The sequence below is a fragment of the Elgaria multicarinata genome, chromosome 3 (genome assembly GCF_023053635.1).
Source record: "Elgaria multicarinata webbii isolate HBS135686 ecotype San Diego chromosome 3, rElgMul1.1.pri, whole genome shotgun sequence".
Taxonomy (NCBI): Eukaryota; Metazoa; Chordata; class Lepidosauria; order Squamata; family Anguidae; genus Elgaria; species Elgaria multicarinata.
Genome location: NC_086173.1, coordinates 115,832,130 through 115,976,308, shown reverse-complemented (window position 1 = coordinate 115,976,308; position 144,179 = coordinate 115,832,130). Strand labels below are relative to the sequence as shown.

At 46.0% G+C, this 144,179-nt stretch overlaps 2 protein-coding genes across 3 annotated transcripts; one reads left to right on the top strand and one right to left on the bottom strand.

Moving 5' to 3' along the window:
- Nucleotides 1-56,076: 56,076 nt before the first annotated feature.
- On the bottom strand, nt 56,077-107,347 carry ABHD6 (abhydrolase domain containing 6, acylglycerol lipase). 2 transcript variants are annotated; one of them, XM_063121338.1, is made up of 9 exons: nt 107,324-107,347; nt 93,658-93,803; nt 82,995-83,151; nt 81,548-81,661; nt 78,910-79,042; nt 74,098-74,255; nt 71,761-71,815; nt 69,825-69,925; nt 56,077-58,336 (listed from the first exon to the last, which is right to left on the bottom strand). In XM_063121338.1, exons 2-9 carry the CDS (start codon nt 93,774-93,776, stop codon nt 58,160-58,162), a joined length of 1,014 nt encoding a protein of 337 aa, XP_062977408.1. In that variant the 5' UTR covers nt 93,777-93,803; nt 107,324-107,347; the 3' UTR covers nt 56,077-58,159. The 2 variants fall into 2 exon arrangements, with proteins under 2 accessions (XP_062977408.1, XP_062977407.1); XM_063121337.1 differs by lacking the exon at nt 107,324-107,347 and adding an exon at nt 107,174-107,286.
- An 18,210-nt stretch (nt 107,348-125,557) lies between these two features.
- DNASE1L3 (deoxyribonuclease 1 like 3) lies at nt 125,558-142,205 on the top strand. Its single transcript, XM_063123395.1, has 8 exons — nt 125,558-125,734; nt 131,707-131,795; nt 132,581-132,664; nt 133,312-133,424; nt 135,334-135,446; nt 136,173-136,330; nt 139,961-140,057; nt 141,961-142,205. Exons 1-8 carry the CDS (start codon nt 125,603-125,605, stop codon nt 142,030-142,032), a joined length of 858 nt encoding a protein of 285 aa, XP_062979465.1. The 5' UTR covers nt 125,558-125,602; the 3' UTR covers nt 142,033-142,205.
- Nucleotides 142,206-144,179: the final 1,974 nt, after the last annotated feature.

The window sequence follows — 144,179 nt, the reverse complement described above, 5'->3', positions numbered from 1 at the left end:
CTTTTTTTCTACAATCATGAGGGCTTTCACCTTACCTTTGAAAATGAAACCTGGGATATAAAAATGACAGCAGTCCTTTGAAAGTTGCATAAACAAGCCTTCTAGAACAAGCGTCTTGAACTTCTTTCAGCTTGCAGGCCAAACGCAATTTCGGAGATGTTCACAGGGCCACATTGCAACGGTGGGTGGGAATGAAGGCAAAAAGGGGAAGGGCCATAGGCAAAAGGGGGCAGGGCCCAAATTACCAGCATACTGTAGTTTAAAGATCTTACTGCCAGTCACAAAGGGCATCAGACGAGCGTTTTATGGCATGCTCATGACTGGCCACTCACGGATCTTCATGGGACATTTTTGACGATGCTGCAATCCTCCCATGCATCTCCCACTCTGTCTGTCATTTTCCCGCCTCAAAATACCACCTGGAAAATCCGTTTCTTCTGGCTGTTACACTCATTGGCGCTATTTCCTGCTGTGTGCAAGACAGGTTGTGCCATAAAAAAGCCCACTGAATGGGCCACGTGGTTGTTGTTTGGTTCCTCTTTCTTCCCCGTGTGAAGAAAGAGGAAGCTGCTCATCCCTATTGTGGGACAGAAGCAGGAGGCAAAGCAACAGCAGGGAAACGCAATTCCCCCCTCCGCCCGTCTGATGATCCTTAGGAGAGGCATTCCAACCTTTTAGAATGGGCGGGGGGGGGGAACGGCACAAAAGACAGGAAACCACCCAATGATTAGTGTTTGGGGGGAAGGGGTGTGGCCATCAAGGGAGAGCCAGATTGGGACCCTAAGAGGGCCAGATTTGCTCCCTGAGCTCCTGAACACCTGACCTGCACGCCTTTCGTCCCTATACCTAGCTCTCCCATGCTGTATTGAAACATTGTCCATCAAAAGAAAAAAAAAGGCAAAGAAAAAGCAAACTGGTAATGCTGTTGGTAAGTCACATTTCCCAGTCATATAAACAAAACAAACAAACAAACACCCCTCAGCCGAAAGCTGCAGCCTTTCACGTTTCCTGTTTCAGTGAACCATATGGGAAAGTGTGTGCCTGTGGGGGAAGGGCCTGCCGTAATTCATTGAGTCATCCCCACATTGTTGCTTCTGCAGTTTTGCCACACCGTTGACCCCACAGTAGCCAAATTAACTGGGAAACACACATCAACATTCACCAATGTGGTTCCCAGTGGAGCATCAGATAAATGACATGCATGTTCTGCAGTGCAGATCTTCCATCACCTGCTGTGTGGGAAGGTGGGAGCGTGTGGGGTTGGACTTGATGGCCTTATAGACCCCTCCCAACTCTACTATTCTATGGTTCTTCTTCGTGGTCTCTATGCATCACACATATGGGCTTTGCGCCTGCGCAGAGACCAGACCGGAACCTACTATAGCTGAGTGGAACGTTTTTGGCGGGAACCCCTCCCCCACGCTACCGCGCATGTCCATGGGGTTCCCGCCCTTACCTCAGTTCTTCGTCGTCCGCCATCGTGCATAGACCAGCTTAACCGAACCTCTAGCGTTTTCTAGTTAACTTACTCATTTCTTTCTTCAATCTCTTCATTCTTCATTCTCTTCCTAATTTTTCTTTCTTTTCTATATAAAAAAAAAAAAAAAAAAATTTAATTGTAGATAGTTTTCTCTCAGCGACTTCGGTCGCCTGAGGCCCGTATGGCAACGAAAGCCCCGTTTAGGAAGTGTGTACGGTGTGGAGCGAAACTTCCTCCAACGGACGGGCACTCCCTTTGTCTCGTTTGTTTGGGAGAAGGACACGTGGTGGAAGCCTGCCACCACTGTATGTCGTTCACAAAACAAACTAGGAAGCATAGAGCCGACAGACTTCGCTCTATATTGTGGGAGAAAGCTCTCAAGGCTACTGAGGCTCCCAGTATGGAAAAAACGGCAGTTGGTAAGTCCGTTACTGAAAAAAACGGCAATCCGTAAGTCCGTTACCGACAAACCAGCAGACCGCAGCACTGAGGTGCAAGCCAGAGTTCATAGGGCACAGATACCCCTCACACCTGGCCGGTCTTTGACGAGTTCTATGGCAAAGAAGATTTCAAAGAAAGCCAGAACTCCTCAGCCTTCTTCTGAGCTGGAGAAGAAGAAGAAGAAGAAGAAAAAGAGGGACGCTGAGAGATCCACCCTAGCGTCTCCTCGAGCGCCTGAGGCGGTTAGGAGTCATTCTACTCCTCCCATTGCTCCGATCGCTTCGATGTCGAGGCCTCCCTCGGCATCGAGATCTCAGTCGGTGCCGATGGCCACGGTACCGACACGCTCGCTCAGTCTTTCGGAGGGCGAAATAAGAGATTCTGCGTCAGCGGCTTCTTTTCAACAGCCTACAAGGCCTCAGACTTTGCAGGGATTGATCCCAATTCAACCGTCGCCAAGACTTACACCTCGCCGTGAATGGGATGCAGCTTCCAGATACTCCGATCCTCACGTGGGATACGAAGACTATGAATGGGAGCGATACCGTCCACAGCACTACCTTCCGGATCGAGAGAGTCCCCGGGAAGGTTACTACGCGCAACCGCCACCTATGACAAGGATGTGCCGATTGCCATTACCTGCATCGCCTGACCATCAGGCATCGAGGGTGTCTACTCCTCGACACCGTATGCAACCTTCGGCATCGACCGAGGCAGTTCCCACGGTACCAACAGACCAACTTCAGTTACAAGTGGTTACTATGTCTTCTCCTGAGCAAGACTACCCGTCAGACTCGGAATCGAGGGTGTCTGCAACTCCAACGATGCCCTCGCCGGAGGATGAGGTTCACGAGAACGACCCTTCCTCTCCGTCGGACGATATGGTCAGGTTCTCTGACCATATGCTTAGGATGTCACAGGCGTTAGGACTAGATATCCGTCAAACGGATGAATCGGTTGTGGACCCCATTTATGATGTGTTCCAAGCTACTACCAATCAAAGACTGGCTATCCCCATTCCACATGCATTAAAGCAAACTGCCCAAGAGTCTTGGAAGACACCTGCTGTGACTCAGGCTACATCTAAAAGATTAGAGACTCTTTATCGAGTCCAGGAGGAAGGCGCAAAATTTTTGGTTCAACATCCAAAGCCTAACTCCATAGTGGTTGAGTCAGCCCAAGGACAATCTCAAAAGGCTCATTCGGCACCGGTGGATAGGGAAGGGAGGAAATTAGACCAGACTGGCAGAAGGATTTATTCCTCTTCTTCCCTAGGCATTAGAGCGTCATCATACGAAGCGACGATGGCGAGGTACCAGCTTTTCTTATAGGAAAAGATGGGTTCATTATGCGAACACCTCCCGGAGGACAAGAAGGAACTGGCGAGGGTATTTCAAAATGAGGCTTCAGCCATCGCCAGGCAACAGTTATCCACGGCTCGACACCAAGTGGACTGCCATTCGAAGTCCATGATGGGCGCAATATCTCTAAGGAGACACGCGTGGCTCAGATCGGCTAATCTGAGCCATGAGACCAAGTGGAGGATAGAAAGTATGCCATTCGATGGCGAGGGACTTTTTCATTCTAACACCGATGAAACACTGGATTCCATCTACAAAGCCAGAACAACGGCTAAAAAGATGGGATTCACTGCTCCTCCACCTCAGTACAAGCCAAAGAGATGGATGAGACCGTCAATGCAACAGCACCAGCAATACCGGCCTCAGTACCAACCTCAACCTCGGCAGCAACAACAACAGTTGCAGAGGAAGAGGCCATACCAGGGTCGATATCAACAAGATAAGAGGCAACCTGACTTCTCTAAGAAGCAGCGTGTTTGACTCTTCGGCCCCAGATCCACCCCCTTTTGCGGACCGCCTAGCACCCCATTACCATCTATGGGAGTCAATTACAACAGACTCCTGGGTGCTCACTATCATCAACTCGGGCTATGCCATCGAGCTCGATGCCCTTCCTCCTTTTTCCGGCGTGAAAGTAACGACTCCATCCTCTCCTCTGCTGCTCGAGGTACAGACCTTGCTATCGAAAGGAGCCATCTCTCCTGTACCAGCAAAGGAACTCAATCAAGGATTTTTCTCTCGTTACTTCACGGTCCCGAAAAAAGATGGAGGTCTTCGACCGATCATGGACTTAAGACAACTGAACAAGTTCATCACCCCGAGGAAGTTCCGTATGACAACGGTTACTTCAATTCTGCAGCTTCTACAGAAAGGAGTTTGGTTTGCAGTGGTGGATCTGAAGGATGCGTACTTCCACATTTCCATCAGGAAGTCGCATCAAGCTTACCTTCGGTTTTCGATCGGAGCGTCCCAGTACCAGTTCACCGTTCTTCCGTTCGGATTGGCCACGGCGCCGAGGGTCTTCACGAAGGTTATGGCGGTGGTATGCGCCCACCTAAGGCAGAAAGGCATTTACGTGTATCCGTACCTGGACGATTGGCTTCTCGTAGCGGACAGCAGCGAGGCGCTCCAGTCGGATATACTAACCACCCTCAACCTGTTGGACTCGTTGGGGCTGTGGGTCAACCACGAAAAGTCCATTTTGACCCCACAGCAGAGGTTGGACTTCATAGGAGTAACCCTATCCTCTCGAGACGGAAGAGCATACTTACCTTCAACCAGGGCGAACACTTTGCAGCAGTTAGCCATCGACATCGAGAGCCGGCGGAAAGTATCGGCTTGGACAGTCCAGAGACTATTAGGCCTGATGGCAGCCACTACGGCAGTCATCAGGTTTGCAAGACTCAGAATGAGGGTATTGCAGGCCTGGTTTTTAAGAACTTTCGATCTCAGGCTCAATGCTCGACGAACTTACCTTTCGTTACCGAAGCAAGTCAGGGCATCTCTGAAATGGTGGTTCTCGATGTCGACTCTTCTCGAGGGCGTTCCGTTCCAACAAGACGCGCCTTCGGTAACGATCACGACGGATGCATCCTTGGAAGGATGGGGAGCCCATTGCAGCTCCCTCACCTCTCAGGGTCGTTGGCCTCGATCACAGAGAGAACAGCACATCAATCACCTCGAACTCATGGCTGTAGAAAATGCAATAAGAGCATTTGCACAGTTGATCGAGGGCAAGAATGTCTTGATCGCGACGGACAATACTACCGTGGTGGCATACATCAACAGGCAGGGTGGAACAAGATCACACCCTCTGAACCAGTCTGCACTCAGGATATGGAACTGGTGCATAAAGAGAAGGACTTACCTGACGGCGATCCATGTAGCCGGCAAGGACAACGTTATTGCGGACTCCCTCAGCAGGTCCTTCCCTGTCGACCACGAGTGGGAACTCGACGCCGAGGTGCGGGAAAGCCTTTTTCTATACTGGGGCCACCCTTCTGTCGATGTCTTCGCTACCGAAGACAACGCAATTTGCGCCAAGTATTGCAGCAGGGCAGGAAGAGGAAAACACTCTCTAGGAGACGCCTTCACAAGGACTTGGAGAAGAAATCTCCTGTACATGTTTCCTCCCTTCCCACTATTGACAAGGGTGCTAGCCAAGATCCAGAGGGACAACTCCAACTGCATCCTGATCACGCCGTGGTGGCCTCGACAGACGTGGTTCTCTCACGCTCTTCGGTTATCGAAGGGGAATTACATCAGGCTCCCGTCGACACCGAAGCTCCTGTCTCGACACCAGGGCAAGGTTCGACACGCAGATCTGTCGACCCTCAAGTTGACTGCATGGAGGATAGCAACCACTTCTCTTCTGGGATCAGAGTTTTGACTGTGGACCACATTATATTAGCAGCACTAAAGCCTTCCACAAGAAAGGCTTATGCGGCAAAGTGGCAAAGATTTCAGAACTTTGCTTCAAAAGATGGTCAAATACCAGAATCTTGCCATTTGTCTTTCATCCTCAATTATTTATTGACACTCTTCCAGCAAGGACTTAAGCTCGCATCCATCAGGGTTCACCTTGCTGCGATTACATCTTTTCACCGGGGTATAGATGGTTTTACACCTTTTACCCATCCAACAACCAAGAAATTTTTGAAAGGTCTGAAGAACACGATACCGACTGTGAAGAGTATCGTGCCGCCATGGAGCCTGTCAGTTGTGCTGCAAGCTCTGACACGCAAACCCTTCGAGCCTATGGTGTCGACAGACCTTAGGCTACTTACTTTAAAGACTGTCTTTCTAGTAGCCATTACATCGGCAAGACGGGCAAGTGAGCTCAAAGCTCTTAGGATAGATGTCCCGTACACTATCTTTCATAAGGATAAGGTTGTGCTACGCACAGACCCAGCCTTCCTGCCTAAGGTAGTGTCTACTTTTCATCTGTCCCAGCATATTACTTTGCCTGCTTTCTTCCCTAATCCAACTACACCTCTTGAGTCTTCCTTGCACACTCTCGATGTAAGAAGAGCTCTTGCTTTTTACAAAGACAGAACAGAGACTTTAAGGAAAACAAAGCAATTGTTTATTTGTTATGGTGAGCCTTCTAAGGGACTCCCTGTCTCTTGCCAGCGGTTGTCACGCTGGATAGTGGAGACAATAGAATTGGCCTACTCTATTTCTAAATTAGAGTTAGTGAAACCTGTGACGGCTCATTCCACCAGAGCTGTTTCAACATCGGTGGCCTTCACCAGAGGTGTTCCCTTGGCAGACGTCTGTAGAGCCGCAACGTGGTCCACTCCATCCACGTTTGTCAAGCACTACAGTTTGGACACCCGTGCGAGGCAGGACTGCTCATTTGGGAGGACAGTGCTTTCAGAGATCTTCAGATGATGCACCAACCCACCTCCAAAGGTATGTCAGCTTGCTACTCGCCCATATGTGTGATGCATAGAGACCACGAAGAAGAAATGCAGGTTGCTTACCTGTAACTGTAGTTCTTCGAGTGGTCATCTATGCATTCACACAACCCACCCACCATCCCCACTTGGTGGTGTGAGACTTAAAAATAACACTGTTATATTATGGAATGTACTTTATTTTATTACACTCATGTTTATGGGGGCACGATGTCGGACTCCTGTAAACTGAGGTAAGGGCGGGAACCCCATGGACATGCGCGGTAGCGTGGGGGAGGGGTTCCCGCCAAAAACGTTCCACTCAGCTATAGTAGGTTCTTCTTCGTGGTCTCTATGCATCACACATATGGGCTTTGCGCCTGCGCAGAGACCAGACCGGAACCTTCTCTAGCTGAGTGGAACGTTTTTGGCGGGAACCCCTCCCCCACGCTACTGCGCATGTCCATGGGGTTCCCGCCCTTCCCTCAGTTCTTCGTCGTCCGCCATCGTGCCTAGACCAAAAGACTGAACCTCTAGCGTTTCTCTGCTTAAATCTGTTTAAAAATATTTTCTACTTACCTTTTTCTTCAGCTTTCTTCAGCTTTCTTCTTTTTCGCCCTTTTTCTCTTTTCATCTATAAAAAAAAAAAAAAAAAAAAAAATTATTATTATATTCTTGTAGATAGTTTATTTTAGCGACTACGGTCGCGACTGCCGCATGGCAGTAAAGGCCCCGTTCCGCAAGTGTGTCAAGTGCGGAGCCAAACTACCTCCTACGGACGGACACTCCCTCTGTGTCCTTTGTTTGGGCGAAGGCCATATTGTACAGGCGTGCCACCATTGCATGTCCTTTACGAAGCAGACCAGAAAGAACAGGGCAGACCGCCTTCGCTCAATACTTTGGGAGAAAGCCCTCAAAGCTACAGAAGCTCCAATGGATAAAACGGCAACTGATAAGTCCGTTTCTGACCGAAGCACAGGGACGAATGTGCAAGCCAGAGCAATTGATAGGGCACAGATACCCCTGACGCCTGGCCGGTCTTTGGCAAGTTCTGCAGCCAAAAAGATTGCTAAAAAGGCCAGAACGCCAAAATCTTCCTCCGAAATGGAGAAGAAAAAGAAAAAGAAGAAGAAATCTGCGGAGAAAACCTCTCATGGCTCTCCCAGACTATCTGAGCCCCCTCGAGGGCAAACAACTCCTCCTACCGCTGTTACGGTATCGAGGCATGTCTCGACCCCGAGACCTCAGTCGATACCGAGGAAGACGGTACCGACACACCCTCCTAGTCTATCAGAGGGTGAGTTACGAGACTCCGCATCAGCAGCTTCGGCTCGGGAGCCTACAAGACCTCAAACATCCCAGAATGTAATCCCTCTGCAGGTGTCGCCTAGACGAACACCGAGGCGTGATTGGGACAGAGTCTCCCGATATTCTGAGCCCCAAGACAGGCAGAGTTTCTATGATTGGGATCGATACCGTACCCAAAGATACTATGATACAGATCAAGCCTATCATTATCCGCAGGAGGAATGTTTCCCTCAACCTCCTCCTACCACTAGGGTCTGCCAATTACCGCTACGGCCTCCATCAGCATATCAATCTCCATCTCGACGTCGAAGCCACCCTTCGACACCAGCTGCTGCAGCTGCCACGGTACCGACGGAGCGGGATCCTATGCAACTGGTTACCGTATCATCCCCAGAGGGTGACTACCCATCTGATTCGGACTCAATACACACTGTAGCAGCATCGGTACCGTCACCTAATGATGACGTACATGGAGAGGACCCCTCATCACCTTCGGATGATATGGTGAGGTTTTCGGACCATATGTTAAGGATGGCCCGTGCACTCGGCTTAGACCTGGAACAAGCGGTCGAACCGGAGGTCGATCCCATCTACGATGTCTTTCAAACAAAGACTAGTCTGTCAATTGCGATCCCTTTTCTGCCGGCACTCAAACAGACAGCACAACTCGCATGGGAGACACCATCGGTAACACAACCAGCTTCAAAGAGATTAGAATCTCTTTATAGGATTCAAGAACGGGATGCTGGATTTTTAATTAAGCACCCAAAACCGAATTCCATTGTGGTTGAATCAGCCCAGGGTCATTCTCAAAGAGCTCATGCTGCTCCCGTTGACAAGGAGGGTAGGAAGTTGGATTTGGCAGGCAGAAAGATCTACGCGGCATCCTCCCTCGGTATCAAAGCTTCAACGTACGAAGCAACAATGGCACGGTACCAGCTCTTCCTCTGGGAGAAAGTGGGGTCACTATGTGACTACCTCCCAGAGGATAAAAGAGACTTAGCGAGGGTCTTCCAAACGGAGGCTTCGGCGATTGCGAGGCAACAATTGTCAACTGCGAGGCATCAAGTCGATTGCCACTCAAAGAATATGATGGGGGCCATTTCTTTGAGGAGGCATGCCTGGCTACGATCAGCCAACCTCCCTACCGAGACAAAAGCCAGAATCGAAAGCATGCCCTTCGATGGCGAAGGGTTGTTTAATTCAAAAACTGACGAGACCTTAGATTCCATCTATAAGGCTCGTACGACTGCTAAAAAGATGGGTTTTTCTGCCCCTCCTGTACAATACAAACCTAGAAGATGGACAAGGCCTCCCCCACAACAACAATACCAGCAGCGGCCTCAATACCAGCAACCAAGGCAGCAGCAGCAACAACTTCAAAGGAAACGGCCTTATCAGAGTCGTTTCCAGCAGGAAAAACGTCAGCCCGACTTCTCTAAAAAGCAGCGGGTTTGACTCTTCGGCCCCAGATCCACTCCCTTTTGCGAACCGCCTAGCACCCCATTACCATCAATGGGAGTCAATAACATCAGACTCCTGGGTGCTCACTATCATCAACTCGGGCTATGCCATCGAGCTCGATGCCCTTCCTCCTTTTTCCGGCGTGAAAGTAACGACTCCATCCCCTCCTCTGCTACTCGAGGTACAGACCTTGCTATCGAAAGGAGCCATCTCTCCCGTACCTACAGAGGAAATCAACCAAGGTTTTTTCTCCCGTTACTTCACGGTCCCGAAGAAAGATGGAGGTCTTCGACCGATCATGGACTTAAGACAACTGAACGAGTTCATCACCCCGAAGAAGTTCCGTATGACAACGGTTACTTCAATTTTGCAGCTTCTACAAAAAGGAGTTTGGTTCGCAGTGGTGGATCTGAAGGATGCGTACTTCCATATCTCCATCAGGAAGTCGCATCAAGCTTACCTGCGGTTTTCGATCGGTGCATCCCAGTACCAGTTCACCGTTCTTCCGTTCGGGTTGGCCACGGCACCGAGAGTCTTCACGAAGGTCATGGCGGTGGTATGCGCCCACCTAAGGCAGAAAGGCATTTATGTTTATCCGTACCTGGACGATTGGCTTCTCGTAGCGGACAGCAGCGAGGCGCTCCAGTCGGATATACTAACCACCCTCAACCTGTTGGACTCGTTGGGGCTGTGGGTCAACCACGAAAAGTCCATTTTGACTCCGCAGCAGAGATTGGACTTCATAGGGGTAACCCTATCCTCTCGAGACGGGAGAGCATACTTACCTTCAACCAGGGCAAACACCTTGCAGCAGTTAGCCATCGACATCGAAAGTCGTCGGAAAGTATCGGCTTGGACAGTCCAGAGACTATTAGGCCTGATGGCAGCCACTACGGCAGTCATCAGGTTTGCAAGACTCAGAATGAGGGTATTGCAGGCCTGGTTTTTAAGGACTTTCGATCTCAGGCTCAATGCCCGACGAACTTACCTTTCGTTACCGAAGCAAGTCAGGGCATCGCTGAAATGGTGGTTCTCGATGTCGACTCTTCTCGAAGGCGTTCCATTCCAACAACAGGCGCCTTCGGTAACGATCACGACGGATGCATCCTTAGAAGGATGGGGAGCTCATTGCGACTCCCTTACTGCTCAAGGTCGTTGGCCTCGATCACAGAGAGAACAGCACATCAATCACCTCGAACTCATGGCTGTAGAAAATGCAATAAGAGCATTTGCACAGTTGATCGAGGGCAAGAATGTCTTGATCGCGACGGACAATACTACCGTGGTGGCATACATCAACAGGCAGGGTGGAACAAGATCGCACCCTCTGAACCGTTCTGCACTCAGGATATGGAACTGGTGCATAAAGAGAAGGACTTACCTGACTGCGATCCATGTAGCCGGCAAGGAAAACGTCATTGCGGACTCTCTCAGCAGATCCTTCCATGTCGACCACGAGTGGGAGCTCGACGTCGAAGTGCGGGAAAGCCTTTTTCGGTACTGGGGCCGCCCTGCTGTCGATGTCTTCGCTACCGAGAACAACGCGGTCTGCGCCAAGTTTTGCAGCAGGGCAGGAAAAGGAAAGCGCTCTCTAGGAGACGCTTTCACCAGGACTTGGAGAGGAAATCTCCTGTACATGTTTCCTCCCTTTCCACTTTTGACAAGAGTGATAGCCAAGATCCAGATGGACAACTCCGATTGCATCCTGATCACGCCGTGGTGGCCTCGACAGACGTGGTTCTCCCACGCTCTTCGGTTATCGAGAGGGGATTACATCAGGCTTCCGTCGATACCGAAGCTCCTGTCTCGACACCAGGGCAAGGTTCGACACGCAGATTTGTCGACCCTCAAGTTGACTGCATGGAGGATAGCAGCCACTCCTCCTCTGGGATCAGAGTTTTGACTGTGGACCACATTATATTAGCAGCACTAAAGCCTTCCACAAGAAAGGCTTATGCGGCAAAGTGGCAAAGATTTCAGAACTTTGCTTCAAAAGATGGTCAAATACCAGAATCTTGCCATTTGTCTTTCATCCTCAATTATTTATTGACACTCTTCCAGCAAGGACTTAAGCTCGCATCCATCAGGGTTCACCTTGCTGCGATTACATCTTTTCACCAAGGTATAGATGGGTTTACACCTTTTACCCATCCAACAACCAAGAAATTTCTGAAAGGTCTGAAGAACACGATACCGACTGTGAAGAGTATCGTGCCGCCATGGAGCCTGTCAGTTGTGCTGCAAGCACTGACACGCAAGCCCTTCGAGCCCATGGCTTCGACAGACCTTAGGCTACTTACTTTAAAGACTGTCTTTCTAGTAGCCATTACATCGGCAAGACGAGCAAGTGAGCTTAGAGCTCTTAGGATAGATGTCCCATACACTATCTTTCATAAGGATAAGGTTGTGCTACGCACAGATCCAGCCTTCCTACCTAAGGTAGTGTCAACTTTTCATCTGTCCCAGCACATTACTTTGCCTGCTTTCTTTCCTAATCCATCTACACCTCTTGAGTCTTCCTTGCATACTCTCGATGTAAGAAGGGCTCTTGCTTTTTACAAGGACAGAACGGACAATTTTAGGAAGACAAAACAGTTGTTTATTTGTTATGGGGAGCCTTCTAAGGGACTCCCTGTCTCCTGCCAACGACTGTCACGTTGGATAGTGGAGGCAATTGAATTGGCCTACTCTATTTCTAAAATGGAGTTAGTGAAACCTGTGACAGCTCATTCCACCAGAGCTGTTTCAACTTCGGTGGCCTTCACCAGAGGTGTTCCACTGACTGAAGTCTGTAGAGCTGCAACGTGGTCCACTCCATCCACGTTTGTCAAGCACTACAGTTTGGACACTCGTGCGAGGCAGGACTGCTCGTTTGGGAGGACAGTGCTCTCCGAGATCTTCAGATGATGCACCAACCCACCTCCAAAGGTATGTCAGCTTGCTACTCGCCCATATGTGTGATGCATAGAGACCACGAAGAAGAAATGCAGGTTGCTTACCTGTAACTGTAGTTCTTCGAGTGGTCATCTATGCATTCACACAACCCACCCACCATCCCCACTTGGTGGTGTGAGACTTACAAATGACACAGTTATGTGTGGAATGTACTTTATTAAAATTACACTCAGGTTTATGGGGGCACAATGTCGGACTCCTGTAAACTGAGGGAAGGGCGGGAACCCCATGGACATGCGCAGTAGCGTGGGGGAGGGGTTCCCGCCAAAAACGTTCCACTCAGCTAGAGAAGGTTCCGGTCTGGTCTCTGCGCAGGCGCAAAGCCCATATGTGTGAATGCATAGATGACCACTCGAAGAACTACAGTTACAGGTAAGCAACCTGCATTTCCGGTCTGGTCTCTGCGCAGGCGCAAAGCCCATATGTGTGAATGCATAGATGACCACTCGAAGAACTACAGTTACAGGTAAGCAACCTGCATTTCTGTGATTCTATGTCCTGTGGAGGGCAGGACCTAATTAAACAGCCCTGTGTTGACAAAGCCACTGGATCCTTTAGGTTCTGAATAAAGGTGTTATTGTCCAGCAAGGTTAGGGTGACCATATGAAAAGGAGGACAGGGCTCCTGCATCTTTAACAGTTGTATAGCAAAAGGAATTTCAGCAGGTGTCATTTGTATGCATGCAGCACCTGGGGAAATCGCCTCTTCATCACAACAGTGAAAGCTGCCCTCTTTAGCTAGATTGACCAGATACAAAAGAAGGCAGGGCTCCTGCAGCTTTAACTGTTGTGATGAAGAGGGAATTTCACCAGGTGCTGCATGCATACAAATGACACCTGCTGAAATTCCTTTTGCTATACAACTGTTAAAGATGCAGGAGCCCTGTCCTCTTTTTCATATGGTCACCCTACTCAACATGGTGTGGCAAGTCCAATAGTGAGAAACCTATAGTTCAGGTTAGAGCATATTGCAGAAATACATTTTTCCTTCATTTGACAGGTGCACCAGAAATGTTTCCTGAAGCATGAATCCTCATTTAGAGAGAGAGCTCCTCCAGCACCACAGCGCCCCCTAATGCCATACTGCAGCACTGAGAATCTCATCAGGGAGAAAAATATTGAATAATAATACCCATGTGCTCTCCGCAGCAACATGCATCCTCTCTCCTATTTCCTGCAGATCTTCTCCCCCTTTACTTCTATCCATGCCGTCCTATTATTTTATGAACAGCATGAGCTGATGCGGAGTTAGAAGGGAAAGACAATAAGGTTGTTTTATTGCTAGGCTTCACCTTCAGCTGCACAAAAGAAGACTAGCATGAGATGCATTGAAGATGCCGACGCGCACGGCTTGCTTCCAGTCTAAATTGTTCACCAACATGAGCTGATGTGACTGTGCCACATAATGGCCCAGGCTGAAGGCGGGACAAGCCCAGCTTGCAAGCCATTAAACAAAAACATTTCCTGTTGTCTAAAGAGGTTGGTGGACGTTGCCATTCAATCTTCCCCCTTTTACCAATAAGGAGACTGAGGCAAACGCCAAAGCCGAGAGGGTGTCACAGCTGATGAGTCAGCAGCGTGAGTCAGCAGGTTTTGCTTTCCATCTACCCCTCTGATCAGAAACAGGCCTTTGTTTGTTTTTTAATACTGTAGCTCCATCAGTATTAAAAGGCCACGGTAGCTGCTAAGTTGTTACAGGTTAACAAGTGCAAGCATAATGAATGAAGTGCGCCCTATCATACTGACTGACTGCCTTCATCATTAGGTTTGCCAAACAGCCGGCATTTTATCAGTTTGCTTCCTAAAATTACGTTCTCGTTCTCTCTCTCTGGCCTTAGCTAGACGGGGTGAAATCCCGGGGCGATCCCCAGGATCGTCCCTGTGCGTCCACATGACGCACAGGGGATCTCAGGATCAGGGAGGGATGATTCCTCCCTTTCCCCAGGATCTTGCCCTCACCTTTGAGCCCGGTTTTTCCGCAGTGTCAGGATGATCCCGAGACCGCGCAACATGTGGGTGGACATCACAGGTTGTCCCAGTTCCTCGCGGTTCTCTGTGCCCATTGGGGGGTGAAGTGCGGGGAGGGGAAATTAAATTTTAATTTCAAAAAACCTACCTTTCTGCACACGGGTTTTTGTGTGCTCTTCCTCTTTCAGATTTTTTTTTTAAATGGCGGCTGCAACATCCTCTCACTCCGAAGTTGTTGAGCGCCACGTGTAAACAGAGGACGAGATCTCACGAAAAAAATATCGCAAGATCTTCATCCCTCCATTCCGCTAGACCGCTAGGTCTAGCTGAGGCCTCTCTCTCTGATATTTGTATTTCCTGCTTCTCTGCTACTTATCCAATAGATCAGATTCTGTCAAATAAGTAGCCATGGAGAAATCCACCAAACTCCAGGTTCTACCAAACTCTGGATTTATTTAGTTTGACTTGTGCAGACGATCTGCACGCTAGTGCTATATTGCTCAGAATTATGCCTTTCCAGCTTTTCTGCGGGCGCCCAGAAAAGCTGGGTGTGAGGCTGACCAGGAGTCCATTGACTCCCCCATTCCCTCCCACCTGTTCATGCCCCCGTTCTCTCCCAGCCACTCCCCCCCCTGCTCACCTGCCCACCAACCCGGGGGACTTCCCTGAGGCCTGCGTGTGCGCCAGCAAGCCACCCAGTCTCCTCTCTGGGCTCCCCTAGAAAGGGAGAGGCAGGATGCAGGAAGATGGGGGACCACAGAGAAACATGAGAAAGTAGATGGGGAGAAAGAGAGAGAGAAAGCAGTGAAACAGACATGTATAGTAAAAATAAAAAACAAAAAAATTGATAAATACGTTTCTTGTTGCAGATAGATTGGGGAAAAGGTGGATCACAGGTCCAACAGAGTTAAACACTACTACACTAGGCTATTTTCTTCCTACAGTTGTTCTGGGTTTTCACTCATGAATGGCTGTGACAGCGAGTGTAAAAGTAATGGGATGTGCCATTTGTGCCTCACAGTCCTGAGGCAAACATATGGCTCCAGATTCCTGGCATTCCTCAATTCCATTTTGTCTCCAGCCAGACTGAGGCTTGTGTGAATATTGCCTTTGTTGCTATCTGAGAACACAAGGCCGATCTATTGCCATCTGAGTATCCTTGAATAACCTGTTGACTCTGCATTGTCTTCATTTTCAGTACATTTTTAAAACTGCCTTACCCTGTTATATTTTTAGATATCAGTATATAGCACAACATGCTCTAAATGTTTTCATTACTACTACTACTACGGGCTGCTCAGGAACCAAGGGCACAATGCAGCCAAAGTACAACAGATATACAACAACGACCAGGGCTGCATTTGCTCATCTGACTGGAGAACCAGTGTGGTGTCGGGTCAGAGCGTTCGACTGGGACTCAGGAGATGTGGGGTTATAGACCCCACCCGGCCATGATGCTCACTGGGTGTCTTTGGATCTATTATTGATTCTTAGCCTACAACGACCCCACAGGGTTGTTGTGAGGATTAAATGGAAAGGAGAAGGCTCATCTACCCCATCTTGGGCTCCTTGGAAGAAAAAGAGGGATTTAAATGTAGCAAATAAATAAATGAAACTAGCATCCCAGTCAGCTATATAACGGAGAAGCAGAAAAGAGAATGAATCTAATACTCACCTATACCCCTTCGTTTGATTCTTCTACACATGCACACATTGCCCAGTTACTAGATCAGGCTGTCAGATTGCTACCACAGTTCCTGTTTGCATGCATGAATTCCCATCAAATATTTTTAGTAATAATAGTCATCACATTATTTTAATTCTGCCCTTCAATCATATTCCCTGAGTGGTTTACAAACAGAATAAAACAAGCCTCTGATTGGATATAGCCTCTAACTGGATTGGGTTTGAAGCAAAAAATCGCTTTTGTCTAGTTGATTCTAATGGGAGGAAGTGAAAGATGTGCTGATATATAAACAGAGATTTGCGTTTTTGTTTTGCTTTTTAAAGGACAAAGGAAGTACCTTTCAGAAATACTCTACGTGCAGCTGCAATCTGCAGAAAGAAGCCTGTCAACAATTCTGCGGTCTTCTCCTGCTCGTTACACAGAAATGTGGAAACAGATCTTCTGTGATAGACCCAAATGAGCCAGGGGGGTGTTCTGCATGTCGTTTTACGAAATGACGTCACAGCTCCTTTGAGTCAGCTATAGATTCAGAGGAATGCAAAACCACTTCCCCTTGGCTCTAAGGCTCAAAAGGGATGTGACACAGGATAGGATAGTCGGTAGGCAGGAAAGTGAATCTCTCAGAGGAGAGATCAGGAGAGAGATTTGGCTGAGAAATCACAGCCAGGAAAGCGTTCCACTTCTCTTGGTGGCTATTTGTTTACCATGGGGCGGGGTGGTGAAGGTATCCCTGTTGCGCCCAGAACCCTAAAGTGCTTTTCCTGTTCTGGAGACATGACGAATTTTCCCATTGGCTTGTGAATGAGGAAATATGCTACAAAGGATAGACAAATGGGGAAAAGGAAGGGAGGCTGCTCATGTGAGGAAAACATTTGGTGCAGTGTAGCTGGCAAGTGGGTGTGCTAGGATCATGACAAACAACACACACACACACACACACACACACACACACACACACACACAAAATCAAAGGGTAAAGACAGAGGCCTGGGGACACCGCTGGAGCATAACGCAGCCACGGAGATCCCCCAGGCTGGGTTAACAATAGTGGCAGATATTAAAAGGTCGGGGGGGGGGGGGAAGGGAGGGAATGGGAGAAATGAGCTATCCCAGATTTTATTTTAAATACAGTCAAAGGAAGTGAAAATAAGCAAAGAGCTGAGGCCAGCTGGACATCAGGAAAAACTTCCTGACTGTTAGAGCGGTATGACAATGGAACCAATTACCTAGGGAGGTCGTGGGCTCTCCCACACTAGAGGCATTCAAGAGGCAGCTGGACAGCCATCAGTCAGGTATGCTTTGAGGTGGATTCCTGCACTGAGCAGGGGGTTGGACTCGATGGCCTTGTAGGCCCGTTCCAACTCTACTATTATATGATTCTATGATTCTAAGTATGGCAATCTAGGTATGTTGGAAGGAACCATATTAGGGGGCAGTAAGGACAAGACTGTTTCCCCCTCACACATATCATCCTGCTTTGTTTTGTTTTAATGCTCACCTATTAAAAATGGAGCCTGTGCTACATAATCCTTTTAGATATGCAGTTAGATAGCACTTTTGTTTCAATTATTATTATTATTATTTATTTATATAGCACCATCAATGTACATGGTGCTGTACAGAGTAAAACAGTAAATAGCAAGACCCTGCCGCATAGGTTTACATTCTAATAAAATCATAATAAAACAATAAGGAGGGGAAGAGAATGCAAACAGGCACAGGGTAGGGTAAACAGGCACTGGGTAGGGTAAAACTAACAGTATAAAGTCAGAACAATTGCTTGGATGTGTGGCCTCTTCATTTTTTGTTGCATGTAACCCAAGGGTGGGCAACATTTTTAGGAACTGGGTACATCTGGAAATTTGAGAAAGCATCCTGGGCACCACCACAAAATGGCTGCCATGTGAGGCATGGCAAAAGACAGGAAACCAGGACAAAAGACTGAGTAAAAGGCAGAGCTGAGGGCTGAGCCCCAACATGCTAAATAGCTCCTTGGAACCCACAGTTTTCAGCAAAAAGCAAAGCCTATTTCACAGCAATCACAGCTGCTGGTAAGAAAATGCATTAATTTTATTTTTTTTAAGCAGGAGGAGTTTAGTGAGCATTGATGACCACAGATGCCAAGTTGCCTACCCTGACATAACGCCACCAATCGGCTCCTCCACCATTGCATGTTCCAAAGTGTCTTTCCTCTTTTCTGGTGCTGAAACTGTAGTCAGTCCCTGCATTTCAAAGTAAAGAGAGCCGGAAATGGTAAGAGGTCTGTTCACCTCATCGTTGCCTGGAGTCAACGAATGTAATTTTGTCAATTTCTCATTTTACACTTAAAATGCAGCGTACCCACAGTCTGGCTCCAATACTGGTACTGCTTTGTCTCAGGTGGAGAGTGGGGAGAGTTACGTTGAAAAGGATTTTCTCCCTTCACCCATCCATAGAGTCAGAGCATCATCAGACAAGTGTTCATAGCACACTCGTTACTGGCCACTTATGGATGTTCTTGGGTCCTTTTGATGACGACGTCTGCCTCCCACGCATCTCCCGCTGCTTCTGCTGTATTTTCCACAACAAAATAAAACCCAGAAAATCTGGTTTATTTTTTTATTGAAGCAAAACTTGCCACCATTTCCTACTGTGTGCAGTAAAAGCAATTTGATAAAAGCAGCTGCTGAATGGGCCCCATGGTCGTTGCTGCTGCTTCTTTCTTCCCCGTGTGAAGAGAGAGGAAGTTGCTCGTCCCTATTGTGGGACAGAAAAGCAACGGTAGGGAAATGCGATTTCCCCCCATCAGATGACGCTCTCAGTTTCAAGTCAATGAAAAGGTGAAATTGACAGATACTGTCCCTTGTCACCTTATTCCCACCCCCCACCCTCCATGGAGAGGCAAGGAAGGAGCAGGCAGGCAAAATTGTCCCAGCAGCAGCAGTAGCTGCTGGAAAGAACTCTGGTTAAGGGGTACTTATTTTCCTCAGCCTGGCACAGTAGAAGCTGCTGTGGCACTAGTGGGCACTCAAATGGATAAGGAGCCTACATATTGTCAGTTGAATCCGGAATCTGTCTTCTGAGGAAGGAAGGGACCTTCTGCAAGAGGAGGGCTCTGCTCAAGGCAGGTCCCTCTGTCCAATTTTTTGGGGATCCCCCTCCTGCACACATCTCAGCTCACTCCATTCAGGAGGGTCTCCTGACTCTTGCTGTAGCATTTTCAGGGCGCTGGAGGGGCTACTGTGGGAAGGCGAGGGCAATGGAGTCCATTTCTGCCTGCACAGTTGATCCAGCATAAATCTGGATCCATCCCTGTGTCAGTAGCATTGAAACAGGATAATGCAGCCTTACCCAACCTCCTGGTGCCCTCCAGATCTTTTGGACTTTAACTCCCATCAGCCCCATCCAGCATAGCCAATGGTCAGGAATGCTGGGAGTTGTAGTCCAAAACATCTTGAGGCCAAAGCTAGGCTAGTGCTTGAATAGCCAACAGTTGTTGTCATCTGGAAACACCCTGAACATGAGAAATATAGCCAACCCCCCAAACACAGTCAGCACAACTGTGCAGCTGGCTGAACAAATGGCCAGGCCAGTCTCTTGGCTTACTTAGAATATGCCACCTCAAAGCAAGCTGGGACATCTCAGCTTAGCTTATGGCAGAGAATTGTTTTATGTTGTTTCGGTTAGCACTTCTAGCCAATAAGGGAACCGCTCTCGGGGGGCGGGAGGCAGATGGGACCATCTGATCCACTGCGCTGCTAAACTCTAGCAGCAGTTTCCTGTCCCTCTTTTGGTACAAAGAAGAAAAAGGAACCCAGACACAGACCCATTCTAAATGACCCTAGGATGGAATATTGTTTTCCTTCTCAAACCCTGGCACGCTCCAGATATGCTGGACTAAAACTCCCATTATCCTTGGCCAGCACAGCCATTAGCCCTGAAGGGGATGGTAGGAATTGCAGTGCAATACATCTGGAGGCCACGTGGATGGGAAATCCCAGTCTGGAGACAGTGACATACAGTCCATAGAACCACCCCCTGTTCTCCTAGGCCTCACCACTTTCTTAAGATAAACAAAGGTGTGACCATCCTACCAACCCAGCATTGCAAATTATGTACCCAGGAAGTGCTCAGAGGCTCCTCCTGACTCACTGTTACAGTCATCCAGTTTTATACAAAAACACACCTATAACTCTTGTGCACACCCACGCAGGTGCCTCGCTTGCTCACACAGCCAGGCATTTGATTGCTTCTCTACTAAATTGAAATGAGTGGGGAAAGATAATTTTAGCTAACAGGTATTTGATTTTTATCAAGACATTGTCTAAAAATATCGGAGCTTACTAAATGTTGAAACATAACATCTGCAGCCAAAATTCACAGCTTGGAATATTCCATAGTTCTCTGAGTTTTATACGGATCACAGTGCCTTGAAAGTGGCCGATATCACAGGCCTCCAGGGGGGAATCCGCATGTCGTACCGAGATCGCTTCTAAGCAACCCCAGTGCGGCGTGAAAGCGATCGTGTAACTTGCCTTTGGAAGAGCTGACGAAGAGACGTCTTTGCCGCCGCCGCCGCTGCCGCCACCACCCACAGACCTCCTTGCCGACCGTCGAGGAGAGCTTGGCTGAAGAAGGCGGGGTTGAGAGCGGAAGAAGCTCTCCACCCCGCCTTCTTCCCCTGAGCTCTCCGTCCCAGCCGGCGAGGAGGTCTGTGGGTGGCAGCGGCGGCAAAGACGTCTCTTCGTCGGCTCTTCCAAAGGTAAGTTACACGATCGCTTTCACGCCGCACTGGGGTCGCTTAGAAGCGATCTCGGTACGACGTGCGGATTCCCCCCTGTTTATGGTAAAATCACATGGGCAGGGCCATCTTGTAAATTGTGTACCTTCCATACACAGAATCGGATGTTATTCCTTCTGTATGTTAGTCAATGCCATTCATTCCTGTGCATGTCTGAATGCCTTGTCTCAATGGTCTGGGGTGGAAATGAATGTGATGTGTATTGATCTGAAATCTGCATATAATCTTGACATGGGATCTAATTATGCACTGCATAACAGCTACTTATAAATCTACCCGTAATGATGGTCCTAAAAAACACCAGGTACTGCCTTATCCAAAATTTTGACAAAGCTAGAAATCTAGCTCAAAATTAGGGTGACCATATGGAAAGGAGGGCAGGGCTCCTGTATCTTTAACAGTTGTATAGAAAAGAGAATTTCAGCAGGTGTCATTTGTATGCATGCAGCACCTGGTTAAATTCCCTCTTCATCACAACAGTAAAAGCTGCAGGAGCCCTGCCCTCTTTTGTATCTGGTCATGCTAGGTAGGGCTCCTGTAGCTTTAACTGTTGTGATGAAGAGGGAATTTCACCAGGTGCTTCATGCATACAAATGACACCTGCTGAAATTCCCTTTGCTATACAACGGTTAAAGATACAGGAGCCCTGTCTTCTTTTCCATATGGTCACCCTACTCAACATGGCATGGCAAGTCCAATAGTGCAAAACCTATAGTTCAGGTTAGAGCATATTGCATGGCCTCTCTGATATTTCTAATCTTTATTTCAGAGGAGTTAGGGAGGTCAGTGTCTTCGGGTGCTTCCAGAAGAGGCTTTTATGATGCAATCAACCTGCCTCATTCACGGAGGGTCCGGACATCATCATCCACTCATAACTGTCCTGTGTTTTCCCAAAGCTTCTTCCTTCTTTTTCCTTACCTCAGGAAATCCTTTGGGTGTGGGGTTGCCTTTTAATTAAGGCCAGGCTCTGGAACAGCCTGCTGAGAGAGGCTAGGTTGCCCCCTCTCTGGTGTCCTTGAGCCAGAAGGCAAAAATGCTTTTATTCAGGCAGGCCTTGGGCATATAAACTGGTCTGTTGTCAAAGGACTGTTTTTAATTGGTTGGCACTGCTTATTTCTGTTGTTGTGTTTTTAATTTATTTTTCTTAGGCTATTTTAATTAAGATTTTGTTTTTTGGCCCCCAGGGCAGCTGCTATATGATGAGCCACATCCTCCCTGCAAGTCCATTTGGTGGTGGTGGCCCCCGCCCTGCAGTTTCTCAAAGTCCCAAATGTGCCCATGGGTCCAAAAAGGGGTAAGGTGGAGCAGGGGAGGGAGGAAGGCAGCAAGCGGAAGGAAGGAAGGAAATTTGCCAGTCAGCATGAGGCTTCCCTCTGCAGTGGGTAATGGTGCACCCTAGGCTAAGTCTTAGTGGCTTCTATGACCAACCACGTAGCCCAAGGGTGGGCAGAAGGTGGATCTCCAAATCGGGTTCTACTTCCTGCCCACCCCTGAAATACCCAATGCTCAGCTCGGGTTCACATACAGCAATGGATGCACGCCTCTTCTACATCCCTATCCAGTAAAGGCCATGTTGCCTGCAAGTGTGAGACTCAGAATGTCTCCTCCTTCTGGCAGCCTTAAATAGACACAGGCATGACTCTGTTTGGTGCAATGTTATAGGCTCAAGTCCAGTCCGATGACACGTGCCTGGAGGCATAGCAAGACCTTCTGCCCTTTCCCCTCTCCCTTCGGGTCCTGCTGGCATGGAAGGAATCGTTCTTGCAGGCTGTTCTCACAGATGAAGGCCTTGCAAGCTGCAGAGCCAAAATAAAACCTCTGATTCACCCAATCAGTCACGTTTTGCACACTGGGACAAAAACTTCCAAATCAAGTCTTGTCCAGAACAAGGCCGTGCTGTCCTGTTACTCAAAGCTTTGCCATGGCATGATCCTTAGCAAAGAATGCTAATTAATGGGCAATCAAGAGGGCAGATTGCCTCAGCCATTTTGGATGGACTGCCCTCACACACACCTGTGAACTCTGGGAGGAGGCTGTGAAGCAGGTTTGTCAGATCCGGATAGTCACCTGGCAATGGGACAAAGGCAGAGGAAGAAAAGCAGTCTAAAGCAGAGGTGGGCAGAAAGGGACTTCAACTCCCAGCATTTCTGACCGTTGGCCATGTTGGCAGGGACTTCTGACAGTTGAAGTCCAAAACAACTGGAGATCTCTGTATCTGCCGACCGCTGGTCTAAATCAGCCTTCCCCACGCTGGCACCCTCCAGATGTGTTGGACTACAACGCCCATCATCCCCAGTCAGTATGGTGGGAGTTGTGATCCAACCCATCTGAGGGGCACCAGGTTGGGGAGAACTATAGTAAACCTGTTTGAACCTGTTTGAAGGAAGCCAGAGAGATGCTGCTTTTGGATGTTGTTGTTGTTATTGTTTCACGTTGGGTTGATGTTGCAGTGAATCTGGCACTGTCTGCTGTGCGCTCCCTTCCATCCCTACCCCCACCTCCACCCCTTAACACCAGCTCAGTTATACATCTCTAAATAGACAGACCATTGCAAAGCACCGATTGTCTCCAGCACTCCTTTCTCCAGATATAGAGCTCCATTACACCAGTGTTTTATCGCACCGTTGTCCTGCCTTGTTTACTGTTTTGCCCCACAACCCTCACACGATGCCATCCCCATTATGCAGTCACCTCACCTCTTCCCCTCCATTTTCTGTGTTTTTCTAGGGTGGGGAAAGTGCAGCATTTTTTCTCCATGCAGGATAGAACCGCCCTTCCATCCCTGTGTATTGCTGTCCTCACGCTATGTCGCAGAACCTCCTTTCTTGGGGGCGCCTGTGTTGAAGGGTGGTCTTGCTGACGAAAGGGGAGGGCGTGCTGAGTTGCTTGAATGACCAGGCTTGTGCTAAGTCGCTCAGACGTACCATATTTATCCTGGCCCTCCTCTGTGTGACAACCTTTCAAGTATCTGAAGAGTGCTATCATGCCTCCCCTCAATCTTCTCTTCTCCGAGCTAAACATGCCCAGTTCTTTCAGTCTCTCTTCATAGGGCTTTGTTTCCAGACCCCTGATCATCCTGGTTGCCCTCCTCTGGACACGCTCCAGACTCGATGGCCTTGTAGGCCCCTTCCAACTCTGCTATTCTATGATTCTATGATTCTATATTTCTTCGATTCTAAGACGCCATTGATTGTAAGACGCACACTAATTTCAGTACCACCAACAGAAAAAAAGCTTTGATTCTAAGAAATAATAAACGCACCCGCAATTCTAAGACACACCCCATTTTTAGAGATGTTTATATAGGGGGAAAGTGCATCTTAGAATCAAAGAAATACGGTACTTGCGCTGTTCCAACCCCACTTCCATTGCTTTCTCATTGCTATTTCTCCCCCTCAAAAGGCAAAAATGGCTCCTAATCAATCAAACGTTAAATTGTTAAAACAGTAGACAACAAGCCAGAGTTGGGGGGGGGCGCCCACATCCATCACAATGTCCACCCACCACAAGAACCACTGACCTGGGGGGAGAGGCGCCCACGTCCATCACAATGTCCATCCACCACAAGAACCAATGACCTGGGGGGGGGAGGCGCCCACGTCCATCACAATGTCCTCCACCACAAGAACCACTGACCTGGGGGGAGAGGCGCCCACGTCCATCACAATGTCCATCCACCACAAGAACCAATGACCTGGGGGGGGGAGGCGCCCACGTCCATCACAATGTCCTCCACCACAAGAACCAATGAACTGGAGGGTGAAGGAAAAGGCGTGAGGTGGGGTGAGCACAATGGCAATACCAGGAAGCGCGAGCCAGCGCAGGTGAAAAAGTAAACAAGGTGTAAACATGCAAGCATGCACGCACGTGAACATTGTGAAGGAGAGCAAATAGATTGCGCTGGGTAGAGGACAAAATGGGTGAAGGAGTTGGGAGAAGGTAGTTTTAGCATTGTATTTTTATGCCTGAAGTTTTAAATCACAGAGAGCCTCAGCCAGACCACCTGGAGGGGGGAGGAAGGCAGATAGTGAGGCCTTGGCGCCAGGAAGTAACTCCTTATCTACACCAAGGTCATAAACCATCTCAGCAGCCGAGGGAGGTGGGAAGCCGAGGTGCCAGGCCGACGCCAAGGAAGGAGCGAAAGATGAAACAAGAAAAAGAGCATATAGCCAGGATCCTGCCCCAAGCCTCTGGTCTTGTCTTTTGCCAAAGGATGTGCAGAGAGCCGTGGTGGGGGCGACGGCCGGGGCCTACTTAGGAGTAAGTAGTCATAGTTAGGATTTTCTTCTTTTACCAGTTTACTGGGTTTTAATGTTATGCGTGCAGTTAGTTTGTTTTTAGTTGTTCTTCCCATGTACACCCTACCCTTAGTCTTAATAAAGTCTTCTACCTCACTTTTGTGAGTTGTTTATGTCTTGTTCCTGGGGGTCTGTGCTAAATCCACTGGTCCCAGGTTACTGAGGTGCTTGTTCTACCTTTACAAACGGGACCGGCGCTTGACGAGCTAATGAAACGGAGGTGGAAATTGCGGATGCATACCAGGGGGGAAAAGTAGGTGTGACGGAGCCCCCAAACTGTCCTTGTAAAGCTGCCTCAGAACTTTCCACTGCTGCCTGAAGTGGGGAGTGCAAAAGGGTATTTTAAAACCCTGCAAGCTTTTTATCTACTTGAGGTAGCGGAGATTGTACGATGTCAAAATGGAAGAATAATAAGAAAGGCAGAGACGTGGGAAGTACATTTTGCTTAGGGTTATATTAACATTATGAGGGTCACATAGTGAACAGCAAGGCAGTTCAGATAAGCAATTTCAGATAACAGGGGTCTTATTGTACTACCATGAGAGCATCATGTTCTGGGAAAGGCTGTGGAGGCCAGTGGATTGGACAGAATAGTCAGGCACATCCAGACCGCATTAAATTAGATCTAGTCCTCCCTGCATTGTTTTAGATCCAGTCCTCCCTGCAATTGTGACCATTTGGTTCAAACATCTGACAGGTGCTAGTGTAGGCTGAGCAGATCATATCCTTAGCTTCCCGAAGTACAGTATATTAGCAGGGATAGAAAGATGGTACAAAACTACATTATTATGGGTTCTGCTTCCCCCACCCACCCAAAGAAGCAAAGCACTGCTTTACCACATAGAAAAAAACCTGGGGGCCCAAGGACCCTGTAGAGTTCATTGGGTTTCACTTCCTGTCAGCCCCAGCTAACCTGGCCAATGGCAAACAATGATCTGAGTAGTCGTTTCTCAACATATGAAAGGCCACAGATTCCCCAGCCCTGATATAAAGGGTCTCTGACACTCTCTGGTAGTCTGATTCAAACCAGAATGCACCCACAGGTGCAGATTTTGCAAAGAACACAACGTCTGGTTCAAAGAAAAACTAATGTCTCTGCAAACATGTGCTAATGAACTCCTGGAAACTGGAGCCATTTTGTGTGCCAAAACGTCTCACAAAAGAAAAAGAAAAGAAAAGATGCTAGAATATAAGGAATGTGTGACGAAGGATCAAATCTATGAAGCAAGCCTCTTCCTGAAAAAAGAAAAAGAAGATGCTGTGCCTAGCAAGAAAGCAAGAAGAACATTAGAAAACAAGAAGTCAATTTTGTGTGAGTTGCTATTAATTTATAGCGCCATCAGCATGGATGGCGCTTTACCACCTTTTTGGAGCTTGGGCACATTCAGGAATTTGAGACATTGCTGTGGGCACCACCACAAATGCCTAATTAGTGGATCACCGCTTGGGTATCTACCTGTCACATCTGCAAAACAAAACAAAATGTTTCATGTCTGTTGGACATGGCAACATCTCTTTAACAAGGGGTTGCTGGTGATGTAATACAGATAATGTTTCTATTAAATACGTGTTTTGGCAGTGTCCAGTAGATGTTTCTTTGAGGGAGGAGATTATTACACAGATAAATTTCACACTGGAACAGTCTTCAGTATTCACTGATGTACACGCTCTTTTAAATTGTTTACCTGTTCCTGGAAATTAACAAATGGCCAGCATAAATGGATTCTCTACACCCTTTTGACAGCTAAAAGACTAATTTTACAACACTGGAAGGATAAACACTCACATCCTATAATGTAATAGACTGAGGAACTTACAATGCTTTCAATATTTGAATGGATGGAATATAGATGCCACCTTCAAATGGATTCTTATCTGGATATTTCATCCACTTTTGTTGAAGCCTATGTATAATTGCTAGAACGCTGTATGCATTTCATACAAATCCATGGAAGTATATATTTTTAAAAATTATTATCATTATTTCAAAAAATTGAGTGCATGTGGACGTGATGACCCCTTTTTAGGCGCCATTGGAGTCACCCGCAGGCCAGGGCTGGTGCCAGACTATTTTGCACCCTAGGCAGGCACGCCGTTCTGAAGCTGCTGCCCCGCCGCCCCCAACCCCAGCATCCTGGGTTTGAAGCCAGGGGCGGGCGCTGGCTTCAAAGCCAGGATGCTGGGTTGGGGGGCAGGGCGGAGGCTTTGAAGTGGCGTGGCCGGTAGTGGCTTCTGGGCACGCCGTTCTGAAGCTGCTGCCCCACCCACCAACCACAGCAACCTGGCTTTGAAGCCAGAAGTGGCTTCCGGCTGGGCGCTGACTTCAAAGTCAGGACGCTGGGGTTGGGGGGCGGCTGGGGGGGCAGAGGCTTTGGAACAGTGCGCCCAGAAGCCGCTCTAGGAGAGAAGCTTCCGGGTGTGCCGTTCGGCGCCCTCCTTTGCTTGGCGCTCTAGGCCACCGCCTGAGCTGCCTCTATGGCAGTGCCGGCCTTGCCGCAGGCACCACATTAAAGCTGCAGGAGTCCTGCCCTCTTGACCAGATACAAAAGAGGGCAGATACAGGAGCCCTGTCCTCCTTTTCATAAGGTCATCCTATCTGACAACCCTTCAAATAAGGACCTGTCCTCTGCAAAGTAGGACACTCTCTGTCTCTTTTGTACACACTACCTGATGTTTACCCTTCAAGGTACAGACGGCTTCATCTGGGAACAATGCCCACCCTTCAGCAACCCCCAACTGCTAGAGTTCAAACATAGAAGGGAGAAGAGAAACCAGCACCACCTCAGCAGTGCCCTTATGCCCTGGCCTTTGGGGTTTGACAGAAAACCAGTGCCTTGGAGCTGAACCCACAAGCAAGCAAACAAGCAGATGGAATGGAGCGCACAAGGTCAGACCCGTCCTGTCACATCATGTCCGTGTGCCAAGTGCAATGCAAACATTACTAGAAGTCTCTGTCCCTTCCTTGAAGAGCTTACAGCCAGCAAAGCAAAAAAAGCAGAAGAAAAGAATACGGAAAACAAATAACATCACGATACTCTCAGCTGTTCTAACAATGCAAAACCACAGAGAGGTTCTCCAGGATGATAAACCGCCCATTGTTGCTCTTACAATGGTCTGCAGAGAACGGGACACAGTAAAGAATCTGTGAGTGCCCACTACACTGATCTGCATCAATCATTCACCAAGGCCTTTTCCTCTCTAGACACGGGAGGAATAAGGATGCAGTCGAAAGCGCGCACTTACTAGAGAGGAAGTGGCACTGAACGCCAGTGAGATTTTCTTCTCCTGAGCAGACCTGCCCACATGTGAGCTACACGACGTCTCTTAGGCTGCAGTGGAGTCAGCGGGACGGGTGTCCTTCCAAGGAAACATGCCTAGGAGTGCACAGGACGTCAGGTATAAAGGCAAAGTTAGGAGAGACTGAATACACGTTATCAGACCGCTTATATGGACCACTGCAAGAAAAGTACTGTAGGACATCTGGCCAGCTGTCTCCACACCACTTTCTGCTAACCACTTTCTCCACACAGTGCATGATCCTATAAACCTCAGGCGTATTCTCCCTTACTTGCTTACTAAAAAGTCCCAGATTTGGGACTTTCCCCACAGGGAAGGTCCTCCACCCAGCCCAATCCTTTTGGTTGCACTTTTCTTCACCTTTTGCAACTCTACAAGACCATTTTTGAGATGTGGTGATCAGAACTGTATACAAGAGGAGCCGGTAGAAGCTGGTGGCTCGGATGTCAGTGGGGGCAGTGAATCTGTTTCGGGTATGTGTCGCAACCAGTCAGACGGGTTCTGATTGAAAGTCAGAGCAGATTCACTGCCTGACAGACATAGGAGTCACCAGCCTCCACTGGCAGGAGGGCAGATGTTGGGCTTGTGGGATCTACTTTTTGCTTTACTCTGCCAACTTATGAAGGGTGTGAACTTCTGGGTATGGGATCTAGCCGACTCAACTTTTTGGCAAATACAAGTCATGTTAATTTTCAGTGTCCTTCAAACTGCCTTGTTCAACATTCACTCCGGTTCTACCCACCTCTGTGTCCAGGTAGCTCAGGGTTAACAACAGCCACTGTAACACACAATCCGCCGAAGTTCAACCATTAATATTTTTTTTAATATATTTTTTTCTAAACTTTCAAACAATACAAACAATACAGTATAAAACACTATCCCATAATACACAATAATACATACTAAACAATTTAATAAACATATATTTTAACTTAATTCCATTTAATATAATCATTGATTAACATTAACATATTTCCCCCAACCCCGGGATCTTATCCTAATTTCCAAAATCTCATTACTTCCTCTGGAGGTGTTTTCCCTCTCCCCTTTAATAATTCAAAATCAAAAAACTGTTTCCATATTTCTTCAAAATCATTCATTTTTATCATTCCTCTTCTGACTCTCATGTTACATGTTAATTTATCGTTAATAGCAATATCCCATATTTCTTTGTACCAGTCTTCTATATGATAAAGCCCTTGAGAAGTTCAACCATTAATGAAGCTGACAGAGCAAAGTGGACATCCTCTACAAGGTGCAGAAGGCCAGCCACTCTGATCTCTGCTACATATAGAGTGGGGTTAGGGAGGAGAACAAAAGATAGACATGAACAAATCCCAATCGAAGACAGAGATGAACGAAAAGAACCAATGCCACCTCCAGATAACAACGAAGAGACCCTCAATGGGTGTTTCTTGCTCAGTGAGTCTACCTGCTTAGCAACATGGTCACCTGCTGTTGCTGCTTGTCTTCCCTAACATTGCTACCACCTCCTTGTTTGCCAAGCAGAGAGTCAATGAGCGTGCAGGCAGTGGGGTCTATGGCTTCTCCTTCCCACCATCACCACCATTGTCTGGGCCAGAGCAAGTGGTGGGCGAACAACCAGGCTGCAATCTTGAAAACGAGCAGCAGGTCAGGGGGCTCTTAACAGTGGGCCCTCTGCTGAACTGTGGGTAGGAATATACGAATTTTGTGAAATCCATTCTATCTGTGTTTTGCAGACTCTCAGGCACCTTTCATTCCGTGGTCTGCTCATTGACAGAATCTGATACCACACAATGTGAACCGCCCAGAGAGCTTCAGCTATTGGGTGGTATAAAAATGTAATAAAATAAATAAATAAATAAATAAAATATTTTTTATGAGAATTTCATAGAATCATAGAATAGTAGAGTTGGAACGGGCCTATAAGGCCATCGAGTCCAACCCCCTGCTCAATGCAGGAATCCACCCTAAAGCATCCCTGACAGATGGTTGTCCAGCTGCCTCTTGAATGCCTCTAGTGTGGGAGAGCCCACAACCTCCCTAGGTAGCTGATTCCATTGTCGCACTGCTCTAACAGTCAGGAAGTCTTTCCTGATGTCCAGCCGGAATCTGGCTTCCTGTAACTTGGGCCTATTATTCCATGTCCTGCACTCAGGGATGATCGAGAAGAGATCCTGGCCCTCCTCGGTGTGACAACCTTTCAAGTATTTGAAGAGTGCTATCATGTCTCCCCTCAGTCTTCTCTTCTCCAGGCTAAATATGACCAGTTCTTTCAGTCTCTCTTCATAGGGCTTTGTTTCCAGACCCCTGATCATCCTGGTTGCCCTCCTCTGAACCCCCTCCAGCTTGTCTGCATCCTTCTTGAATTGTGGGGCCCAGAACTGGACGCAATACTCTAGATGAGGCCTAACCTGTGCCAAATAGAAGGGAACCAGTACCTCGCGCAATTTGGAAGCTATACTTCTATTAATGCATCCCAAAATAGCATTTGCTCGTTTTTGCAGTCACATCACACTGTTGTCTCATATACAGCTTGTGATCTACAACAATTCCAAGATCCATCTTGCTTGTAGTATTGCTGAGCCAAGTATTCCCCATCTTGTAACTGTGCATTTCATTCTACTTGCATGAATGTGCATTAGCAAGTGCACTTAATGCAAATACAAATTTGCACAAATCCCCCCCCAAGAGTTTTTTAAAAATAAAAAAAGGGTGCAAGTCCACAGAAACCAGACAATTTTGACCAAGCCAGAATTTGCAGGCTGGGTTCATAGAAATCAGATCTCATTTGATTCCACTGCACATTTCTATGACATTTCTAGCCATCAGCCCTTGGCAGGTGTCCAGTCATGCCAAACCTTGAAAGTGGCCTTGATGCCAACATCTGTAACAGAGGATATTTAACAAAATGGGTACACCAGAGAGTTAATCATCCCTGGTTTGTTGAAATCCATGGTCTTAGACTCAATTCTGTGTTGGATTATTGCTAAGGTTATTTTAATACTGGCTAATAATGATTAATAACGCAACTTTCCCAAAGCATTCAAGTCTAGGCTAGCTCAGGAGACGTCCAGATACATAAGCTATGGTGGGAGGGGAGAAACACTTCCTCTGAAGTACATCATTTCTTCAGTCAGAGATATTTTGTGCCCATAAAAAAAAAAAAAGATCTATCCATAGAGCAATTCTCCAGGAATCAGCATCTCCAGTTCTTCCCACCAGCTGTTTCTCACAGTTTTTACATTGTTCTCTTAACCCCGGAGACATCTTAATGGAAGCGATTCTGGTGAATAATGTGCAATTAGCATGATAAATAGATTCAAATCACATCTACTTGCGGCGGGCCTTGGTGATGCCATAACCTCAGTCCATTACAGCTTGCTTCATAAATATGTTCCAAGCAGATACAAAAAATATTGGTTTCTTTGGGTCAAACTACAGGTTGTGCTAAGAGTGCATTTAGAAAAGTGTGTGTTGTGTTGAACATTTGCTTCTTTGAGAGAAAGAAGCCACATGAAGCCTTGATCTGGATTCATAATGCCCCAGAAGTATGAAACTTGAGCAGAAGGGTAGCAGAGACCTAGTAGTGCGTGGGACAGCCAGGGTGGGTGAGTCTTTTAGGGCTGACCCGGTCCTTCATGCCTTAAAGCAGCTTTTCCCAAACTGGTGTTGTCCAAACAAACTGGACTGCAACTCCCATCATTTCTAACCAGTCTGGCCAATGGGAGTTGCAGTCCAATACACGTGGAGGGCACTAAGTTGGGGAAGGCAGCCCTAAAATATATCATTGGTCCATAAAAAATGGGGGGGGGATGTCTCCACATTCTGGAAACAGTTCATCATGCTTATGGCCCATATCCCAACACTCCATGGTATCTGGAGATAAATTCCAGGCGAGACCAGATTTGTAGCAAACACTAATCTGGTAACTCTGTACAGTAGCTGCCAGTGTGGGCTCCAGGTTTTTTTTAGGATCCTTGAGCAACACCCCCTCAATGGCCCTCTCCTTCAATGAGTCTGCCTTCTCACCACCATTTTCACCAGCTGCTAAAGTGTCCAGGAAGGAAGGGGCATTTTCTGCTCCTCCATCTCACCAACACCATGGTCTGGGACAGAGCAAGAGGTAGGTGAAGAAGCAGGTTGTAATGGTGAAGAGGGGGAGCAAGTCCAGGAGGCTCTTGTCAGTGGGCCCCTTTTGGGTTGTGGGCCCTTCGCAGGTGCCCCACCATACCTACCCTTGATGCTGGCCCTGGTACCTGGACTGTAGAGGTGGCCTGATGGAGTATCCACCCTTCATCGCTGCTACTAAGCCAGAAAGGACACAGACAATCTCCTTTCTCCAAACCGTATTTTGTGGCTGAACCATTACCGCAAGAGTAAAGATTTCCACTGTGGAGCAAGTTGCCTGGTGGGAAGCAGAAGCTCCTGTAGCTTGCTCATTCCGAAGACAGAGCGCAAACAACGAGGTCACCTGAGATCAGCACACAAGCCCTGGGAGTGCAAGACCTTTGGACTGCACCATGTCAGATCCCGGGTAGAGGGCAGCTGAGGACTTTGGTTCATCTAGAGATGACAGGAGGAGGAGGAGGAGAAGAACAACAACAACACAGACGTACGACTTTCAGAAATAGAACAAACAGTTGTGGAATGTTTAAAGTCCAATTCACCGTACCTGAACAGATTGCTGAACCAGCTGTGGACTGAAGGACAGCAGTGGAATTTCTGCCTTATAATCCACACTTCTGCTGCCAGGTCTACCCCAACCCGCTTTTGCCTGGAACAGCTTCAAAAAGGGGATGCTTTTATTTCATACACAAGGGCCTAGTTTTAAGCATAATTCTATGCTGTGTTTGAGCATTATGCGCATGAGCCTTGAGCTTGTACTCCCCCTCCCCTCTCCTCCGGTGTAGCCACAAGAAGGAGTTCAGAAGATTTCACTTCTAGCAACTTATCAGTATGTCCAAGAGCAGGACGGAGTAAACTATGGTGAGTCTTAGGTAATGAAACAAGCCAACTTCAAACCTTGGTTAATGATGAGCCTTGAGCTTGTACTCAAGGCTTTTTGCCTTAGTCACCATGGCTAAAGCTGTGGTTTAAGATGTCTTCTGAACAGGGCCACCATTATTTTGTTTTCCTAAACCAGGGATGGGGAATCCCTGACCTGTGGGCCAAATGTGGCCCGCAGAGCTTCCCCAGCAAGGCTATGACTGCCCTTCTCAAGCCCAGCCCAGCCGCTTCCTTTACATCCTGTGTGACCCTTCTCCAAATCGCAACCACTGCCAGCCCTCATGCAACAATTACCCTTTTTAAAATCTGCGACAAATTGATCTTGTCACCTGAATACCACTGTTGTGTGACCAGAAGAAAAATGGCCCAGAAAACACAATGCTGCTGAGGTCAGCCTGAAGAAAACTGTGCCCTTTCCCCAGATAAATTACATGGAAGTTCGTCCCATTGATTTCAAGGACCTTTACTTCCATTCAAGGAAAGTATGCATAGGACGACTGTCTTTAAGGGTCTGTTTTCACAACCAATAAGATTGCTGCTGCTTGTGCTGAATGTGAGTGTGATCAAACCATGCCACAAGCAGAGATACTAGGAACGGCCATCGTTTGCAAACCCAGCCCTTTTTGGGTCCGACAGATTCCCACTGCCTGCCCGGCTAGGCTTGCGTTTGTGCACCGAGCCACAGTTTTCCCAAAAAAATCCAGGCACTTTTTTTTTTGGTTCTTTCCTTGGCACACACAACTTTGGTGGTGGTGGGGGTCGTAAATGGAACATTGTGCAAATTACAGCTGGAATTTGCACAAATTATGCAAATTGGAGCCGCAATTTGTTCAACTTTCTATGTATGGAAAAAAGTGGGGTGGGGTGGGGAATCCACGGGCTAGTCTGACTTGATGCAGATTGTGTTGGGCCATCTCACAAGGGAAGCAAAGTCTGGGGGTCGAGCTGATGGATACTCAGCAAGGTCCACTGCCTGGACAGATTCCTCTGACAGCCTTAAGAGTCATTGACAAGGCTGGTGGCACATATACACACCCTTGCAAATGGCCAGCATTGACCCAATTCAGAGCCACTGTGGGTTGGGTTCTGATTGTATCTTGCAATTATTTCAGTTCCACCCAACAACTATGTCTACCCTGGATATGCAAAGTAGCACAACGCAACGTATTGTTTTTTTAAAGCCCTGTGTTAGCAGAACCCTTGGGAGGAAAGATTTGATTTACTGCATTTAGTTGGAGATCCATCGACAAATATGACCTGGACAGTTTAAGGATAAACAAAATAAAACATGTATTATTATTATTATTATTATTATTATTATTATTATTATTATTAACCTAATTAATGACACAAAGAATAAAAATGCAGCAGGACAGGGGGGGAAACCTTACTAACAAAGATAGCATAAAACAATTAGCAGCTTGGATTAAAATCCATAGTAAAACAGCCAGAGCCCAAGGGGTGTTTAAAACAGGGGTGCAGAACCTCTTCCCGACCATTGCAGAGAAGTTCTCAGGGGCTGCATTCCAGTGGTGGGTGGGGCCAAACAGCCAAGGCCATAATACCAAACATATCAACAGGTTTTACCTTCCTGCCGGTAACTAAGACTTAGGAGACGCATGCGGATCTTTTAGACTGGAGTCGGGGGAGGTGCACAAAAGCTGATAAGCCACTAAAAAAACCAGTGGTCGGGGGACATGGGGTGGGACGAGGGAAAGGGCTTCCCCAAAGAGCCATATTTGGCCCTCAGGCCTGAGGTTATACACCCTGGGTTTATGTGAATAAAAAGTCTTCATCTAGCTCTGAATGTAAAGAAGGTGCCAGCCAAAACTCTTTAGGGAGGCTACTCAAGAGGAAGGGTGCTACCACTGAAAAGGCCCTCCCCTTAGAAGCCACAGGGGTGGGAAATGTGCGATGGACTGCTCCAGACATTGTTGGACTGCATCTCCGATCAGCCCTAGCCTGCTTAGCCAGTGACGAGGGGTGATGGGACCTGCAGTGCAACAACATCTAGAGGCCCACATATTCCCCATCCTTCACCTACCGTAATGATTTCAGTCAAGGTCTATTAGCATTTGAGCTCATTTCAATTCCCGCACTCTTATATACATCTGCACTTCAATGCCAGATTGAAAAATCTTCTGTTCTTACTTTACCATATCTTTGCCATACGATAAAAGAGACACCATTTTCAAGCATAAACAGGACAGGGGACTCCTGAATGGCCAACGCTCTGCTCACTGCCGTATGTAACCCGTCTGGCATAACGCGTGTGCCATTTGCCAATGTAACCTGTGAAGCACCCCAGAGTTTTCCATCTCATTGCTCATTCAGCAAAAAAGTCTCTTTCGTGCAGCTCATCTTTCACACCTTGATTTTTATCGTACCCACACCCTCTTCCTTGATACTTTATCCCAATGATGCTTACCAGGCTGGTAAATAATTAGCTGGTTTTGCACCATCCAGGAGCAAACGAGCAGATAGATCTTGCGGCATGTGCCTTTTAAGGGAAGCTAGATTGGTAGGAGATATCCCATGCCTTCCCTCCCCCAGCCCTCTAAATCCCAACCTGCCTGGGAAAACGACGGTGCGAGTTCTGCTTGGCATGTTCTCCTAATCCCCAGGTCAGAGAGCAGAAGTACCTCAAAGGAGAACCTGCCCCCAGATGGTTTACTTTTCACTCCATAGCAACGGGCTACTGGGCTCATTTGTCTAGCAATCTTCCTAGATGCCGTGCTTTTAAGGCAACCTTCGCCAGGCTGGCAGCTTCCAGATGCATTGTACTCCTCCCATCATCACCATGCTGACTGAGGATAGTGGGAGTTGTAGTCCAACACATCTGGAGGTCACCTGCTTAGGGAATGAAAACGCTGGGAAAAGATTCCTTCACAAACACTCACTTCCAGGTGATGTTACCCCTCCTGTGTTTCAGATCACATGGGACTATGCCTCAGAAGCACTTGTATTAGTGGCCAACAAACTGGTTCTTTATGCTGAGTGGCTGTGACAATATATACTGTATATATCTGCCAGTTGCAGGCCTTTGAATCTTCCTATCAATGTCTTCTGTCAAAATCCACATACACACACAATATAGCATCCTTGGTCAAATGATACGTCCTGGTCACCAGTGGTCATCGACAAAATTACAGCCTGCTTGGCTAGCCGAAGCATCTCCGTCTCCTATAGATAATCATCACTGTAGTCATTTCAGAGCACTGATGGGATTACATATGGCAGACACTAAGGTTACTTTCCATTACGGTTGATCATGTGCTCTGGAGCTCTCTGCCCAATGTTATTGTTCTTTCCTTTTAATACACAAGCTAAACTATAGAGAATCTATGTAAGAAGAACCCTGATGCTGGATCAGACCAAAGCCCAGTCCACCTAGGGCATCTCAAAATGAGCTATTTATAACACGCTCATGACTGGCCCCTCACAGAAGTTTGCGGGTCATTTTGAGGACACCGTGAACCTCCTCGACATCCCCTGCTCCTTCCCCCAGTTATTCCATTTTAAAAAGAAAAACTTGGATATCCTGATTCTTCTGAAATAGCTCAGGATTTCCTACCATGTGCAGCTGTGGTTGTGCTACAAAACATTCACTAGAGGGTGCTGTCCCTTTCAGTACTATGAGAGGAAGTTTTCTATATACCAGGAGGGGAAGTTTTCAATTACAGACCATGTGGTTGCCCCTCTCTTCCCAGGTAATTCAGCTCAGTACAGTTATGGAAGAGAAGCAGGAAGTGCCAGTAAGCAAACGCGATTTCCCTTTAATCTAAAGAAGCCCCTAGTCCATAGAATAGATAGCCACGTGTCTTTATTTTCAGAGAACAGCCCTCTCTTTGAAGGCATCTTCTGCTTGAAGGGCTGTGTGGTTACATTTGGTTTAAAGATAACGACCTGGAATAAGGGAGAGCCGAGGGGCCTTGAAGTTGCCCACCAGTGCTCAGCACCTGACAGGCTGAGCAGGCACACAGCTCACCTGGTCGCAGTCTTCCCTACTATGGTGAGATGCACAATATTTCTGTTTCGATCCCAGTCATTATTTCTAAATTTGCACACACACAAGTTAGCCCATGCAAATTTGATGCAAATCTGGGCCCTCTTTTGTCCTCTGTTTGTTGTTTGTTATTGGTGGCCTTTTTTATGTTGCATTTCCTATTTTGCAGCAATGTGTAAATGGCTGACCATGCACCTTTGCAATCCCATAAGCAAAATAGCAGCATTTTGCAGGGTAGAGGACAGCAAGTACCTTATCTCAATAGCTTTCCCACCTCCCTCCCCAAGTGCTTCTCCCCTCCTCCTGTTCTCTCTCTCTCTCTGGGCTCCTCTAAACAAGCAATTTATTTCACGCACATGATTGTCCATTCACTGACGTTTTCGGGCCTATTTCATGATGTCATCAACAACCAGGACATCTCCCACTGAATCCTCTGAAAATCCTGGGACAAAAAGAACTACTTTTAAAGTGGTAATAGCTGTCACCCCTCTCCTCCCATGTAATTCATCCCATAACAGCCATGCCAAAGAGCCAGGAAGCACAAAGGCCTCAGGTAAACAACATGATTCCCCTTAATGTAGAGATGCTCTCTCTCTCTCTCTCTCTCTTGCTCTCTGCCTTGCCCAATGAACTGGAGAGCAAAATCACACAGTGCATAGTTAAACTATGGAATTTTCTACCATAGATGTAGTGATGGCCACTAATTTGGATGGTTTTAAATTCTTGGAGGAGAAGGCTATCAGTGGTTCTATCCTGATGGTTCTATGCTGCCTCCAGTATCAGAGGCAGTAAGTTATGTATATCACTTGCTGGGGAACATGGGTAGGAGGGTGCTGTTGCACCTGTGTCCTGCTTGTGGGTTCCTGTTCAACAGTTGGTTGGCCACGGTGTGAACAGAATCCTGAACTGGATGGATCCTTGATCTGATCCAGCTGCTTCACCCACCCCACTACCTCTTTTGAAAAATATCAAGTTTGGATTATCTTTCCTTGCCTTCTCAATTATCCACCTTTTCTTTTCTTTTTTTTCTTCAAAAATGAGTAGCTGACAATCTGATGATATACATGTCTACTCAGACATAAACCTAAGTAGAGCCAGTGTGGTGTAATGGTTAGGATGTTAGACTGGGACTCCATAGCTCTGGGTTCTAGTTCCCACTCAGCCATGAAGCTCAGAGGGTGACTTTGGGCCAGTCACTGGCTCTCAGATGAACCTACCTCTCAGGGTTGTTCTGAGGATAAAATGGAAAGGAGGAGGCCCATGTAAGCCACCTTGGATTCCTTGCCAGGGGAGAAAAAGGCAGGGTGTAACTGTAATAAGATTAATAAATAAAAAGTCACATTGACTTCAACAAGGGCTTTAGTACGGACCTTTGCTGGTGTTTAGATGTAAACAAAGCCACAACCCTGAGGCAGCAGGGCTCATTTTGCCACCACCCCTCCCACCTCTAAAGGTAATGCAAGCCGTACGAAGCAACTAATTCACATTACAAAGTGACACAACCCTGTACACACGACCTTTCACACTCCTCCTACTTCTCCCAAAATTACAACGCTATGCACTGGTGTATGGCACCTGATCGCCTTAAAAATCACAACAGATACTGTGCTGTAGTCATGAACATGTCCCCACTGAGCAGCAATTGCCTTTGGGCAAAATGGCAGCACAGGTGGCTCACAGAGAAAAGGGACTCCAGTGTAGATGCTCCCCTAGTTCCTGTTTGCATTCGCATTTCTACTCTAAAATGGCTGCTGCCCCCTCTTTCCCCTGCACAACAGGGTACAACTCATAGATTGCTGGTCACATTCTCAACAGCTGACAGGACATTGCAAAGGATTCTATGTAACCTACGGTGCAGCTCCTAGGGGCAGCTAATTGTTTTAAACTAGCCCTAATCTGATAACGGTGCACCAATTTCTGAAGACAGGAAGACCTGATGTCCTAAGAAAAATCAGAACAGCTGAAAATGGGGGGGGGGGGGACAACAGTACGATGATCCCTTTTAAGGAACATCTCTCAATACCGCAGCTGTCTTGCAACAGAGTCAAGAAATACATTCATGAGCCCAAAGCATTGTAACGTTTTCAGTCTGAAACTCATTACCTGGAAATAGATTCCACTCATTTCAGTGAAAATGTACTTCTGCAAAGATGTGCCTAGGATTGCAGCCTAAAAGCATTTTACAGCCAGAGTGTCTCATTGCTTATAAAATGCACTTTTTCCTTATCAGTCTCCAGAGACAGACCGATCTGCAACGAAAGTGTTTATTCAGGAAATGTGCTGTACAGCAAGAACATTTTACCTAATTCAACTGTTATAGGAAACGGAGATCACACAATGAACTGCAATGCATATTCTTTTTTTAAATATGGCTGAATTCCAGACAGGAATACGCCAGGCTGACAGCCAAACTAGATGTGATGACACGTTTGTTGTTCACATGTCAGCCCTATTCATGTATAAAGTGGGGGGTACAGCAGGTCTAATTTAGGGGCACATAGGAAACAGAAGCTAAACTTTCTGTCCTTCTATGCTGTACCTCCCTGTCACACACAATAAGGGTATAAAGAAAGCTGGGGTTTGTGCATGAAAGAAGAAGATGAGCTAGAAAGAATGGCCCCATTCAGATAACACACTAAGGGCCTTGCTAGACATACCTTTAAATCCGTGTGGAGGGGCCAGCCCATGCTAGAAGTAGCGCGGGCTGTCGCTCCTGTCTACACGTAACACGCGATGGGGTAAAGGAAAGCCCTGTCACGTCTGCCATTTTTTTTCAATTTAAAGGGGCCATGTGCGCAGGAGCGCACCAACGATAACAGTAGGCCTTTTTTTTTTTAAAAAAAAAAGGAGAGGTTCCCCATTCCCCCCTGCCCCCCCACATACCCCGCCCACCATGTCCGATGCCCCCCATCATCCCTGGGCCGCGATTCCTCCCCGATGTCCCCTGGGCCACGATTCCCCCCCCCAATCTCCCCTGGCTTCCATTTCCCGCCTCCCCATCTCCCCATGGCCTCCGTTTCTCACCCCCATGTCCTGTAGGCTACACCATGTCCCCACCATAGCCCTGATGGCCGCAGCGCCTGTCCGCCACTTTTCCACACTACTCGGGAGTAAATGTGGTAGCTGGGAAAAGCAGTGAACCTGGCTACACAGCTGTGGTCTCGGGCTCTGCCCGAGACCACAGGAAAAAACCGGGCCAGAAGCGGTGCGAGTTACCCCGGGCCCAGGGAGGGTTCACCCCTGCCTGAGCCCGGGATACCCTGTGCGTCATCTGGATGCACAGGAGTGAGCCTGGGGCTCGCACCAGGCTAAAGCCTCATCTAGCAAGGCCCTAAGCCACAGTGGTTAAGCATTTTGAGCTAAACATTATGGCTTAGCGTGATGTGTGAACCATGACTGAGCATGTTGTGTGAAGCATTCCTAACCATGGTGGCTAAATAACTATAGTTTAAGCACACTCACTAATCATTTGCTGCAAAAGGGTTAGCGGCCTAACCATGGTTTGGTGTGTTGTCTGAAAAGGCCCGCTACGAACCCTTGCCATTCTTGCTACCCATTGTTTGGGGCTGGATATGCTACTGCCCAATCACAGCTACACTAGAGTTCTGGATTTCCCAACCGTTTTCTCTGGGCAGTAATCATTATTCCATGAGGGTAGATTAAAACCAAAGGCGGGGGGGGGTTCAAAATGAACCTGGGAATCCCTTCTACTGATAAGTCTTCACTCTATAGTTACCTCTATGGCCAAACCTTGATCATAGCTGTGACTTCACTCATTAGCTAAACATAGTGGAAGGTGGTAGCAGGCTTATTTCTCACAAAATGATTGGGCAAAAAAATTGATAATTTCTCACAATGTGCCTGAACATTTTGCCTTGTATCTTGGGTTCTACAAGGAACAGAGACTTGTTTTTTTCTTATTTAAAAGCTGGGAATTTGGGCTAGGTAGTGAGGCCCCTGAGATATTGGATTTTGTGGTTAATCCAACTGTGGTCCTTGTGGTGGTCCATTGCCCAGGCAACTATTTTTCCCCAGCCTGCCTCCAGGGCCAGCCCTACCATGAGGCTGAATGAGGTGGTTACCTCAGGCAGAAGGTGTTGGGTGTCATGAAAGGGCAGCAAATGATTCATTATTTAATTTATTATTGTATTTTTACTGCCAGGGATATGGAGAAGTGCTTGTGGGATTTTCTACCTCAGGTGCTAAAATAACTTGGCTGGCTCTGGATAATATGCACTTTGACTTGGGTGTCATTTGCTGCTACACCTCAGGCAGCAATATGTCATGGGACAACCCTGCCTTTCTTCCTCCGATACCAGTTGGGCTCAGGGAAACATCCTCATGGCAACAGACCACAGGGAAATATCCTTCAAAATTATCCATTAATTTCATATCCCACCTCTACTTTATTCATAAATAGGGCACAAACATGAACAACCCAAGATGGCTGCTGCCATCACATCTACATTTGGTTCCTAAATTCCTGTCATCCATTCTCAGACATATTCAGAAGATTTGTCCAATATTTTTCATGCAATTTCCAAGAACCAAGCACAGTCTGATAGAGCTGGCTTGAAGCAAACTGCATCCTGTCAGGACAAGTGAAGTTGCCTAGTAATAGTGGGAAACCATGCATGACAACCTGTGTGAGGAAAGCACAATATTCTGTGGGGATTTGTATTCATTATCCTGGTCTCACAAAGCCCCTGAAATCTCAAGGTCGTGCTGGAAGGCTAAGTTTTTGCTGTGTCTGAGCAGATGACAGGCGAGGTGGTGGTGGTGGTGGTGGGCGTCACAGCATGGAATGCTCCTTCATACAAATATATCTCCATGCACACAGAAAACTAGATGTTGGAAAGAAGAATAACATCTTCTTTCTAGAATGTCAGTGTGGAAAGCCTAGGCCTGTTACTACTCAAGTGAAGATGGCCATCAAAGCCAGCAAACTAGATGAAGAAGATCGGAGAAGCAATTCCATCAAGCACTTCTTCACCAGTTGGGTTTCGTATGCTGAATTCCAAAGAGGAAATAAGGATGTTGTAATGGAAAGAAATGACCAACAAAAACAATGAGGGGTGTCAAGCAAATTAATACCTTTCACCTCTGAGGAACTTGTATTAGGTCACAGCCACAGTGGGTTTGGTGGACTCAGTTTACTCTGTCTTCCAGTTAGTTGTTTCCTCAAACAACTCAAACACCCTTCAGAGAGTGACCATTTGAGATAAGGAACCCCCAGTCTAGGATCATGAAGTGTCAGCGCGAAGAAAACCAAATTTCTACATATCCTCATTTCAACTTTTATATAACCATAGAGACTTGTGAATATGGCCTAGTGAAAAAATGTAAACAAAGTTGCTGCCAAAAACAAAAGTTGAATGCTAGTAGAGAGAGGAGATGGGACAGAGAGAGGCGGGAGAAGGGGAGAGTTTGAGATCACAGGAGGCCAAGGCTAGAACAGGGAGTGCTAAGCGGCAGTGTGGAGGACAAATGCAGAAGCTGGAAGCGGAAGGTCCTGAGATGTTGTGGTACATTTTGAAGTGGAGGTGCCCATTATGACAGTTCTCATAGCCACACCTGCAAGGAGAGTCCAAAAATGCAGGCAACTGTGTTATTCCTTAAGAGAGAGAGAGAGAGAGAGAGAGAGAGAGAGAGAGAGAGAGAGAGGGAAGGGGGTGCATGTGTCAGGACTACATAGCATAATGCCTAACTTATTAGGATGAGCTGACAGTCATAAAATAGTGAGTCGGCAAAGGACAGCTGTAGTGGTTAGCATGTTGGATTTTGGCTGGAAAGACCGGAGATTGCATGAGAAAGGGAAAGAGAGGGGCACCAGAACTCCCCAAACAAAGTAAGAACACCTGCTCAAGGTTTTCCCAGAGCTTCTTTTCCCAGCACCAGGGAGAAACAGTTTATCTCAAAGTCAACAAAGCAGTTCTAGAGGTCTTCACCTCCACCAGGAGGAGGTCTTTTGTAAAGTGAATGGGTCTTAATAATCCACACTCATCCACTGAGGCCATTGCTAGATGAGGGTTTAGCCCGGTGCGAGGCCCAGGCTCCCTGCTGTGTGTGCAGATGATGCACAGGGGATCCCGGGGTCAGGCTGGGCTAAACCCTTCCTTAACCCGGGATAACCGGATCCACATCTAGCTAGGGGCAACGGCCCACGCTAGCTGTAGAGCGGCCTCGCCCCTACTCCCCACCGGATTATCAGGTAGATCTAGCAAGGCCCCCAGTGCAGGTTAGTGTGTTGTGTGAACAGCCCCTAGAGAGTGGCACCTGGTGAGGACATCAGGGCAGCAGAAGCAAACTCCATTTTATCCCTGTATTCATGATGATGCCATGATTTAAGTGAGTTTTAAAATGGGAAACTGCAGAGTATTTCTTTTTCTTTCCTTTTAATCATGGATGGCAAACTGTCTTTGCTTGGTTACTGCTCTAATGTATCAGGAATGTAGAAATAGTTGTAAAGCAGGGAGAAGAGAATTAATATTTTAGAGACCAAATAGCAGCTTCTGAAATCACAAATAGCAAACAGTTTCAATTTCCCTACATTAGTACATTTATTGGGTATCATTCCATTTGCATACATGTACACAGCATACCAGCCTTCAAGATGTGTTGCACTAAATCTCCCATCACCCCAGGAATGATGGGACTTGTGGTGTCACACATCTGGAGGACGCCAGGCTGGAGAAGGCTGCATTACACCTTCTCCTTTTCCATCAAGTCTGAAATCTTCACTGGTTCTCACTGTCTGCATGTGTACGTGCTGGATGAAAACCCCAGGGAGAGATTCATCCCACCCCCACCCCCAAACTTGGCTACAGAATTTTGTTTATTGTATTGGGTAATACGTTGGCAAGGGAGGGACTGCTACATAAATTCTCAAGAGATACTCTGCAGCTCTTTCAGCATGGGAAGGAGGGAGGTTCTGCTCAGGATAATGGACATGTTTTAACAAGGATCAACACCTTCTACTTAGGGCCAAAACACCCATGATGCAGACGATCTAGGATTGTAACTCTGGGGATTTTACTCTGTTACTTGGAAGTAAGCAAAGCACCCCAGACCTAGCCAGTACTGTCTATATCAGCCTTCCCAGACTAGGTCTTGTCTATATGGCCTATATACCCTGTCATAGCTGTGCAGTTGCACCCCATTGTTTAAACGACACAGCCGCCAAGTTGCAGCCATAGTGGGGTTTTCCCCACAAAACTATGCTTCGTCACAGTGTCATCACATTGTTTCTTGGGGGAGGGGGATCTACACAGCGTACTGAAGGCGCACGCAAGCGCCTTCAGAGCGACCCAAAAGCGTGTGTGTAGATCCTGCCCTCAAAGAGGCGGAGGAAGAGGTGGAGGAAGAGGCGGAGGAGGAGGCATCCTTGCCGCCGCCGCCGCCCACCTCCCCGCCGGCCTCCTGATCAGCCCGGAGGACGTGCTGGGGCTGGGGCTGGGCAGGGAAGGAGGAGCCTGGTCCGTGGCGGGAGGGGGTCTCGCCCCCCACCCCCGTGGCTGGGACGAGGCCGGCGGGGAGGTGGGTGGCGGCGGCGGCAAGGACGCGGCCGGATTCCCCAGCCGCCGCCTCCTCCTGCGCCTCTTCCAGGAGGATCTACACACGCGCTTTCCGGTCGCCCTGAAGCCGCTTGCGTGCGCCTTCAGTACGCTGTCTAGATCCCCTCCAGGTTTGCCAGTGGTGGCTTCAGTTTGGGTTAATACAGTGGGCGTAGCTCTGGGTGGATCCCAGTGCAGGGTAAGCCCAGGAACACAGGGCAGCGGGTGGGCTTGACAAGCTGAATGGCTGCCATGGCGATGTTAACGGAAAGAAAGGGCAGGTCCTATTAAATGAAGGCCTTGTCCCATTAAATGAACTGTAGCAATGCAGCTCTCAAAGCTGTGCAGCGTCGCAAGAAAGTTTTTCATGGTTTTCTGGCCCCTCAATCTGCTCCCCATTCCCGCCGTCCGACAACAGCGCTGCAGTTTTTCCTGGCAAGATAGCTTGTGCTACGTCTTGCCACGTAGGTCTGCTGATTCCACCACACAACAATGATGCTACGGGGCCTTGAGGGAATTAGCGAGCAAAGCAGTGTTGTATAGACACCCCCCTGGTGCCCTCCAAATGTTTTGGACTACAATTCCCAGCATTCCTGACCATTGTCCATGCTGGCTGGAGCTGATGGGAGTTGAAGTCCTCTGGAACAGGTTTTATGTGGGTGCTGCGGGTGGGGGGATAGGTTAGGGAAGTCCCATTCCACAAGCAGAAGCCTTCCACTAGCAGAATGATTGTTCTGGATGCAACCCGTAGAAAGCACCAGGTTGGGGAAGCCTTGTAGACCGGCAGCCCCTCTGCAGACAGAGTTTCCTAATCTTATTTGGACATGCCAGGGATTGATCCTGGGACCTTGCACATGCAAAGCATGTCCTCTGCTACTGAGTGATGGTCCTTCCACAGGGACTGCACAGAAATACCTTTCCAGTAGGAAGTTTGTAATGATCAAACAGCCCTTATTCAAGGTACATCACTCATCTTTCTAAAGTGCAGAATGACCTGCAGATGGCAAACATCTGCATTCTACCTTGGTTCAAGGGAACAGAGTATTTTGACACTCAAACTGACCTTCACCCAGCTGGATAGACTCTATACTTACGCAACTTGTACTTATGCATCATTATTATGAAACCTGAGCATTCAGGCATTATCAGAGAGGGATAGAGAGAGATGAAACCTTAAAGTGTTAACTACCTCTCTTACAACTTGAAAACGTTTTTGGGTCTTTCCTTTACAAATGGATCTGTGGGCAAACACATCTTGTCTGAAATTTGGTAGGGCCAACTGATAAAAGGACTTTTGACTTTACTTATCTCAGATGTCAGCATTGTTCTAATCTAGCTGCTATTATTTTCTTCTACCTGATCTTTTTTCCAGTCTCTTAATTTCTTTCCATAGATCAGGGACAAAAGGGGGGGGGAACCTGAGTGAAAAAATTAAAATAAGGCTCCACAGTGGAGTTACCCAAGACCTTGAAGGACTTGATCTGGACACCTAAATTCTTAGGGGGTCTTTTTGTAGGTTAATGATTTAGCCCTGTTCAGAGCTGACTTGCCATTACATTTCCCAGTCTAGACATTTTATGGAATAAGAGGATTTAACCTTGACAACTATCAGCTCCAAAGGGCCTAAAAAGACCAACTAGTACCCAGCCAAGCATACATAGCACTCTCTGTTAGAACGTAAGCCTATGTGGCAGGGTGTTGCTGTTTTATTCTTTTATTATGTACAGCACCATGTACATTGATGGTGCTATATAAATAAATAATTATTATTATCTCATCATTCTGGGTATTCTGTTAATCTAGATTGCACTGAGTAATACAACTTTCAGAGGACAGTGCTAAAGATGGTGATCATCACAACCACTCATGTCTCCTCTGAGAAAAAGAGTGACAAAACAACAGCTCAGTGGGTAGAATCTAACTAAAGTCCTACTTAAAGTAGACCCATTGAAATAAATAGGACTTAAGTTAGTCATGACTAACTTCGGTCTCATTCATTTTAATGGGTCTTCTCTACATAAGACTTTAGTTTACCCAATGATGCCAGACAAAGTCTTTCTGCTGCCATTTGAAACCCATGCCCTCTTTCACTTTGCTGGCCATTTGGTGTATTAGAACAGTGAATCTCCATTAGGGTGACCATACGAAAAGGAGGACAGGGCTCCTGTACCTTTAACAGTTGTATAGAAAAGGGAATTTCAGCAGGTGTTATTTATATGCATGAAGCACCTGGTGAAATTCCCTCTTCATCACAACAGTAAAAGCTGCAGGAGCCCTGCCCTCTTTTGTATCTGGTCATGCTAGGTAGGGCTCCTGTAGCTTTAACTGTTGTGATGAAGAGGGAATTTCACCAGGTGCTGCATGCATGCAAATGACACCTGCTAAAATTCCCTTTTCTATACAACTGTTAAAGGTACAGGAGCCCTGTCCTCCTTTTCGTATGGTCACCGTATCTTAGGCCTATGCAGGGGTTCAACCTGTTTACATGAAAACAAAAAGTGGGATGGGGATGCACAAGCAAGCGCTGTCCCACTCCCACAACATCTCCATCCCCACATGCTTGGTCTCTGACTTCCTCATATTGAGAAGGAAGGTGTGAAGGGGGGGTTCCACTCACGTGTTCATGAGCAGAAGCCTCTGCACGATCGGAAACCCTGCTTTATCAGGGTTCCTGATCATCACCTAGAGTAGAAGCCCCTCCTCCTTCAGATCACCGTGCTCAACATGGGGAGGTCAAGAACTAAGGGACAATGTCCCCTCCCCGCCTTTAGCCTTCACATCAGCAGGCATGATATCTGCATAGGAATCCCGTTTTAAGGTGCAATCCTATGCATGTTTAGATAGAAAAAAAAGTCCTACAACTGCCAGCATGCCCAGCTAGTTGTCTTCCAATGCCCATGCTGGCTGGGGATGATGGGAGTTGTGGTTCAACCCATCTGGAAGCATCACTTTTGGGGATCTCTGCAGTAGTGATGGATCAGAATTGTATTAATACTGAACTTTCGAAAACATTCAAAGAACAAAATTAACAAGAGCAGCTGGAGCAGGGGGGATGGGACGGGCAGGGGATAACGACTTGGCCTACAATCTCCATATGAAAACAGACTTACCCTGGCCATCAGGGGCGTGTCTACACACTGTATGTACTTTGTTGTGACTGCGAAGTGGTGCACTTTGGTTTACATTACGCAACCGTCAATTGGCACCCACATCGTGGTTTCCATCGTGAAACTGCGCGTTTTCAAGTCTTGTTCTACCACATATTTTTACTTTGCTCTGCTGCTGCCACAGTTGTTTGTGCATTTGTCAGTGGTGGCTTGGCTGCAGCTTAGGGTGCCTCACCTGAACACACCTCTGCACATGTGTGAAGCATCGTGAGACTGCATGGTAGGAAGTGGGGCCCAGATGAGTGTTTATACATGGTCACCATAGCAACAATACAGTACAAAACAAGGTCCTACAATTGTACGCAGGTGCACAGATAGAAGCTTTCAATGCTACAAAGTTGTGCAAAGTTTTCAAAAACAATGTTTAAAAATTACTTAGACCATTCCACCATTACTCAATCTTTGCTGCGCATGACCACCTTGTGACAATGGTGCTGTGAATTTTCCGGGCAGGAGAGTCCACGTTCAATCCTGCCATGTATCACTGTCGCTGCCGCTTTGCAGCTGAAATGCTGCAGGTTTTGGCTGGAGGTCAGCAGCAAAAGCAGCACCGCGTAGATCCCCCCAGGTTTGGGTGTATTACGCGCTTGCTTCTTTTCTTGTTTTCTCCTGAAGTAAAAGAGTTGAATGAAGCAGAGGTAAGGAAAATATATAATTTAGCTTTGCGCTGAAACGTGGCCACCAGAAGCCAATCCTTGGGCTTTGGGTGCCACTATCAACATTCTCATGTTTGGTTTTCCCTTAAAAAGGATTGTACAACTTCATTCAAAGCCAGCAAACAGTTCACTTGCTCTACACATGTTTTGTTGGGGGTCTTGTAATTGGGTCAGTCATTCAAGAGTTGGAAGTCGGGGCCCAGGATTTAAAGCTCAATGAATAGGCACTGTAGAAGGAAGGAAAAACAAATATCTTGGCTGAAGTGGAGGTGAAGAAGAAAGAAAGACTAGCACCCTTACTAAACAGAACAAGCCTTTAAAAGGAAGGCAACACTGCCACCTGCTGCCACCATTTTGAACTTGCACCATCATTTCCCACATGCAAAATCTTCTCCTACATGTGTCAGCAATAACATTCCCCTAAATGTACCAGAGCTTTTAAGTGACAACGAATCCCTTTACTATCTCAACCTTGAAGAAGGGGGGGGGGGGAAAGGGCTTGTTTATCCTTGTTACATCTCTCTCACCTGAGTTACTCCAGTAAAAAGATACCCTCTTGACTAGGCTCTGGGCCTCTATGCTTTCTTTGCTTCTTCCCAGGTGAATGCCCTTTCTCCCTGAGAAATGATGATACCAGCAGTGCTTCCTATGGGTTCTCTAAACGAATGAGTTATAGCACGCTCGTAATTGGCCACTCATGGAAATTTGGAGGTTCATTACATGACGCTGTCAACAGCCAGGATGTCTCCTGCGGTTCCCCCTGTAATCCCATTTTTTAAAAAAACACAGAAGTAATGCAGTATCTAATTTATTGCAGGATTTATTCCACCAATAGATGGTGCTGTTTTATTTAAAAGCATAGCTTTCCCTTTTCAATTTAAAATCACATGGTCGCTGTTGGTCACTGGATGCAGGAGGTTCTGTTCCTCCGTTTTGTCTGTAATGATAAAAATGGGGTGGGGGCTGTTTGGCATCCTACCTGGGTCTTCTCAGTGCTGAGGGGAGAGCAGACCCCATTGGGGCATGGACACCTGACTAAATTCCACGCCTGGAACCATGGCAAGCAAAGATGAAAGATTACACTCAAATATACCACCAACAGCAGGGGTCAATCTGTTTTTTAATTAGGGGGGCAGAGAACCCACACCCACACACCAAGCCCTCCACAGCCAGATGATATCAGTGGGCAGTGGTACGTTCACTGGCATTGCCCAGTCCCTGGCCAAAGCATCAGCTCAGGTTCCACCAGCACAAGCTTTGGTCAGGGACCCCACTTCACTGTATGAGGGCTTTCCCCATCTCACACAGTGACCTTGCCCTGACTGCGGTGCCAGCTGGAGGAGCCCACCTTAGCTGAGGTGGTTTTCAGTGAATGCTGGTGGCTCTGATGTCTGTGGAGTGGTGAATTATCTCCAGGCTTTAGTCAGAACCTTAAAGGAGCTATCCAAGATGCAAAACATGGAGGGGATTTGTTTGCTGCTTCACTGACATTGGAGCCACCAGCCACCATGGCCACCTTTGCCCGCCCTGTGGCTTCCCTCATTGGGCAGGATGTGTGGAGGGTGAAGCACTTAGCATCTTACTCACCCTCTGAACTGGGAAGGGGAGGGGCTCACTCAGGGCAATCCTGCTGTTATCTCTAACACAAACTTAACATACTTCAGCACATCTTGGTTAGGCCTCATCTTCAGTATTGCATCCAGTTCTGGGCACCACACTTCAAGAAGGATGCAGACAAGCTGGAGGGGGTTCAGAGGAGGGCAATGATCACAGGTCTGGAAACTGGAAGTGATATTCTGCTAATGGCATCTTCATAAAAATAAGGTTTTGTGTATTGCTTGATCTTTAAACACAAACATACCCATACCTCTGCCTCAATTGCCTCCTTCACCTTTAGGATTCATCTTTAAGCCCCCAGTCTTATTTACTGCCCTTCATGGCCTCTAGGTGGTGCTACCTCCCTTGAAAAACCCGTAAGACTAATATTATTTTTGTGATGTGTATTTAGCAATGTACAATATGCATATCCTTCATTGCTGAGGAAGTAATTTCTCAGCTGCAATTTGGACTCATGTTGGGTCTCTCCACAGGAAACCAATGCCTCTCATTTATCCAGGAGCAAGGGCTGCCAGGTTGAAAATACTTATGATAGCTAGCACGGACCTCCAGGGGTGCCAGGTGTCTCATTTTCTAGACTATCAATGCTCCATTGAACATGGCGGCTGTTCTTTATTACAAAACACAACAGCTGGCAGTACTACAAAAAAAGAGATGTCACAGTTCAATCGGGCTTTTAAAGAAGACACTTATTACTACCAATGTTTGTGTAGCATTCAGAATGGCATCTCTCATTCTTCTCAGTTTTCTCTCTCAGTGGATTCCTCAGGGGAAGATTAAAAAAACAAGAAATGGGTCTAGGGATTCTGCCACAAAGAAGCACAATCAACTGAGCACTCTGTGATTTAATAGTTTCTGACAATCACAATGGGATGCTGTTAAGACACTTACATGGACTTTTCCCACCCCCATGTGGTGATATTAAGCTCGTTGCCTATTCAGTTCCCATTAACAGCCCCAAGAACTATGGATTTCTTCGCTCTCTCCCCAGTTCTGCTCACAAACACCATGGAAACAGGGGGAGTGCATGAAGAGAAGATTGAGGGGAGACATGATAGCACTCTTCAAATACTTGAAAGGTTGTCACACAGAGGAGGGCCAGGATCTCTTCTCGATCCTCCCAGAGTGCAGAACACGGAATAACGGGCTCAAGTTAAAGGAAGCCAGATTCTGGCTGGACATCAGGAAAAACTTCCTGTTAGAGCAGTATGACAATGGAACCAGTTACCTTGGGAGATTGTGGGCTCTCCCACACTGGAGGCATTCCTGGACAGCCATCTGTCAGGTATGCTTTAGGGTGGAATCCTGCATTGAGCAGGGGGTTGGACTCAATGGCCTTATAGGCCCCTTCCAACTCTACTATTCTATGGTTCTATGATTCTATGACTCTACATCCATGTGCACCTTCTGTGTCTCAAGGCAGCCTGTGGTAACTTCTCCTCATGTCTCACAAGAATTAAATTTGGCCACGTTCAAAAGTATTAAATCAGCCACAGAAAACAATGGATGCAAACAATAACCCTTTACAACAAGGGAAGAGCTTGAACACCACTTCGGACCATCCCAGGTAAAAGCTGAATGGACATTTTCCTTTCCTTCAGAATCTACCACAGCAGTGACATTTTCAAATTGAACTTCCAGAGGGGGAAGCCGTGCTCTTCGTTGTTTCCAAATTGAAATGTGCCACCTCCATGAAATGAACAGTACTGCTGAAATCTATCTCAGCATTTTAGACACCAGACCACAGTTCCTTTTTGCAACACAGTTAAGATTGCATTGTAATATCACATCTCTCTCTCTCTCCGCACACACACACCGACACACACACACCCCACACACACTATACCAGGTGGGCAACAAAAGATCCCTGGGCAAGTGCGGCTCTCTCAGCCTCCCAGTGTGGTCCCCACACCCCAAAATTCACTACCCCCAAATCTAAAATGTGTTTTTGGGAGAGACCAAACAAAATGGCATCCAGAGCTACTACAGGAAGCCCAAAGGGTCAAAAATTGTTGAAAACAAGGTAATTTTGACCTTTTAGGCATTCCTGGTGCCTGCACCATCCACATTTTCAGTGACTGCACATAAGAGAAATGGACAACTCAGGTTCTGCCGTAGAGGATAGAAAGGATGGATTTCTCATAAAGCCAAAGCTAGGAGGAGGCAGTTCCTCATGGGCCCCAACACAAATCTTGTTTTCAAAACAGGCCACTGGTGCAGAAGGGTTCCTGCTCCTCCACGGACTGAAATATTTCAAAGATCTTAGGAAGAGATCTGGAAAAGTCTGCAATGGGGCTTTCAAGATGTTCCCACAGTGGAAAACAGGAGAATGCAAATCACAATCAAACGAGACGCAAGTTAAGCCGGCAGTATTAAGGCTAAGCCTGGGAATAGCAAGGAAGGTGAAACGGATATCATCAAGGTGATGTCATACTTAACAAAATTGTATGAGGCAGGTCCTTAAGGGCTACATCCTCCAGCCTGTAAAATTAATCCCCCTTCACTGTTGCTAGTGAACGGCTAGCTTCTCATTAAGCACCTAACAGAGCATATATGAATAACAATTGTTTAGGATTAAATCTATTGTAATTGCTTTAATTATAAAAGACCAAGCAAGAAGCCAATAAGAAGAGTCACAACTAGACAGAATTTCTCTCCTGCTAAATTTATCTTACTATCCCCCAAGAGACATTGCTAAATATAGTACCAGTTTAAAACCATGGCGGGATGGTTGGGGGGAAGCATCTTTTTATGGCCTAGATCTTGATAAAAAGGAGACACCCATCTTTCAAGCAAGATTTGAAGCGAGTTCTACATTTAGATCTGAAAATCGAGAAGCAAATGATCATATTTTATCACAATACTGGACAATACTATTTTATAAGAAAGCGTGTCGGATGAAGTATGGTATGCTTTACCCTTGATCCTGAAGAGTATTACTGAAAGTGTTTTCTTCTCCCCAGCCCACCCTGCAATGTTTTGTCTTGCTTGCATATATACTGTTCAGCCTCATTTCTCTGAATGGCCTAGTAGAGAAAATTTAAAATGTTGTGATCATCAACTAGGCTGAAACAGGAGGGGTATTTCCTTAGGGCCAGCATCTGGGGTTGGTATCATTATAGAATCATAGAATAGTAGAGTTGGAAGTGGCCTATAGGACCATTGATTTCAACCCCCTGCTCAATGCAGAAATCCACCTTAAAGCATCCCTGACAGATGGCTGTCCAGCTGCATCTTGAATGCCTCTAATGTGGAAGAGCCAATGACCTCCCTAGGTGATTGGTTCCATTGTCATACTGCTCTAACAGTCAGGAAGTTTTCCTGATGTCCAGCCAGAATCTGGCTTCCTGTAACTTGGGCCCATTATTCCGTGTCCTGCACTCTGGGATGATCAAGCAGAGATCCTGACCCTCCTCTGTGTGATAATCTTTCAAGTACTTGAAGAGTGCTATCACGAGAGTCAGTGTGGTATAGTGGCTAAAGTGTTGGACTGGGAGTTGGGAGATCTGGGTTCTAGTCCCCACTCAGCCATGGAAACCCACTGGGTGACTTTGGGCCAGTCACAGACTCTCAGCCCAACCTACCTCACAGGGCTGTTGTTGTGAGGATAAAATGGAGAGGAGGAGGACTATGTACACCACCTTGGGTTCCTTGGAGGGAAAAAGGTGGGATATAAATGCAATAATAAATAAAATGAAATAAATAAACTGTCTCCACTCAGTCTTCTCTCCTCAAGGCTAAACATGTCCAGGGGACCTGCTGAGGCTCACCCTCCTTCAGGAGTCCCACTGCCAATCCCTGGAAACTCCTGGCCCTGCTGCAACCTCCTTGCTACTGCTACTGGGGCAAGATCTAGACTACTGCCTATAACGGTTTATAATGGTTTTGACAACTGTTCAGGCCCAGGACACATTACATATACTGTTTTCAAACTGTTTTTAAAGTGTTGTATCCTGCTTGGTTTAGATCTGGCCTGGCCTCTCTGAGCAAGCACGCAGGCAGAAGGAACAATAATTTCCCTGTGCCTTGTTTCCCCTCTCTCTGCCCAATGGAAGAGGCAAGCAAACAGGCAATGGCAACAGCATCAAGGCGATGCTGTTAACTCTTGGTGGAGGTGAGAGCAACATGCCCAAGGGCCCCCACAAAATCTGGGATTGTATTCATTAGGCTACATTGCCGTGAGATTAGACAGTGAGACCTGTAAGAAAATGTTACAGCATGGAGTGTTCCCTGCTCAGGATTCCAGCTACTCCATTCCATTCCCCCTCTTCTCCCCAACCAGTTTTCTATTCTCTCCCACCCCCAACCAAAGCCCCAGTCCATCAGCATTCTGTGATCACTGAGCACACTCAGTTCTCATTAGGTCAATTTGGGGATTTGGCCAACATAAATATCAGCACCCACTGCCTGAACTTCAGAAACAGAGGGAATAAGGAGGAGAGCAACCATATTCACAAAAACTTACATATTTTATTTCAATTACATTTAATCAACTCCTTCTGCATACAACACATTGACTTCTGAAAACCATACCAAAAGGGGTGGGTGGGTAAAAATGCCTTAACTCCTTGTTCTCCTCTGCTGGTTTTGTATGCATTAAGATGGTAAGTCTCTTTGTTTTCCGCCAGCTGTATTAGAAATATTGTTCAAGCAATTATGAGATGAAACACTGATCAAGCAATTATGAGATTTTCCTAAACTTTTCATAGGAAAGATGGAAAGTTTCCTTTCCCCAGCTGAGCAAAGGACAGGCCCACATTGGCTCTAAAACACTAGGATGCAATATATATATTTGAAAATGTGCTGCAAAATAGTTCTATGGCAATCATAAATGCAAACTTAAAATACATGGAATTCTTACAGATGAGAAAAAATCAAAACTTGATATCCAAAATACTGTGGTTCTCCATCTAAACAGAAAGAACACCAGTGAGCAAAGTATGCATTGAGTGCCCACTTACGTTGGAATTGATTCATTGACTGGTTGTTGCTACTCTGAATGGGCTACAGCTGGGGTCTCCAAAATGGTGCCAACGGACACAAACATGCCGGCTGACACCTCTCTTCAGATCTACCAGGCTCCCTGTTCTGATTTTTATTTTATTTCTTAATATTTCTTAAAATTATTTTTCCATTGGGATTGGCATGCTGCAAAGTGAAGTTCTGCCCTCCCGAGCCATCTTTATCTGGGTTCAAAACAGTATGTTTGAGTTTTGGAGCTCAAACCCCACCTCTGCTTTGTATTTGGGCAAGTTACTTTTATAGCTCCATCAGACAAGCATTTTATTGCACGCTCATTACTGGGCATCACAGATTTTGGGGGGTCCCTCTCATGACAGCGACTCTCTCCTGCACGCCTCCCGCCCCTTCTAGCCTTCTTTGTGCCACAAACACCCCAGTAAGTCTGACTTATTTTTAAAGACGGAAGTTGCCGCTATTTCCTGCTGTGTGCAGGAGAAGCAGCAGGATCAAAACGGCCCCCTGAATGGGCCACATGCAGGTTGCTGACGTCCTCTTCAAAAGAGGAAGAAATGAGGGACAATCATACGGGCAGAAAAGTGATGGTAAGTAAATGTGGTTTTCTCCCATTTCATGTCGCTCTTAGTCTCACCAGCATGCTTTCTGGGAAATTAGTGTTTTGTGACCATCCATGCTCACCCTGGCAGCCATTTTATGAATGGGCAACTGCCCCATGGCAGACATTTTGTAAGAGTGTTCATAAGAAGCCTTCAAAGTTCCAAATGTGCCCATTCACCCAAAAAGGCTGGGGACCTCAGGGCTATAGCCTAAATACCCATACCACTGTAAATGATTACCAAACTTAGCAACATTATTTGCCAAGTGTTTCTTGCCATGGGGGATTTTCAGGGATTTTTCTCCATGTATTTTTTAAAAAAGTAGTGGTGAGTCAGTTAACAAGGTGAAACAAGCCTGCTTTCTTAATTTGATAAAGAAATGTCACTCAGCTAAAGAGTCGCAACTGGAAAGAAGTAAAAATATCCAGAAACAGAAAGACTATTGTATTTGCTATGCAATGTACCAATAAACTTGAAAATTCTGTTGGAGATTATACCGCATCTGATAAATGATTTACTTTGTAAGAGTTTGGTAAGCAAACAAGCCTTTTAAGTACCCTAATTATATTTTATTGTTACACATTTCATCCCTTGTACATCCCCCACCCCGCCCCCAAAACATTTCCATTCACAGAATTCACAGAATTCATTAAGAAACTCAACTATTTACATCAAAATACTCAGCAGGACACGTAATTAAGAGCTGAGAAAACAGCTCATTCCAACTCTAACCTGAATTTGATCACTTGTGCATCTATCTACATACAGTATTATTGCTTGGATCAGGTCCCATCTAGATGGAAAAAATGGCTCCAGAAATGGCTTCAAAATGGCTCCACTTGGTTTATTAACTGTACAGAAATAGCACTTTTCACAGAGAATTTGCTAACCGCTTAAATCAGGAGTAGTCCCACTGATTTCAGTGGAACCAAACCTGTATATATGCGCGCGCATGTGTGTGCAGTATTTAGTAAGTGAATTGCCCCTTAAACTTGAACACCTAAACCAATTACTCCAAAACTGTTTGAATACCACAATTGATCACAGAACACATCATGATTAAAGTCAGGCCAGGTGATACCAATATTTCAGCATCGCTGACTATTAAGGCAGTACATACATAACAGAGCTGTGGAGGAATACAAAAACTCATCCATAATCAGCGTAAACACGCAGAGTTGCACAGTCTATGAAACTTCCAAATCGTTAAAAATTGATGTGTTGCTTTCCTTCTCTGCTGAAATCATAAATTAATGAGCTACATAAACAGCAATTTAGCAGACATCTGGATCGTCAGAATCTTTTGTAACTATTGCTCGACATGCAAAGCCGTATATACCAAGAGGTGGAAACGTACCATAGCTCTCAGTCTATGACGTTTTGCTCCATACCATACTTCCTATATATTTTAAACAAATGTCATTGACATCTACATTCCAATTAGCCGGATATTATGCTAGATCACATAACATAGCTGCATAAACCTAGGAGTGGCCAGTACATTCCATGATACAGAATTTTCTGATTTCAGGTCATATTCTAGTTTATATATTATATAAATAATTATATTACATGTATGCTATAGGTAAAGCCCAATGGATAGGTAGGGTGCATATTTTCCAGATAGTTCAAGAGATTTGCAAGATCTGTCCCTCTTTGGACTTTTTTCCTCATGATCTAGATTTAAAATCTAATGAAACATTGCCAAAGACAGACTAGGAAATGGGCGCATTGACTAGATATGGCAGGCCTGCCACCTTCTTCCTACTTTATCTCGCTAACATGCACATTTTCCAGCCAAAGTTGGAAAAGCAATTAAAGCATTATCCAAAACAAATTGATCGTACCTGAAGGTTAAGTTAGTGGAGTCACAGATCTACCTGATGGGTCTTTTGCTCCTCCCAAAGTATCTGGATAATGCAAACTTTATTGGACTTTATCAACAACACACATATCTGTAGATTGCTCAGGATCCCATGAGCCAACGCACTGACAGACCTACATGTTAAATATTTCAATTATTCTGGTTTCATCAGGGATTTTGGCACAGTCACCAAGTTCTGTCTAAGAAGATCCCTGAGAATTGATTAAATTAGTAGTATTTCATCACAGCTGAAACATCTAGCTTAAGGGGTCAACTTGGTGGTGGTGGACGTTCAAGCCAGCTTCTTATTGTTCTCCACATTCTGCACTGCAGCTAAAAACTCAAGAAGGAGCTTTGCTGTTTTTCTGGGCCGTTCCACGACCACAGTGTGTCCACAGTTTTCCAGAATGTGTACTTGGCAGTCAGGAATCGATTTTGCTAAAACATCTGCTCCCGAAACATCCAGAACCTAGATGAGAGGAAAAGGGGTCAAACGCAAGAAAGGGAAGGATGCCACCCACGTGGCAGGCTCTGCATCATCACAGAACTGGGAAAAATGCCGAGGGCCATCTTAGGGCAACCTTTTGCAGCGGCCCAGCTCCTGAAATCAGTGGCTTCTTCCAGGACATTCTTAAGCATTCAACAAGGCTGGAATTAGAATACAACTGCAATACGGCCAGGAGTGCCTATTCTCAGCTTCGGCTGATATGCCAGCTGCACCCCTTCTAGAGTCGGAAGACCTAAAGATGGTAGTGCACGGAGTGCTAACTTCGAGGCTCGACTTCTGCAATGCGCTCTACATAGGGCTACCTTTGTGCCTAGTCCAGAAACTTCAACTAGTTCAAAATATGGCAGCCAGGCTGGTCATCGGTACACCTAGGGGTGTCCACATTACACCAGTTTTAAAATCTCTTCACTAGCTGCCAATTAGTTTCTGGCCGAAGTATATAGTGTTGGTTATCACCTTTAAAGCCCTACATGGTTTGGGTCCAAGTTACCTGCTGGATCGCCTTCTGCCATACAATCTGCCCCACACACTCATGTCCTCTGGGAAGAATCTACTTTAGTCAATCAAAGTTAGGCTGACAGGTATTACCCAGAGGACCTTCTCTTCTGCTGCTCCCAGACTGTGGAATGGCCCGCCGGAGGAGACTCGTCAACTTAATAGTCTATTAGCATTCAAGAAAGCTATAAAGACTGATCTCTTCCGGCAGGCCTATCCAGTGGAATTTTAAGATGTTTTAGAATGTTTTTAGGATGTTTTTAACAATGTATATTATATTTTAATTCAGTTTTATGCATTTTATATTTACTGTTGTTCCCTGCCTCAATCAGAATGGAGAGGTGGGTAAGAATTATTATTATTATTATTATTATTATTATTATTATTATTATTATTATTATTATTATTATCTTTGCAGATGCATATTTTATTTTATTAATTGTAGTTTGTTATTTATAAAATACATTGTCCCCAATGGGACTTTTCCTCCCGATGCAAATAATCACTGGGGGTTGCAGGGGGAGGGGAAGGGAGTGGGGAGACACCCAAGACTGCTGTGAGGGTCAAACCGTCAAAGTTTGCCTCCTACCTGTACCTGGGTCCTAATCAGGGGGCCATTCCTGAGGGTTTCTCTCAAAAGCACTCAATCACAATCACACTAATTGTGTGAATGGTGATGTGGCTATTTTGGCCCATAAATAAACATAAGCCGAGCTACACTGGAAAATAAATCACACGAATAAGAAGGGAGAACTAAAGACAATGAGGATGTTAAATAAATAAATTAATTAATATTCTGATAGACAGAGTGTTAAACAAGAATCTAATAAAGAACCAAAATATTGAATTGCTTTTTCCTCCAATGTACTTTAACTCACATTTATATATTCCTGCTCATCTGCAGGGCAGCCTTCGCCAACCTGCGCTTGACTTCAATTCCCAGCATCCCTCAACCAGCATGGTGGATGCTGGGAATTGTAGTTCAACAGATCTGGGCTGTACCAGGTCGGGGAAGGCTGCTCCAGGGTGCTGCAGTACTAAAAGTCATCCTGCCATAGGAAACTCACACAGATCCAACATTTACACACATAGAGGCCTCACCACCACTGCCACCAATCCCCCAATTCCCCACCAGAGCCCTTCTTGCTTTCACACCAATACACTTTACACACTTCATACCTAAGGCCTTTACATTTGGCAGTCATTTGAGTGCTTATTTCATCCTTTGCCTGGGGTGTACACTGGTTTATTCCTACTCCAGCATTGCTGCAGTTCCAGAGCAACCATGGAAATTTGAGGTGGGGGAGTGGAGAAAGATCAACCATGCATTGGGAATAAGGGTAAGGAAACCGGGCTTTAGAAAAGGGGCTAGGACTAGTCCCATTCATCCAGTTCAGCGTCTGTTAGCTTTTATCCAGCTCTGCCCCCGTTAGCTTTTTTCCTGCTCCCTCAGAAATAATCAATTCCTCCCACTCATCGCTAATTTCTTCACATGCCCCTTCTCCCCTTCCTGCAGTCACGTTTTTTCAGCATTTCTCTTAACCCTGGCAGGAAGTCTTAGAACAGCGTCTCGCTCCTTAGAGTTGTCATGGAAACGCCTCTCTCACCAACTACAGAGCTGGTGCAAATGGCTCCTTCTCCTAAAAGGCAAACAGAATTCCGAGTGAATTGGGATTCACCCCAATCCTGTCTTCCTTCGGCCTCTTGTGTGACACGCCTTCACCCTAATCCTACAATTATTGTACAGGTGCGGGAGCTCTTATGGACACATGGAGCCCTCGTCATTTCAATGAAGTCAGAAGACTTCACCAGTTTTAAAATCTTTACAGTGGTTCCCAATTTGTTTCTGGGCAAAATATAAAGTGCTGGTCTAGGTCCTACGTGGTCTATGTCCAATGTACCTCAGGGGGTGCCTCCTCCCTATGTTCCAATCCTCCACATAAGGTCCTCCGAGGGTCATCTGCTGCAACTGCCTAATGAGATATTTGCAGTCACACGCCAGAGGACCTTTTCCTTTGCTGCCCCTCAGCTGTGGAATGACCTACCGGTGGAAATGCGCCTTGTCCGGGAAAGCCGCCAAATGGCTTGACAAAGAAAGATAAGACCAGCCGGTAGCTAGGTAACGAAGGTGTTTATTTACAGAAGCTAAACAGTGCAGGGAAAGGAGGGGAAAACGGGGGTTTGACAGCAAAAGTCAAGCAACAGGAACAGTTCAAGGGGCAGGCTTGTAGAGTAGTCAATGTCCAGTCCAAAGTCAAGGGAGCGTGGCAAAGAGGAGATTCGATAATGCAGTCCAAGTTCAAACACAGCCAACAGTCAGCGACAAACCAGTAACACAGTCCAGAGTCAGGGGCAACAACAGGCAAGACGTAGTCACAAACCGGTCCAAGGTCGAAGCAGGAATCCAGAGTAGGCAGACGTGGTCACGGGGTCCGGGAATCAAGACAGGAATCAGAATCCAGGCATTCAGGAACAAGGCACGAGGTCACAAGATCCAAGAGCAAAGGCTTCCGCCAGAATGCTCAGATAATCTCTGACAACTTTGCAGGGCTCCCAGCTGCGCTTTTATCCTTAGTCAGAGTGCTGAGTCATGGCCTCTCAGCTGATCCCTAATTGCCCGGTGTTTCTGGTGGAGGCGGCGAGACCGGCGTCTGGTTGCCTTCTCCGCCCGCAACTGGCTGAAACCAGGCTTCTCCGCCTCCTCCTCAGACCTCTGCGGCTCCTCCGTAGTCTTTGCTGGCATCAGGCCCTCAGAGCTAGCAGAGGTCCCAACTGGCCTTGACTCTTCTCCCTGAGGCTCTGCCACAGTCTCTGCCAGTCCAGCCTCCTCACTACCTGAGCTGGACTTCTCGGTACTAGGTCCAGCCTCTGCCACCTCCTCCTCATCTCCTGACTCCATCTCTATGCAGGGCATGACACTACTCCACCCTCCATTATCCCCTTCCCCCGAACCCCGAGGGCCCGGCTTCCTGGGATAACGGCGGTGGAAGTCATGAACCAAGATTGGTGCGTGGACATCCGAGGCTGGTTCCCATGATCGCTCCTCAGGGCCATAGCCCACCCAGTCAATCAGATACTGGAGTCGACCATGGTGCCTCCGAGAGTCCAACACCTGTGCCACCTCAAATTCCTCCTCCCCATCCACGAGTACTGGAGCAGGAGGAGGCCCTGCCCCCGAATCCGGCCACACCCCAGTCGCCGGGACTAGCAATGAGTGGTGGAAGACTGGGTGTATGCGTAACGTCCGAGGAAGCTGTAGCCGGAACGCCACTGGATTTACCTCTGCAGTTATCAGGTACGGCCCCATGAACCGAGCATCCAGCTTCCTGCACGGCCGTCGAAGAGGCAGATTTCGGGTCGACAGCCAGACTCGGTCCCCGACCTTTAAGGGAGGTCCTTCCTGCCGCTTCCGATCTGCCCCGGCCTTGTATGCTTCCTTGGCTACCTCCAACTGTTCTAGAAGCAATGACCGAGCTGCCTGCAATTCCCGCAACCACTGGTCTGCTGCAGGGACCGCCGAGGAGGGAACGACTGCTGGAAACCATCGAGGATGAAACCCCCCTGTTGAGAAAAAAGGGGTCTGCTGGGTGGAGGCATGGACCGAGTTGTTGTATGCAAACTCCGCCAAGGGGAGCAACTCCGCCCAGTCATCCTGCTGATAGTTTGTATAACAGCGTAGGTACTGTTCCAGCGTGCCGTTAGTTCGCTCCGTCTGACCATCCGTCTGGGGATGGTATGCTGACGACATGTGGGCCTTGATGTCTAACAGCTGGAGGAGACTCTTCCAGAACCTAGCCGTAAACTGCACTCCACGGTCTGAGACTATTCCCTCTGGGAGGCCATGGTACCTGAACACCTGATTTACAAAGAGCCTCGCCGTTTCTTTTGCCGTGGGCATCCCTACGCAAGGTACAAAATGGGCCATCTTCGAAAATAAATCTACTACCACGAAGATGGTGGTATGGCCTGCAGACAGAGGAAGGTCCGTTATAAAATCCATTGAAATCACCCGCCAGGGACATGAAGGAGTCGCCAAGGGGTGCAGTAGCCCCGCCGGCCGCCCCCGCAAATCCTTTGCTCGGTGGCAGACTGGGAAGCTTTGCACATAGCGGGCAACATCCGCTCGGACCCGAGGCCACCAAAATTCCCGAGTCAGGAGGTGCAGCGTTTTGCACAGTCCAAAGTGCCCGGCAGGCTTTGAATCGTGACACAGACAGAGCACAGTGTCCCGACACGGCCCTCCCGGTACATAGAAACGGCCCCGATGATACAGAAGGCCGTCCCGCATGGAAAACGGAGTGGGGGGATCGTCCCTGGCATGTGCTGCCACCAAAGAGTCCTGACCCTGTAGGTCCCGAATCTGGTCGATCAACGTGGAAGCTACTGGTGTAGCCGCAAAATGCTCCGGACGCAGAATTGTTGACCGCTTCTCCTCCCCCAGCTCTGTTGCATATTCGGGCTTCCTGGATAACGCGTCCGCCTGTCGGTTCTAGGAACGTGGGATGTACTTGAGTTTAAAATTGAACCGGACGAAGAACAGGGACCATCACTTCTGGCACTGCGTCAGTTTTCGCGCCGTCTGTAAGTACTCCAGATTACGATGGTCTGTTCTTACCTCCACCAGGTGCGCCGCTCCCTCCAGCAAGTGCCGCCACGCCTCAAAAGCTGCCTTAATGGCCAGCAGCTCCTTCTCCCAGATGGTGTAATTTCGTTCTGGGGGCGTGAGCTGTCTGGAGTAGAAGGCACAAGGCAACAACCGAGAGGCCTCCTTGTTTGGCTGCAGCAGCACCGCTCCGATAGCGACATCCGAGGCGTCCGTCTCGACCACGAAAGGGGTCCGAGGGTTGGGATGCTGCAAAATCGGGGAAGAGGTAAACCTAGTTTTTAGCCTCTCAAAGGCCTGCTGGGTACTCGTAATCCACTGGAACGGGGCTTTTCCACGGAGCAACTGTGTGATAAGCTCAGCGAGGGTTGCAAAATCGGGGATGAACCTCCGATAAAAATTTGCGAACCCCAAGAATCGCTGAACCTCCTTCCTGTTCCTAGGAGGCTCCCAGGACAACACCGCCTCCACCTTTGATTGGTCCATCTCCACCCCCTTGGCTGAGATCCGGTACCCCAAAAATTCCACCTCCGTCAGATCGAACTCGCATTTTTCCAATTTGGCATAGAGGCGGTGCTCTTGGAGTCTGCGAAGCACCGCCCGCACATGGACGTCGTGGATGGTCTGGTTCGGGGAATAGATCAGAAAATCGTCCAAGTACACAATCACGAACCGATCCAAGTAATCCCGGAACACATCGTTCACGAAGTGCTGAAATACCCCGGGAGCATTGCAGAGGCCGAAGGGCATGACCGTGTACTCATACTGGCCATATCGGGTCATAAAGGCAGTCTTCCATTCATCCCCGGGTCGAATACGCACCAAGTTGTAGGCTCCTCTTAGATCCAATTTTGTAAAAACGCAGGCATGACGAAGGCGTTCCAACAGCTCTGGGATCAGGGGTAGCGAGTATCGGTTGCGGATGGTAATTCTGTTCAAGGCTCTGTAATCATTACAGAGGCGGAGTTCGCTCGTGTTTTTCTTCTTCACGAAGAGGACCGGAGCCCCTGCAGGCGACGTGGATGGCCTGATGAATCCCTTCCTCAGGTTGGACTCCAAAAAGTCCCATAGGGCGGCCAGTTCCGGTTCAGACAAGGAATACAGGCGCCCCACCGGTACAGGGGCCCCTGGAACCAAGTCTATGGCACAGTCATATGCCCGGTATGGAGGCAGTCGCTCAGCCTCCTTTTTATCGAAGACTCCTGCAAACTCCTGATATTTTGCGGGTAGACTGCCAGAAGGTTCCCTGGGAGTTGTTTCCAGGACTGCAGGGATCCGTTCGGGCCAACAGTGCTCCTGGCAGTAGGGCGACGCAAACAGCACCTCCCGCCGAGTCCACGATATACAGGGATCATGCTGGGTCAGCCAGGGCATTCCAAGAACCAATGGGAAGTGCGGAACAGCAGCCACAAAAAACTGGACCCGTTCCACATGGCCCTGGATTTCCATAGTCAGCACCTCCATTTGTTGGGTCACGGGGCCTGACTTCAGAAGCCTTCCATCAATGGTCTCCACCGGCCGGGGTTCTTCCAGTCGCTGCAGCGGAACCTGATGCTGGATGGCAAATCCCAGGTCCATAAAGCTATTGGATGCCCCAGAGTCTATCATGGCGCCCACTGACATCACCTGGCCCTCCTGCCCCCTAAGGGTGGCTGTGACCAAGAGCGGATCCCTTCGGGGTTCTGAATGGGGTGGGGTAGCGGCTGACACCGGTTCTCCCAGGCTTCCAACCCCAACTAAGCCTGGGAGGGTCCGTTTCCCGACAAGGGGGCCCCTCGCTGCTTGAGGGGACACACACGGGCAAAATGGCCCCCCTGCCCACAATAGAGGCAAAGCCCAGCTCCTTTTCCGCTGCTGAAAGGTGTGGACGGGCTCCTCCCAGCTGCATCGGCTCCTCTGGTGGGCTAGGCACAGGAATCCTGGTTGGAGTGGCAGGCATCTCTGGAGAAGCTGCAGGACCCCGCAAAGCCCACCCATCAGACCTGGGCGTGGTCTGTACTCGGGCTAGCCTGCGGGCGGTCAGCCTGCCATCAATCCTGGCAGCTTGTTCCATAAGCAGAGCGAGGGACTCAGGTGGAGCAGCTTGGGCCAGTTCATCCAGAATGTCATCTGAGAGCCCATACCGGTACTGGGCTTGGAGGGCGCTATCATTCCAGGTCAAGTCCTGGGCGATGAGGCGGAACTCAGTGGTGTACTCCCTCACTGAGCCCTTCCCCTGGTGCAGTTGATGGATGCGCCTCTCCGCTGTCTCCATCCTGACTGGATCTCCCCAGGTTGCCAGCATTTCCTTTAAAAAATTGTCCAGCTGGTTCAGGAGAGGGCTGCTCTGAAGCAAATATGGGGTGGCCCATCGCTGTGCTGGTCCAGACAGGAGGCTGATGAGGAAAGCCACCTTGTGGGTGTCCATGGGGAAATCCTCTGGCCGGATTCGAAAATGCAGCTGGCATTGTGCCACAAAGCCTTCCAGCTGCTGCGGATTGCCAGAGAATTTCTCAGGCAGAGCAGCCAAACACTTACTCCTTCGAGGGGGGGGGGCGGGGGTTGAGCAGCTTGCGATTGTAACACAGCCACGGCCGTTTGCAATTGAGCCACCAGCGTCTCCAGCTGCTGATTCCTCTGCACTAACTCTTCCATTGCTTTTTCTTTTCTTTGTCAGCCAGGTCAGAGATTATTCTGTCCGGGAAAGCCGCCAAATGGCTTGACAAAGAAAGATAAGACCAGCCGGTAGCTAGGTAACGAAGGTGTTTATTTACAGAAGCTAAACAGTGCAGGGAAAGGAGGGGAAAACGGGGGTTTGACAGCAAAAGTCAAGGAACAGGAACAGTTCAAGGGGCAGGCTTGTAGCGTAGTCAATGTCCAGTCCAAAGTCAAGGGAGCGTGGCAAAGAGGAGATTCGATAATGCAGTCCAAGTTCAAACACAGCCAACAGTCAGCGACAAACCAGTAACACAGTCCAGAGTCAGGGGCAACAACAGGCAAGACGTAGTCACAAACCGGTCCAAGGTCGAAGCAGGAATCCAGAGTAGGCAGACGTGGTCACGGGGTCCGGGAATCAAGACAGGAATCAGAATCCAGGCGTTCAGGAACAAGGCACGAGGTCACAAGATCCAAGAGCAAAGGCTTCCGCCAGAATGCTCAGATAATCTCTGACAACTTTGCAGGGCTCCCAGCTGCGCTTTTATCCTTAGTCAGAGTGCTGAGTCATGGCCTCTCAGCTGATCCCTAATTGCCTGGTGTTTCTGGCGGAGGCGGCGAGACCGGCGTCTGGTTGCCTTCTCCGCCCGCAACTGGCTGAAACCAGACTTCTCCGCCTCCTCCTCAGACCTCTGCGGCTCCTCGGTAGTCTTTGCTGGCATCAGGCCCTCAGAGCTAGCAGAGGTCCCAGCTGGCCTTGACTCTTCTCCCTGAGGCTCTGCCACAGTCTCTGCCAGTCCAGCCTCCTCACTACCTGAGCTGGGCTTCTCGGTACTAGGTCCAGCCTCTGCCACCTCCTCCTCATCTCCTGACTCCATCTCTATGCAGGGCATGACACGCCTGTTGACTTCTTTTAATGTCTTTAAGCAGGTATTAAAGGCTCTTATTCCAGCAGGCCTTCCCATTTAGGACTTTACTGTTGATTGTTATAGGTTGTTTTATGCCGTATTGTTTTATTGATCGTTTTATCCTGTTTAAATTGTTTTTAACATTTTGCACATAGGGGGATATATTATTATTATTGTTGTTGTTGTTGTTGTTGTTATTATTATTATTATTATTTATACATAGGAATAGTGCACACAGATCTCCATCAAAATGAATGGGGCAGCCTGTGAAAACCTGACTCTCTGAGAGATTGGCATGTGCTTCAGAGCCTACCTGGGGCTCTGAAGCAGGTTGGTTCTCTTCGCCAATATTCTTTCCATGATCTCTGATGCCATTTAACTCTTGCAAAAGGCTGGGATCTTTAGTTCTCCTTGGTTACACAGCAGGCAAATCAGTAGCACCTACTGGATAGGTCATGAACTATCAGGAATTCTGAACTTGCAACTGGTGAAGCAGAGTCTGGTCTACAAAGCCCTATCCCAGAATATGTCTGCTGATCTTCCAGTTGCCATGGGGCTCTTTGTTGCTCTCCCTGTTCGTTAATTTATTATTTATTTATTTATTTATTTATTTTATTACATTTATATACCGCCCCCCAGCCGAAGCTCTCTGGGCGGTTTACAACAATTAAAAATAGTAGACATTAAAAGTATACAATTTTTTTAAAAAAAACATAAAAACAGTATAAAAACAACCACAGGATCCATTTAAAAACAACAATTCTTGGGTCCATTAAAACAAACTTAACGTTATTAAATGCTGCTTAAAATGCCCGGGAGAAGAGAAAGGTCTTGACCTGGTGCCGAAAAGATAACAACGTTGGCGCCAGGCGAGCCTCATCGGGGAGATCATTCCACAGTCGGGGGGCCACCACTGAGAAGGCCCTCTCCCTTGTTGCCATCCTCCGAGCTTCCCTCGGAGTAGGCACTCGGAGGAGGACCTTAGACGTTGAGCGCAGTGTACGGGTAGGTTCATGTCGGGAGAGGCGTTCCATCAGGTATTGTGGTCCCAAGCCGTGTAGGGCTTTATAGGTTAAGACCAGCACCTTGAATTGGGCTCGGAAACATATAGGCAGCCAATGCAAGCGGGCCAGAATCGGTGTTATATGCTCAAACCTCCCTGTTCCAGCTATCAATCTGGCTGCCGCATTTTGCACAAGCTGCAGTTTCCGGACCGTCTTCAAAGGCTGCCCCATGTAGAGGGCGTTGCAGTAATCTAATTTGGAAGCTACCAAAGTATGGACAACTGAAGCTAGGTTATCCCTGTCCAGATAGGGGCGTAGCTGGGCCACCAACCGGAGTTGGTAGAAGGCACTCCGTGCCACCGAGGCCACCTGAGCCTCAAGGGACAAAGATGGTTCTAGGAGAACCCCCAAGCTACGAACCTGCTCCTTCAGGGGGAGTGCAACCCCATCCAGAACCGGTTGAACACCCCCCATCTGATCAGAGGAACCACCCACCAGCAGCATCTCAGTCTTGTCTGGATTGAGCTTCAGTTTATTAGTCCTCATCCAGTCCATTGTCGCAGCCAAGCACCGGTTCAGCACATCCACAGCCACACCTGATGAAGTTGAAAAGGAGCAGTAGAGCTGCGTGTCGTCAGCGTACTGATGACAGCGCACTCCAAAACTCCGGATGACCGCACCCAACGGTTTCATGTACATGTTAAACAGCATGGGGGACAAGACCGACCCCTGTGGAACCCCATACCGAAGAGTCCACGGAGCCGAGCAATGTCCCCCAAGCACCACCTTCTGGAGCCGTCCTGCTAAGTAGGAGCGGAACCACTGCAATGCAGTGCCCCCCACTCCCAGCTCAGCCAGACGTTCCAGAAGGATACCATGGTCGATGGTATCGAAAGCCGCTGAGAGATCAAGGAGAATCAACAGAGTCACACTCCCCCTGTCTTTCTCCCGACATAGGTCATCATACAGGGCGACCAAGGCTGTTTCCGTGCCAAAACCAGGCCTGAAACCCGACTGAAATGGATCCAGATAATCAGTCTCATCCAAAAGTGTCTGGAGCTGTCCCGCCACCACCCGCTCAAGGACCTTGCCCAGGAATGGAACATTTGCTACCGGCCTGTAATTACTAAGATTTTCCGGGTCCAAGGAAGTTTTCTTCAGGAGTGGTCTCACTACTGCCTCTTTCAGACGGTCTGGGACCACTCCCTCTCGTAGAGAGGCATTAATCACCTCCTTGGCCCAGCCGGCTGTTCCATCCCTACTAGCTTTTATTAGCCAAGAGGGGCAAGGATCCAGAGCAGAGGTGGTTGCGCAGACCTGTCCAAGCACCGTGTCAACATCCTCGAGCTGTACCAACTGAAACTCATCCAAGATTACAGGACAAGACTGTACTCTGGACACCTCACTAGATTCACCTGCTATAACACTGGAGTCTAAGTCCTGGCGGATTCAAAAGATTTTATTCTGGAAGTGCCTGGCAAATTCATTACAGCGGGCCTCAGATGATTCTACCATGTCCTTGGGGCCAGCATGTAATAGCCCCCGGACAACTCTAAAAAGCTCCGCTGGGCGGCAAATTGAAGATTTAATAGTGGCAGCAAAGTATTGTTGTTGTTTTTGCGGCCCTCAGGGCCCCTGAATATGCCTTACTATAGGCACTTACCAATATCTGATTGCATCCGCTAGAAGTTCATCTCCACCTGCCTTCTCCTATTTTGTTTCATCACTTTGGTTAATCCTTTGTACTTACTTATTACTCATTTACATTAATTGCCAGGGTGTGGAAGCAAATTGACTTGATGTACCTGATCTTGTTTTCCCCAGATGATCTGCGTTGTGGCTTTGATCTTGCTCATGCTTTCATAAAGGGAGTTTCTTGACTTTTCATCTACAATCTCTAAAAATACTTTCCAAGAAAGAAAAAGAAGAAAGGGGGGGGGAGAATCAGTTTACCACATGTTGGACATGGGGCTGTAATTACTGTGGGCAGAGTTTTTTAATCCTTTGTCAATGAAACGGCAAAGAAGGAAAAGGTTTTCCATAAGGCGAATAGTAAAACGAATGCTTGCACAGCTATCGGAAGGTGCGCAAAAGAGTGTATCTATTTGTTTGCGAAATTTGTTTGCTGCTTTCCACCAACTGGTGCTCAAGAGTTCTTCTCCTTTCAAGGACAGACCTAGACAAGATCCTAGGTATGTGGCTAGCACCAAGTTCAGCATGGTCGTGTTGGGTTCTTCCCAAGCCACCCCGCTCCTGGAGTGCATGTTCCAGGAGTGTCGATACTCTTTCAGACTGAGGGCCGAATTCCATTCCTGCAGCTGCATTCCAGTGGTGGGCGGGGCCAAAGGGGTGGGCCCAAAAAAATTAAAATACCATTATATTGTAGCCTGAAGTTCTTCCTGACAGTAACTAAGGCCTAATCTACACCACGCAGGATATAACACTATGAAAGTGGTACATGGTATGTGTCAATGGGCCCCAACCGTTGTCAGTGCACTTCAATACTGCTATAAAGCAGTACTGTGGCTCCTGCCTCTTATATGCCGCTTTCATAGGGGAATATCCTACTTGATGTAGATTAGGGCTAAGCCTTAGAACAGACATTTCAACCTTTTAAAATAGGGGGGAAAGTTACACAAAAGGCCAAAACCCACCAAATGATCAGTGGTTGGGTGGAAGGAGCATGGCCAGGGGATGGGGTGTGGCCATCTGGAGAACCCTGCAGGACTGGGACCCCACATGGGTGAGATTGAGCAATGGGCCTGAGGTTCAATACCCTTGGTTTAGGCAGACATGCGTGCACCGGGGCATCATAATATCATGCATATTTCCCTACCGATGGAGCACACAACATGGTACATCTGAATAAATATTAACTGGAATGAGAAAGTTGGGAACAAGCCAGCTCAGCAATGGCTCTTCAATTCTGAGATCTACATGCCTTCAGCTGCACCTTGCACTGCCAAATCATAACTATTAGACACAATAGTCAAATGGATTATATTACGATTATATTAGATGCAGACAAAAGATCCACAGCACACGGCTATCACATTCATTCCCAACTTGTGAGTTTCCCAGAAGCACATGGCTGTTCCCTGTGGAAAACAGAATGCTAAACTAGATGGACCTTTGATCTTGCATTATGCAGCTGAGTCCTGATTTTGTTCTTGCAGTGGCAAACACAAAATTTTGAACCTGCCATGTTGCTTCAGAACTGGGCATTCATTCAAAGCTGGTGTCATGCTAGCCTTAGAGCCAAACTATCCCAAGGGAAAGGAGGGTTCTACATCCGATACACTCCGGGCTTCAGAGAATGAATGTGCTAAGACTAGGGATGTACGGATTTTGTTCAGTCCATTCCATCTGCATTTTGCAGACGGTCAGGCATTTTCCATTTCGTCTTCCGCTCATTGCTGAGTCGGATTTTTTTTAGGGATGTACAGGAATCTCATTCCACTTGCGCACTAATGCACATTAAGACAACTACACATTAAAACAAATGCAAATCCCTGCAAAAGGTTAAAAAATGTTCTGCAAGTCCACAGAATCCGTACGACTCAGAAAAAGCTGGTCCGCTACAGAATCCGCAGGTCGGATTCATAAAAATCCAAACCCATTTGAACCCATTGTGGATATCTCCAACATCCCTAGCTGAGACACGCACATCCCTCCACACGTTAGAGCCATCTGGAAGTGCCCTCCATCAGGGCCCAGGAGGAAATGATGCAACACACTTACATTTTCGGTAAAAGTCATTGTGTGGGAGGCGAACATCAACGAGGCCCTGCAAGATCTGCAAATACATAATGGTGCATTAGAAGAACAGAATCATAGAATCACAGAATAGTAGAGTTGGAAGGGGCCTATAAGGCCATTGAGTCCAACCCCCTCGCCCCCCGCTCAATGCAGGAATCCACCCTAAAGGCACACCAGATTCATTTGCTGGCACTCTTATTTACGGGGGAGACCACCAGGAGCAGCCTCAGTCTGGATGCACACAGCATCTGGCAATCAGACCCTCACATACTTGAGTGTTCAGCTTGTGCCTTATGCGGTGCAATTAAGGGGGACGTCTATTTAAAGAGACATTGCAGCAAGAGCTTGCGGCAAGGCACTGTGTGAAAGAAGTCCCTTTTGTGTTGCTACAAGAATAAGAGCCACCACAGAATTTATTTCAACAAAGGAGCGACATATTCCTGTCGGGTAAAAAAGGAAATGTCTTTCATATAGGAAAATTGGAATCCTCTTGTCAGAAAGGTTCCTGGGGGGAGGGGGAGGGGAATGTGGGCGGGGGGGTGGCGTAAAAGTCCTAACCTCCAGTAATTCTTTAAAAAAAATCATCCTGGACACTTAATTTAAGATTTGGCTTTCCCTGCATCAACCCACACAGATCCTTCACAACAGAGAATATGCTCTCGTTACATTTAGTTCTCACTTTTGCCTCTTGCATACAAACCCAACAAGATGTCCAAATACCCACAGGACAGAAAGTGTGTGTGTGTGTGTGTGTGTGTGTGGTGGGAAGGAATTAAAGCTAAAGAGAGGGAAAGTAATATGACCCTTTTGGAGAATGTTAAAAGGTCTCACAATTCGGTCTCACAATTAGGTGTGATCAGCAGTCAAGCAGGTCCTAGGTTTAATCCTTGGCTGGGAAAACTCCCTGTGTGAAACTACTGAGAGCCACTCTTGTATCCAACTCAGTGCCCAGGGACACAATGTGTCCATGGACTCTCTTGGCACCCATTAGGCTCCCTGCCCCCCTGATTTTTATTTTATTTCTTAAGATTTCATCATCATCATCATCATCATCATCATCATGGATGCTGACATGCTGCAAAGTGTTGCCCTCCAGGAGAGTGGTTCTGTGTTTTCGAGCTCTGCCCAACTCTGACTTGTTCTTAGGTTTTTGAGCAAGTTGCTTTCCTTTTAGTCCTCACCAATTTGTCTGCTTAGAAATGAGACCAACCATGCCCACCCTTTGATGAATGGGCAAGCACACACACAAACACACACCATGATGGCAGCCATTTTATGAGCATGCTCATGACCCACGCAACATTCCAAATGGACCCAACAACCCAAAACAAGTTGCTGTAGACAATGCTGAGCTACACTGACCAATGGTCCAGCACAGTATAAGGCAGCTTCCTATGTTCCCAAGTGTTATGGGCCATCCTGGCTGATTTCTGTAAACAGCTCAAATTGCGAAAGTGAGGAAAGGACAACATTCTTTCTAGACACTTTGGTGGAGTTTGGGGTAGAATTCATTGTTTAAAAAACTCACTAGACCTCATGGGTTTCGAGATAAGGCACCATGTCTAGGGTGACCATATGAAAAGGAAGACAGGGCTCCTGTATCTTTAATAGTTGTATAGAAAAGGGAATTTCAGCAGGTGCCATTTGTATGCATGCAGCACCTGGTGAAACCCCCTCTTCATCACAACAGTGAAAGCTGCATGAGCCCTGCCCTCTTCTGTATCTGATCAAGAGGGCAGGGCTCCTGCAGCTTTAACTGTTGTGATGAAGAGGGAATTTCACCAGATGCTGCATGCATATAAATGGCACCTGCTGAAATTCCCTTTTCAATAAAACTATTAAAGATACAGAAGCCCTGTCTTCCTTTCCACATGGTCACTCTAATCATGTCTGAAAGGCACAGAAATGAGAACAGAAGGCCTACAAATGTATGATATTTCAAAGTCTTACAGTTTGTACACTTGACAGGTGACTGAGGAGCCATTTCATATTATTTTAGTGGGGTTAGAAAGATGGGCAATATGAAAATTCTCTGTATATCTTTGAAATGTTCTGGGGAGAAAACAGGGGCTTCCAATAGTATGGGGAATCATGCGGACCATGTCTAGCGAATAGAGAGAAGCTTCTGCATTAACAGGATAGTTATCACAGGATTAGTGTACGCCAGCCAGTTACAGGCCAATATTTGCCACATACAAAACATTGCAGTGTGTTAATCTAATGTTTACTAAAATAGCATCCAGCGATCAGAAACCACATCTGGCAGGGGGTTACACAAGATTCTGAATTAAAGACATCCCTACTATTCACACTTCTTACCTGCTGGGGCACTTTGAAGCGAACGTAAGAACAGAGCTTCATCATGTCTGCCATTTCCTCAGGGGTGGATGGAATTAAAGGAATCCTGTCCATGCTCTCGGACTCCTTCAGTCCCCGCAGTTGCTTAATAAATTTGCTTTCTTGTGCATTTGGCAGCCCTGCAGTGAAAGGAGAAGAACCTCCTACTTACTAAGGTTCAAAAAGGCTACCATGGTATTCCTCCAACATTTCAGCCACAGGAAACATATGCATTGTTTCTTAAAACACAGGTAGGGAAAAATTAATGTCACGTCCTGACTCTGGAGTCTCCAAGATGGTGCCCACAGGTACCAATGTGTCCACAGATACTTTTCTTAGCACCCACCAAGCTTCCTGCCTCTCCCGATTTTTATTTTGTTTCTTACGGTTTTTGATTTTTTTTAATTACATTCAAAACATTTAACTGGGAAACTGGCATGCTGCAAAGCGAAGAGATGCCTCCCAGCGCCATCTTTATTGGGGTTTAAAAGGTCAGTTTTATCTTTTGAAACCCAGACCCCACCATCACCTTGAACTTAGGTTCTTGAGCAAGTTACTTTTCTTTTAGTTTCACCACTTTAGCTTCTAGGAAATTAGTGTTTTCTGATTGCCCATGACCCCCCCATGGCAGCCATTTTATGAATGGGCAAGCCCCCCTCCACAGCAGCCATTTTGTGAGAGCACCCAAGGCACCCTCTCAAGATTCCAAATGTGCCCAGTGACCCAAAAAGGTTGGGGACCTCTGAGTTCTAACTCAATTGTATCTTCAAGTACGCATCTGATACTTGAGCTATATAGGATGGAACTATAAATTGAATTAAATGCACAGCTGTCACAGAAAACAGCAATTATGGATTTAGTCTCCTTTGCTGCAATATCTAGGATGACTCATCTGTGTCCTGATGCCATAGTGTTATCCGTTTCTCACTCATCACTGGCTGCCATCAGAAAGGGGGTAACTAAAGGCACAAGTCTTTGACACCAGGATATAGCCAAGTTGCTCTAAACTTTCCCCAACCTGGTGCACTCCAAATGATTTGGACTACAACTCCCACAATTCCTGACTGTTGGTCATGCTCTCTGGGGCTGATGGGAGTTAAAGTCCAAAACATGTGGAGTGCACCAGGATGGGGGTGGCTGTTCTAGACATTACTGCAAGAGGGTGGGGGAATTACAAGCATAGTTGTTTTTAATAGCAGCCACACATTTAATATAATGTGTAGTTCCTTCCTTAATTACTTAGGTGCTTATTGAGCAACATTGAGCAATGTTGCCATTGAGCAACATTGATTAACAGGGATTGGTCTGTTTGAATTGCAGCTTCTGCTCCTCCCCTCCTTTTCAGGATTCTCCTTTTCAGGTACTTAGCCTCCAGTCTGCTGGAGAGCACAAGGGCTCTCGGCCTGTGGCTCTCTGCCGTGGGCGCGAAGCCGGTCAAGCGGAACTTCTACTCTGGAGGAAAACCCCAGCCACGGTCCGGTCGCTGCCACTTTCTGATTCAGGATACGATCTTCTCATTGTCTCCTCTCAATTCTTTTCTCCTCATATCTGTTCCTTATGGCTCGTTCCAATCTCGTCTCTCCTAACTTAGTTCCTATCCGGTGTCTCCCCTCTTCTCAGCTGCCTTTTTCGTGTTCCTTATGGAACTGTTGCTCTCTTGCTTCTAAGGCCCCTGTCATCCAGGACTTGTTTATCTCTAGGTCTCTCCACCTCCTTGCTTTTACTGAGACCTGGCTTCCTGCCCATGATACTGCCATCTCTGCTGCCCTCTCTCTTGGAGGACTCTCTTTCTCTTTCTCTCACACTAGTCACCCAGAGGGTCGGGGTGGTGGTGTGGGTCTTTTATTATCTAGTTTGTGCCAGTTCCAGCCTCTTTCCATTCCATCTTCACATTGCTTCTCCTCCTTTGAGGTACATGTGGTGAGGGTCTTCGCTCCATTGCGACTGCGGATTGCAGTTCTGTACTGCCCCCCAGGCTCGTCCTCAAAATTTATCTCTGATTTTGATTCATGGCTGTCCTTTTTCCTCTCCGATAACTGTCCTACTCTTATTTTGGGTGATTTCAATATTCATGTGGGTGACCCTCAAGATGCTGCAGCTCTACGATTTTGCTCATTATCTTCCTCTTATGATCTTAAGCTTTGGTCTGATGCACCCACACATTCCCTTGGACACTATCTGGATCTTGTTCTCACTCGGAATTGCTCTGTGTTGGACTTTTCTACTGCTCACTTTCCGTTGTCAGATCATCACCTAGTTTCTTTCAATATTACTCATAATCCTCCTCCTTCACGTCCCGCTTCTCGCTCTTGTCGCAACTTGCAATCTATCAATTATGAGGCTTTTTCCCAGTCTCTAGCCTCCTCCCTTCCTTCTGTCTTTTCGGCTGTCTCCTTGGACTCAGCTGTCTCCTCCTTTAATTCCTCCTTATCTTCAACTCTTGATAACCTTGCTCCATCTACAACTCGGATAGTTCGCCCTTCTCAACCCCAACCGTGGCTCACCTCTTTCCTCCGCTACCTTCGCTCTTGTTCCCGGACAGCTGAACGCCTTTGGCGTAAGACCAGGGACAGGGCGGACTTTGTCCATTACAAATTTGTACTCTCCTCTTTCTCGTCTGCCATTTCATTGGCCAAACAGCAGTACTACTCAACGCTGATCCAGTCAAATGCTAGGCATCCTCAGTGGCTCTTTGCGTCCTTCAATTCTCTTCTGAAGCCTAATCCGCCATCTCTCCCTGCCTCTCTGTCTGCTAATAACTTTGCCTCTTTTTTCAATGCTAAAATCCAAACTATCCGCTCTGATCTGGCCAGCTCTGCTCCTCTTCCAGTTCCTGTTCCTCATCTGTCAGTTCCTCCTGCAAATTTCTCTGCATTTCCTTCGGTCTCAGCGGATGAACTGTCTACAATACTGCACTCTTCGAAGCCTTCCACTTGTTCTCGTGATCCGATTCCTTCTCGTGTCTTTATTAATCTTATTCCTGCTATCCTCCCTTCCTTGCTTCATATTATTAATCTTTCTGTGTCCTCTGGTTCATTTCCTTCTGCTTTTAAACATGCTACAGTCTCTCCCATTCTCAAGAAACCTACTCTTGATAGGCTATCTCTGTCTAACTACCGACCTGTCTCTTTGTTGCCGTTTGTTTCAAAGATCCTGGAGCGGGCAGTCTACTCTCGCTGTCTTGACTTTCTTTCTAGTAACTCTGCTTTGGATCCACTTCAATCTGGATTCCATCCTCTGCATTCCACCGAAACAGCCCTTACTAAGATCACCAATGATCTCCTAACTGCCAAGTCTAAAGGCCATTATTCCGTTCTTATTCTCCTTGATCTAACTGCAGCCTTTGACACGGTTGATCATGATCTTCTCTTAGATTCCCTTCATGACCTTGGATTTTGTGGCTCTGTCTATAACTGGTTTGCCTCCTATCTAGCGGGTCGCTCTTTCAGCGTGTTGGCTAATGGCAGCTCGTCTTCCTCCTTTCCCCTTTCAGTAGGGGTTCCGCAAGGCTCGGTGCTTGGCCCGTTGTTGTTTTCCTTATACATGTTGCCCTTGGGCAAGCTTATTCAATCTCATGGCCTCCAATATCATCTGTACGCCGATGATACACAACTATATCTGTCATCTCCGGAACTTTCTCCTGATGTTCACGATCGTATCTCGGCATGTCTTTCAAATATCTCAGCTTGGCTGCTTCATCGTCGTTTGAAACTCAATATGGCAAAGACTGAATTGCTCGTTTTTCCTCCTAAACCTTCTCCTCATCTCTCATTCTCTCTTACTGTCAATGATGTTACGCTTACTCCAGTCAAGGAAGCTCGTAGCCTTGGCTTTATATTTCACTCCTCGCTCTCCTTTATTCCTCATATTGAGGCAGTAGCTAAATCTTGTCGATTTTTCCTGTATAATATTGCCAGGATTCGATCATTTTTGTCTGTCTCTTCCGCCAAGACGCTTGTTCATGCACTGGTTATTTCACGGTTGGACTACTGCAACCTTCTTCTCTCTGGCCTTCCTTCTTCTCACATCAGTCCGTTGGTTTCTGTTCACCACTCTGCCGCAAAGATCATCTTCTTGGCTCGCCGCTCCGACCATGTTACTCCGCTTCTGAAATCTCTTCATTGGCTTCCAATTCACTTCAGAATCCAATATAAACTTCTCCTGTTAACCTTCAAAGCTTTTCACGGTCTAGCTCCTTCCTATCTCTCCTCTCTCATCTCACACTATTGCCCCGCTCGTGCTCTTCGCTCCTCTGATGCCATGTTTCTCGCCTGCCCAAGGGCCTCTACTTCCCTTGCTCGGCTCCATCCATTTTCTTCTGCTGCCCCTTACACCTGGAACGCTCTTCCAGAACACTTGAGAACTACAAGTTCAATCGCAGCTTTTAAAGCTCAACTAAAAACTTTTCTTTTTCCTAAAGCTTTTAAAACTTGATGTTGTGCAGACTTTATACTGTTAGTTTTACCCTACCCTGTGCCTGCTCACCCTACCCTGTGCCTGTTTGCATTCTCTTCCCCTCCTTATTGTTTTACTATGATTTTATTAGATTGTAAGCCTATGCGGCAGTCTTGCTATTTACTGTTTTACTCTGTACAGCACCATGTACATTGATAAATAAATAATAATAATAATAATAATAATAATAATATTGAACCAAGAGCAAAGGGGGATTCCAACAACTCAAGGTCCCAGTTGTTTGAACTCTGCTTCCCCCCAGTGTCTATTATGCAAACCCTGGGCATCCATCCCCCCCCCCAATTCCTCAGAAGTCAAGAGTTCATTTGTGTTGCTCACCTGCAGGACAGACAAGACTTAAGCTGCAGATCTCCGCTGGGTATTCAGCAGCGTAAACACCAGCAACATTCCCACCCATCGAGGTTCCGACTAGATGAAAGGGTTTTCTGTTCAGATTGATACATTCAACAAACTGAAAGATCAAATGGGCAACAGAACATTAGCACACTACAGGGCAGCCATTTCACAGAGAGCTGGGAGAGATCAGAGGTGTTCATTTCAAAAGGAACAGCAAAGCAAACTATCTTGTGAGATTCCATTGCACAATGCCAGAACAAAGCTGTCTCTGTCTGATTGCATCAACTTGCTTCCATTTCTAAAGGACAAATTTGTACACAGCCTTCCAGCTTATCAAGTCACTGCCCTGCCCTCCATTGGGGCAGGGCAAAATCCCCAGGGACATAAAAAAATGTAATTCTGTTTCTGCGGAGGAGACTACCGGACTCTAAACAGTCCACTGACAGCACTAGAATTATTTCATAAAAATACAAATGGCTTCGGGATCAATAAAAACCACTGCTCCTATCCTGAGCAGTTCACAATCTAGAATACTATTGTGGGAGAGAGCATGGTCTTGCCACAATTATTCACTTATGTAACTCTTCTGGGTGCTGAGCCCTTCTCTTCCATATTCACAACTGCCCTGACACTGAGCTAAATGTAGTGGTAACAGGCCTTTGGTAGCAGCACAAGGGAGACTTTGTCTGCAGGGATACTGCTCAGTTCACTTAAAAGTAGGAAAATGAGCACGTCTCATAAACAGACCCCCCAAAATATAAAACAAAATAACCATCTTGTCAGAGGAAAAGGTTGTGAGCTAAGGATTTGGAGACAGTGCTCTGGGATGCTGCGTCTGAACTGTGGTTTTATACATTTCATATACTTAAGTTTATGGAAGCAGCATTCTGACAAATGAGTCACTCATCAGGCACTGAGCCACTGACAGAAAGGAAGGAGACATTTTTACAAGGTAAGAAAAGCTTCTTCAATGACATTCTTGTAACTCCAGCCCATTGGGAAAGGTACTTATTAGCCACGTTCGGAGATCTGATTACTATGGAATATAGAGGAACCCATTGGCATCAAAGTGAGTCCTGAGCCGCCGGCCAGTCCACCTGCTGCAACTTCTCATGCTCATTGGTGAAGTCGGATCTTCAGAGGGCAGGATTTGAAGAATTACGGAAATTAAGGATTTGAGGGTCAGAGTGCTGACCAGAAAACCTTTGAGATGGTGATGTGAATAGCTGGTGAATGCAGGAAGTATGGAAAACTTTCAGGTAGCTCGATCCAGTGACTGACGTTGTTGAGATGGTGGGTGTCCCAATCACTCAAGGGAGGGCAATGGGGTTCCCAGTGCTCACTCGGGTAATATTCTCAATCCCGATTATGTCTGGAGTCCACTGAGATTGGAGATTGGTCTCTACGCCACTCTCGAGTCTCATGGCCAGATAGAGGCGGTGGTTCACGTTGGGAAGGAGAAGGGTCCTGAATCTCTCCCTCTGACACTGAGGTTGAAGGTACAGGACCTGGTCTCGATACCAACAGATTATCGTGAGCCATCAGTACCAAGACGGAAAGTTGCAGAATAGGCACCCCCAACACAAACCCCCAACATGGCGGTATCTGTAAAGGAACAGTCGGTTCCAACGTCTGAGATTTTGAAGATTTATCTTTCTTCTTCCTCTTGTGTTCGACAATGGCCAACTTGGCAGTATGAACCTTTTTTAAAAGTTTTTCACAGTAGTCAAAGTCAGCGATCATCCAGGAAATGGTGAATCAGAGGGGCCTGCAGTTGTGGTCGACATTCCTCAGTTCTGAGAGGAAATTGTGACCTTCTTTGTGGCCGTGGTTTTTGAATGATCTGCAGCCTCCAAGGCCCTTTGCCAAAGCAGAGCGCAAAAGCGATCTGTTCTATGGCATTTTGTTTGGTAAACTTTGAGCAAAAATGGCAGGTCTCTACAACATGTGTTTCACCCAAACACAGTAGGCATAAAGAGTGCCCATCCAACGGAGGAAGCTGACTGCCGCATTCCAGGTGCTTTCGAAAGGGGGCCATTATGGCCATACGGTCCAACGCGGCCAAAAAAGTGACAAAAAAATTAAAAATTTAAAAAATATTTTTATAAGAAAACTAGTAACTATAGAAGAATAAGAATAAATGGAAATAACTCTCTCAGCACTTTGCTTTCCTAAAAAAATGCAGAAGTTCCCCAAAAGACGCCCGTCTAGAAAGTTGGTTGAAAGAGAACGGAGGAGAAGGGCAGGAACCCACGGACATGCCCAGTAGATGGTGGGGGAGGGGTTCCCACCGAAAACATTTTCCTTGGCTATGGAAGTTTCCGAATGAACTCCACGCAGACGCAGAGCCCATATGTGTGATGCACAGAGACCACGATGAAGACTTTCAGGTAGCACCACCTCCGTTCCAATGCTGGCATATAACTTTGGGGGGTTGCTGTAACCCGTCCTCTTTTTTTTGATACAATATAACCTCATCTTGAAAAATAAAAATGAAATTCCTCCTCACCAAAAGTCAAGTCATTTCAGAACAATAAGCTCAAAACTGGCTCCTGCACTCAAGGATGTGGGACCGAGAGAAGGCTGCAACAGTGTTGAGGGCCATGTCTGGAGTCTTTACCTGGTGTATCCTTTTCACTTGCCCATAGATGGAGAAGTCATCCAGGGATGACCGTGTAGTGCCCTCATGACCCGGCATGTCAACACAAATCAAGTGCAGGTTCTTCGGAAGGAACTGCAGAGAACAAACACTAAGTTTTAGGGAGCTGGAGGAGATGTTTTACTAAAGCAAATAATCAAAAGCAAGATCTAAACAAGTTTCCAGCCACTGCCATTCTTCTAAGCACAGAGTTGCCATAGCTCAGTGGTAGAGGCCCTGAGAAGGTCTCCGGTTTAATCCCTGGCATCTCCAGGCAGGGCTAGGAAAGAATCCTGCCTGAAAACTTAGAGTTGCTGTCGCTCAGTTTCAATAATATTGGGCTAGATGGACCAATGGTCTGATTCAGTCTAATCAGCTTCCTGGGTTCTTTTCTATGCAATGGGAAGGGTTGAATGGTATTAATACTGACAAACTATTACATAAAAACAGAACCCTATGGGATTCTGGGATACAAGTGGGATGCAGAATCCTCATTCCATTAGTGGAAGCATACTGCTTGCGGAATGAGACTCCCACATCCTCTCCTCCCCGCTGCAGCCCCTCTGTGCATCCTCCAAGTCCCCTCTGAAGGGCTCTCTCCAGGGAGGACTTGGAGGACGCGCAAGGGGAGGAGAGAATGACGAAGTCCCATTCCGCAAGTGATATCCCCCTACTGGAGGAACAAGGATGCTGGATCTAGGCCATATAAAATACTTATTACAAGAGAAAAAACGCCTGCACCATCACCTTGAAGTGCTTTATGAGAGTCCAAGCATCCTCAGCATAAGTTATTTTTAAAGACACACGAGATACACGTAAGCAAGACTGCATAGTCTCTTTTTCCCAGTCACATCATCATAACCCATTTCCAAAGTTAGCAAACAGCAGTCCCATCAAACCCAGAAATAAAGAGTCTCCAGAATAAAGACAGACTCCCTGGCACATGCAGTGATAGGCCAAGTATTCCACAGAGCTAACAGGGACAAGCACAGGATGTTCAGTTCGTACATCTGGCTTCCTACCGTCAGCCTGTGGATGATCAGGAAATGGTACCTACCTTCCCCCTTATGTCCAACTGGGCACTATCCCAACCAGAAGAATAATCTGGATTTAACCTCAAGGCTGATTCATACATTACTTTTGTAATACAGATGACAACACAAACCCTATTGCCCTAAGGCTATTTTCAGTGCTGCCTAATAATATATGGATTTTTATATAGCAGATAGGCACTTCTCACGCCGACATCAGGAGCCCCATGGGCTATGCAGTACACACATCCAGGGGCAGTGTCAGTTCACCACAGAAACGTGGTCTGGGATAGCTAATCCACTGTTAAGGCCACATGTGAACCAGCCTTCAGCAACACCTTGGCATAAGAGCAACAGCGTTCTCTCACTGTTTTACTGCCAGAGAAACAGAAGCGTACCTTGACTACAGAGAGCCACATATCTTTGTGGGCAGAGAATCCATGCAGCATGAGCACAGAGACTCTGTGGCCGGGTCTCCCTCGGTAGGAATAGCAAAACTGGTAGCCGTCGTAGTTCACATATCTAACTTGCATGCCCAGCGCTCGACGCCAATACCTGGCAATAGCAAGAACATGACAGACCAGAAAAGGACACAGTGCAGCGATTACAGTGCAAGAGTCAAAACATTTGTATCCTGGCCTTGCTTTGCTGAATTCAAAACATACTCCTCCTCTTTTCCACTTACGCCCCATCTTACTCCTCCCCTTTTCCACTTCTGTCCCAACTTATCAGACACTGTCCCTGTCCCACCCATAGTAGAGCAACACACTTATAACATAGGGGCATGAGGAATCTTAGTGTACGAGTACTGGTGGCTGTTACCATCCTGGTTCTGGGACCTTTTGAAATAGGCCTGCTGCTTATCTTGAAATCAAAAGAAGGATTAAAATGAAGGGACACTGTTCATTGATCAACTCAGTATAGTAACCTTAACACTGGGAATTGCGCACAAATATTGTTTTTTCTAGATACACTACGGATAGAATATATAGAATATACTGCATTTTCTGGCGTATAAGACTACTTTTTAACCCAGGAAAATCTTCTCAAAAGTTGGGGGTCGTCTTATACACCCAGTATAAGATGACTTTTTAACCCAGGAAAACCTTCTCAAAAGTTGGGGGTCGTCTTATACGCACAGTCGTCTTATACGCCGGAAATACGGTATATTAAATTAATATTGCGATCCAAGGAAGCTTAATGGCAAGAGTCTCAGTATAGGCAAAAGGAAGGACACAGTACATACTTATAGAATTCTGTGCCACAAGGTGTGGTGATGACCAAAGGTTGCTCTAGATGATTGGGTGTTTCTCCTCACATAGACCTGGTTCACACATAATGATAATCTAAAGTAGGGTTCAGTTTGGGTTGACATTGAATTGTGATTTGTCCTTGAATCATGGGGTTGTCATTATTTATTTATTTATAAGGATTTTTATGCCGCCATTCAGCCAAATAAGGCTCTCACGGCGGCTTACAAAAGTATTTCTTGACAGTCCCTGCCCACAGGCTTACAATCTAAAAGACATGACACAAAAGGAAAGGGGATTGGGAGGGAGGAGGAGGGGGGGGGGAAAGGAAAGCAAATTCAGGCATTACAATCTTAGTTGGAAAGTTCAGCAGTTACAGGTGACAGCAGGAGGGAGGGTGCTCTCAGCTGGAGCTGGACCCAGGCACGGTGGAGAGGTGCCTGCCTGCTGCTTCCTCCCTCACTGGTGGCCTCTGCAGAGACAGTTGGTAGCAGGAGGGAGGGGGCTCTCAGCTGGAGCTGGACCCAGGCACGGTGGAGAGGTGCCTGGCTGCTGCTTCCTCCCTCACTGGTGGCCTCTGCAGAGACAGTTGGTAGCAGGAGGGAGGGGGCTCGCAGCTGGAGCTGGACACAGGCACCATGGAGAGGTGCCTGGCTGCTGCTTCCTCCCTCACTGGTGGCCTCTCCAGAGACAGTAGGTGGCAGGAGGGAGGGGGCTCTCAGCTGGAGCTGGACCCAGGCACGGTGGAGAGGTGCCTGGCTGCTGCTTCCTCCCTCACTGGTGGCCTCTCCAGAGACAGTAGGTGGCAGGAGGGAGGGGGCTCTCAGCTGGAGCTGGACCCAGGCACGGTGGAGAGGTGCCTGGCTGCTGCTTCCTCCCTCACTGGTGGCCTCTCCAGAGACAGTTGGTAGCAGGAGGGAGGGGGCTCTCAGCTGGAGCTGGACCCAGGCACGGTGGAGAGGTGCCTGGCTGCTGCTTCCTCCCTCACTGGTGGCCTCTGCAGAGACAGTTGGTAGCAGGAGGGAGGGGGCTCGTAGCTGGAGTGAGAACTATGTGAGAACCCTGTGCACTATGGTTTATCTATGGGTTGTTAATCATGAACAACCCAGGAAAAGATCCCATGTTTGTTGTTGGATTGTGAATTCTGGTTTGTTCGTGGTTTACAACCCATAGATAAATCATAGTGCAGGGTTTGCACATAACGACAACCCACGATTTAATAATAATTCACAATTCAACAACAACCCGAACTCAACCAATTATCTACCTATACTTTCAGTTGTCATTATGTGTGAACCAGGTCTATGTCAGGAGCTGCTGGGACTCAAACTGGTGGTATTTGCAATTGTGTGATGCTGCCCCATGAGGTGAGCTACCGAACTGCAGATTGCTGCATCCTTGGCTGACTCCATTCACCCATGCTGGTCATTGGAAGAAATATAAAAGAGCCTTCCCGAGCAACACGATCTTCCTAAATCCTTTGATTGTTCTCCAGTCCTGACTTTTGACTCACTCTTTGGTCCTGGCTTGTCCTTTCATCCCAACTTGCTCTTCAGTTGTGACTCCTGGCTTCATCCCTTGACTCTGATCCCCTGGCATAACTCTCCTTCCTGGCTTATCTCAGACTACTACCTATGACTCAGCCCTGACATTTTGTCTTGAACCAATATAGCTTTCTTTAACATCTTTTGTAAATTTTCTGTAGAGTTCAATAAAATATTTTGGGGGACACCTAATAACCAAGTAAGATTAGAATGTGAAATATATTGTAATAATTATCTATATACATAAATTAATTTATCTCAATATGGTTTGATTTGGCTCCAACATCGGATAATTGACCTTTAGATTGTTCCGGTATTTCAACAGTACAATCTACTGATATTTTAATGTATCCGTTTAAAAATACATTTTAAAGGGTGCACAGGCACTGATGTAAGGCTTGTTACTCTTTCTCTATGCAGCTAAAAGTGAGTTCAAGGTCTGCCTCCCATTTTTCATACCATTAATACATTGACAACATGTTAACATGCAGAGAGGGGTTAGTCTTAAAATAAAAATCATACCACTTCTTAGATGTAAAGTGTTACAAAACCCTTATGCCAGTCATCTTCACAGGATGAAGATGAATCACTACTCCAATTTTCAAAATGGGAAATAATATTGGAACTTGCAACACAAAGCTATTCAGAAAAAAAGGGGGGACTCACACACATCAGAAGAAATTTGAACTCATTTATTCCAAACCCTCAAGCACTATCCAGCAGAACATATTGCTTTAGGTGCATCTAATGGAGCTACCATTGAACCATGGTCAAAAGGATGCAAAGCACTACTCTTATGCATGTAAACCCAATCCCTTTTTTCCTCTATCCTCTACACATCCAGTTTTGAGGAATCTGGAACAGCTGTACAGCAGATCTGGAAAGGTGTTCCCCGTATCTTGATAGAGATGCTCCATATTGACATTGTCATCACAGCATACCCAAAGGAATTAGCACTACAAAGAACAAATTAATTTATCCAATTCACTGAAGTGATCCCTCATGTAGCATCAACCTGAGCTGCTGATGCCCCCAGTAATAAACAGGAGTGTGAAGTTAATTTCAGATACAATGAATGTCTCACTTGTTCTTTATTCCAGTGATTTTAACATTAAGATGTTACGTACAACAGGTTTGTCTTAATTGTGTGCTGTAAAATCAGACATTATTATTATTATTATTATTATTTATTTATTTATTTATATAGCACCATCAATGTACATGGTGCTGTACAGAGTAAAACAGTAAAGAGCAAGACCCTGCCGCATAGGCTTACATTCTAATAAAATCATAATAAAACAATAAGGAGGGGAAGAGAATGCAAACAGGCACAGGGTAGGGTAAACAGGCACTGGGTAGGGTAAAACTAACAGTATAAAGTCAGAACAAAATCAAGTTTTAAAAGCTTTAGGAAAAAGAAAAGTTTTTAGCTGAGCTTTAAAAGCTGCGGTTGAACTTGTAGTTCTCAAATGTTCTGGAAGAGCGTTCCAGGCATAAGGGGCAGCAGAAGAAAATGGACGAAGCCGAGCAAGGGAAGTAGAGACCCTTGGGCAGGCGAGAAACATGGCATCAGAGGAGCGAAGAGCACGAGCGGGGCAATAGTGTGAGATGAGAGAGGAGAGACAGGAAGGAGCTAGACAGTGAAAAGCTTTGTAGGTCAACAGGAGAAGTTTATATTGGATTCTGAAGTGAATTGGAAGCCAATGAAGAGATTTCAGAAGTGGAGTTACATGGTCAGAGCGGCGAGCCAAGAAGATGATCTTAGCAGCAGAATGGTGAACAGAAACCAACGGACTGATGTGAGAAGAAGGAAGGCCAGTGAGAAGAAGGTTGCAGTAGTCCAACCGAGAAATAACCAATGCATGAACAAGAGTCTTGGCAGAAGAGACAGACAAAAATGATCGAATCCTGGCAATATTATACAGGAAAAAGCGACAGGATTTAGCTACTGCCTCAATATGAGGAATAAAGGAGAGCGAGGAATCAAATATAAAGCCAAGACTACGAGCTTCCTTGACTGGAGTAAGTGTAACATCATTGACAGTAAGAGAGAATGAGAGATGAGGAGAAGGTTTAGGAGGAAAAACAAGCAATTCAGTCTTTGCCATATTAAGTTTCAAACGACGATGAAGCAACCAAGCTGAGATATCTGAAAGACATGCCGAGATACGATCGTGAACATCAGGAGAAAGATGTGACCAAGGCTCAGGTGGACATGACTGTGGCGTTACACCCCACAAGTCAGTTCCCTAATATATGTCTGGAATTGGTAAGTCTGTGGTGCTTAGAATGTTGACCTGAGTGGGTGGAGTTAGAATGTCTTAGGAAAAGGGAGGAGTGATTGTTGGATCCTGGAATGGATCCTGGTTATGTTTCCAGGGATTTACTAATTGCTGAGGAGCTGGAGGAATCAGAAGACTCAGCAGAAAACTTAAAGGTCAACGTTGCACCTGGACATTGATGTCAGGATTGAATAATTGGTGACTTGATTGTTTCAATTAAGGGATTGCAAGCAGTTGCATCACTGTACAGTTAGCCTATAAAAAGGATTGTATTCCCATGTACATGTAACTCACTCACTCCATCTATGTATCAGAGCTGTATTGACTGACCGTATGTAAGTATTTGTATTTGTGATTGCCATAACTAAATTATATTTTTATATGCCAGTAAAGGTTTGTTTAAACCTACTGAAAGTCTCAGTCTTAATCTGTGTCTGTGCTGACTTTGCTGGAAACCGCTGCAAAACTCTGTTATAAGGTTATTGGCCAGAAGCCCAGTCTGGCAATAACTAAAATAAGGTTGTAAATATTAGACCATCATATCCCAACAGTGATATATAAGGGAATGACTGAGAGGACTGAGAGAAACTTTTAGGTACTTTTTGAGTCTAGCCTTGAGTGCTTTAGCTCTCTCTGTGTGTAGAGTACTATTGTTCTGGAGAGTTTGAGGATCAGTGTATAGAGGGGTGTCTTTTGAATGTTGTGTGCACATAGTCAGTTGAGGTATATTAAACAATACTAATAAAGAAAGCTCAAGAGTGATAATTGTCTATTATCTTTGAAAAATCATGGAAGACGGGAGAGGTGCCGGACGACTGGAGGAGGGCTAACGTTGTCCCTATCTTCAAAAAGGGCAAAAAGGACCAGTCAGTCTGACATCCATCTCTGGGAAAATTCTGGAGCAGATTATAAAGAAGTCAATCCATAAACACCTTGAAATCAATGCAGTGATTACTAGAAGCCAACATGGATTTGTCAGGAACAAATCCTGTCAGACTAATTTGATCTCATTTTTTGATAGGATAACCTCCCTTGTGGACTGTGGGAATGCTGTGGATGTCATATATCTTGACTTCAGCAAAGCTTTTGACAAAGTACCACATGACATTCTGATTAACAAACTAGCTAAAAGTGGGCTAGATGGAACAACTATTAGGTGGATTCACAGTTGGCTACAGAATTGGACTCAAAGAGTACTTATCAATGGAACCTTCTCAAACTGGGGAGAGGCAACGAGTGGGGTGCCGCAGGGCTCAGTCCTGGGCCCAGTGCTCTTCAACATTTTTATTAATGATTTGGACGAGAAAGTGCAGGGAACGCTGATCAAATTTGCAGATGACACAAAATTGGGTGGGATAGCTAATACCCTGGAAGACAGAAACAAACTTCAAAGTGATCTTGATAGGCTGGAGTGCTGGGCTGAAAACAACAGAATGAAATTTAATAGGGATAAATGCAAAGTTCTACATTTAGGGAATAGTAACCAAATGCACAGTTACAAGATGGGGGACACTTGGCTCAGCAATACTACAAACGAGAAGGATCTTGGAATTGTTGTAGATTGCAAGCTGAATATGGGCCAACAGTGCGATATGGCTGCAAGAAAGGCAAATGCTATTTTGGGCTGCATTAATAGAAGTATAGCTTCCAAATCACGTGAGGTACTGGTTCCTCTCTATTCGGCCCTGGTTAGGCCTCATCTAGAGTATTGTGTCCAGTTCTGGGCTCCACAATTCAAGAAGGATGCAGACAAGCTGGAGCGTGTTCAGAAGAGGGTAACCAGGATGATCAGGCGTCTAGAAACAAAGCCCTATGAAGAGAGACTGAAAGAACTGGGCATGTTTAGCCTGGAGAAGAGAAGATTGAGGGGAGACATGATAACACTCTTCAAATACTTAAAAGGTTGTCACACAGAGGAGGGCCAGGATCTCTTCTCGATCCTCCCAGAGTGCAGGACACGGAATAATGGGCTCAAGTTAAAGGAAGCCAGATTCCGGCTGGACATCAGGAAAAACTTCCTGACTGTTAGAGCAGTGCGACGGTGGAATCAGTTACCTAGGGAGGTTGTGGGCTCTCCCACACTGGAGGCATTCAAGAGGCAGCTGGACAAGCATCTGTCAGGGATGGTTTAGGGTGGATTCCTGCATTGAGCAGGGGGTTGGACTAGATGGCCTTGTAGGCCCTTTCCAACTCTGCTATTCTATGATTCTATGATTGTGTGAGAGAAAGGAAAGCGTGTATGTGACGAGAGAAAGGATTGGATGAGAGGTTTTAAAACAGTTTTGAAAAGTTTTATTTTGAAACAAAGTTTGTGAACCTTAAAATAATTTTTTTTCAGTTTGTTTTAACTACCACAAAAATCCCACGTGTTTCTTTGGCATTTATCATCTGCAGTTATATACATTTAATACCCACTCTAACATAAAATCACCATCAGCACATTTAATTCACAGCGCTTTGATTTATTACTGAAATCCTTCCTATTTAACCCCTTTCTCCACATAGTTTGGAGAAAGGCGGTGTTTGTCCCTCGCCTCAGGCTCCTCAAGTGGTGGGGTTTAACTTGAGCAGGGAATGTCCGCAGCCAGGCCTGTTGTTCAGAGCCTGTGTCGTGGCATATTTTGATTTTAACATTAAGATGTTACATACAACAGGCTTGTCTTAATTGTGTGCTGTAAAATCAGACATGTGACCAAGACTATGCTCAGGTGGACATGACCCCCTGGGGTCTGGACATATGGTCACCCTACCCATACGTAGAATGATTTGTAATATACACATCACTGCTGTAATCTTTCCTGCTAGCTTGAAGGGCAAGCAGAGGCCTCTAGTCTTTGATATTTTAAAAGGAAAGTTCTAAGCATGTTGTGAGAACAAACAGAGAGGAAGGCCTCAGCACTTCACTGCCCTATTTCCACAAAGTATGATGGACGATGAAGCACCAACTTGGATCTCTTTGCTAAACATGGCAAGGGGAAATTAATAACATGTCACAGGGGAAATCAATAACATGTCCTATTGATGGCAGAGCAGGAGCGAGAGTTGGAAGGTGGACAGCAAGGATAATAAAGGGAAGGTAGGATTGGAGGTATCCCTTTGGAACCCTCCAGATAACTTCTTTCTGGGGAGTATTCATGAGAGCCAGGCAGCAGATGAATGGACAGAGCTTGTGAGGGTGACCCACTGATGGGGGCAACCAGGATGCTGACCCGCCGATTGCTTCTCACTTCCATTCTCCATCTCCCCCAATCCCCCCAGCGTCCATAGATGTCCTTCACTTGAAGGGCTCTCCAGTCCACATCCAGGTTAAAGATAAAGAACCATAAGCAGCCAGAAGAACAGGAGACTTAAAGTCACAGATCAAAACCTGCATCTGGGCAAGTCCTCTGGTCAGTCTGGTCACCATTCAGGTGAGATGTACTGTATTTTATTAAAATTACAGTCATGATTTCTAAATTTGCTTCTGTACGTCTCAATTAGCATACGCTTTATGCAAATCTGTGTCCTGTCCACTTTTTTCCTCTTCTTTGGTGATGTGTAACGGGCTGCCCTAGAGGTGGCCAGTTCCTGACTATCACCTATAACCCCGCGATACACCTGCGTCATACATTTGTATCCATCCCCCTCCATGCCTACCCACATGGAGTGCTGGTGGGACAACAACGTTTACCGCTTCTGTTAACCCAGAGAGGCTCAATCAGAAAGACCTAGGGAGCTTTCTTGTGTGATTACAAAGAGGAGACGTTGCTGTTGTGTGAAATAAAAGCATTTACATTGAAGCCTCAGAGAGATGTAGCTATGTCACAAAATTCATGGGCACTGCTTACAAAGAGTTGATAATTCGGAGCGGCTTGGCCACTCTGACAGCAGGTGGACAGAGCTGCTGGAGGCCTTAATATGGTAGCATATGTTTCTCACCTGCCCAAGGGTCTCTACTTCCCTTGCTCAGCTTCGTCCATTCTCTTCTGCTGCCCCTTACGCCTGGAATGCTCTCCCAGAACATTTGAGATCTACAACTTCAATCACAGCTTTTAAAGCTTAGCTAAAAACTTTTCTTTTTCCTAAAGCTTTTAAAACTTGATGTTGCTCAGACTTTAGACTGTTAGTTATACTGTTATACTGTTAGTTTTACCCTACCCTGCGCCTGTTTACCCTACCCAGTGCCTGTTTCCATTCTCTTCCCCTCCTTATTGCTTTACTATGATTTTATTAGAATGTAAGCCTATGCGGCAGGGCCTTGCTATTTACTGTTTTACTCTGTACAGCACCATGTGCATTGATGGTGCTATATAAATAAATAAATAAATAAATAAATAAATAAATAAATAATAATAATAGCAGCAACACAAAAGGAACTCAGCCCCATTGATGCTTCTTTCGGTAAGACCCCCTTCATGAGAGGCTCACTGTGCAATTCTACAAGGTTCTCTCAACTCGATGCAAGAGGGATGGCCAGAAAACTGCACAGAGAATGTCCTCCTCCTCATCAATACGATTATTCAGTGCTGGAGAACGTGAGATCCCAGCTCTGTGCCTTCCAGCAAAACTGCTTTTCTCTGGCTGAGCAGAATCATGCCTTCATCCTTCTCTTGCACCATTGCCTCCCTTTCTGGTTCTTCTTCCCTGCACCAATCTTTTCTGCAGTTCTTCTCTTGCTAAATCTATTCCAATCCCACTGTAACAATTACTCCTGCTTAGACATTTAAAATAGCTTTTCTGACTGCCTATCCGGCAAGCAATTTGTCCCCACTCAGAAACGAGCCAATGGCATCTGTATTCATGGGGAGCTAATCTCTCTAGTCAGACAAAGTAACCAAGGTAATATAGTACTGCCTAGCAACCAGCAACAAAGACATGCATTGGTAATAAGATAATGCAGAATTCTTTCAGCAGGATTTATATTAATGGAACACTAACACTAATCACCATTTTATGGGATAGATGCATAGATGCGTTGAAGGTTTCCTTTTATTCTAGTCTTGTTACTCACCATATGTTATATACTATATAAAATGTAATTTTTGAATATAATATATAACTTAATAGCTGTGCCTTCTGTAGGCATACTAGGGAAGTGTAGGCATAGAAGGAACAGGGAACAGGTGATGGGAAAGAGCTCTACTTGACATCTTGCAGTTCTGCTGCCCATCAGAGTAAACAACATTGGGCTAGATGAACCAATTGTCTGACTTGGCGTAAGCCATCTTGCTATGATAAGGCGGCATGCACAGATGAAGCTCTCAGAAGAAGGGGGTTGGGAGACTGAGAGAATTATCTGCGGATACGGCTGATCATGTTATATCAGGGGTGGGCAGCTTGTGGCTCTCCAGGTGTTTTGGCCTACAACTCCCATCAACCCTAACTATTAGCTATGCTAGCTAGGCCTGATGGGAGTTGTGGCCCTCTAGATGTTTTGGTCTACAATTTTCCCATCCCTGCATTACATTGTAGGTATGGGCGGGAGCACAAGAGTATTCATGCTTCTCCACCATGTCTAGAGAGGAGACACATTAGATGAAAATGCAAACCGTATGTCAAAAAGAACACTATCGGCACAGTCCAGTGATAGGGAAAGTTCCTGCATCCTTTTGACTAGCCCCTGAAAACAGTCCCAGTTTAGTAGTCCTGCTGTGTTGGTCCCTGGTCAACGCTGGTTGGCCACTGTGTGAGCAGAGTTCTGGACTAGATGGATCCTCGGTCTGACCCAGCAGGGCTGTTCTTATGTCAGAATGGGATCCAAGGAACCCTGCGCTCCCAAATGGCTGTGTGTGCACACCAGCTTGTGCCTCTTCCTACTGTGAGTTAATCTTGCTACACTGGACCTAGGCTTTCAGGGAGTTGTGATATGGAGGAGGTAGCTCCAGAACAAGACAAGAGTCCCCTCTGAAATTAATACAACTGCTGATCTTCCACTCTAATTAAGGCAAGGGCAGCATAAATTGGAATTGTCATTCTTGTATCTCACATAATGAATAAAGTACTTACCAGTAGTATATTCTGATCAGTGCTGAAGGCCACAGGAGGAAAGATGCTACAAATGCCAGAATGGGAATGGCCAGTGTGCCCCCCGCAATCACAAACATGTTTAGCACATCAAGGTCCATCTTGCGGGCTTCACTGCTTTGTCTCACCTGCATGAATAACACACACGCTAAATATAAGTTTGGTTGATTGATTATTGATAACATTTCTATAGTGCCCAATAGGCAAAGCTCTCTGGGTGGTTCACAAAAATTAAATCCACAAAACACGACATGATGAAATATATTTAATGGTTTTTATAAGAGGGGTGGGTGGGGGAAACGAAGTAAAAGCCAGAATAAAAGCCAGCAGCAGCGTAAAGATCTAAAGACACGATAGCACATTTAAGCAACAAAACTGAAGAACTAAAAAGCCTTTTACCTGGTGCCCAAGAGACCACAATGCAGGCGCTAGTCAAGCCTCTCTGGGAAGCATTAGAATAATGAACAATTATTAGACCCATTGTTATGGTGAGAAGTAGAACCTGTAGGACAGGACTAAAATGAAAGTGCCATACAGCCAGGAGGTGTGGTTTGCAATTCTCTCCTCTAGGGAAGAGAAACCTTTGCAGAATTAGCCCCCGCAAGAGCAGCTCTGTGTCCCACAACTACAGATCAAGTCACTGAATCCAAGCCAGCTCAACCTGTGACTTGCTAAACTGAGGGCTCCATCACACCTACTTTTTTCCCCCGGGTTGTGTCCGCGATTTCCCTCTCCGTTTCCTGAGCGAGTCAAGTGCAGGGCACTTGCACATCTGTGCGATGTTGCGCTATTTCAGCTCATGTATCTTTTCACCTGTATCGCTACTATGCCAGCGAAATCTCCCGCCCCCTATGATCTCCTTCCCCCTGCAGTAAATTTTTTAAATTTTAAAAAATATTTTTTATTTCTGCGCAAATACCATAGTACAGCAGCCCGAAACTGTGCAATTACAGTAAAACAACACACTATGCTTTCCCCTAAGATCATTAAACAATATAAGTAAAGGTTAGAGAAGTTTGTGGTCAATGTTGGCATGGCAAGGGGAAGCTGACATTGTTCTGGTCAGGAAACCTAGACATGCCTATTCAGGAGTAAGAACCACAGAGTTGAATGGGACCACGTCCCCGGGCGGCAGCAGCCTCACTCGCCTTCTCCACGTTCGAGCACCCTCTCTCCCTCCCCCTTCACAGTTGAGCAGTTGAGAGGAGAACCATCCCACCCTCCTCTTTTGTCAGTAAGATTGCACTTTGACACACATGCCCCAAACAAAAAATGGGATGGTCTGATATAGTGCAAGGACAGCAATACATGGGAGGGAGGAGCAGCTTTATTGCACACGGAGGGAGGGGAAATACCAGACTTTCCCCACTCCAAAATAAGGGTTACGGTTAGAAGAAGAGGTGAGATGAGATGAGCACAGGACAGGGATGACGTCATGTGAGTATCACGCTGCAAAAACACCTACCAAGCATGGCAAGAGCGCAATAAATTGCTGGTGTGCTGGAGCTCTGAATGCTTGACAACCCGTTTTGCAGTTCACAACGTTGTACCAAACCAATGTTAGTGCCGCGTCATTGGCACTTGCTAGCCAAAGGAAAAAAGTGATTTGCCACTGAATCTTAGTAGTGTGGGGGCAAATCACTGCTTTTTCCCTTTGCCTAGCAAGTGCGAATGATGTTGTGCTTGCATCAGCTCATGCTAGTGCAACGTCATTAGCACTAGCGTTGTGACAGTGATAGATACTGCCCAGACAAGTTTTGTAAGCTCTACACACCCAGTGAGCTACCTGTAAATTCATGGATCAAACCTCGTGCAGGCTTGACATCAGTCAGTCCTTCCCACCACACTCTAGGAACCAGGGCATGTGGTGAGTAACAGTATCCCGTGGATGTTGGAGGTAGTGCTCCAGGTTAACTATCAAGGACACTCCCTAGACCACCCACCACAGTCCCATTTGATACCTAGGACCCATCCATTCATTCCTTTTGAACAGAAGAAGAGATCCGTTGAAGCAGACCAAAGGCTTATCTAGTCCAATGTTTTGTTCACATAGTGGCCAACAGTGGTGAAGCCCACAAGCAGGCCATGAGTGTTCTTAATCACTGTCAGCTAGGATTAACACATTTCCCCCCTCTAACAGGGGCTTTTTGGCTTTAAAAGATGCATCACAAATAGTCATATAGCTGTTAAAATACACAAAGCAACTCCAAATCTGGCATCAATAGTAGTGAGGCTAAAGAACAAAACAAAACAGAAACCTTTTTGGTCCCTGGTCAATCAATCAATTTATTGATCCAGTCAACAGACTTCAAAAGTCAATATCATGATATATTAGAATTGGAAGAGACTGCACTGAAAGCAACATAATAAAAGGTATATTTACAACGGCCAGCCCAAAATTTAATTCCATTCTTAACAGTATCTCTTGCTTATGCCTGTTCAATTACTAACCAAAGAACGTAAATTACGTCCCTGAACCTACATTCATCTTTTATATATGTAAAGTGAATATTCTCATTCACAATATTAGATTCTCTCAAATATTTGAAGAATGGAGTCATAGCATTGGTTAGCATAAATATAAGTGGGGTTGATATACCACTCAATAGTATTAAGCAGAACTGATCAAGGAAAAACAGGACAGGACATGTCAGTGTTTGGAAATCTTCTTCAAAAGATTTCACCTTAGATGTATCACAGTGTCTTATTCTGCAACAAAATTCCCTCTAGACTTTGGTTGAGGTTACTGGGACAGTTTTTATATACTCAAAAGTACAGAAGACACTTGGAAAGCAACAAACGTGACCCTGATCACAGACCAACAGTTAACCACATCAGCTTGCCATGCTAACAGAACCGAATTTTATATATCAGATAAGTAACAGATAGGTCACATCTAAGGGAGTGCATACTACTGTACATACAATCTTACGAGTTTGGCCATTTTATGGTCACTGTGAATGGCCATTTGGCAGGCTGTGGACTTGAACAAAAGATTGTTAATCTTTCTGGCTAGGAATCCAGTCTTTGGAAGGTGACACTCTCCAGCCATATGAAGCAGTAGAGAAACAGATTGAAAACAGATTCCAGCTTGAAAGGAAGATTTGAGCACAGGAACTGGCTGAAGGTGAGAACCTGGAGTCATCCCATGAAGCTGATTAGTGGGATATTCAGGTCAGATAAAAGGAAGTACCTTCTTCACACAGCACATAGTTAAACTCCAGAATTCACTACAAGAGATGGCGATGGCCACCAATTTGGATGGCCTTAAAAGGAGGGTTGGATAAATTCCTGGAGGAGAAGGCTGTCAATGGCTACAAACCCTGATACTTATGTGCTACCTCCAGTAGCAGAGGCAGAAAGCCAATGTACACCAGTTGCTGGGTAGGAACATGGGCGGAAGGGTGTTGTTGCACCATGCCAGCTTGTAGTTCCTTGGTCAGCAGCTGGTTGGCCACTGTGTGAACAGAGTGCTGGACTAGATGGACCCTTGGTCTGATCCAGCAGGGCTCTTATGTTCTTAAGCACCTGAGGTGCAGGAGCTCTACCTTTCCCTCTTGCTCTGGAAAACTGGTGCAAGGTGAGCCAATTTGCTGCCTGCTCTTACGTATCTGTTTGCTTCTACGTTGCTCTGCATGTGTAAACTTGCCTAATGTCAGAAGCCCTCTGCCTGCAATCAGTTCAGACCTCTGGCAAGAGTGATCTGTCCCTTCCTTTGCATCCCATTGCTTGGGAAGGAAGGAGGGGAGGGCAGCTGAAAGAGAAAAGGGGTGACCCACCTACTTTTGGCTCTGCCCTGACCACCACAGACATGTGGCCCCCGACACTGCCCTCAAGGGAATGTGGCCCTCGACAGAAATATGGCTGGTCACCCTGTTGCAAATACAGCAAATTTTATAAAGGGTTTATAAGCTTCCCATGTTCTCCCACCCCTAAAAGGAAACCAAAGCCTGGACCATCTCAAATGTCCTATCCCGACATGTGTACAAGTGTGTACACATTCCAAGATACACCAGTCTAAGATTAGGAAATTTCCTGCCAATAATAATATCACATCTGGATGGTAAATCACTCTGTGCCTCAGGTTGACTTGCTCCATACTAGGTGGAGTTTCTTAAAGTGAACACACCATATTCCGCCAAAAGTGTGTAACAATATATGACGGGGGGGGGGCATGCTGAAAGTAGCCCCAACTCAAAATACATTCTGAAGCCAACTATGTAGAAGCAAATGCAAAAAAACTTTCTCACTACATGCCTCTACTGCCTCCCTGGAGTTGCCTGATCATTTTTCCTGGTCCTCTCCTTCTAACATTTTCTCAGTCTGTGAACACTGAGGAACAGGGCATTGTTCTATAACTCCAGCCAACCAGCACACAATACTTTTCACTCATGTCAGCAGTTTCTCGCTCAGTGCATCTCTCAGAATTTATTACATAATCCACGCAGCAGATTCCTTCAAGGGATGTTCAGCAAACTGAAGATAGAATGGATGCATCTAGAAAAGCTGGGCCAACGGGCCAATCCTGGATTAAAATGCTTCCAATTGTGAGAATCGCATTTAGTGCTCAGATTTACATAGAGAAAGCAGGTAGATAGGTATAGGCAAGGGATGTACATATTTTGTCTGTGTTCTGTGGATTGTTAGACATCTTTTGTTCTGTTATATACAGAATTGGATTTTTTTTACCAGAATTTTGTTATACTTGCACTAATTCGCACCAGTGCAAATGCAAACTTGTGCAGATGCACAAATTAGCACAAATCCCACATGCATGAAAAAATGGTCCACAAGTCCACAGAATCTGCATGACTTGGGAAAAGCCAGTCTGCTGCACAATCCACAGATCAGATTCACAGAAATCGGAACTCATTTGAATCCATTGAAAGATTTCTCTGGCATCCTACATACACACACGCACACACACACACACACGGTCCTCACGGACCTTCAGTGCTGAAGAAACTGCATTAATCTGTAATACTCAGAACCAAGTCAAAATAGAGCCTTTAGACTACCAAGATAAAACTGGACCACTTGTAAAAGGAATGACAAGTTTATTGATAGAAAATGGATGTAGAATCAAAGTACAAAGAAAACCCATGCTTCTCTTCCGCAGATGAAGCTGGCACCTTCATCACAACTGAGTGTATGCAGGGTCCCCATCAACAGCATACGAGATGTCACTCCTCAGACCAAAGTTCTCCAGGCTGGTTGTGCACATTTTCCCCTGTGGAGCAAGGCCAAACTGATAGGGCTTAGCCCAATCTTTTAAACCCTTTTCTGATATTTTAGAATGTGCTCAAAGCATCACAGGTAGGGAAATAATTTCCTTCCCCTATGACTAAGTGGTCCCAACATACCAACAACACGAAAGGAGGAAGAAACCCTCTTTATTTCTCAAGTGAGATTACACACCACACCCTTATCTACTTAGAAAGGTAAAGCAAATAGATGGATGTTAGGCAAGTGCAATACTACTAACATGAGGATTACATAGTGTCGGACAGCTAGCAATTGTTAATGTATGTATTGGTGCCTGCTTGATACGGATCCGCCCATGTAAGAAGCTTATAGAGACTGTCCACTATATGTGGGGCATACTCTAAGAGACAAGAAAACTGCCCTTATTCTATATTAAACAGGTCACTATACATTTAATAAACTGTGCAGGGTATGGCTGTGGAAACTCACTAGACTCCTCACTGGTTTTCTGGTGTCAAACTCACTACAGAAATTATTAACCAAAAGAAGTTGTAAAGTTATGAAACAAACTGCATCTGTACTATGGAGAAACTTTTTACATAAATTCTATGTTCAGTCTGATTTGCTAATTCTAGTCTTATAAATCAGCACTGGACAGGTACTTCAGCACTAAGGACCAAATCAGTAAAGCTTTAGGTTAGATAGAGTGACACGCTGTACCTGCATATTTTCTTGAACATGGTAGATGTCAACGTAACAGTTGCAGGACAAATTCTACTTATAGCACAATCTTTTGTCTACTCAGAAGACAGTTGCACTTATTCCAACAGTGCTTACTACCAGGTAAATGGGTACAGGATTGCAGCCTTAATCTACAATCCAGCTACTCAACCTTTGAAAAATCTTGAAATACAGACATTAAAATCTTAGGAAAAGCCATGCTACACTGCAGAGAAGTTGAATGAATTCTTTGCATCTGTCTTCACTGCAGAAGATATGGGGCAAATCCCCATGACTGTACCAATATTTTCAGGAAGGAAGTCTAAGGAACTGAAGCAAGTAGTGGTGACACAAGATGACATTCCATACTTTACTGATCACGTGAAAACAAACACATCTTTCTGAGAGTTCTTAACTCAAATGCAAAATTGCTGAACTTTTAACAAAAATATGTAATGTGACCCAACTTCTGTATCGACGTCATCATCATCATCATCACTTTTAATTTGTATGGCACTTTTCCGCATTATGTGCCCAAAGCAGCTCACAATACAAAAACAAGAATAAGAATACATAATAATAATAAATCCATAATAATAAATCAAATGCCTTAGTGTTTTAAATTTGTGATTTTGCATTGCTGCTGTTTTTATCTGGTTGAGCTTTTATATTGTATTTTATATTATGGTTTTATACTGTTGTTTTATACTTTGAATGTTTTTAATTTTTGTGAACCGCCCAGAGAGCTCCGGCTATTGGGTGGTATGGAAATGTAGTAAATAAAATAAATAAAAATAAAAAATCATTGCAACAGCAACCCAAACAATTCATTTCACTAATACTAACATGACCTTTTAAATTAATTACAGAATCAGCAATAGCAGCGATCAAGGCACAACGTTAATTTAGATGAATCAGTAATGCATAAGACAAACCTTGTCAATGCATTGAGGAATTACCTAAGGACTGGAAAGTGGCCAATGTCATGCCAATTATTAACAAGAATCTATTGATTTTTTTTATTATTATTCTTTTATCACTGATCTCCAACATACAATTTACCTCTGCAATCTCCTGATTCTCCTTCAACGATCTTTTAACTGCTGGATAGGATTGTGTCCTTCCAATCTCCATGGCTGTGGATACTGTGGACTTTGGCAGTGTGTTGGAGTGTTTCATCTGTGCCTCCCTCTATGCTCAACCAGCCACGGGGCTGCAGAGATTGTCCGAACTGGATTTCCGTGTCTCTCCAAAAGTCTCTGGATAATGCATTTCCCATATGCCTTTGGCCTTTTTAACTAGCTATCATGTCCTCCTGTATGCTCATGGCCTATTTCTTCATTTGGATGATCAAATACATTTCCCCATCTTTATTTGGATGACCAAATGCATTTTCACCTTGATGCCCTAAGGATGATTCAACCGAAACTGGATGCTCTCCACCTCTTTAATATTTTTAATTTATGATTACATTTAATGCTTGCTATATGTTTAACGAACTTCATAATTATCTAAGGTGTTGGTATCCTCCCTGAAACCTTGGTGATATAAGTTTGGGGAATGACCACAGAGAACAGGAACGATCTGATTTAGAGACTTCCCTAAAGGAGCCTTCAAAACATTTATCAACTTGCTATGCTTACCGGGTGCAGCATTTACATGGGATGGGTTTCCTTTTGGAAGGAGGTCACTGGAGACTAACTGGTGTTTTGTAATATTTGCAATTACTTACAAATATGCACAGCTGGAGGCACAGCTGAAACACTCCAACAGACCATCAAAGCCCACAGCGTCCACAACCAAGTTGACAGCCAAAACCTTAAGACACTTAGGACCCAATCCTATGCATGTTTAAACAGAAAAAAGTCTTACAAACCCCAGCTGTAAGACTTTTTTCTGTCTAACCATATATAGGATTTCACCCTCAGAGAGCCCACATTCACGCAACCTATTGTTCTTTTCACACAGAAACAACTTGCCCCCTCCTGCTGGCTAGAGCAGGGATGGATGGGGAAGATCAGGGCGAGTCATCTCTTCTGACCATCACCTAGCATTCTTGGGACAACTTAGGTCGCATAGGGACATGCCACCTAAATATGACAGGCTATCAACACTCTTTGGTCAAGTCCAAAGATGGCCCAACACACAGAAATATGATAGAAAGCTGTCTTATACTAGGCCTGTTCAGACAACACACTAATCCATGGTTAGGTCACTAACCCTTTTGCGGCAAATAGTTAGTCAGCGTATTTAAACCGTGGTTATGTAGCCACCATGGTTAGGAATGGTTCACACAACCTGCTAAGTCATGGTTCACACAGCACACTAAGCCATAATGTTTAGCACAAAATGCTTAACCATTGTGGCTTAGCGTGTTGTCTGAACAGGTTCACTGAGTCAGACCATGGGTCCAGCCAGCCCAGTACTGTCAACACTGACTGGCAGTGGCTCTCCTGGTTTTCAGACAGGAAACCAGGAGAGCTTTTCCAGCTCTACCTGGAGATGCCAAGGACTGAACCAGGGAACCTCTGCATGCAAAGCAGGTGCTCTCCCACTTAGCTAAAGCAGAGGTCAAGGGTTGCCCATGTTTGAACGGATACCTAGAACTGGGCCTTTAACAACCATGTCATCTGCAACACTTAGCAAGTGATAATGCACTTCTCCATGCTGTGAAAAGCTTCACCTACTGATTCCTATGGCTGACACTGCTTTTAATGCACGAGAGGGGTGTTTCTCCCCACCCCTTCCCTCAGCTGGTTGGCAACCCAAGGCACAGGAGTGACAGCCAGTGAAAAACTGTCCCTCCTAATCCATTGGCTGCTTCATCCTGGAACCTTTCAAAAGCCATATATTGCCTATGACAGCTTCCCCAACCAAGTGACAACCAGATGTTTTGAATGTTAATTCCCATCAGCCCAATGGTCAAGAATACTGAGTGTTGTAATCTAAAACATCTGGAGGGCACTAGGTTGAGGAAGCCTGGTGATATGTTGTAATCCACTCACATTTGGAACACAGTGTTCCGAATTGCTTACCCAAACGGCTTTTAGCTAACCTTCTTAATTTCATCCTAATAGATAAAACTAAAGCTTATCACTTTTTCATCTTTATTTGCAGACAGCTTTGCATGCAATCAGCGGATGTACAAGGTTTTAAGACTCTTTAGATAACCTCTCATACATCCAAGGCAAGTTGCATGAACAGTGTGAAACTAATTCACAATGTTGCAATTTCTCATCCTTAGGTTGTGTCCAACGTCAATCCTACTAAGAGTTACACCCACTAAAAAGAAAGGGACTTAAGGGACTTGTGAACCACCCAGAAAGCTCCGGCTATTGGGCGGTATAGAAATGTAATAAATAAATAAATAAATAAATAAATAAATAAAAATTAAGTGAGACTAACACTGGAGGCAACTCAACCAGTTCTCAAAAACTATAGTAGCCACTGACTAATGCTGTTACGTAACAAAAGTCTGACTGCTACTATGCCAGCAAGGTTGCTTTAAAACAGTGGTGGGCATGTTCCGTGAGTTGTTGGAGGTACAGTAAAGTCCTTATTGCTATTAGCATAATTAATAAATAACTCCCAAATTCCATAGAAATTATCAATATATGTCTCAGATCTATACTGCTTAACCTGTTTTGTTAGCTTTTCCAACAATGCCAGAGACCAGAGTTCATTTCTTCATATAGTAAGAGATGCTGATGGTTCTTGATTCCATGAAGATGCTACTGTCATTCTAGCAGCAACACACATGAAAATAAGTTCTTTGTGTGCCAGGTTTTTATTGTTATTTTCCTTCAAAAATGGCTAATAAGAGTCTTTTTGTTGTTGTTGAGTAATCTTTTCAGCCTCTTTGAAAACATTTCTCCAGAACTGGTTTACCAAGGTGCAAAACCACCACATAAAGTAGGTGTCAATTTCATCACATCCTCTCCAACATTCATGTCCACTCCTGGATATGACATAAAAGTTCCTATATGAGCCAAGGAAGGCATTTTCACCTGTGTTCAATTGGCTGGTGAGTCCTCCTTCAGCTACTAGGGTATGTAGCATGGCTCACTGGTTGCCATCATCAGGAGGCAATTACCCTGCAAGCAACTTTTGTTGATTTACCTTCTTTCTGCTCATGGTGTATGAAAAGGCAGAACTACAAAACTCAATGATCTAGTTCACACAATCACAGGGTGGTTAATCTGATACCCACCCTGCATGTTCCAGCCTCACACCGGTGGAATTAGCATAATTACCCTCATGAATGCAGCTTCTTGTGTCATGCGAACCCAGCTTTTTGCTGTGGGCTGTTGTAGGGTTCTATGTTGCTTGTTACCCACAGCAATGGGTCCGCACAATACAACAAATTCCACGGCTGATAGTAATTATGCTAATCCCCTGGCACGTGACCAGTGCAAGTAGCTAGGGAAATAACTACTGTAGCTGATTTCGCCAGTGACAATTGTGCAAACCAGCCCCTGTGGGCGCCAGTGCCCAGAGAGTTCTGACTTTGGGGACACAGAGGTTGGACACAAAAGCCTCTGATATCCTCCCAAACTCAATTTCATGTCATCTGAAAACATCAAAGAGGCAACCTGGTGGTTAAAACTGATCTAAGCATGCTAATTCTGGAACAGACTTCCAAGTAATACATGTGCTTTAGATCAGGGGTAGTAACCTAGTGCCCTTTTGAACCATAACTCCCATAATCCTCTCCATCGCTTATGCTGTCTGGATCTTGTAGTTCAAAACATCTAGGCTTGGATCCAGCATCTTTGTTCCACCACAGGAGGATTTCACTGGCAGAACGGGATTTCCGCATCATCTCTTCCCCTATGCAGCTCCTGGAGGCGGGGGGGGCGGGGGGACAATGTTGTCTGCCCCTGCTTTAGATGATAGCCCAGGAACTCTACCGGAAAGCAACCTGCCCTTGATTCTCACATGCAGGGATATTGACTGATCTTGCTCCAGATCTTTCTATGCCACCCTTCTACAAAGCTCTAGAACAGGATAACATAATTAACAGGCATAATTAACATAGTCTAAAATGAGAAAATCTAGAAAAGCATCACACAACAGAAATGGAATTAAATAGTTAATTTAAAGTAAATTAAAACACCCAAGGAAATACAAAGGCCTGGGGCCAAAATGACATCAGCGTAAGGAACAGGAGTACAGCCTACATATAATAATACCTGGTTCTCTTAAAAGTAGCCACAGCATATGTTTACGGTTCAAAACCACTTCCATTTAAGAAACTAAAAAGGAGCCACAGAAACTGGGTCAGACCAAAGGCCTAACTACTCTGGCATCCCATTTCCCACAGTGGCCAACTGGATGTCACAAGGAGGACAAAGGAAATAGACTGGTAAGTTGACAAATCTCTCCCGGCAAGCCATTCCACAAACTGGGAGCGGCAGAAGAAAAGATCAATTTTAGCAAACAGGTGTCGTTGTTTTTGAGGGGCGTTGTTCTAACGTATCAGGAACAGAGAAGCAGTTGTAAAGCATGGAATGGTGGCAGGGGGGTGGTAGAGAAATGTTTTTTTGGGGTGTAATACGCATAGCTATCTAAAGCCCCCAATAATTCCAGGGTCTAAAATTACCTAGCTGCAACGCAGTCCCAACTCACCTCAGTCCCAATCCTGTGTGGGTCCCACTACCATGACAATTTGCATTTTTAAAACATCCTTATTAAATACAAAAACACATTTTTTGTTTGACACGATCACATTTCTACACAGCAACCTAGAGGCTCTTCTAATTGCCAAAACTATAGCTCACATCATCTGGGAAGTAAAAATAAGTACTCAGGACTTCATTCAACAATTTCTCAGTACCAGGGATGGTTCACTATATTGTTACGACAGTGACACAAACCAGATTCCAACGCCCTGGGTGTCAGCTGACCATAAAAATATAGGCTTGGTTCACACAATAACCCAGAGTATGGGTTAAGTACAACCCAGAGTATGGGTTAAGTATGAGTTGTTGCTTGAATTGTGGGTTGTTGTTACGTGCAGACCCTGAATAACTATAGGTTGTTAACCTCAAACAACACTGAAAGAGAACCCATGGTTTGTTGCAGTGTTGTGAACTCTGGGTTGTTCATAGTTAAAAGCCCATAGTAAAACCTTAGTGCAGGGGTCAAACAGAACGACAACCACAATTTAACAACAATCCACAATTCAACAATTAACTTAAATCCCATTCATTTCAATAGGCCTATTCTACGTAAGACTAACATTGGATACTACCTATACACGCCAAGTCTGTCAAACACAGACCCAAGTGCATTTTCATACATGACATATCAAATGCTCTGAGGTGCTTTTTGTATGCCATATGAATGTGAGTACAGGTATGAAGCAAAAGAGGGCTATTTTTTTAAAGTACTTTCTAGGCAATGTAGCTTTTATATTGGCATTACAGCATGTCATGAGTGAAAAAAGCCAAGCCAACCAACTCACAAGGGTCACTCATGAGATCACACACACCTATCTTGAATTAATCCTGAATAGCTGGTCATTAGCAGCACTTGAGTCTGTCCTCCCAAGCACTAAAGCAGATTATAGAGTTACCACTCTGACATAAACATGGGCGAAAGAGTGGCAAAGCTGTCTCCATCCCGAGAACAGGCCATGTGTTAAAGAGCAGCCTGCAGGACCGACTGCCCGGTAAGGATGCACAAGGTGGCCACCCTATCATATCTTTCAAAGGGCTGTGCGAATGCCGCCAGAAAGAATTTGCAATTTAACCCAGCGGCAAGACGGCTCTGGACTGACATCTTCATACTCTGACCATGCAGACATTCTGACTACAACATCTAGCGGCCCCTTTTGTCTTTTCTTCCCCCCCCCCCACCCAGCTGACTCACCCTCCAACACCAACCTGCTTCTTGTAACATCTTGCCTGATGAACAGATCTGGAGATCTCAAAAGCCTACTCATTTTTTGAGTGATCTTGTCATTGTGCAATACACACTACCTTTACGAGACGGGGGCTTAATAAAGGTATTAGACTGGATTTGGGATTTCATTATTATGGTCAGCACTGCCCTGAAATTGGGGGAGGGGGTCGCCCAAGCCAATCACTCAAACGCAGCCAGATTTTTTTTTTGGGGGGGGGGGGTTCTATTCAAAGCCAAGGGAAAGATGGGCCTTGGAGTTCCTTTGAGCGGAGCCAGCATCCCCTCCCCCACCCCCTTGGTCGCCTTTGCTATCACGGGACAGCAGCCAAGCCATTAGGCAGGCTTGTGCAGAGCTTCATAGCTGGGATGGCCGCTTGGCTCCCGACACAGCAGGCCCTTCTCTCGCTCCCACAACAGAATGGCCGCAGTCATCGCACCCCCATCCCCACCACCACTGCACCACCGGGGCCTGGGGCGGGCCACTAAAAGCGACGATGCCGCCCCGCCTCGCACTGCGACCGCTTCGCTTCCTTCTGCCGCTGCAGCGGTTGCCGCCTTCTCTGCTGCTGCTGCTGCGTCCCCGAACCATTCACCACCACCCCCGACCGTCTCTCCCAGCGCCCACTCCAACCGCCGCCGCTCTGCATTGCAGGCACCCCACGCTGACCTTGCGCCACAAGGCTCCTCGCGCTCCGGGTCCACCGCGCTGCCTGTCCTCGCTGCACTTGCTTCCGCTGACCCGGGGCTCGAGCCCCTTGAACAGCCGCACCAGCGCCTCCCTCCGCCTGTCTGTTCCGCTCTCGCTCTTCCGTCCAACCTTAAAGGCAAGGATCACGCGTGATTCTTCGCCTTCCGACAGAAAAGGGCTTGGCTGAAAAGATAACCTTGTGCCGCCGCCCACAATTCAGGCCTGTGCCAATGAGCCGCGTTTGCACTAAGCTTCGTCTTCCTTCCTGCCTTTAACTAGGGACGGGGAGACAGCTCAGCAGGCTTGGCCGCAATGAGATAGTGCATCCATCATCATCATCATCATCATCATCATCATCAATCAATCAATCAATCAATCAATTCAATCCTCACTTGTGAGAATATCCCTCAACCAGTGAAGGCTCCGTTTTTGGTGGAGCTGTGAATGTATTCTGGCTTTTAGTCAGAACCAGCCAGAACTCCAGAGGAGCTATCTAAGGTGCTGAACCTATTTTGGTGATAGGGTTCGGCACTCTTGGATAGCTCCTTTAGAGTTCTGGCTGGTTCTGACTGAACCCCAAAGCGGGTTTACAGCACTACCGAATTCACACACAGCCCCCACTGTCCTCAACATTTTCTTTTAAGCCCACCATCAATGCTACAAAATGTGCAGCGTGCATGGCAAGCCTACACATTTTTTAATAGGAACGCACTGGGTTCAATAGGGCTTCCTCCCTGATGTGCTTAGAACTGTGGCCTTAGAATCTACAACATTTGCAGCTCTACGCGTTTGTTGTTGTTTTAATCCATTTAAGGCGCAACTTTATGCATGTTTAGACAGAAAAAAGCCCTACACCTTTGGGGAGTTGTAAGACTTTGTCCTGTGTAAACATGAATAGGATTGTGCCCTTAGAGCTCCCCCCCCCCCTTCAACTCATCCGCCAGAGAATTAGCAGCATAGATGGTGCTATATAAATAATAATAATAATAATAATAATAATAATAATGCTTCGGGAAAGACTCAGGCCAGTAGCCAAACTACCCAGGGGGGGTGCTGTGGGAGGGGGGCACCAAAAAGGAGGTTCAGAGGCCTTTTAAAGTCAAAATTGTAAACTGTTTTAATTGTTTGTTTGTAAAAGAAATTAGGAGGGGCAGAGAAAATTCAGTGGTGCCCCCAACCTACTCTGGCCTGACTTTAAGGGTGCAATCTTATGCATGTTCAGATGGCAAAAAAAAGTCCTGCAATTCCAAGCATACCCAGTAAGCATGATTGGCTGAAGGGATGCTGGGAATTGTAGGACTTTTTTCTGTCTAGACATGCATAGGATTGTGCCCTAAATGAATGAATGTATGCAAATGAACAATGCCTTTTTTCCCCCTGTGAGTGGAGCAGCAACCTTAAATACAATATATTTCTATTAGATTTAAAGCTCTCTTTAAAATATATGGCAACTTCTGAGACATTTTCGGAAGCCACCGTTGTCCCTTTGGGGAAACAAAATAACTTTGTTTAAGATTAACTTTATTTCATGGAAGACAATGGGGGTACGCGCAGTACTATGTTCGCAGTGAGGCTTAAACTGTGGTAAACTGCCAGTGAGCGAGGTTCAGACTGAGCAAAATGGCCGCCTCATCTTCGTCTTCTTCAGCTGGTGGAGTTAGTGGAAGCTCGGTAACTGGATCTGGGTTCAGTGTGTCAAACTCTGCCACGCCACAAAAAAGCTCTCTTTACTTACCCCAAGGGAGCTGGGGAAATGTTAGAAGATGGCTCTGAGCGATTCCTCTGTGGATCTGTTTTCAGCTACCAGGTTGCATCCACACTAAAACAAGTGAAACATGATCAGCAAGTTGCTCGAATGGAAAATCTCGCTGGTTTAATTGAAGAACTGGAAGCAGACGAGTGGAGGTACAAGGTACAAGGTAAAAAGCCACTCACTCAGGATACATCTGTGGCTGCCCAAAAGCCAGTCCTTCCCTGTGTCATTGGCTTCAGGCTTTTTAATCCACAATAATCAAAGGAATTTTTTTTGAAGATGTAGGAACTGTAGGAAGTTTCCTTATACTGGATCTTATAGACAAGAAGCCATTTGCCCAACAGGACAGAGAAGCAACTGCATGGCTTAAGGCTCCTGGTTATTTAATCACCAGACAATTCTGGTACAAAGCTTCAGGAAAGGATTGAGAGTATAATTTTTATGATGAGAGGTAATTGCCTCTTATTCACTGTGAACTTTGGTCCATTTTTTAACAAGCAGCTTATCAAGCTTGCCACTATGGTAACACAATGTTTTATAAGATCCTAAAAGAGGAATAACTTGTGTGACAGAGGCTAAAATGAATGGCAGTTCTCCAAGGACTTCCTCACAGTCTCCGAAAGGAAGGAAAAATCTACACCCGCTATTCTGCAAAGCTGTGAAGGAGGGGGTGGAAGAAGGAGAGCACACCTTCATGGATGCAGAGGTGCACAAGTGTGAAGGACTGAGGTGGGAAATAATTAAAAAAATAGGGACAGCCCACTTACCATGACGCAACATTTAAACACCACTGTGTTGGGGCGCAGACACACCCCTAGCCATGCCTATTAATGTGTATCAGGGATACAGGGCACACTCCTAAATAGTACTACATGTTAAAGGGAAAATCCGTCACAAAATGACTTTGCAAAAACGTGACTTTTCAGGCTGAAAAATCCACAATTGATGCAGAGTAGGGATAACGTCATGTGCCATGCCCGTGTGTGAGGCGCAGTAGCACCACAATAAATTCCTCATGTAGCTTGTGTTTCAGCAAACAGCACAGGGAGGGGCAGTTTGCACAATCACTGGCACCTACCGTGGCCACCCCAGAATGCTACTACAGCCCATGGGTCCTCGGTGGCTTGTTATGCATGGCAACAACCATGCCACTCAGTCTGATCGATATTCCTGCAAAAATTTATGCTAAGCACCTCTTACAAAAATTAGAGGACTGGGCAGAGGAAAATGCCATTTTTGCAGAAGAACAGTGTGGTTTCATGAAACAACGATCTACTTTGGATAATTGCTTCACATTACAACATCTTATAACTAAGTACACAGCTAAGGGCGGACAGCTCTTCCCTGCCTTTATAGACTTAAGTGTTGCATTTAATTCTATAAACAGGTGCCGCCTTTGGGAAAAACTGGCAAATACAAATATAGATCGGAGGCTCCTATTATTAATAAAAGCCCTCTATTCCGAAACCTATCTGAAGGTTAGAGCAGGCTCAAATTTTGTCCTTACTGATCATATCCCTTCACACAAGGGTGTGCGACAAGGATGCATCCTAGCACCATTTCTTTTTAATTTTTATATTAATGACATAGTGGCATTTGTTCATAACCAGAGCTATCATATGCCCAAAATCTCAAAAAGAGCGGTAAACATTTTATTGTATGCTGACAACATGACTTTGCTTTCAACATCTCAAGTGGGTTTGAGAACACTCTTGAGACAGCTTAGTGCATACTGTAAAGAAAATGACCTACTTATTAACAATAACAAGTCCAAAGTAGTAGTATTTGGCAAAAAGAGAAAGTCCTACAGATGGTTTATTAATTCCAAGGTCCTAGAGCAGGTAAAACATTACTGTTACCTTGGTCTTAACTTCTCTGCATCTGGATCCTGGGCATTACAAATCAAGAAAAATGAACTAAAAACAGTGGCCTCTTTACAATCTCTAAACAGACTGTTAAATTACAGTTACCCAGGCACATTATGCCCAATTTTAAAAATTTACAAAGCAAAAGTGATACCTTCGCTAATCTTTGGTGCAGAAATATGGGGCTTTGCAAACCTTTCAAAAATTGAAGGAGTTCAAAGTCGCTTCTTGCGTCTGATCCTGGGGGTCTCTAAGTCCACCCCAGCATACTTAACCAGAGCAGAACTGGGTACAGAAAAGATCTCTGGGTTGATATATGCAAGGATGGTAAACTACTGGTGTAGAATAAGTAACTTAACTGAAGAGAGACTCCCAAAGATTTGTCTGGAGGAACAAAGGTCCACTGTGCAAGGGAACTTTTGGCTGCAGAAACTTTTCAAACTCCTTCGAAACTTTGGATTTTCTCACCAGGCACTCAATCCAACACTGACAGCTAGCAGAAATATTTTTAAACAAAGAGTGTTGGACGTAGGAGCGCAAACTGATATAACAGTGCTCACATCCTTAAGAACAACAAAATGGCTAGCTAGCACAAAATACCTACACCAACTTGAGAAATACCTATCAGTACCCATGAAAATGGAACACCGGAAAGCCCTTACACATTTAAGGTTTGAACAAATGGATACTGTGATGAAATGGGGGAGATTCCATGGCATACCAGTTGAAGACAGGTTATGTGTTTGTGGAGAGCCAGTTCCAGAGGACATAACACACTATGTATTTGACTGCCCCTTATATATAGATATAAGGAAAAGTTATTTAGAGCCTTTTTTAAAGAAAGTGAAATACTGGGGTGCTAAGGAAAAACTGAGTTATTTATTATATTCAACCAACCCATATGTGATACAAAGGGTTGCACTATTTGCAGTGAAAGCTAATAGATGTAGAGCAAAGTTTTAGATACTATTGGTGTGTGTTGTTATAAAGATTCAGAGATATAAATGAAATGTCACTGAGAAGCAATTAAAGGTTCTGTGTGTCCGCTGTGCTCCTATCTTACTATCCTTTTAGTAATGCATGTTACATTTTTGATAGCTCTGTAATTTTTAACCATATGTAATTTTTATCATGTATAGTATAGCAAAATGTCAAGTTTGTATGTGTTGCAATGATCTGTGGATTGAGCAATAAACATATTGATATGCATGGCAACAAGTAGGGGTGTGCACGGACCCCCCGCTCTGCTTCACTTCCAGATCTGCGATTTTCGGATCGGGCCGCTCTGCCCCGCCCCCACTCCGCCTGTGTCCACTCTGCTCCGCTCGGAGCTCCGGATCCAGATCGGAGCTCTGTTTTCCCCCCCCAATAGACAGGGGGGGTTACCGGGCCCTGCCGCCATCGCCGCCCATGCGGCGACGGCGGCAGAGCCCGGTAAGGGACCAAGGGAGAGGGGGACCTTACCTGCCTCCGTCTGCGGTCTGTCGCCGTCTTCAATTGAGCCCGCAGTTCCACCAGGAAGTCTGGGCCGCAAGCGGCCCAGACTTCCTGGTGGAACCGCGGGCTCAATTGAAGATGGCGACGGACCACGGACAGAGGCAGGTAAGGGAGAGGAGGGCGGGGAGGGGGATTACCGGGCCCTGCCGCCATCGCCGCATGGGCGACAGCAGCAGGGCCCGGTAAACCCCACTTACCTTTCCGGCGGAGCTCTGGATCGAGGCGAAGGATCCGCCTTCACCTCGATCCTCTTCGCCACGCTCCGCCGGCCCCCCAATCCTCTTCGCCTCCGCCTTAAGGGCAGGCGAAGCCCCCCGCTCCGCTCCTGCTTCTCCGGTCCGATTAGAAGCGGAGCACATCCCTAGCAACAAGCCACCCTGCCCAGAGTTGCATGTCAGGATAAACTGCGGCAACTGTCTGCCACAACTTGAATATTCGCAATGGCAGCTGTCCATTAAATAAGCCATGGTTGGTGCTGCCAATGGTGCAAACCAGGTCAGACGCTACAGGAGAGGCACTGGTTGACACTGGTGGTTAATTAGTTTGCTAACCATCCCAAGCCCCCACCCTCACCAAATTTATTGCTTTATTTATTTATTTTAACATTTTCAATACTGCTCTTCAGCAGAGCTACAAGGTTGAGTTATAAAGCCAAGATAAGATACAAATAAAACATGAACAATATACTTTGGGGATTCATTAACACTCCAACTTTACTAGGGCTGTCAGAATAAGCGGCACATCCCATGCCCTGTCATTCCAGTGCACCCTGGAACACTGCTAGAACACTGAGAGAAGGGGGAGGCAGATTTTTTTTCCCTTCTATTGACTGCAATGGGAGGGAATTTACTACACTAGCCCCAGGGCTATTCCGTGGGTGTGATGGGTACTTTGGGTCAGTTGATTCCCATCTGCCCTGACACGTCCATCCCCCTCACTGGCAGAACACTGGCAACAGGGCTTCTGTACTTGCAGGGGACCTCATGCCACATAAGTAAGACTTCTGTGCTTGTAGGGGATCTCCAGCTAACAGCCAAAAAGAGAGGAGAGGAGGAGGAGGAGGAGGAGGAGGAGGAGGAGGAGGAGGAGGAGGAGGAGATATCGGAGGGATTCAGTGATTCAATGACATCAGATGCATCAGTACAACGGAGAGTGGGAAAGGACTTTAAAAAGAAATCAAAACTTTATACATTTGTCCGGACTGGAGCAATTTTAACTGAGGGATTATGTTTTATTGTGTGGTGTTTTTATTTATCCAGAGAATAATGCACATTGCAAGAAGCAGGCAACAATTAAAGGCCCCTTTATACAAATCTCCAAATATTCAAAGTGGGGCATTTACTTTAAGCCCACAGTGGAGGAAAAACTAGAAGACTCCAAAAATATTCAAAGCCCCTCTTGTTGTCCATTAAGAGTACAATCCTATGCATGTCTAAACAGAGGAAAGCCCACGTGACTTCAATATTAGTTATTATTCCCAGGTAAGTGTATATAGGCTTGCAGCCTAAATCTAGGCTATTGATCTAGAATGTGTTGCAGTCCTGTAATTTAAAAACAAACAAATCTTGCTTTTCATATGTCTAAAAACTTAACCCCACTGGCCTGTCTTGGAACTTTTTTCATCTTTTAAGAAAAGTATTCCCTATAATAATACTAGGGATGGCGAAAGTGCAGTCCTGTGCGTGACAGTTCAGAAATAAGTCCCATTAACATCAATGGGATTTACTCCTAGGCCCAACAGCTTAAAGGACTCACATGACAAGAGAGCTAAAATATTATAAATGCTGCCATCTAGTGGATATAATTCCTTAACTGGAATTTCTTGTTTCCAGCTGCAATGACAATTGTTAACACTATAAAACTGTACAAGTGTTTGACAACCTGGAATATTCTTTATTACCTGCCCACAATTCAATTTAAATCAGAACAAATTTGAGTGAGGTAATGATCCCAAGCTTCCCTTCAGCCATTTCATTGACATTTCACACAGTTTCCCGGGTAGCGCTAATCCAAGAAGGAAGTTTTAATTAGTTTGACAGTTACCTTCAAATGCCAGGATGTCACCATGTGATAATTAAGAAGCAAAATCAGTTGCAGAATGTGTGATAAGAGGAATGAAAGGAAAGGAAAGGAAAGGATACCTGTTTTTGCAAAACATCCTTTCATGATCTCGATTCGACCACGGTTTGATTTTCAAGGTTATTTTCTAACATCGCTGTCATTAACCTTTCTGAAGCGTGCACCTCCAGATACTGAGATCTGATTATTTACCATGTCTTAGACTATTTTTCCTTTTATGAGTCACAGAATGTATGGTGTGAGAGAGCTGCTAATTAGCTGTACAGAAGGATGAGCGTTATAGGCTTGGCTGTACGATAACATGTACAGCCAAGCCCAAACTGCTCCATGGATTCCGAAGACTCATATTCCCTGGGCCTAGACTGCTCACCTTCAGAGTGGACCTTGGTGATGCTACTGATTTCCCCCCCCCCTTATAAACCTAAAGTCAGAAAGATGGATGCTTTAAGTGTAGACCAGCCAAACAGTGACCCAGAGGTTTAATTCAGCCTCAAGGTGCCTTCTGAGTGTCTTCATTCCAAAGAGCCCCTCAACCATTATTATGCACCTCAGCTACATCCCCCCTGCATGAACCCTTGGTGCTGGCACTCCCTATGAGGAAGGCCACTGCTGCTCTCATTTTTCCAGAAGGGAAACTCAGGCTGAGCTACTGGCTCGTGGAAGGCCATGGCTAAAGCTAACCAGGATTCCAATTTAGATCCCCAAGGACCTCAGTTTAGAGCCAATCTACTAATTGGTTTGTTTGTTTGTTACATTTATATCCTGCTTTTCTCCATGGAGTCCCAAGGTGGCATAAATGATCCTCCTCATCCTCCTCCTCCTCCTCCTCCTCTCCATTTTATCCTCACAACAATCCTGTGAAGTAGGCTAGGCTGGGAGTCAGTGAGCAGACAAAAGTCACTAAGGTGACCGTTTTGCCCGGACACTCATCAGGCTTCATGGCTGAGTGGGGATTAGAACTCTTCTCCCCAATCCCAGTCCAACACTCGGACCACTACACCACACTGGCAGTCTAGACAGGAAATAGGGATATCCATGATTGGATCTCCCAAAATGCTTGTTTCTTTAAACTTAAAAGCAGCCATGGGGAGGTTGTGTGTGTATCTGATTGGGGCCATGATACTGAGAGATAGGGATTAACCTTCCCTACCCACCCCCACAAACCATTTTCCTAATCTAAATTGCTGCTGGAAACTCCATGTTAGGCATTATAAGAAAAGGAATTGAGAATATAACAGCCAGTATCATACTGCCTTTATACAAATCTATGGTGTGACCACGCTTAGAATACCGTGTACAGTTCTGGCCACTACACCTAAAAAAGGATATTGTAGAGCTGGAAAAAGTGCAGAAAAGGGCAACTAAAATGATTAAGGGGCTGGAACATCTCCCCTATGAGGGAATGTCACAACAGCTGGGGTTGTTTAGCTTGGAAAAAAGGAGGTTAAGGAGAGACATGATAGAGGTGTACAAAATTAAGCATGGTGTGGAGAACGTGGATAGGGAGACGTTTTTCTCCCTCTCTCAAAATACTAGAACTCAGGGTCATCCCTTAAAGCTGATTGGTGGGATTCATGGCAAATAAAAGGAAGTACTTCTTCACAACGCACATAGTTAAATTATGGAGCTCACTACCACAAGATGTAGTGATGGCCACCAATTTGGATGGCTTTAAAAGGAGGTTGGATAAATTCCAGGAGGAGAAGGCAATCAGTGGCTACTAACCCTGATGGTTGTGTGCTACCTCCAGTATCTGAGGCAGCAAGCCTATGCGCACCAGTTGCTGGGGAACATGGGTGGGAGGCTGCTTTTGCACCATGCCCTTCTTGTTGGTCCCTGGTCGACAGCTGGTTGGCCACCCTGTGAACAGAGTGCTGGACTAGATGGACCCTCAGTCTGATCCGGCAGGGCACTTCTTATGTTCTTAAGCTGCACTTTGTTCCAGAAGGGAAACATGCAACATATGATTTCCTCATACAAGGCAAGTAGCAGCCAGAGGGGAGCAAGTTAATTTGGGGGAAATAGTGTGATTAAAAGGGTAAACCCTTTCCATCAGCACTTTTTAACTTTTTTTTTAAAAAAAAATTGTAGGTCTAATTGTGGATATGGTGATACATGTCCTACTTTACAGAGGACAGTCCGCTGTTTGAAAAGCCATCAGAAGACAATCCTTGAGTTGAAGGTGTCCCCTATTTGTAAGGCTATCCAGTCAAAGGCCAGTTTAAAAACTGTAAGAAGAGTGAGCAGGAGGCTTGGAATTGCCCAATATTATTATTATTATTATTATTATTATTATTATTATTATTATTATTATTATTTATATAGCACCATCAATGTACATGGTGCTGTACAGAGTAAAACAGTAAATAGTGAGACCCTGCCGCATAGGCTTACATTCTTTGCCGCTGGACAGAAGATGGAGCAGGCATGCAAGTCTCCTAGGCCACAGCTAGACTTAAGGTTTATCCTGGGATCATCCAGGGTTCGCCCCTGCCTGAGCACTGGATCCCCTGTGTGTCACCTAGATGAGCAGGTTTGACCCCTGGACAATCCAGGGATAAACCTTAGGTCTAGCTATGGCCCTAGTCAGTTTCCTTCATTTTGAATTTAAGCTATAGTAATTATTCTTAAATTTGAAGCTATAAATATAAATAACCACCTGCACATTTTATGCAGATCTGTGCCTTCTTTTGTCCTTTTCTTTCTTTTGGTGATGCATTTCCTCTGGGGCTTTCTGGCCATGTGTAAGTGGCCTCACTACTTTTGGATCATTTCCTTTGGCCCTTAGCAAGTTTGAATGCTTGAATGGAAGTGGTATATGGAATGTGGGTTGTGCCCTCAACAGTTATCAGTGCACTTCAATACCACTATAAAGCAGTAGGGTAGGTCTAGTCCTTGTTTAGTGGGAGGTAGTGGCTGCCGCTCTGTTTTAAAGCTCCATCCGACAAGCATTTTATTGCACGTTCATTACTGGGCACTCACGGATTCCTCGGAGGTAGCTCACATGATGTTGTCTGCCTCTCACATGCCTTCTGGTCTTCCTTGCATTGCAAGAAAAACCAGAAAAAGTCTGAAATATGTTTTAAACCGAAGTTGCTGCTCTCTCCTACTGTGTGTTCACAACGAGGGACTGAATGGCCCTCGTGCACCTTTTTTACTTCCTGTTTGAAACAGGAAGTAAATGAGTGTCCATGGAGAAGCGATGGTAGCCAGCATTAGCCAGAGTTTCTTCCAGGGTGTGATGGAGCTTTTAGTCATTGATGCCAAGATCCCAATACAATAAGTATCGTAACCCTTTGCCACATTTCCTGTGTTGGTTCTGCAGTTTGCCCGCCTGACATCCTGCTGTCTGCTCTAAAGTAAAACATACAGTTACCAGTCTCACAAAGAAACTTCCGCTCTCCCTGTTGTTTCTCTTGCACAAGTAGCAATGCCTGCAAAAAGTTTCCTTACATAGCTTTTACATTCAGCGAAATGGAAGGAAGGGAAAACAGTAGGCAGATCTTTACAATAGAACTATGTTCTTTCCATCTTTCTCATTATTTATTTCTGGAGGACTGAGAGATGGATAGGCATTGCGTGTGTGTGTGTGTGCGTGCACACACACACACACACATCAAATTAGATTTTAGTTACAATGGGGAAGGGGAAGCCACCTCTAAGTTCTGCTCTCACATTCAACAGGCTCCACCCCATAAGTTTGAGTCTGCAAACTCAGTAGCTCCAGCAAACAATACAAAGCTGGATATGATGTGAATTTTTAAGCCAAAAGTCCCATGCGATTCCTATATACAGACGTTCTTTGTAAGGTTACCACAAGGAAGTGGAGCCTACAGTCTACTAAAATATTAATTGCCCCTTACTGAAACAACACGAGGCAACAATGAATTGTCTGTTCTTCTCAAGGACCTCTCCTTGATAAGGAGTTCCTTAATATCCCAGTCCTCTGGAGGTAAAGAAGCCATTTCCGTGTCTTCCTGAAGTTGCCAATAAGGGACAGTTTACAGAAGAGTAACTATGTAGACAAAGGAAATGATATTTTAGGAATCCAGTAGACGGTCGGTGTTGCCAACAAAGGCATCTGGCAGGAAAAGTCTCGGACACATTTGCTTTCCAACCGTTGATCTGCATGTCGTCAACACGTATTTTCAAATACAACACAGTAAACATGGATAGAACTGGCTTCTGGTAGCGTATTACTAGTTCTCACCATAGTCATTAATGGCAATGCACATTATCAGTAGACGTCTTTCTTGCACACATAAAGAACAGCAATGTAGGTGCATTTAAGAGTTTTCCCCTAAGTCAACATTCTCCAACCTGGAACTCTACAAATGTTTTGGGCTACAACTCCCAGGATTCCTGCACATCGGATTCCTGGCTGGGGCTGATGGGAGTTGAAGTCCAAAACATCTGGCAAGCACCAGGTCAGAAAAGATTGCCCTGGGTTTTTTGAAGTGGTTCAGCAGATGTGAGTATCCACAGCCATTGCTTGTTGTACATAGGGCTGTGTCTGCCCTAGCCAAGCAGGGCCATAGATAGCCATTTTCTTGAATCTGGAGGGTATGTAGTCCAGCTCAGGAAGTTGGTGGGTTGAGATGAAAAAACTGGAGCTTGAGATGCAGGAAGACAGAGGGGCTGCTCTGATTACCAGGCAAAGGCAGAAGTCCAAGGCTCTAGTATTTATATCAGACCTTGCCAATCTGGGGGATTAATATTTCCCGCCAATTGCTTGGGCTGGTGATACTCAAGGGGCACAGGAGTGCCCATTTACTGAAGGTGAGTTACCAAAAAAAAAAAAAATCTTATGCTGCTGTAAGCCTCCATGTTCTTTTGCTTATAAAAATCACACCTGTTGAGTGAATAACTAGAAATGTAACATCCATGATCTACCTGATGAAGTCTACGAAAAATGCAAAATTTCAAACCAATCGAATAAAAATTGCCACCCTTACAGCAAATAACAGCATGCAGAAAATAAACACACTTACCTTTTTTTTTTGCTCCACTTTTTGCTCCACATATCAAGTCTTTCTTTCACCTTTTTTGTGAAAACTGCTGATGTCTTTTATTGAGGCTTGTCAAGGAAGGCAAACTTCCATTGGTTTGGTGCTGTCCTGAGCAGCAGTTCGAAAGTTATGAAGATTTTCTTGACCCCTTCAAGCCTGTGGCAGCAACTACTGCCAACATTGTAAGATGAATGCTAAGTTTCGTCCTGGAACTAGAATGCTGCCAGTACTCCAGTGTTGCAGAGGGATCAGACTATTTGAGCAATGCTTGTTCTTTTAGTTATGGAATGTGACCTCTCATGGTGGGTGGGTGACCAGGGCGTTGCACAACCTTTCTGAAAGCAGAAATGCAGCACAAAGTCCCCAATCCCTGTTCTTCCTTTCCATATACTGGTAGGAAAATGATATGTGAGGACTGGGACCCTTACACTGCTTTTCAATAAGCAGAAATGCAGCATGAGACTCCAATCACTCCTGTTCTCTGTGGTGAGGAAAAGATGTCCTGGAATCGGGGCTTCACACTGAAGTTCTGCCTTCAGAAATGGGTGTGGTACTGGTGGGGTACAGAGAAGGCATTTATTTATTTATTTATTTATTTATTTATTTATTACGTTTCTATACCACCCAATAGCCGGAGCTCTCTGGGCGGTTCACAAAAATTAAAAACATTCAAAGTATAAAATAGCAGTATAAAAGGCATGCAAGGTGTGCATCTGAAGCAGCAGGTAGGGGTAGTGGGAGCTGCTGAGTTGCCATCCCCTCCAACTTGCCCATCTAGGTGTGTTTTGGAGAGATTTGGCACGTGACTTTCCCTTGATCAAATCTCCCACTATCACAAGCCACCACCACCACCCCTGGAGCCTTAGCATCACAATGAGAGGATATATCTGTTCATTCCCCCAAAGAATGGGTCCCTTCCCTCTACCTTGGGGAGACGCCCTTCTTTCCCAAGGCCCCACTACACCTTCCATGACTGCCACAGAGCCTGTGATTGGGATGCCACTATTAGGGCCCTGAAGATCTCGCCCACAAACCCATATTGCCCCTTTGCCTCTCTTAGTTCCTCCTGGAGAGCAAACTTGCTTTAAGGGGACAAACTTGTTCTCTTAGATAAATTCAGTCAAATGGTCTCTGTGCAAAAATTGCATCAAGAATTTCAAAGGGCCCTTTGCACACCAGTCTAGATACCTGCCAACTTTTGAAGGACTGATTTGAGTTATGATCATTTATATAGCAACTTTAAAATACTAGTAAAAAAAATTAGTATCCAAGGGATGAAATATATCCTATGGACTATACAGCTGTGAGTTTCGCTAATGGGGATTATTGAAATGTAATAAATAAATAAATAAATAAATATGGAATGCAGCATCTTTTGTATTCCACAGCTCCCATAATTTCCATTTGACGTTCTGGTCACACCACCTTTGTAGTTCTCCCAGGCTGAAGCACTGTTTGTCATGTTTCTTTTCCCCACCCTTTTGCCAAAAATGCATCCAGCTTGTTTCCATTTATTCTTAGCTATTCATCTATTTTTGAAACACTTACATCAGTGCCTTCATCTTTATATGCTTTTTGACCCCCAGAGTTATTATAGAAGGTTAAAATTTGCCACCTCACTGGAACGGCACTGCTCGTTTGTGCATGCAATATATAAAATTGGACTGGGGCTTTAACAGGGGGGGAAATGCCACTTTGAAATTCACAAAGGGGATGTCTATATGGGTTCTTTACCCTGAGCTAAACTCGCAGATTTGTGTTTCAGGACAAATGACGCAGCTGTCCATTTGCCACAACACCGGGGTTTTTAACGCGATAATGCGCGTATTTGTAGTTGCAATTTACCGCGCCTTTTGGATCAATGTCTGAGTTTGCACCACATTATAGTTGGGGGAGTTAAATCACATTTTGACATGTGGGTGTAGCTTTGAGGGCAGGACAAAGTGATTGGTCGATTTCCCGCCTTCCCACCTATCGCGTCCTCCTCTGGCTCCCCTGTTCCTTCGAGCCGTTTTCAGTTTGAATTATATGATTCTGTGGAGCTCCACAGATAGAGTGTATAATAGTAAAACAGTGAGGGGGGAACGGGCAGCCAAAGTGAGGAGATGTGTTCAGTCCCCCTCTTGTGTCCTCCTCTGCTGCCTCGTTCCTTCCCCCCCCTTCCCGGTTTTTCTCTTATATGAAACTGCGGAGCTCCACATATAAAATTTATAGCTTCACTCATCTCTACTCCATAGCATTGTATCACCGCATGTGTGCATTAATAACTGCACTCCAAAAAAAAATTCAGGAGATAAATCGCTGTTGCTGCTGCTGTGTGACGCTCTTTGCCTAGATTCGAATCAATGAAAATTTGGGTTTATATTCAATGAGGAGCAATCCCGTTGTTGTATAGACGGGGGCAAAATGGCTGTTTCTTTCACTTTCTCCTGAGCAGCTGCTCTCCTGAAGTCTGACCTATTCTTGATGGGCTGTTGTCAGAGAAATGAACTGCACTGTTCCCTTATCTCTAACTCCAGACTTCCTCTCTGTCTTGGAAAGGATCAGAATAATTGCCAGGTGGCTGCTTCACAACTAGCATCTGTTCCCCTTGGAAATCCCATTTCTACTTCCTTGTTCTGCTGTGAGTTTCCCATGCGGCCTTGGGCTTCTTTGCCTTGCTTTCTCAGGATGTTTATTGTTAGGACAAACACATGAACGTCTGTAAAAAAAAATGTATGTGAAAGTAATTGAAGATTTACAGTGCAATCTTCTGCACATCTACTCAGAAGTAAGTCCCACTGAGCTCAATGGGACATTTCCAAGTAAGGATTGCAGCCTTTGTTATTTCCCTTTTCTCAGGTTTATGGAACAAGCTGTGATGCTGTCATCCAGCTATGGGGGGAGTCCTCCAGCTTTGGACTTCTGCAATCCTCAAATGTTCTCATGCACAGGGGGAAGGGATGAGACCCATGTCTAATTTGCAGTATTGTTTATTCATTGTATCAAATCGGAGTTCATCCCAAGCCATCTTTCATCTCATCAGGGTTGTCATATAGTGCATTCTGGTTCCCATAGACACAAAAGGATGATACAGCCAGCACCTCCACATAGGATGGTCAGGTGTCCCCTTTTACAGAGGACAGTCCTCTATTTGAAGGGCTGCCAAAGAACCATCCTCTATTTGAAGGTCTCCTCTATTCAGAGGGCTGTCCAGTCTGAATCTGGTTTGAAGGTAAAGAACCACAAGAACAGTGGCACATCAAGAGTTAGCACCTGGTTAGCAGACTGAACAAGCACTCAAGTCACTGGGTTGCAGTCTTCCACAGTATGGGGAGATGTACTATGTTTTATTTAAATTATAGTCATTATTTCTAAATTTGCATCTATACATATAAATTACCATATGCAAATGTTATGCAAATCATTGCCTTTTTTTATTTTCTTTTTGGTGATGCATTTCCTCTTTTGGGGCCAATTCATAAATGGTCACCCTACCCACTTCTGACTGTTTCTGAATTCCTTAATTTCGTCATTCCTACCATTTCTTCCCTGTCGGTCAGGATTACCTCCAGAAGAGCAGATTATTCTTCCTTCCACCTTCTTAGAGATGAAGTTGTCAACAAAATAACTCAAAAGCTTATTGGATGCTCCATTCTTTGCAGAGTTAGACTTCCAGCAGATGTCAGGATAGTTGAAATCCCTTCATTACTATCATTGCTTGCCTCTGTGAAAATGTTGTCGTTTGTTCTAGAAAACACCATCCATGTCTTCTAGTTCCCTGGGCAGTCTGTAGTAAAAGGCCACAACAATAACACTCTTGTTTCTCCCTCCCTCCCAACAGGGCTGCTGTCCTCAGAATGATGAATTTCCACACCAGTGTAAACATTCCTTACAGATAATATGGGATGCTGGAGGAATCTGATTGCAAGGTAGAGTTCTGCGGGCTTTGACTAGCTTAACCCCTTGGAATCTGGTCCAACACCCTCCAGCTGGCCCAGCTCAACCCAGACCAGGCCAGCTGGTGTTTTTTCCACCTTTGCAGAGTGATGTGGCAAAAGCAAGCTAAGCCAGATCCGTCTCAGGGGCTGGATTGCCTCACAATGACAACTCTGCACATAATGCTACTCCCTGTCCTTTCCTGTTTGGTCTATTGCGTTTAAACAAGGGATTCCCTTCAATGGCTATAATTGCAGTTATGAATCTCATCCCACCGAATCTCCATGATCAGGGATGTATGGATTTTGTGAAATCTGTCCTTGCTGTGTTTCACGGATTCTCATGGATCTTTCATTCCGTCATCCACTCATTGACTAATTTCAGATGAGAATTTTATTTATCTGCAAGGGTGCATTAGCGCCAATGTGCACTTGCATTGATGCACATTAGCACTAATGTGCATTTGTGCAAGTGCACATTTGCAAATGGACACAACTGCACAAATCCCCCCACAGTGTAAAAACCAGTCCACAATTTGCAGAATCCCTGGAACTCAGAAAAGGCCAGTCTATTGTGTAAGTTCAGTTGCAGGCGGGATTCATTTGAATCCATTGAGGTTTTCTCTGACAACCCTATTAGTGATACCTATCAGATTGTACTTACCATCTTGTATTGGGATTTCAAGTTCACCCTCTTTGTTTATCATGCCCTATGTGTTAGTATATAAACATCAGAGGCTATGAATGTTGCCCCTTGAGTCTCATGATTCCAAATCAGGAAGGAATCAATTTAATCACCATTAGTTTCACATTCTGCTTTTGTGTTTGGTATGATTGTCCAGAGGAATCAGCCAATCTGGCTCAACCCAGAAAAGTAACTGTTGAGCCTGAGAAATACAAGTTGATCCTTCAGTTACCACACTAGAGGCAAGAGAGAGAGAGATGTAGACTGCATGTGTGTGCATATGCCATAGGGATGTAGAGCACACATGGATATTGTCTGTTTTTATGCTCTTTATGGTTTTAAATTTTGTATATTTGTTTTTAATGTTCACTGTTTTTAATCTTTGTAATCCGCCCAGAGAATTTTGGCTATGGGGTGGTATATAAATGTGAATTATTATTATTATTATTATTATTATTATTATTATTATTATTATTATTATTATTTTGCATATCAGAGGTCCCAGATTAAACTTCTGCCACTTCCAGTTACTGCAGCAGGCAATGGGGGACACATCTGAGGCTGTAGACAGCTGCTTCTACTCAAAGTGAACATTACAGGGCTAGATGGACCCATCCATGGCTTGCTTCCCCACACTCTTTAAGCTTCATCCCATGTACCTGTTTCCCTCAAATTATCCCGTACAGCACTAAGCCTTCACCTTTGTTGTTGTTGTTGTTGTTGTTGTTGTTGTTACTAGCTAAATCACACCCCGGGCGGCAGCGCTCCTAAGATCCTTTGCATACCAGAAAATGGGTTTAAGGAGGGAAAAGTAAAAAAATCATAAAAATCAATGGATGACTCAATCTGATTCAAATTTGGTATGCTTAAAGTTCTCCTTAACATCTATTACTGTGCCAATTTTGATGACCTTATCTTTAAAACTTACACAGATGTAAGCATTTGTTTAATTTTTCTTTAAACATGATCCTGTGCCCCCTGTGGCTGCTCAGAAAACAACAAATGATTCTCTTGAAAACTAGCAGCTAAATACCTCGATTCTTTTCCCTTTATAGCACAATTAAAGCAGGATGCATGGGAGTACTTCACAGTCAAAGCAGATTCTAAACCGGAAAACTTCAGAGTACTTCACAATAAAAGCAGATTATAAGATGGAAAACTTCGGAGTCCTTTGCAAGCAATTCACAGTAATTGCACAGTATTATTATTATTATTTATTTATATAGCACCATCAATGTACATGGTGCTGTACAGAGTAAAACAGTAAATAGCAAGACCCTGCCGCATAGGCTTACAATCTAAACACTGGTGTGATAAAGCTCTTTCTCTCCATTTCATTTTCCCCCCTCCCTGTGTGTTCCCATACCAGAAGTGAGAGAAACCTGCCGGAGAAGGTTCCTCAACAACATCTGTTAATCTCAGAATCTCAAAATCAAGAAGTTGAACGGACAGCAAAGGAAGCCAATAAAAACATGCCTCTTAATTTGCATAGAGGACATGTAATATAACAGTTCAATTCCACTGGGTGTGTGGGTTTTTTGCACAGTGAGTGTTGAGTGAGGGAAGTATTCTCACTGCATTGTATTTTGGCTCAACTTGAAAGATGTTACGCATTTGTCTCTTTCTGCTCTTTGCTTTCCACACAGCTCTGAGCCTAAGAATCTGCTCTTTCAACGTGAGGTCATTTGGAGAAGCTAAGAGAAGACAACCAGAAATCATGGGCAGCATTGTAAAGGTATGTTGCTCATCCGGTTCAGATTAAATGGATGGTGGGACATTCTATCTAACTCATCTTTCAGGACATTTTATCTTCACACGGGGAAATTCCAAGTTAACAAGTGAATGAGCATTAATAAATTTGTTGTGTTTCTAAAAGCATAAAAATCAATTTGCAGACTGCGTTCAGCAAGATTTGTTTACACATTAAATCCAGCAGGAATACAATGAAAATAATTCCATAAATGTACATGAGGGATTAATTGTTCTCTTTTCATCAATAGTCACTTCAGATATTTCTTCATTACTGGCATTCTTAATTTGGTTAATCACCACAGTGAAATACCCCAGCCTCGTTAAATAGAAATTATCATCACAACACAATTGGCTCATGCAGACAAAAGCAACTGTTTTATAAACACCCTCCAAGGAGACAAGTGATTGAAGCACTTTGGTACCATTCAAAAGTCTGCACATCTGATGCATATAAGCAAGAATGGTACATTATCTTCACATTGCAACAAGCTCTGTTTGAAGCCATTTAGTGCTTTTAAAATGTAGAAGGAAATAGTTGAAGTGCAACCACTGCTCTGAATCCTTCATCTCCCAGTAAATTACGAACTTCAAATCTTGCATTTGACAATGACACAATGAGGTCACATGCAGCTTTTGGTAAAATGACTATTTTCGTATCTGCTTGCAGACCAATTGCTGTAATTTTAAAAAGTGTGAGCAAAAAGTTCATTTAAATTGTGTGGAATGTATTCAGTTATTCAGCACACAATTCATGAATTCAAGTCAGCATTTTGCATGCTTCTATGGATCTTCTGTCACTCGTAGAACGATAGCCTCAAGGGCATTTATATACCTTCGTTTGTTTGTTTGTATTTAGGAATATAGGAAACATTCATGTACTGAGTCATACAATTGGTCCTTTTACCTCAGTATTATCTATATCAGTGATGGAGAATCTCAGATGGAGTCTGCCACCAGGTCTCCCCATATAGCCTACCAAGTTTGGCCAAACCCCCTCACTTTTCCCAAAGCCCTCTCTCTTGGGAAGGGCAACAGCAGCAGGAAAGAGAGAGCGGCATTTCTGTGCTGTGAGGTGAGGTGTCACCTCCATTTCTCTTCGCCCAGCACAGAAAAAGTGCAATGTAGACACAGAGAAAGGGATTACTCTTTTTCTCAGTGTGAAGATTGCTTGGTTTCTCTGCTGCAAGATCCCCTTTCCTAGGGCCGGCACTCCTTCTCGTTTGCAATACTACAAACGAGAAGGATCTTGGAACTGTTGTAGATCGCAAGCTGAATATGAGCCAACAGTGCGATATGGCTGCAAGAAAGGCCAATGCTATTTTGGGCTGCATTAATAGAAGTATAGCTTCCAAATCACGTGAGGTACTGGTTCCTCTCTATTCGGCCCTGGTTAGGCCTCATCTAGAGTACTGCGTCCAGTTCTGGGCTCCACAATTCAAGAAGGACACAGACAAGCTGGAGCGTGTTCAGAGGAGGGCAACCAGGATGATCAAGGGTCTGGAAACAAAGCCCTATGAAGAGAGACTGAAAGAACTGGGCATGTTTAGCCTGGAGAAGAGAAGATTGAGGGGAGACATGATAGCACTCTTCAACTACTTAAAAGGTTGTCACACAGAGGAGGGCCAGGATCTCTTCTCGATCCTCCCAGAGTGCAGGACATGGAATAACGGGCTCAAGTTAAAGGAAGCCAGATTCCAGTTGGACATCAGGAAAAACTTCCTGACTGTTAGAGCAGTACGACAATGGAATCAGTTACCTAGGCAGGTTGTGGGCTCTCCCACACTAGAGGCATTCAAGAGGCAGCTGGACAAGCATCTGTCAGGGATGCTTTAGGGTGGATTCCTACATTGAGCAGGGGGTTGGACTCGATGGCCTTGTAGGCCCCTTCCAACTCTGCTATTCTATGATTCTATGAGGCAGGCTGAATCCCCTGATCAGCTGACAGATCAGGAGGAGGGCCAGATTGCTCCCCCTCCATCACCACCAGAAGGGCCCTAAGGACACTGCCTCCCACATGGGTCCCACTCACTTGTGGCAAACACCACATGGGAGAGCACCAAGCAGGGCTCCCTGGAGGGACATCCACCCCCACCCTCTTCTCTTGCTCTGAGCCCTCTCCCAAAGCGAGAGAGCAGGTGGGCCAGTTCTACAGGAAGGCCATCTGCCCAATCTCTCATTGGGAGCGGGGGCAGTGGCAAGCAGCAGCACACAAAATGTCCCACCACTAAAGGTGGGACATCTTGCCCCACTGCTGCCCCACAGCACAGAAGTCAAATATTGTCTGGTGTCTGGGGGGGGGGAGAAAATGTAGCAAGTGTGTGAGAGAAAATGGGGTGTGGCTGTATATGTGATGTATGAATTGGGACTGTTGGGACTGTATGCCAGCAAAGGCAGAAGCACATCCACTTTGGCTTGTGGGCCCACTCGCTGCTGGCATGCAGCCACAAAAAGCTTCCCCACGCCTGGCCTACGCTACTGGCAGCAGCTCTCCAGAGTTTCAGACAGGAGTCTTTCCAAGCCCTTCCTGGAGGTGCTGAGGGTTTGACCTGGGGCCCTTCTGCCTGCAAAGCAGTAACACATGTGATCTATCACTAAGCTACAGCCCTCAGTTTGGAGGTTGCAAATAGCTTCATATTGGAACCTGACAAAGAATGGCTCATGTGCTAAACTTCCCCTTTTCAGTATGTAATTCCTATGCTTAGGGAACTGCACTGGCTGCCTATTTGCTAAGGGGCCAGTTTAAGGTTTTGGTACTAGTGTACAAAGCTCTAAACAACTTGGGACCAGGATACCTGAGAGGGCGCCTTCTCCCTTACCAACCAGCCTGGTCACTGAGGGCATCTGGTAAAGTGACCAACTGTCTGGTTTTGCCCGAACATGTCCTCCTTTTCACAAGCTCGGGGGTGGGGGGTCCGGGGGGGGGATTTTAAAAATATTTGAAAAGGTCTCGGAAAAGTGCGGGAGCTGGGAGCAGGCCACGTGCTTCTGGGCCTCCAGAAAGTGGGAAGATTGGTAGATCGACCACCCCATAGCCTGGCTGGGGTGCACACAAAAAGCCTGCTGCCTAGGCTGACCATATTTTGGAAACGAAAAAGGAGGACAACATGTCCAGCTCCCACCAACATGCCCAGCCCTCAAGGGGGAAATGGGGACAGAGAGATCTCTTCCTGCCTTGGCACCTTGCAGGGCAGGGAGGAAAGGGGAAAGAAAGAGGGGGTGGAATGGGGACAGAGAGATCTGTTTCTGCCTTGCAGGGCAGGGAGGAACAGTAAAGGAAAAAGAGAGAGAGAAAGAAAGGGGGAAATGGGGACAGAGAGATCTCTTCCTGCCTTGGCACCTTGCAGGGCAGAGAGGAATGCAGAAAGAAAGAGATGGGGTGGAATGGGGACAGAGAGATTTGTCTCTGACTTATAGAATCATAGAATCATAGAATAGTAGAGTTGGAAGGGGCCCATAAGGCCATCGAGTCCAACCCCCTGCTCAATGCGGCCAGTGGGGATGTTCAGACTTGGCACCTTGCAGGGCAGGGAGGAAAAGGGAAGGAGAGAGAGAGAGAGAGGGGAAAGAGAGAGAAAGAAGGGGCTGGCAGAAAGAGAGAGGGGGAAAAGTGGTAACCAAGAGGGTGACAGCACAGGAGAGGAAGACATTGTTGTTTCCCCACCCCACCCGGATAACCAACACAGCAGCTGCCAACTTATCTTCACCCTGCTGGTGCTGCTTCTCCTCTGCCACCACTGCTCCTTTGCCACTTCTCCTCTGCAGCCATGCTGCCCACTGCTGTGCCCTCCTGCTGCTGGCTCCAACGCCAGGCCAGGGCTTCAAAGACAGTCCAAGAAGGTCCAGGGCCGGGCCGGCTGGCCGTGGGCAGGCTGTCCGCTGCTGCCCACTCTTTCGATGATGGCCATGGAAGGGACTGGAGGCTGCGTTCCCGAAAGTCCAGGAATGCGCTTTTCAGCACCCCCAGGGCCGATGCAGGCCTTCCCCTTTGCCTTCTCCTGGGCTGGCATGATCGCGCCGGCCCAGGAGAAGCCTAGATCAGCCCTGGGAGGACTGGAGAAGGGGTAGATCAGAGAAAGGCTAGATTGGCCCGGAGTGTGGGGGCTGGAAGATGCATTCCTGGAAATCCGGGATCATGTCTTCCAGCTCCTCACCCCAGGGGCGATTTTGGCCTTCTCCTGTGCTGGCGTGATCGCACCAGTGAAGGAGAAGCCTGAAATCGGCCCTCAGGGCAGGGGACTGGAGGATGCGTTTCTGGAAGTCTGGGAATGTGTCCTCCAGCCACCACCCCCAGCACTGGTCTAGCCTTCTCCTGCTCTAGATCGGCACTGGGGGAAGGCTGGAGGACACACTCCCAGAAATCTGGGGACACATCCTCCAGCCCTTTTCCCTGGTGAATTGGGGGCCAGACCCAGTTGCCCCAGAGACCTCCATTTTTCTGGAGGTCTCCAGAGTTTCCCAGTGCATCTGGTCACCCTACTGCTGCCCCCTCTGCCCCCTCCCCATCCCAATTGAGGCTTGGGCCTCTAATACAAACTTTAAGGGTCCATTTCCAGGCCTCGATTGGTGAAAGGGGGAGGAGTCACGTCTTCTTTCCCTGCATTTTCCAGAAGCCTGAAGTCTCACGAGGCTTTGAAGTCTTGCCGGGACTTTGAAGTCTCGCAAAACTTGAGACACCTCATTCTGGAAATGTGTGTGACTTGAGGCTTCTGGACGAAGAAGGTAAGGAAGATGACTGCTTCACCCACCACATCAATCGAGGCTCGCCAGGCATGGGACAAAGAGTTGGAGCTGCTGGGTCTCCAAATCAGGGAGGTGGAGGAGACACTGGTGGGGCCAGACAGGGAGCAGCAGGATCAGAGAAGAAAAAGGTGCGGAAACTGAAGTGGATGGCCGGGGGTGGGGCAGGGAGAAGGGAGGGGGCAGAGCCAGACAGACAAACAAACAAACCGTAAATGCAAAGGAGCACCTGCTCCCCCAGCCCAGCCCAGCCTTGCTCGAGGAGTCCACTCCCACCTCCACCAGGTGCTCAACCAACCTCTTTCCCCTGGTGGCCTTTGCTTTTGCCGCAATGAGAAAGCGGCCAGTGGGCTGTTCAAAGCAGCTGTCCCCCTTCTGTTGCTGCAGGGCTCTGAGATCAGGACATCTAGGGCCCATTCTCTCCATTCATTCAATTTTCCTCCCCTCCCCTCTTGGAGATCTGTATCTTTCTCTCTTCCCCTGGCTGTTCTCTGCTGCCAGTTTACCAAAAAAAAAAAAAAAAAAACCAGAAGAAAAACAATTTACTTTTAAGCAGCAACTTGCTCTCTCTAAAACAGAGGAGGTAGGAGCCCTTCTAGGCAAGGAAAGGGTTAATATACTGCTGGTTACCTGGTTCACTTAACCCTTGCCAGCCTGGTCAGCTCCTTCTGAGCAGCCGCTGTATGAGTGCATACAGCGGGAGAGCAGCAGCAGCATGTGCCCCCATTGGTGCTCGTTGTGTTTGGTGGGAGGGCTTCAGAGACAGTTTCAAAAATATCATCATTATCATCATCCTGGTATGATCTTACTGCAATTTTTGGTAATGTTCCTTGCTGCTGGTGGTTGCTGATCTCCTCTGTTCGCTTTTGTTTCAACAAAATCCATTCCCATCACAGTGCAATAAATTCATGTAAAAATCTTTTCATGGAGTTGTGACTGAAGAGGAATGTATTTAAGTCTGCGCTACCATGTTGGGTAAAATGTATTTGGGCTTGGTGTGGGTGGGTGTAGGAGGCAGAAAGAGAGCGAAAGAGAACCATTTTGAATATAGAATTGCACCTAAAATACCCAGCATGGCTGGCTAGAGCATGCTGGGAGTTGTAGACCCTTTTTCTGTCTAAACATGCACAGGACTGTGTCCTTAATGTTTATATCCTAGACATTCAAAATATATCAAATAAAACATCATTAAAGACACCAGTTTGCTTTTTCCTACAGATTATTTCTCGCTGCGATATCGTAGTACTGATGGAAATAAAGGACCGCAGCAACAGACTGTGTCCCTTTCTATTAGAGAAACTGAATGGGTAAATTAAATAATTGAAATATATTAAAACCTGCAGTATGTGCCCCACATTCGGGGTGGGACCGCCTCGGGCCAAATATCCTCAGCAGACCCACTCCCAGAGTGGGCCCATTTCCTTGCTACTGTCTATTCATTTACCCTCCCCTTCCAGGCCCGGTTTACACTCTGAGTCTGAGGAGTCCAGCAGACTTCATCCTCTTACTTGGAAGATCCCAGAGTAGCAGATGATAGCTCACTGGAAGCTACCTCTTCCACCTCAGCGTCTTCCTCTGAGCAAGATGGAGGGCCAGAGAACATGATACATGTGGAGAAATAGTAATATCATTGGCGCATGCCTTATATACCTGAGAGGAGGCTGTTCCAGTTCTATCACTGTAAAGCCCTCTTCCAATTGGTGGCCAAGTATATCAGTGATGGCTATACCACCAAGAGAACTTTAACTGCTGATCTCAATGAGTGGGCAGGACAATATGGGAGAAGGCATTCCACCAGGTAATAGACAGTGCAGGTAGGGAAATCTGCTCAAAGCCGTTCCTTCAGATGTCAATGCCAGGAGTACTAACCATTGTTTGTGCCTTTTAAAACTTCCGGTGCAATCCTATGCATGTTTTGACAGAAAAAAGGCCTATAATTCCCAACATGGCTGACTAGGGCATGCTGGGAATTGTAGGATTTTTTGCCCATCAAAACATGCATAGGATTGTGATCTTATATACATCCTTTCCATACAGAATACAACGTGGGTCTGTGGTATAGACTCAAATCAATTTTATTTTTCTCCCTCAGTCACTCACAACAAAAGTACAATTATGTGGTTAGCAGACGGTTAGGAAGAAACAGCTATAAGGAGCAATATGCTTTTTTCTACAGGTAAGTGAATTCCCTAGCTTTGCGCATGTGACACCATTTCAAAACTGCTAGGAAGTAAGCTGATATAGCCTGTAGCTACCCATTTTGCCTTTTAAATTCCATCTGGGCAGGGACCTATCTGTTTTATACTTCTGAAGCTCCACTTCCATCCCTTAGGATTGGGCGTAATGTTGCTGTTTTGTTTGTTAAACTTAACGCTAAGCATGTGGGGGGAAAGCATGTGTCTTTCTGCCTCAAACCAGCATTTGTGCTGCATTTTCACTCCACTGACACAGCAGAACAGTGGACGTCTACAGCTCCAGGTTAACTTCACCTGCGTCACTCACTGGCCCCATTCAGAAGACACCTTAAACCTCAGCTTTAACCATGGTGAATAAGGCTTTTTGCCTTACTCACCATGGTTAAAGCTGTGGTTTAAGGTGTCTTCTTCTGAACGGGTCCACTAAGACCTTTCAGACTAAGGAAACTCATTTGTTTTTCCTGTGATATTTTAATTATTGATTGTAGTTTTATCTGATAGCCTCCTCTTTTTTTTGCGGAAGAGTCTGGGGCAAAAAGCAGCTTATATATTAACATAAATAAGCAGGACTAAACTGTCCGTACTTGGAATAGCTAATCTTCTATCTATATGTACAATGACATTGCAGATCAAAAATGGTGTCTGTGAAGCAAACTTATCAGTATCCCGATTTGCAGCCTGGCGACGAAGATGCATTTTCCAGGGAGCCTTTTGTCGTTTGGTTCTCCTCTCCCAAAACTGGTTAGACACTGTTGTTAGATCAATGTTCTTTTCACCCAAGGACGAAATCCAAACAGCCCTTAAGCACGACTCCACCATTCCAGCGACAGAGGGTGCAAAAGCGCTTTATTGATTAGTAATCAAGGCCTGGTCTCTTCAAAGGGAGCAATCAGACAAAAGACATAGGGAATACAGTACAGTATTTGAGCTTGCAAGGGGCAGGGCCCTGTTGCAGCATTAACCAATCAGAACATAACACTGGGGCATAGCTAATTATGCTAAACAATTCTCTCTGTTCTGTAAACAATACCTTTGGCCTTACACTAAGTTACAAAAAGTTAACTTTGACACAGCAGCACTGGAGCCGGAGCTCTTGTTTATGTTAGATAAGAAGGATGCACTCAAGGAGACATTCTCACATACAGGACATCATGACATTTTGCTTGCAATTTGATGGCTACTTTACAGTTTCCTGTTAAAAATGGAGAGACTTCTCTAACACTGTTGAGCATGCCCTGGACTTCCTCCCTTCCACCCAAAAGTTCTTAGTTGGTGGTCTAAACACACCTACAGAATAAGAAGAAGTACTGGGGAAGCTCTATGAGAGAGAGAGAGAGAGAGAGAGGGAGGGAGGGAGGGAGGGAGGGAGAGCACTATTCTCTTAGAGCAGAGGTAGGCAATGTTTTTGAGCACATTTGTCAATTTGAGAAAGTTTTCTGGTTACCACCACCAAATGGGCGCATTGCAGATGAAAGCGTCATCTGCAGACACTCGGCATCTTCACTTCCTAACAATGTCTCTGCGCCTCACGTGTGGCCCAGAGGCATGAGTGGGAAAAAGAGATGGGAGCAGCTAGAAGCCCTCACTTTGTGTTGAAGTCATCCCAGCTAAGAAACTTTGTTATTAAAAAGGGAGGGAGAGAGGGAGGGAGAGAGGGAGGGCATACTCGTTCCCAGCTGGGAGTGGGGGCAGTGGGCAGTGGCTCCTGGTTCCCTAAAGTTGCCCCCCACTGATCTACAGGTAACCTGAGAACTGGCTCTAACAGGTTTAAAGACAAAATGGTATGCTAAGATCATTGTTGTCCTAGCAATAAAAAGTGCTACAATCACAAAGATTGGTGTAACATACACTGAAAGAAAGTCTTAAGATACTGGAAGGAAGATAAATAAGGCTTTTTTCTTGTCTTTGAGAAAATTCCTATCTATATGCTTTAGTAGGCTCAGATGCCACATGTGCTTGAAAAAAGCCACTCAGATATCCTTGAGCTCCATCAGACAAGTGTTTTACTGCACACTTGTAAATGGGCACTCACAGATTTTCACGGGACCCTCTCACAACGTTGTCTGCCCCCCACCCCTTCTAGCCTTCTTCCTGCCACAAAAAAGACCACGTAAGTCTGACTTTTTTAAAAAGATGGAAATTGCCACTATCTCCTGCTGTGTGCAGGAGAAGCAGTGGGATCAAAACAGCCCACTGAATGGGCCATGAGCACGTTGTTTACTTCCTCTTTCAAAAGAGGAAGTAATGAGGGACAAACACATGGTCAGAGAAGGGACGATAAGCAAATGCAATTTTCCTCCATGTGATGATGCTCCTTGTGTTTTAAAAGGCATTATGTATAATGGGGTAGTTCCAGAAATAGATGATAGACCTGCTGGCACAATATGGCTTTTCTGGTTCCTCCCTTTACTACAGCCCCCGCCGAAAGCTGCTCCTGAGAGTTGAGGGACCCTTTGGAACAGCATGTGATGAGGCGTGGGGAGCTGTAGAGGGTTAGGGAAATCAGAAGAAATTGGCAGGGGATGCTTTGCCACTTGCCATGCCTTTCCACATGTGCAAGTTATCTCTGGATTGAAGCCCATGGACATGTTAAATTTGTCTGTATCTCTAATCTTGATGACTTTTTATATGTTTATGTTTATTTGCTAAGTGGCCAAAGAATTTGTGATAATCCCTCTGCACACAGCTCCTGAAATGGCTGTGCAAGAAATTGATGAACTCTACGATGTGTATATAGATGTCAAACAGCACTGGGCATCTAAGGTTAGTCACTGTTATTTTGTGTTTGCACTGCTGAATAAAGTCCTGAGATGAGGTCCAGTCAGGCTATACAAAGTTCCTGCCCTACATGTTACAACACACCACCTCAGAATTAAAGGTCTAATTTAGCCTCCCCCAACCTGGTGCCCTCCACATGGTTTGGACCATAACTCCCAAAAGGCCCATGCTGTCTAGAGCTGATGGGAGGAGGAGTTCAAACAAAACAACTGAAGGACACCTATTTAAAAGCTGGTCTAGTTTTGTTTTGTTTTTAACTCTTTCTTTCTTTCTACACACACACACACACACTTCACTTTCTCCTAGTTCAGCTTTCCCCAACCTGGTGCCCTTCATGTGTTTGGACTTCATCTCCCATCAGGCCTAGCAAGAATAGCCAATGGACAAGAATGCTGGGAATTGTGCTCTATTTCATTTCTCCACTACTCACCTGACATCAGCCTTTGCTCTTGAAGAGTTATGGAAGCAACTCTCCCCTGTGGTTGAAACACCCAGGGCAAGTCATTGCTGGGAGTAAGCCTGATCTGGACGCACACCCTATCATGATAGAATGGCTCTGCAACCAAACCCAAAATATACCATTCCCGCCTTGTTCCAGCCACTTGAACTTCCTCAATATTAACAACTGAGGGTTATACATTTCTTACTTGCTTTCAGCAATCTTAGTTCTTGCTTGTTTCTGAGGTTGCCTTTAACAATCCCACTTTTTAGAATTTCATCTTCATGGGAGACTTCAATGCCGGCTGTAGCTACGTTGCAAAGAAGCACTGGAAGAATATCAGGCTAAGAAACCACAACCAGTTTGTTTGGCTGATTGATGACAACCATGACACAACCGTGAGAGCAAGTACCCACTGCCCCTATGACAGGTAACAGTTTACCTCAGACTGACTCATTAATATTCGGTCCAGGGCCTCTACTAAATACCTGCCTATTATTTGCAGTGTTAGAAGAAGCCTCCTTATTCAGTTTACAAAACTCAAGTACATTATTTTATTTATAGATTTCATTTGTATCCTTCCTTTCTACCAACAAATACAGTAAGAACCAACGTTTACCTCAGGTTAGCTAGGCAGCCCATTTGATATGGAGTAACTATTGCATTCTGGGGTATGGCTCCAGGATCTGTCTTCTACAAAATAAGGGATCTTCTACGAGAGGAAGGGTTCCATTTGCAGAAAATCTCTCTGCCCAATTTGGGGGAATTCTCCCCCCTCCCCATACCACAGTTCATCCCGTTCAGCAGGGTCTCCTAACTCTCTGTATAGCCTTTTCCTCGGAGGAGTGCAAGGTGGTGTACATGATCCTCCTCTTCTTCGTTCTATCTTCACAACAACCCTGTGAGGTAGTTTAGGCTGAGAGTCAGTGACTGGCCCAAAATCGCCCAAGTGAGCATCATGGCAAAGTGGAGACTAGAACCCAGGTCTCCCCAGTCCTGTTCCAGCACTCTAACCACTACACCACACTGGCTCTATAGCATTTCCAGAGGGCTTGCTGGGGTGCTGTGGGAAGGAGGAGGAAGGAAAGTCCACTTCTGCAGGGGTAGTTAATCCAGCATGAATCTGGTTCCAACCCTATGTCCCTCAGCTGCGGGAGCATCACTTCCAGTAATTAATCCACGGGCCTCCAACTTGGTGCAAGTGGCAACTTAGGCACCGGGAGCAGGAGTTTGCGGCCTGTACCAGAGCAGGTTGGCCTCCGCTGTTGCCATACTTCCTGAGCTCAGTAGACTAGAGATAAAGCTACATCAAGCCACAGCGTGTTTCTCATGCACTAAGCCTTTGCACCTTCCCTCTCGTGCGCTTCTGAAACAGGGTGTCTACTGCCGCACTAACCCACGGACTGAAAGCCAGAGAAAGAACCCTGGGTGACCCACCAGCTTCTTAGGAAGGTAGCTGCAGCATTTCCAAGAAAGCATGGCTAGATTGTGCATTTTCAATCCCGCTTTTACAAACCCTGCCTCTGATATCCGGAGGGAAAACTTTTGACCTTCGTGAAGTCTGCCAGGATAATCGCTTGAACAGAATGTTCCATAGAAGTCCATTCCCCTCCCTTGCCCAACTCATCCCCCTCTGCCTATGCTTTTGCCCTTGGTCTCGTCTCACCTTGTTCCAGGAACAGCTGGCAAGCGAGGGCTCCATTTTATCTGAGGGTGCTCTGGAGTCAGAATCCAGCTTCCTTTCCCAGCAGTGTGTAACAGAGAGTGCCAGGATGATTAAGTGATGCCTAATCACAGTCCTGCAATGACAGGCAATTGAGGAGGAAGACTTCACCTGGAGAAGCTCTCCTCCAAGTGCCCTTTGCAAGAAGGCCTGTGCAAATGGGCAGATGGGAAAATGTCCTGTGGCACCTTGCAGTGGAATGACCGACACCCGGTTGAGAAGCAAAGGCTCAGTCCCAAATGATGCCCTGAATTCAGCCTGCCTCAACTTCCACTGTCTTGGACTACAAGCTTTTCTACACAAGGCTGTTAATCAGCTGTTAATCCTCTGTATCTACTGTTGCTTTTGTCACAGAATTGAGGTTGGAGCACTACACCTTTCATGCTTTTCCTTTCGAAGCAGTACTGTAGTGTAGCTGAATAGTGCAAATACACAAGAGGAATTTGCACTTTCACTTTCACAATGAAATGCCCCATTTCCCCTGCTCTAAAAAAAACTGTGGTTAGACACAGAAGAGAAATTGGAGGATCACGTTATCATCTAAAGGATCCATATCTGTATGCCACCCTGAGATCCTAGTGATATAAGGTGGGATACAAATGTTTTAATCAATCAATCAATCAATCAACTGTTAGCAGAACAGCAAGAACCTGACGGGCTGAGCTATGTGAAATCCTGGCTGAAGGAGCACATTGGAGACTCTTGGTCAAAGAAATAAGAAAGCTTACATGTAATTGCAGGAAATTCATGCAGGATAAGAGGGTCCCCAACCCACGATGGAGGGAGACCCCAAAAGATGTCTCTTCTCTGAGAGGCAAGAGTATGAAGAAGTAGGAAGTGAGGTCAACAGCCCTAAGATTATCAGTCTAGCAATAGAACGAAGGTCAGCATAGGTGAGAGGACAGTCTAGGAAGTTTGGAGGTCCTCTCTCTATTCTTTGTTTTCCTTTTGAAGCTGAGTTGCACCCACACTTCCAACCTAAAACAACCATGAGTAGGGAATGATGAGCACACGATAAATGCCTTGTGTAGAAAAGCCCTACAACTCCAAGCAGCCCACACATGGAGTGGGAACATTGCTCAGTGGAAGAAGACGTGCTTGGCATGAAGGAGGTTCCAAGGGAAATTCTTGGCATCCTTCCTTTTATTCCCAAAGCCCAGGAGTGAGTGTGCCAGGCTTATGTAGCCAAACCAACACCCTTCATGACCAAGAGGAGGTGTCAGCAGGTTTAGAGGAATCCCGTGGTTTGCAGGAATACAAAACATCTTTGGGGGGCGGGGGAGGGAATCAAAACCCAAAAGGGCAGGACCCCAGAACAGGCCAATGAGGACTGAGCATGCTCAGTGGCCATGGAATGCTGACTTGGGGGTGGGGGACAGAAAAATGGGTGGAGAGAGTAGTGGAATGAAATATCGTGGACAAGGGCATGTCTGGCAGACTGGAAAAGTGAACAGGAGCACATCATGCTGCAATATTTTGTTGCAGCTCCCACTTATCTCTAACAAAAAGGCTAACAGAGATCTCAGTTAGCTGAGCTAGGAAGGAATTATCTCTGCCTGAGACGTTAGAGAGCTGCTACCAGTCAATGCTGGACGAGCTGGAGCAAGTTCTGACTCAGTCAAGGACAGCTTCTTATGTTTATATGCTAAAGCGTGGTCCTAAGCTTATTTTTCTTGGAAGTAAGTCCCATTGAGTTCAATGGGCTTGATCCCATGTAACGTGAGCCTAGAAGCATGACCTTCCCCTGCCTTGTTCTCTTTCTGGGAGAAATCACCACTGCCCTTTCTCCCCTCCATCTGTGTGGTCCTCAGCAGTTCCAGCTCTCTTTGCAAAGAAGCTCTTTGTTGTTTGCTCCAGCCAAGCAAACAGCTTCTTTGTAAGGGAAGAACCCCATGCACAGTTACATGGGAGGAAGACCCTCTGATGCACTCAGTGGAGCTTACTTTTGAGTATGCATGCCTAGGACCAGGCAGCCTTCTTGCGGAACATGTGGCAAGAGAGAGGCAGGCACACAGAAAAGAAGGTGTGTGGAGGCTGAGACAACCTGAGAGGCAGCAGAAAGAGCATGCATCACGGTCTGGCTGGCTGGGTGGCAGGGCAATGAGATCCTCCCACAGTCTGCTTCTGATGTTGTGGGTGGGGAGGCCATTGAGCACATTGGAATTTGCCAGTCAGGAGATTGGCTCCAGGCCTCTGGTGCTGTTGTGATTTCATCTTTGTGCTCACATAATCCACCCCTCTAAACTGCTAGCCTTTTCTTGCCGACAGTAACAGGTTTCTTCTATTATCGTCCAGATGGCTAATGCGGAGTGGTCTTGTTTTCACCTCTTATTCTAGGATTGTGCTCCATGGAGATAAACTCATAAAAGCCATTGTGCCAAACTCAGCAAATATCTTTGATTTTCAGAGTGCCTTTTCAATGACTGAAGTGCAGGTTGGTACCACATGGGTAACACATAAATAGAGTGGGGTGTTGCTGTTTTCCTTTTCTCGTCCTGCATCTGCCAGTGTTTGACAGTCTGCTGGATCCAAGCTGGGAAAGTAAACTAAGAGAGATCCAGGTGTATGAGTGAGAGACAGATGACCAAACAAGGGAGAACAAGAGACAGGTAGAGCTAAGGGGCAGGAATAAGAGGGAGCCAAGTGTATAATAAGAACCGGATTCCATCAGGGAATTCAAGGCCCCTCCACATGGGGGTCAAGAAGGGAGGCTGATGTGGACTGGTTGTACATAGGAGACACGTGACTTTCTCCCCTGCCAGTCCGTACACAAAGCAGAGAGCTGTGTGGATCAAGTGGAGCAGCCTTCTTCCCCAACCTGCTGACTTCCAGATGTGTTGGCCTGTAACTGCCACCATTCCCAGTCAGCCTTTGGGGCAGGGATGGGGGACACGTAGCCCCTTAGTGTTGTTGGACTGCAACTCCCATCATCCAGGTGATGTGGTAGCCACCACTAGCCAGACTGGCTGGAACTGATGGGAGTTGTAGTCCAATACCACTGCCACTACAGAAGGCATCTGTTTAAAGTGAAACAAGGTGACTTGGGAAAGCTGAGCACTGACACAGTGCATTGTATGTGATCATAGTCATTGTCTTCTCTTTCCCCTCGTGATATAATGATGACCATGCAGGTTGGTTATACAACCAAAGTGTGATTGCCCCATCTTTGTGCAGCTGTACCCATAGCCTTCTTGTGGCATGTCTACAACAGGGTTTTTTCCCGAGGTTGTTCCTGGATCATTCCTGTGCATCCCAATGATGCACAAGAGCAGGCAGGGATGACCCCTCCATTTTTGTGGGATAATTGGTTGCCCAGTTATCCCGATTTCCCCCTGGTCCAGGGACCATCCCAAGGACTGTGGATGCTGTGCCATGCAGTCCCGGAGCCTGAAACAGGCATGGACTCATGCACAGGCAGCTCCATGCCCATAGAGGGGGCAGCAATTTCACCATTCCTGGGATGGCGGGGTGCGTGGGCATGGGTTGTTGTTGTTGTTACCTTTTTTGCCACGCCCGCGTGCATGTGCAGCTCCTCTTTTGAAAAAAAAAAGTGGGGGGAGGTGACATCCCTCCTTACTTCCGGGATGTCGCGCAGCTATCAAGACGCTGGGGGAGGATTGCGGAAGCAGGTAAGTCCACAATCCTCCCCCCTCCCTCCCTCTACACCCTTAGGTGTAGACATGCCCTTGAGGAATTCATCTTTGGGACTCTATAAGCATAGCAGCCAGTTATACAAACAACTTACCTACAATAAGGGTTATGGGCCTGAGTAAGTATAAAACCAGGGGCTGAGTCTCTCTCTGGATGGCTCCGTATAACAATGAATGGCAATTACTCAACATGAAATTTAGTTTACCAGTGGAAAATTTTAAAGTGCAATCACTCAGCATGACAGTCTCCATAGCCACACCACCAAAGAGAGTCCAAAAATCCAGGTGGCTGCATTGCTCCATTTCAACAAATCAGCTCTAACAGTTTTCATTTTCACTAGGGCCAGGACTTTTGTAGAGCTAATGGGTCTTAAGTGCCCACTCAAGACTAAATTACCCTAAAAGAATTTGCAGTACAAGAAACAATATATTCTGCAGGGGAAGTTCATTTTTCCCAGCTGCTGTGAAGGTTGCGAAGAGGCTCAGAAGGAACAGGAAAATCTGAGAGGGGTGGTGGCAGATAACGTCACTGTCCCTGCTGATACAAAAAGTGACGGGGTTGCGTCGCTGCGAGCCCTGGTTCCACGACACCACAGGTTATGCTTAAGCCTTGCGCAATGTATTAGATCAAGGACTGAATTCATTCATGCCTAATCAAAGCATGCATTGTGCTGCATTACTTCACAGGCTTTAGCAGTGAGTGATCACTTTCCGGTAGAGTTCCAGCTGAGAAATTCCAAACGATCCCCAAGAACATAAGGAAGACACGGTGCTGTGTGACAGGCCCAAGGAACTGCTGTTCTTCAAAATCGAAGATATTAAAATGCACACTTCTAAGGAAAGAGCAGAGTTCACATTCTGACATGTTTTAAAATGTACATCTTCCTCCCGTAGGACATACTTCACTCAAACTAAGCAAAATAAAATCTTTGTATTGTCCAACGTGTTAAATAAAATGATGAGGTAAAATTAACTTTGCCGCTACCAAAAGACAAAGGCCGGGAGACAGCTTGAATGCCTTAATGGTGTCTACAGCAGGGGTTGTCTTGTGAAGCAGTTTGTTCAGGATTGTTTGTGGTGTCTCTGGCTATTCCCAATTTATGTCCTCTGGCCAAAGAGAACTGAACGATATGAACTCAGAACTGAGTTCTACGAACACAGTTGGCAATGCCAAAGCATGTAGATGCATCACATGCTACCACATCACCTGTTTGACGCCAGAGATGTACTTAATTGTTGATTTGGGTGGCACTCCAAAGGTCACAAAGATAAAATTCATAGTAATGATACAGATGCGTTTGGATTACAACTCCTGTTACGCCCAGCTGGCATAGCTATTTCCCCAACCTGGCACCTTCCAGATGTGTTTGGACTACAGCCTCTCTCACCCTCAGCCATGGCCATGCTGGTTGAAGACCACGGGTGCTGTAGTTTAAAGACCTCTGGAAAGTGTCAGTTTAGGGAAGTCTACCATAAGCACCAGAACCAGTCCAACCATCCTAGATTTAAGCCACAGAAGACTACATCCTTTGATCAAACCCAAATTCTCAGTCTGGATCAATTAGGATTTGCAAATGGATAGGAAAACTCGTATATCAAGTGTTTTGCATTTGCCTTTGTAGTCTTGGGGGAAGGGGCAAAGGGGAAATAAACATGAAAGATGATCGCAACCAAAGATGGGGCAGAAGGATTAATGGTGTGGTGCTAAAGTAGATTTTATTTCACAGCTTGATCTTACTTGATTGCCCAAGATCTAATTTCTTACTATATTAAGGTGACATTTAAAATTACTCTCTAGTGAGACTGATTAATGACTTTGGTGGATTTTTGTCTCGGTTTTTGTGCCATCTGTTTTTTTCTTCACCAGCTTTCTGTTATTGTTTTTTGCACCCTGAGCAAGTGAGATGAAGTCTTCAGTTGGAACAATAAATACTAAGAATGTTGGACGTGAAATCCAAGTACACAGGGCTTTTCTTCACATATCAATGTTCAAGCAAAATATGAAAGCTGGCATGACACATCAAGTTGGCATAAACAGATACAAAGCAACAAAGGGTAGGGGGTGTACAAGAATCTTGTTTCAGTTTGCAAACCACCCAAACTTTCCCCATTCTCAACCTGAATGTGAACACGAACAGGAGCAATTGTTTTCGAAAAATGTTCACACATCTTTGAATTTGCGATTGCATCAAAAATGCATATTTCTTGGGGGGGAGAATCACACTTGGAAATGCACATTCTTTAAAAAAAATCTTACCATGTTTCAGTCAATGGCAAAAAGCGTGCACTTTTGAAAAAATGTGCAGAGAAATATGCACTTTTCCCTTTTCACAATGCACACTTTTCCAATAAGTAGGTTGCAAACAAAAATGAAGTGAAGTGAATTGAGTTTCGAAGTGAAATTCAAAGAATTTTCACGAACTTGAACATTCTCGTGTTCTTCGGCCCCTAACAAAAGTTATGAAGATTGAGAAGGAGGCATATACTTTTCACCCCTCTTGTTCAAATCTGTGGCCATGTCCAGACAGTGCCTTCTCTCCCGCCTGTTTGGATATTGCAACGTATTAGTGTCTGCTTAAAAAAATACCTTAAGGAAACCTTTTGGCACTCCAACTTTCTCTGTGGGAAGATCTGCATAAGTTACAAAGCCCATGGTGGTTTCATGTGTGAACCACATGGCCAGAAGTAGAAAGATCAGCATGGGAGTGTCATGCACCTCCCTGACATTAATCACCTATACATGTCCTATGTGCTGTCCGTTGTCTGTGGCAGATAAGACTTAGTCCTATGCAGCCATAAATGCAACAAAGTGACCCTACTGTCCACTAAGAACAATCCTATATTCATAGAATCATAGAATCACTGAGTTGGAAGGGGCCTACAAGGCCATCGAGTCCAACCCCCTG

Bases quoted from the DNA above. Each gene is read 5' to 3' on its own strand.
- DNASE1L3 (XM_063123395.1), top strand. From the start codon at position 125,603: ATGTTACGCATTTGTCTCTTTCTGCTCTTTGCTTTCCACACAGCTCTG. The intron at 125,735-131,706 runs GTATGTTGCTCA...TTTTTCCTACAG, and splicing joins TCATGGGCAGCATTGTAAAG to ATTATTTCTCGCTGCGATAT. The intron at 136,331-139,960 runs GTAACAGTTTAC...CTCTTATTCTAG, and splicing joins ACCCACTGCCCCTATGACAG to GATTGTGCTCCATGGAGATA.
- ABHD6 (XM_063121338.1), bottom strand. From the start codon at position 93,776: ATGGACCTTGATGTGCTAAACATGTTTGTGATTGCGGGGGGCACACTG. The intron at 71,816-74,097 runs GTAAGAAGTGTG...ATGTATTTGCAG, and splicing joins GCTTCAAAGTGCCCCAGCAG to ATCTTGCAGGGCCTCGTTGA. The intron at 69,926-71,760 runs GTAAGTGTGTTG...TTTCTTGGAAAG, and splicing joins CAATGACTTTTACCGAAAAT to TATTTTTAGAGATTGTAGAT.